General features: G+C 36.5%; 3 protein-coding genes across 6 annotated transcripts; 2 read left to right on the forward strand and 1 right to left on the reverse strand.

The window, feature by feature from the left end:
• Positions 1-5677: 5677 nt before the first annotated feature.
• Positions 5678-101884, reverse strand: LOC145693188 (sodium/hydrogen exchanger 9B2-like). 4 transcript variants are annotated; one of them, XM_081768963.1, is made up of 11 exons: positions 101603-101884; positions 80782-80906; positions 76417-76474; positions 67171-67518; positions 54168-54350; positions 39707-39882; positions 37010-37116; positions 28232-28393; positions 20681-20824; positions 16813-16914; positions 5679-10272 (listed from the first exon to the last, which is right to left on the reverse strand). In XM_081768963.1, the coding sequence occupies exons 2-11, from the start codon at positions 80849-80851 to the stop codon at positions 10054-10056; spliced, it is 1569 nt and encodes a 522-aa protein (XP_081625089.1). In that variant the 5' UTR covers positions 80852-80906; positions 101603-101884; the 3' UTR covers positions 5679-10053. The 4 variants fall into 4 exon arrangements, with proteins under 4 accessions (XP_081625090.1, XP_081625089.1, XP_081625087.1 ...); XM_081768961.1 differs by having other exon boundaries at positions 80740-80906; positions 101603-101883; XM_081768962.1 differs by having other exon boundaries at positions 80740-80906; positions 101745-101877.
• A 1580-nt stretch (positions 101885-103464) lies between these two features.
• On the forward strand, positions 103465-104004 carry LOC145692285 (52 kDa repressor of the inhibitor of the protein kinase-like). Its single transcript, XM_081767582.1, has one exon. It carries the CDS (start codon positions 103465-103467, stop codon positions 104002-104004), a length of 540 nt encoding a protein of 179 aa, XP_081623708.1.
• A 16-nt stretch (positions 104005-104020) lies between these two features.
• Positions 104021-104971, forward strand: LOC145692286 (zinc finger MYM-type protein 1-like). The gene has a single exon (XM_081767583.1). The coding sequence runs from the start codon at positions 104021-104023 to the stop codon at positions 104969-104971; it is 951 nt and encodes a 316-aa protein (XP_081623709.1).
• The last annotated feature ends 39137 nt before the right edge of the window (positions 104972-144108 follow it).

Here is a 144108-nt window from a genome sequence, read left to right on the forward strand (position 1 = left end):
AAAACACGATTACACCATAACCACCACCTCCGAATTTTACTGTTGGCACTACACACGCTGACAGATGACGTTCACTGGGCATTTGCCATACCCACACCCTGCTATCCTGATGCTTATGACCAGCCGCTCGACCATGAAATCCAAGTTTTCTCACATCACGCCTAACTGTCATAGTACTTGGAGTGGATTCTGATACAGTTTGGAATCCCTGTGTGATGGTCTGGATAGATGTCTGCCTATTACACTTTATGACCCTCTTCAACTGTCGGCGGTCTCTGCCAGTCAAAAGACGAGGTCGGCCTGTATGCTTTTGTGCTGTACGTGTTCCTTCATGTTTCCACTTCACTATCACATCAGATACAGTGGACCTAGAGATGTTTAGGAGTATGGAAATCTCGCGTACAAACTTCTGACAGAAGTGACACCCAATCACCTGACCACGTTCGAAGTTCGTGAGTTCCGCGGAGCGCCCCATTCTGCTTTCTCACGATGTTTAATGACTACTGAGGTGGCTGATAACGAGTACCTGGCAGTAGGTGGCAGTACAATGCACCTAATATGAGAAACGTATGTTTTTGGGGGTGTCCGGATACTTTTGATCACATAGTATATATATTTTTAAAAAACGTTTAGAAAAGAACATATGATATTTTGAAAACTTGTCATATTTGTTTTAATTCTGTAAGAATTATATTTTTTCTTCCAAGATCTATCCTCGCAAGTTGCTGAGGAAGGTGGGTTACTTTCCTAAAAATGAGGAAAATCTTTGTTCTGTAGTTAATTGTGTTTATGCATCTGTATTTTTATCTACATGAATAAGAGGCTTCAGAACCTAATCCTTTTTAAATAACTATACGCTTACATTTTAAGATGGAATTTTTGCGATATTTCTTATATTTTCTTTACAACGCAAGAATCACACTTAATAATATTCAAATATTCTTTAAGTGCAGAATAAATTAACGATCACGTTTATTTAAAAGCCCTTAAAACTCAAGGGTAAAATGTAACGATATGTACACGTAGGTTAGCAGTAATACTTGAAAAGGATTGATTGATCATACTTTAGTCCTTATACAGTATTCGGAAAGTCTCTATACATCTGATAAGTGACATATTCAAAGCCACAAAGACAAATATTTTATGCGAAGATTTGCAATACTGATTATGTTTATGTGAATTTAACATTGGTATCAGAAATTGAGATAAATCTAGGTTAATTGTCGACAATATGTATTTTTTTCTTTGTTTCTGAAAGGATTTAATCAAGCTCACACTGGTGTATAAAGTCTTTCCGAATACCGTATAACAGGAATGTCATGAAAGCAGCGAACTAAAGTAGGCTCCAAACAATTACTTGGGGTTGTATCCAGACTCTCAATTTCTAGTAAGGTTTGGACATACGAACATGGCAACCCGAAATGAGTGCGCTGTCCAAAATTCTGCACAGTAGTCTATCTTGGAGTAAATATATATCCTACTTACAAACAAGGTACTCTTACGCATGGCGAAAAGGAATATACACACTAGACTGAAATAACATATTCGGAATGCCGAGTACAATGATGCTTCATCATACGGCCTTTACTAATTTTCTGAAAAATATAAAGCATCATGTCGATAACGGGTAAATGATAAAAACAGCAGATATTTTTCATTCGAAGAAATCAAAAATTTCCGACATGGGTGCTCTGGACAGAAGTTGGAATAACACCACTGACATCTTCAACGGCATCATCAACTATAGAAGAAGAAGCGCATAGAATTGAAATATGTATCCTGTTTACTAAAAAGAAGTTTTTGTTATTTAGTATATTATTTATTTATTTATTTATTTATTTATTCGTTTCATATGTAAGTAATACTCATACATCCTATGGGTGCTAAAACCTCTTCTTACCTATGCACAGTGGTTCAGGACGAGCAAAAACCTGGCCAAAACCTATAATTGGTTATAACAATGTACAAAATGCTTCTAAAGTCCCAAGTATGCAAGAATTGTATATTTATAATACTAAGAATTAACGAACACGTTTATCGTTCGGTTGCACCCGCCTTATCTGAAGGAAAGAGTTATTAGAAAATGTTTGTAAACACTGATGAAGCACTGTGTTTTGGTATGCATTACGTCAGTACGCTCAACACAAACAAATCTGCGCCACATTCACACTAAAATTTTTCATTACACTCACACACACAAACGAAAAAAGAGAATTGATTTTGTCAACCACATCTGTACGTCAATCATCACTGTCACTGTCAATATCGCTGAATGCAGATGGGATGCCTTCTTATTTCGGCTGCTGGACGTCGCGTTGGCTTCTTCCTATCCACGCTGCGATGTCTTCAACAGCAGTCGTCCTTCGTGTGACAAGCATAGTTTTTTCTTCCCCTTAGCGACGTGCCTAATACTCAAAAGAAAAGAATGAGAAGTAATAAGAAGCATATGCAGCATATCCTGATTTGTAATAGTGCGAGAGAATTTGCGCGAGTGATCTTCCCTAAATATTCGTAATTCTTTATTCCGTGTCTCTTCAGAAAGCTTAAAATGGCATTCTGTATCACAGCCGATCTATGAACAAGAATTTTATGGACACTAGCAGAAATATAGAACCAATTGTAAAGATGAACAAAGAGTTTGTCTGACTCCAGTGCATAACTGTCAAGAGCGTAGGGATCAACATCAAGCCCAGAGTTGATTACAGATAGTATCACCGAAGAACTTGTAATCAGTTGTTCAGAAAGCTCCGTTATTTGTAAAGATTCGTGCGAGTCCGCAAAACATCTAACAGTGTTTCTACCCTTGATTATTCCACTATCTCTTGCCTTGGGTCTATCAACATGAAGGTCTATTTTTTTCTCTAAACTTGCTTCCGAATCTCATGTTTTCGTGATTCCAATAGTCCCTTGTGCTTCTTTCGAACTTGCCATGTCTTGAAATTAAGTCTATATGGAATATGGAAGAGGCACTCAAAACATCGTATGTACGCATGTAACACTGACAAACCAAACCGAAATGTGGATGTGTCTACGTCTTTCATAGAAACTCTCTCTAAATCGTTCATTTCTTTGGGAGATGTTTTGCAAATATAACACTTTGGAGGAGATTTGTTGTTCATGAGTGCATTACACACTTTTCCATCGACTATAGTGAGAATGAGCTCGTGAAGCACAGTAAATTGGGTTCCATTGACGTTCACAGTTGATGGGTGGAGATCTTGAATCTGCTGTTCGATGCACCTGACTTCATGTGTTGTCACGTTTTTTTCTTTCAAAACCAAAATCTTATAGGACAGTAGTATCTCGTTGATGACGTTCGAGGATTCTGCTACATTACAATTTCCTCGCCTACAACTGGTTGAATTGGCACGAAAGACGTAAACAGCAGATCTTCCTCAAACATAATGTCATGTCCTGCTGAAAGTTCTACTTGTATACGCTGTGACCTGTACTTCCATCACAATCTCAAAAATGAAAGCGTCTCTTCTTTGGTGTAGATTTGGGTGAAAGGCTCTGGCCCTTTGCGCTCATAAACGCTTGTCTCACAAACTCTAGTCGGTGTTATTTCTGTCATCTCACGAAGTTCTTTTGCTGCATCTTGTTGTCCTGATGCCCGAAACCTCATTTTGGCAGCAAAGGCCAGTTTCGATGTACTTGCAGATGTGCGTAAGTCTTCCGTTTTCCTCCGTTTGTTTCTCTCAATAGATTCTCTGGAATTCTTCGATGGACGACCACCAGGATTTGATCGACGTTCCATGTGCCTCTGGAATTTAAACGTCAGTTCTCCATCAAGCAATTCTGTATGTGTCTTCAAAAGATGTCATGACTATTGCCACTCTTGTACAGTTTTGGTACACTTGGCTACAAAACTTCGTCGAATGTCTTCACTAACGTAGGCTGGGTGATCACCAGGTCCAATAACGTCAAAACCCATTTCTGGACATGTCGTGTTTGCTCCCTCTGACAATATCATTTCTTTTCTCTCATTTTCTCATGATTTTTAGGTTCATTATGAACTATAGACGTCTTGTACGTAAAAAGTAAGAACTATTAACTTCGGTGTCCTGTCACCACACACAATAACAAAGAAACTTGTATTTCACGAATTCGCACATATTCGCACCTAAACTTCCTGAAAAACAATTCATAAAGGATTATTCTTTCAGGCCATTTCAATAACTCTGCTGGGGAACGCTGGGCACTATACTAAATTCCTGCAGTTTTGTGGACCTTCTGCTAAAACAATTTAAATTTTGCCACATTAACATATTTTGTTCGAGGAAACGTATATATGGAAGATACTGCATAATCACTATGGACAGTTGCAGTACTTGAGAGGTATGTTGGTGTCATATATAGCAAATGTTTCTTGTAACCACATATTCTCAGATACCAGGCCATGAACTTGAATGACAAATACTCTATTTGGCAATTATTTCACAGACATGTTCACAATGGTTAACTTCCACCACTTCTAACTCGCACATTACATGTTACTCGTGTTAATTGTTTGTATATAGGAAACTATGGACATTTGGTAACCCATACACTAAACCTGTGTCCTTCTAACGCATTTTCAAAAAATGGGTTTTGGCCAGCTTTTTGCTCGTCCTGAACCACTATGCTATGTCTTAATAATAATGACGCTGTCAGTGAAAATTCGACGATTATGTTTGCTTGAACTTTACAGGATACAGAATACCTCTCTAGTGCAGTATAAAAGCTTTTTTTTTTTAAAAAAAAAAAAAAAAAAAAAGTTCATTTTCTAAGGAACTTGGTTTATCAGAGCTCTTTTCATATATTTATCCTACTTGTATGTGTGTCCGTCCGTCCGAGTCAAAAAAAAAAAAAAAAATACTGCATGAATCAGTATCAATTTTGGCCAGGATTTACAGAGTGAAAAGTAAGGAATCGAGTTCGTTGATGGAGGTGATTTGTCCAGCGGAAGTAACAGAAATCAACCATTTCCGGTTTTAACGTTGATCATTATACATCAAATACGATACAGAAGTGGTTTCTTGTAATTGATTAAGCGTTCCAAGATCGCATTTCATCTCTATCTTTATTTATTTACTAAAACCACAAGTGACAGAAATCCACTACAACTTGCAAATTCAATATTGATCTGAATAGAGCAAAAACTATGAGATAGTGAGTACCTCTCTAATAGAGTACGCTGTGAATAGATTAAGCGTTCTGGGAATAATCTCCTCTCTTAACACTTTATTCAAGCCAGAAGTAGCAAAGATCAACTACTTTCGGTTTTAACGTTGATCGCCTTTAGAGTAAAAATGAGATAATGTGTCTGAGGAAGGCTATGTTGCATAGCCGAAACTGTAACACAGGCATATACTCTTAAATATATATATACACTGCTTTGTCAGTTAGAGTTTTATTAGCAATCCAGAGTAAAAACGGTAGTAGATGGCGAGATGCTGTTTTCTGCAACCAATAAGTGCTCCAAAAATATATTGCACCTTCATTTTAATTTCTCTACTAAAACCGGAAGTAGTAGAGATCGCTATCACTTCTGGTTTCAACATTAAATGAGAAAATATCACACCATACAAACAAAACTCTATCACGTGATGTACACGTGACAATGCTACTTGTATTTACACAACGTAATTGTTTAAAAAAAACAGATTTTTCTTCAATTTCAATCAAAAGATTTTTTAAATACAAAAAAATAATTTAATCTTCTTCATATTTTACAATTATACATATGTAAGAAAAAAAGAAGGAGAAAAAACAACAGATTAAAATAGTACATTACAAGAATGTATCTAATATGATACTTGCAGTATACAATGCTTTGGAACGATACAATACGAAAAGCCTCCACTGAAAAACAATTTGTCGTATTAAACACAAGTTTTTAAAATTTACTCAAAAAAAGCTATATACCTCTTCACACACTTTTTTATTTAAGCACAATCATATTCTTGAGTTCAGTCAATTTTATTTATTAGTGTGGGTGTTATATAAATGAAACAACTCATGTTTAGGGAAACACAACATACATCGAATTTAGATAAAAATAATATTCTTATAGAATTTAGATAGAAAAAATATATTCTTACTGTGTTTACTTTTTATCTTTTTGTTCCAACAACCTTTTAAGTAAAACGAATTTGAGCATATTGAGAATACTGAGCACTCTTGCTGCCACTGGAAGCGTTGACTGATACCGTCTGTCTCAAAATGAATTTTAATATTATTAAGTACTTCATATTTTTAAATTCTAAAATTACACGACACACCGGTTGGGAACCAATACAGTATACAATAGATACATTAGTTAAACCAAAATATCGCTGATGAATGTGCTATACGAGTGTTCTGTAAAATATATTCTATATGTGATAATTTTCTTATCAAATACATGTTATTCCCTTGTAAAAATTCCTTAATTCACATACTGATTGTACTAAACGTAATACTGAAAATTTATTGTGGACAGATAAAAGACTTTCAAGTTCAGCTTGAACTGTTCTGCGTAGTAATTCATTAGGTCATTAGTTTATATGATAACGACATTTTGTGGGGAAAAGATTTTGTACCTATTATACTGTATCACAAACTTATTTCGATCCGATTTATTTCAAGTATTTTCTGTGCTAAATATATACGAACAAAAAATAATTCCTCTCCGCTATGAAGATGTTACTAAAACGTTGGAGGGGGGGGGGGGGAAGAGGAGAAGACTGTCCGTGTTCGTAAAGGGGAGCGTTCTGTTTTGTAACAATACATATTTTTTTACGAGGCAAAAAAAACTGCATTATGAATATGTTTTTAGGGAAATTTCACTGTGTATATGTAGTTTGTTGAGACCCAAGAACTAATATATACAGAAAGTGCAGCATCCACCGTAGTTCAGAAGCATATGTTTCGAGTTAGCGCCTCTTATCAGCACCAAGTACAGGAACATAGATCTACACTCACCGTAAGAGTGTGACACGTAACATGTGTGTCTACACTCACTTGAGCTCTAATTGGTTATCGAACATAGGTCTCCCTAATCAATGACAGAAATGTTTACTATTTACTGATGAAGGAGTCGAAACTCAAGAAGCATAGCTACTACAACAAAAGGGAGACAAGGATTTGATTTCCTGCCAGCAGAATGATCCTTAATCTTTCCCTGTCAATAAAATGAAGTACTTTCAAATTATTAGAATAATATGAATTAAGTAAATATTCACAACTGCTGCACGTACAACTACTTCTAACCTAATTGGTTGGCCTTTTCTGAAAATTTGAAGCTACCTTTTGTTTGTCAAGACGCTCTACTCATAAGATCTGGAGTGATGACTTGACCTATTAGTGTTAAATAAACACCTAAAAGATAAAAATTAACCTTCATAGTAGGGCAACAGACAAAAACATAAGAACTCAAAGTTTTCGATATAAAAGGTACATTAAAAAATAAATAAATAAAAATTTAAAATACTGTTTTACAACGTTTTTATATTGACGAAAAGGTCAACAACATCAACATGTAAACCAGGTGGTCAAATGCCAGCTTGCGAATAAAAATGAAAATATATGATTTGTTCTTTCTTCTACTTTCATTCATAACAGGGAGAGAGTAGCTGCCATCATAATATACTTGCATCGGTATTTGACTTTTAACTGTAAAAATATTTTCTTCAACCTTTTGGTTATTACCAAGCCTATTCAGCAAAGTATGGCTGTTGGTGCTGGGCTAGTATTTAGAAAAAGACAATTTCGTGCTCTAATTGGCCTACAAAAAACAGGATACACAGAATAGAACAAAGACTCAGAAATTCTATGATTTCAGCTTACTATTGCCTCTAAAAAAACAAAGAAACATGGTCCTAAGTATGGTTCTTATTTTGTCCTGGTCCGAAGCGAATTATAAATTGGTTACTAGAGAACGGATTTTTATGAATTTCATTTTTTGTTTTTTTTACCAAACAGTGAAAAAACTTGAGATCCATACGTTTCCATAGGTATAGATTCCTTTACGCATGAGAATTTTTTTTATATTTCATATTTTGACAAAAGCTTTATATTTTACCAAATCCTTCATATTATGTTTATATTTTAATGTTTCATGCTGAAGTTGTCTTAATTATAAAAAATCTTTCTGAAAATGCCAACAATTTATTATTTTACATAATTTTTATTTATTTATTTATTTATTTTTATTTTATTTATTTTTGTTCTTTGAATTTTCATAGACATTTCTCGAACAAAATGCAACAAAAGCATGTTGCCTTAGGCCATAAATCTGTTTATCTTCAGCGATTGTTAAGGATGACTAGTTCTCAAACACTTAGGGCGTCTGGGAGGAAAGGGTTAGTAAATGGAATTTGTCCATTAGCTGTTTGCGTCATTGTTTATTGTGACTTGAGATTACTGTGAACAGGATATAGAAAATTATATGCTAAAAATAAGTAACACGAGGATGCCAAAAACGAGATTGGTGCTTTGAATATAAATGTCACCATACAGATGGGTATGAATGAAATTACCGAACAATGAAATTAAAGCAGTAAGCAGTCTTGTATTATATATTTCTTTAACAATCTGTTCACTACAAGTTTCTGACACTTTCAAATTATTAACTTCGTAGTAATTATTACCTAACATGTTCAACTAAAGATATTCATTTTTTTTTTTTTTTTTTTTTTTTTTTACAATTTTTGTTGAAACATTTTTAAAATGATGTATTTAAAGTTTTAATTTAAGATTTAATGATTTCGGATATTTAAATAGATGGTGTTCTTAATCTATTTCAAATGCTTTATTTTCTTTACTAATGTTAGCAAATTGTATTAATGTGAGTTATATTCTCCTTCAAATTTATACTTTTTATTTTGGATATTGAATTAAATATTATATTAAGATCTGTGTTTTACATTGAAGGTAATTGACAACTTTAACCCAGAGTCTACGAGATTGTGTCACGCAGGCACAAAACATTTTGCAGAACTAAAATTTAAGACCAAGTTTGCTTACATCTATGCTCATTTTAAAATTGTTCCACAAAATGTGGAGAAACTGGAGGAAAGTCATGTACCGCTGCACACTTCTTTGTAATATGTGGAAGAACTGAAACATTACCCTGGCAGAGTTCCTGGAAATGTGGGGACAAGGGATTTTGCTAAATGGTAAATGTTCTTTAAAGTAAAAAATCATATTCGATCTTACTCCATGAAAGGGATGTACTAGAAGGTAACCGCACACCTTTTCCAGCAAATATTAACGCAGAGAATTTAGCACAGTACAAGTATACTTCTATCATTTCATGTAATATGGAGTCCAAAACTATCTTGACAGACGGAAGATTTAAAATGCTTCCGGACAACATGGAGAAACCTGTCGTTATTTAATACAACAAATACGAATTCTGCATCTGATGTGCAGTGCACATTAAGGAAGTGATTTTGTGATCTAAGTCGTCTATTCCATTTACTTTTCAAACATGGAAAAATACTTCAAAATAAATTTCCGTATTTCTTCATATTGTGGCATTCTAAATTTCACATTTTCCTAAAATTTTCTTCATAAAAATCCGTTCTCTAGTTATCACTGATACAGTGCACATAATTAGCATAGGTGGTAACGGAATTGGCGTTAGCGTCCCTCTTCAACACCGAGACTATATGAGACGTGAATCTACTGTTCAACAGTGGAATTCAAACTACCACAATCCATTCAAATCTTAAGGCTCTCTCACCTATGGAATAGGACCCAGGATCCTATGCACCAAAGGCGCGCGCGCTTACCATAGACCAACAGGGAGGGCTATAATCAGATTAGAAATGATCATCGGTGGGATTGATTACTTCTTCTTCGGAAAATTTCAATAAGTACTAAAGTTATCACATGATTAAATATTGAACATCTTTCATACTGATGATAATTTATCTATGTTTAAGTCTGGTTAAGTAGCAAAATATATATCATTTATAACAAAGATAAAATATATATCTAATTTTATAACAAATTGACTAGTTTCACGATGGAAAATTCCTTGTTTGTGTGTGTCTAATTGTAGTTATCTTTCTCGTTGATTAACTCTCATACGGATGTATTCTCTTCAGAGCTCCTAGTTTCTTTCTTTCCCTCTGCTCTGTTCAACAGCCTTGGTCCCGCAAGTGCAATTCCTATAGCACCAATAGGCGCTGTAATCAGGATGGATATTACAGCAATTGTCAACACATAGGTGGCTAACTGTACAATTTCTTCTGGTGCTCCTTTCTGTCTTGCAGTATCTAACGCTACCGGACCAATGGCTGCCTGTAATGAAACATATAACTATTCAAAAACCTTTTAACACGAATATAATATATCTTTAATGCTATAAAATTGCAACCAAGACTCAAATTAATAAAATTATTTTGCTCCACTTTCGGAAAATATATATCAGTGACGGCCCACTTTGCACCTAATACACCACTTTTATTGATCATTAATATATACAAAGGCAATATCGTATTTATGTGTGTGTAATACGCATCCTACTTTTGATAAAGAGAAAAAAAAGTCCCATCTCCTACATAAGACACAGCGTGCTAATTTTGGGCAGAAAATCCATAAAAATTCTGTACAAGTACTGACTCACAAACAAAATCTCTAACATAAATTCAGTAGTTACTTATGTATATTACGCCTACTTACTATGAGACGCATCTAGAAAGTACCGAAAGTGCCCTAATATGGCCGAGTGGCCAGAGCGGGCCGCGTTTGTGCAGAAGTAGAGGAGGAACAGCCGTAATAACGTGGTCCTAGCGCAGTAGTGTCGAGTCAGGGTAAGAAAACTGTCGTACGGTAAACATAATTGCGAACATAATCTCCCACCGAGCGCATGGTATGCATACTAATCAGGTTTTCCGACGCTAAGCTGTCGGGAGTTGTACATCGGCAGTTGCGTGAAACGTATGGACTGGATGTCACGAGTGAATATATGGTCAGAAGGTGATACAGATAATTCATAGCAAAGTTACATTGATGTGCGCGACCGTTCATGTTACTCCTGAATTGGTGGAGTGTGCAGCAAGCAATTATGCAGAAGATCTCCCGTTTCCTGCTGCTTAACATCGTTACTCAGCGACTGCAGTTTTGCAAGTTATGTGCGCGATAGGTTCAAAAATAACTGACAGTGGACCACAAGAAAAGAAGCGCCTAGTGTCGTTTTGACATTTTTGCTGCGTTATCACCATGAAAGTTACCAGTTCCGAAACTGCACCGTCACCGGGGACGAAATATGGGAATTCTACGTGTCCTCTCCCTACAGTCCCGATTTCATGCCCAGCGAGTTTCACCTGAATGGATTTCCGATTGGACAACTAAGCTGCAAATGATTCTAATCTTTGACTGCAGAATTCTTAGACATAGGCATGCATAAGCTGGTACCTCGTTACGACAAGAGCCTCAAGAATGATGCATACGTTGAAAAGTACGTTATGCACTGCATCATTAACTCCACAGTAATAAAATAATTTTCTTCTTATGTTCGTCTTTCATTTCACAGTTCATCCTAATTTGCTTTCTCCTGAAACACCGTAAACTAAAAGTTTCCACAATGTGTACTTTTTTTCTTTCTTTCTTTTTTTTTTTTTTTTTTTTTTGAGAGGGGGGACTTTTTTTTGTTTTGTTTTGTTTTAAATATCGATACCGCTAACACAATGCAACCAATATAATGTTAAACCAAAATAAATCAGAAAGGCCACGTCAGTGAACAAAAGAGACGCTTATAACATGAATCATCATTTAACAATTTGGAAGTGATGTTAACAGTTGGAGAGCATATTTACCATTACCAGTATTTCTTTTGGTAAAATAGATACTTGAACAATTAATATTACTACTAATTCGTATCCTCCAGCCAACTGCACTGCAATTGAAGATGTGGTATTTTGTACGTATACACAAACTACAGCACGTAAAACTGCAACTGCAATTTCATTACTTCTATGTTCATATACCACTTACTGTATTTTTATATTCGTAAAATTTTATCGCGGAACCTAGTTTATGAATTGTATGCAATAACATGTGAAAACGTGCGTGATTTATATAGCTAGTGGCAAATATTTCGCGAATACTACGCACTCTACTGTTTAGGGCTAAAATTTTGGGAATAGATGTGGTACGCAGTTGAGTTTACTTACCACTTTTGTTAGAGGTTTCTACATAGGTACCTTTAGTACACATTCTCAATATCAGACAGACATTGAACGCCGTAAGAAGTGCCATTTCTATTGAGCGTGTACATGGGCCACCCAATTACAGCTAAAATGGTATTTCTCATAGAAAGTAGTTGACGGTGTAGTGAAATGTTTAGCTTCCGAAATAGTTCAAAATAGCAGAATTGCATGTCTGATGTATATGGTGAACCGTCAGGGATCTCCTAACTCCGTTCCTCCACCATTTCCATTTACCAAAATTCGTCACAAGCAGTCTCATGTTTGAAAGTTCGCTGATTTTGAGGAAGTTTTGGTCCCTTCCGCTGAACCACAATACGTATGTAAGTAGTTCTCCAGGAAATTCCTGTAGTATTGTGCATTAGCTGCTGTCCCCTTCAGCAAAGCATACATAAGAATGATCCCGTATTATTTATTTAAAACTATAAGCAATGCTTTAGTCACTCAGATACTGGCAAAACTTCTGTGATGAATGATAACCGGAGGGTCAGCACTCATTAGACTGACATTTAAATTCGGGCTCGTACCTACACTACGTCTTCGTCTATTGGTCAATTGTAATAATGTGTACGAAGAATGTATTACTTTCGCCTGACTAGTGGTTCCTAAGCAGTCGGCAGTGAATCAGTACCATTATTAGACTTCTGACAACTGGTAAAAGGTCACCTACATTTTTTTTTTTTTTTGTTTTGTTTTGTTTTGTTTTGTTTTGTTTTACTATTACCAAATGTTGTGTCGGTATCTTGTTCACTGTTTTCAAAAATATGGACTCACCTCACACGCCAATTTTGCAAAAGTCCACCATCGTTTATTGTCCAACAAGTCCCACACATGTGCCACATGCCTTTTCTTATTGATTTCACTCATGCTAAATATGACAATGCATTAACGTAACATGCTTCTCGTAACTGTTTAAGACTGTACGTCTTCTATCACGGGCAATTTGTATTTTTATAAAAGAAATATTATCACTTCTCATTAATTACATCTTATAGCAATATGCAGAACGCAATTTAACATTGCTGGCATTCACCACAGGCTCCAAATGGCAAGTGCATGTGAACATTATTAATGCGTAGGGAAGGAATTATGATATATTATTTCAATGAAAATATTAGTACAATACTTGGCACAACTACTTACTAACAACCAATAATTGTGAATGATCTTCGTATAAATAAATCCCAGACCTCCCTCGTATAAATAAATAAATAAATAACACCATACAAAAAATAACACATATGCACAAAATAAACTGAAATTCATTTATCCTTTCAAACAATATTGACACAACAGAAGTTAGTTAAACGAAACTACTACACAAAACTGAATTCCGAGGAACAAAAATGTGTGATGAATCTTATCCGACAGGTTTCCTATCTGACACGGAGAAGTAAAAGAAAAGTACTATTACTTTTAAATTTTACTTTGAAAAACATTGAAAAACACAAGAATGAAATTAGTAACTCTATCTACCTGTTGAATCTGTAAAAACTGCTGGCTGAAGCGACTGTTTCAAATTTTAGAATAAGTATTAAAGGTACACAAAACGATGTATGAAATTTTATAGCAATCGTCTACAAAATAACTGGCATCTCAATTATCATTTAACTGTTTCTAACTACGTAAAAATTAAAATTTATCTAGCGGCATCTTACGGGAGAATGACAAGATAAAATCGAGAAATCTGACTTCCTTAAGTCAGGTCATACCAACACGAATCACAATTGAAACAGCTCAGGTCATGTAAGTTATTAATGATATATTGAAGCAAAGTAATTACATGAAGATGAGTGCATTACGAAAAAACAACAGCAACAGATACCACTACTTTCCTCATCAGATCATTTCTATTATTTTAAATTAACAACGGTTCTATATATTATTAATGTATGCATACTACGTCATTCTTTGCCCAAATATAATCACGGTTTCAGAGAACCTGGTCTTCCTAATGTTTCGCTTTGGCAGTAGAATAATGCAGCGTATGCGGCTCACACATTTCATAATAATAAAAAAAAAAAAATGTTTATTTTCTACAAATTTATTAATTTTCATACCACATAAGGGTGTACGGAATAAAAATGGAAAACCGCAAACTATCAAACCGCTGGATTGGCAGGAATCCCAATTCTGATATCCCTTTTGTTGGGTAACAACTTTATATTTTATTACTTGAACTATCAGTGGCGTGTTTAGTTTTATTTTTGTTTCTGTTGCTTATTCTAACTTAACACTTTCTGATAAAGTATTAAGATATTTTATATTTTGTCAGAAAGTATTAAGTTAGAATAAGCAACAGAAACAAAAATAAAACAAATAAAACTTAATACATACACTATTTGATCAAAAGTATCCGGACACCCCCAAAAACATACGTTTTTCATATTAGGTGCATTGTGCTGCCACCTACTGCCAGGTACTCATTATCAGCGACCTCAGTAGTCATTAGACATCGTGAGAAAGCAGAAGGGGGCACTTCGCGGAACTCACGGACTTCGAACGTGGTCAGATGATTGGGTGCCACTTGTGTCAGAAGTCTGTACGCGAGATTTACACACTCCTAAACATCCATACGTCCACTGTGTCTGATGTGACAGTGAAGTGGAAACGTTAAGGGACACGTACAGCACAAAATCGTACAGGCTGACCTCGTCTGCTGACTGACCGAGACCGCCGACAGTTGAAGAGGGTCGTAAAGTGTAATAGGAAACATCTATCCAGACCATCACACAAGAATTCCAAACTGCATCAAGATCCACTCCAAGTACTATGACAGTTAGGCGTGATGTGAGAAAACTTGGATTTCATGGTCGAGCGGCTGCTCATAAGCCACACATCACGCAGGTAAATGCCAAACGACGCCTCGCCTGGTATAAGAAGCGTAAACATTGGACGATTGAACAGTGGAAAAACGTTGTGTGAAGTGACGAATCACGGTACACAATGTGGCGATCCGATGGCAGGGTGTGGGTATGGCGAATGCCCGGTGAACGTCATCTGTCAGTGTGTGTAGTGCCAACAGTAAAATTCGGAGGAGGTGGTGTTATAGTGTGGTCGTGTTTTGCTTGTAGGGGGCGTGCACCCCTTGTTTTGCGTGGCACTCTTACAGCGCAGGCCTACATTGATGTTTTAAGCACCTTCTTGCTTCCCACTGTTGAAGAGCAATTCGGGGATAGCGATTGCATCTTTCAACTCGATTGAGCACCTGTTCATACTGCACGGCCTGTGGCGGAGTGGTTACACGACCATAATATCCCCGTAATGGACTGGCCTGCACAAAGTCCTGACTTGAATCCTATAGAACACCTTTGGGATGTTTTGGAACTCCGACTTCGTGTCAGGCCTCACCGACCTACATCGATACCTCTCCTCAGTTCAGCACTCCATGAAGAATGGGTTGGCATTCCCCAAGAAACCTTCCAGCACCTGATTGAAAGTATGCCTGCGAGAGTGGAAGCTGTCATCAGGCCTAAGGGTGGGCAACACCATATTGGAATCCAGCAGTTCCGATGGAGGGTGCCATGAAATTGTAATAAGTCATTTTCAGCCAGGTGTCCGGATACTTTTGATCACATTGTATATATATATATATATATATATATATATATATGTGTGTGTGTGTGTGTGTGTGTGTGTGTGTGTGTCCGGATACTTTTGATCACATTGTATATATATATATATATATATATATATGTGTGTGTGTGTGTGTGTATGTGTGTGTGTGTGTGTGTCCGGATACTTTGTATTCGAGGATGGATTAATAAATAGCGCAAAGCACTTTTATCACGTGATTTTATACTAATCTGGCACGTGAAAATTGAAAGAGAACTACTTTGAAGTTCGTACTGTACTTTGCAGTTGTTCGATCAGGTGTACCTCTAGTAGCAAAAGCGCCAACTACTGAGTAAAAATGTCATGTATCTTACTGAAATTTCGTAAAGCTAGTTCTCGGCGAATGCCAAAGAACGTCACAGACGTCCATAAGGGGTAGTGAAAGATAATTCGGTTGGGCCGTGTGCTTCGTGACAAACGTTTTAATATTAATTACTGGAAATGAAAAAATTCTCACGTATTGTTGCTTCTGTTCGTGAAAATGTCGAAAAGTTTGGTTGGGAGGTGCTCGAGCACACGCCATACAGTCAAAATCTGGCATCTTCAGATTATAATCTTTTTGACCCAATGAATTCGGTTGTGAGCAGATGACTACACTTCCAAGATTCGAACTTCTATGAATAGGATGTTTTAAAACTTGTGCCACAATGGAAGAAATGTATTGAGACTTTGCGACTATATTGAAAAGTAGCTTTAATATGACCTTTTAGTTTGTATTTATTCTTTATGTGTTACCTATTACATTTTCTTCTTCAGAAATTATTGTGCGTTACTTATTGCTCTGCTTCATACTTTTGAAGGTATTGTTACGGCGCAATTACTCAAAGATGATAATGTGGATTTCAGCACGTGAAGTTTGAGTATTTATTTCTTGCTGCTTGTAATAAACCACACAATACACTACAAAATAGTAGAAAAACACCAAAATTTATACTATCTAACATCGTACACTGAAATAGCAAATGACTCTGAATAAGAGCAAACAAGAACCAGTACACGAAGAAAAACATATACTTACTTGTACTGTGGCCTTTGGTAACCATGCAATTGACACAAAAAACATTTCCTTTAGATTTAGTCCAGCACCAAGTACTACAAGGAAGCTTGTTATCACTCTAAGCTGAAAACAATATACATACGTGAAAAACTATTTTGTATGAAAGACTGATATTTTTATATATTTCTTAAAGTAACCATAGATAGAAAAAAAGTCTCATATAAACCACTTAAAACTTAACAACTACATAAGAACAGCATTTAAGTGCTTACAATGATTAAAAATGAAATGAAATCTTTTAGTTTTACGTCCCACGGTTATGCCGGTTAGGCTAAAGGAGACGGTGATGATGAGTAATGAATGAAATGGTGGAATGAAGAAATTGGGAGGAAACGGGAGAACCCCGAGAAAACCCACGCACACGGTGTTTGTCCACCACAAAGTTCACTTGGCGGGGGCTGGGATCGAACCCGGGACCCCTAGCACCAGAGGAGAACGCTCTACCATTGAGCCACCGCGGCCCCTGTACAATGATTAAACAGATCCAACCGGAGGAAGGTGTGGAAAAGCTTTTTCTTTTCTCCTTCTAAAGCTGAATTCGTAACAGAAATATCTCTATCACCTATGACTGGCATACTAGTTTTTTTTTTTTTTTTTTTTTTTTTTTTTTAATAGGGGCCGCGGTGGCTCAGTGGTAGAGCGTTCACCTCTGGTACTTGGGGTCGCGGGTTCGATCCCAGCCCTCGCCAAGTGAACTTTGTGGTGGACAAACACCGTGTGTGGGGATTTTCTCGGGGTTCTCCCGTTTCCTCCCACTTTCTTCACTCCACCATTTCATTCATTACTCATCATCACCGTCTCCTTTAGCCTAACCGGCATAACCGTGGGACGTAAAACTCACATTTTTTTCTTTTTTTACTTATTATTTTTTCTGGTTATAAATCACGGTAACTTAAAAGCTGCACTGTTGAACTGCCATTAATAGATTTTATTACCCTTAACATAAATTTCATTTTAAAATATTTGTTTTTCCCTTTATCCAAATTTAGCGTCCCTTGAAACACCGAGGCTACATAAGATGTGGACCTATAGTTTAAGGTGAAATCCGAACCACCGTAATGTGTTCAATGCTCTCCCACTGGAAATCAAACCCGGAACTTTATGCACCAAAGGTGAGAACGCTAGACACTACATCAGCGGGAAGGGGTCATTTTAAAATAGTATAAAATAATATTCATTATCACATAAAGGTTAGTGATTTGGCACTAAATTTGATACTTTCATTATGCTAAAGTTGCGAAACAGGCAATACAATAATTACACAACAGTGTAATCAGTTTAAAAAACTAAATAAATAAAAACTTTGATTAGTATGATTATATGCGCAATATTCCAATTTAGATTTCTGATAATGACAGTTAAATCAAGCAGAACAGGTTATCACTAAATTCTACTAAGTTCTACAAATTTTCTACTATCACAACAGATTTTTTGGTATCAACAACAATATTCGGAATTCATTGAAAGAACTGGCCACTAATTATACCTCTAACAACGACAACTTTCAATTGATACTTTTAGCTGAAGTTCGAAAGTGGCTTTATGTAATTGTACTGTAGAATGAAGGAAAGAATAAGGAAAGCTTTGATACCTCTTGCACTACAGAATGTCAAAAAGGAAACAGAAAACTTTCATTTTCCAATAAACGACAGTATAGCCGAACAAAAAAGTCTAGTAAAACAACATCAACTCCGCAAATATTCAGGTCAAAAAAATGGTTCTTATCTAAACTTTGACCAAGATTTTCACACTTTTACATTTTGAAGTTTCTTGGTCATTTACTTAGGGTCTTTGTCTCTTACTGTAATTAACGAAGAATAATAATTCATGTTTTGTTTCTTTTATAATGAAACAGGCTATCGACCAATGAAGATTGAAACTGGTGCATCTGTCAGCTCTCTTTTCTCCAATCCCGTGAAGTTCCTAGACGGCTCCTCCAATGAGTTCCATGCCTTTGATTTGCTGAAACGAGGAATCTCTAATTCTACTCCACCTTCGTCGTGCACTGCTGCACTAGAAGTTAGGTTGGAGAACGGTAATCAATGCCCGCTGCCACCATATCGAGCATAGCGGCTCATTGAGAAGGGAACTACACTGATCAGTAACACCTCCCTTCTTTGAATCTGGAATGGCAGACTGCGACACATCCTGAAAAAGCCAGTCCTAATTAAGATACATATGGATTCGCAGCGTCAGTCAGCAATGGGTTTAGGAGTAATGGACGTGTAAAATTAACATACGAATCCATAGGAAATACAACGTCTAGGCATTTCCGTAACGTCTCTTTCTCCTAGTCTGAATATACATAATGCTGTGGACGAAGACGCGTCACGAGTCTGCACGTTTCAGGGTGATCCCAAGAACATGGCTGGAATAAGCATAGCATTTATCTTCGGCAGCATATGGAAAAGAGAAAAGAAAAAAACAAATGAGGACGTAAACGTAACCTTAAATCCGCAATGTTGATTTCAAGAAGAGGCTAATTCCTGGGAAATGTACAGGAAAGATTCAACCATTAGATGTGCACTTCTTCAGGCTATGCAAGTCATTCATCCGCTACTTAAGTGACACATTGGTATTGATAGGTGATTTGACGATGTGGCACCGTGACCGATTCCTGGCATTGCAGTTGTTCACGATCTATCGGTTCTGCGCTCCCAGGTTCAGGAACTTGATTCGATACACTTTTCACAAAGGTGGTTACTTGGACGCAGCACTGGGAATGTGGATTTTTCCTTCACGATTACTGTTTTGACTCAATCAACAGTGACTCGTGTTCCAAGTGTAATGAGTTGGTTTTTGTCAAGTGTGCACACTGTGAGCAAACTTTCTATGCTTCTCGTGCTCTGTTTCTCTATCTCCACATCGTCTGTTCTCTGTAAATACTTCTAGCGTACCTTGAATAACGATCCCTTGATTTAAACCAAAGTTAGTCTTATTTTCTGTTTGAACGCTATCTTACATTTGCTTCTCGTGCTTTATTAATAGTATGGTTTACGTAGTATATTACATATGGTTCGCAGAAAGAAACGTCAAGGAAATGCCTAGACGTTGTATCTCCTATGGATTTCTATGTTAACTTGACAGGCTCGTAAATCCCGAACTTACAGCTGACTGACGCTGGGAATTCATCTGCATCTTAATTAAGACTGACTCTTTCAGGATATGTGTTGCATTCCGCCATTCCGGATTCAAAGGAGCAAAGTGTTACTCGTGAGTAAGTATGTGGGCACAGTTTTGGCCATCTCAGGAAAATCAATCCCATGTATTTTTAGTCTATACCAACTCTTACGATTATATTCGAATCGTAGGCAAGTTACATATGTTACTTCTGTTATCAAAGATGATGAGAAATAGTGGAGGTTCGTTACTTTTTTTTTTTTTTTTTTTTTTTTTTTTTTAACTTCAACAATCCAATTCAATGTATCATTTTTAACACAACGAGATATAATAATAACTTCCAAATTATAGGAGAGTTTTTGACTTGGTTGTATGGAATTTAACGTGTTTTTACTAACGAGAAAAAACGAGACACGATCTACAGTTTGACGTGAAGGCACACAAACTGTCGGGAATTGAAACTGGTTCTCTCGCGCAAAAGAGTGTATGCAAGCCATACAGACAGTAGTTCTGGGGACTCACGCGCAAGAATTCTTTAAGAAAGAATTCAACATACCCAAGAATAAATGAACAAGGACCAACTGACAATGCTTAATGAAATAATAAAGAACGATACAATCTTTTGATTAATATAAACTACTTTGAAATCAAATCTAAATACATTATAAAGAATCTGTAGAATCAGTATGTAATTGAAGACGATACTTACAACTAGTCCGATGCATAAGACAGCTATTCCTAGACCAACAACATCGAGTTCTATGGATGATAACAAAACATCTGCACCAATCGCTCCAAAAAGAATAGGCTGAAATATCAGCCACAATATGGAGAAGGCATCTTCCACGGGATTCTAGAAACATAAGTTTTCAAACATTATTATCAATTTTAGATGAGCATCATCTTATACTGAAATTCAACTATAGCTTACAAAATGTTGAAGATACGCAGACAATTATAATTTTAATCACTGAATGAATATATTGTAACGAATTCATTGCACATGACGACTGATCACTAAATTATGGTGGTATAGGTTCGCCTTCCATGCAGGACTGGAAATGAGATGTTGGTATTCGTGCCCGCAGGTATGGTCAACCACTATGCGTGTAATGTGTCTTTCCTTATTATGATGGAGGTAGGAGTGTCTCGAGAGACCAAATATACGGTTCCATGGCATCTCCAGGGAGTTCGATGGTTGTGGAAGATGATGGAAGTCCGCACTGTATTCACGAAACATTCCTAAATAGTATGTGTGTGATGGCTGGTTAAGTTATTGTCTTTGACGATTCCATTGACATAAGGGAAGAATGCAACACGGTAGAATACACACGGTTTGTCAGACGGTTGTGGCAACGGACATTTGTCATGTACTGACCTACAATCACCAAGAGCTATATAAACATGCTCCCCATCACACATCCGCCATCACAGGCATGCATTGACGAAAGCATGCACGAAGGTTCTAGTGTCTCAAGAGGTTTCCTTTAAACACGTATACGTCCATTTATGGAGTACACGAAGTCATGAATCATCACGTCAGACCTTCTTCCAGTCTTTTATCGTCAAATTCGCTGCACCTGTCGAGTCGTTAACATTGATGAATCTGTGTGATGTCAGTGATGTCATAAGCGTCTGCTGCTAGAATAGTCCATGCGTGCGAGTGTATGGTAGATCCTCATAGAAAATATCTTTTCGAGTTGACCATGGTTGTATTGAATAGCCAGCTGTTCGCAGTAAACCATCTTTGAGCTCGTACCAGTCGATGAATGCAAAGCTCACCTCAATAATTAATTTGCGATGTCATCAGTAATTCTACCGATTCGTCATTTGCCCCTGTTGAAACCAGTTCAGGGGAAGTCGGAAGAACACGTGCCTAGTAATCGTAACGTTGATAGTTCACGCCCAACCCGGGGTATATGTTTTAGTGTTTTTTTGACTCACCTAAATATAAACAAATCACACATATAGGCAATTTAACATATTTTGGAAGAGTAATTTTGTGGTTCGCTGGCGTTTAATCGCGTCTCTACCGCTGGTGGTAAAATTTTCAAAATGGAACTGGAGCCACTGCGGAGCCACCAATTTTTGGCGAGAGGTCAATAGTTGACCATCTGTAGTCCACCGACGCTTACAGCTTAGGGTAATGAAAGATGTCTTTGTCTTGTAGATTTCATGACTACCGATGTCGGCAGTCAACTAGCTTTTAGTATTCCGATACTAACCGCCTATTGTTCATGTTTATATACGGTGTTATAATAATAATAATAATAATAATAATAATAATAATAATAATAATAATAATAATAATAATAATAATTTGTAGTAGTAGTAGTAGTATCATTGATAATAGAATAATTGTATTGTCTATGTCGTGTCTAGGTAGGACTACACACAGCATTTGGTTCGTTTTGGTTCGACTCGACCCTAATCCGAGTCGAGTTGGAGGAAAATTTTCGCACCGAGTCCTAGAGTAGACCTCAAAAATGTATGTTTCGAGTCGAGTCGAGTTTCAAAGATAAGTCGCTCGTGCCTATCCCCACTAATGAGAGCTTAATCGGAGTTAAGCGAAATCGAAAGTCACACTATTTATCTAAGCGACCCCGAAAACTATGAATTCGACACTAATATCGATCATTTTCTAACAATCTTTTATATGTATCCCCCTCCCATTCTCCATAGCTAACCCGACAGCACTCTTTTTGAGACCATAAGAAATATGGTTAAAATTACTCTAGGTCAGTGGTTCTCAACCTAATTCCTATTACGATCCGCTTTATCACATCCTCTTGCCAGCGACCCTGTTATAATTTGTGTTTTATAATAAGCTTGTGTGGGATTTTTAACATACCTATTTCTGTAATAGCAGAATCCATTTCTTGTTTATAGTGAACAGTGCCGTGCCATGGAAAATTAGCGCCCTGGGCGAGAGTATACGACGATGTCTCCGTACATATGAGTGAGGTCGACAGACTAGCTGCGAAGCGCCACCATGGCTGGCACGAAGCGCAATAAAATTTTCACAAGTAAACCCTGCTTTTCCTTGATTTTGATAACTTTTTATTACGTTTTTCCTTCTATTTCATACATGTGCACATGCATTTCCCTAACATGAGTAACACATTTCCTCCGAATTTTGTGCCCCCTTTTTTCGGCGCGCGGCGCTCCGTCCCCACGGCACGGCACTGATAGTGGATACAGTAACAGTAATATCTATATTCCCTACAATGAAGATGTTGGTTCAAGATGGATGTTAACTCCTTCATTGAAGAAGCCATTAACGTAGCTGATCTAAGCCCACCATTTCTTGACGAACTAATAGAATTATCGTGCGACAAATCCTTGCAACTGGTTTTCTGTAACGAAGACTGGAACAAGTTCTGCCTGATGAGGAGAGAAAAATATCCTGGTCTGGTATCTGCTGCTTTAAAAGTAATAATTCCATTTGCTATATCGTACCTGTGCGAAAGTTTTTTTTTTTTTTTTTTTTTTTTTATGGTAAATTAAAATAAAGACAAGAAATCGCTTATCAGTTGAAAATGGCTTGATAATGTTCGTCACAAAGATTGAACCAGACATTGCTGCACTAGTAAAATTACACTATGCTTAGGTGCACCAGTAAAATTACACTATGCTTAGGTATCTCATTAGATTTCAACTTTAACTGTATTTCAATATGCAGGTTTTGTTGCATGTGTATTTTTCTGGTATTTCAATATACAGTTCTCATTAGTTTTATATCATATCTCTTTCATTTAAATTCATTTTTAAACAACTCTGCACCTTTTGAAAATGTTTAGTAGACTTATTTTTTGTTGTTCTTTACAGTATGTATAAAATAAAAAATATGCCTATCAGAACAAAATTCAAAAAATATTTAAAAATAATTTCCGGTATTAGATTCTAACTATATTTATCTCTTCCGCTTACCTTCGCGACCCCCATTAAACCATCTCGTGACCCCCAGCTTGAGAAACTCTGCTCTAGGCATACATGAGTTATGTTGGAACATACATACGCAAACTACATACATACACTTTTATATGTATAAATACAAATAAGAGAGAGTTGAGAGAGAGCGATTAAGGCATTACCGCTCTCAATCTATTCACGTTACCTTTGCGATTCGTGAATTTCTTACGTGACAGTTTGGGGCTAGCTAGTTTTTTGTCTTGAACCACGATACGATTTTGGATATTATCTACCTAAATCACATGGTGTAATGCGAATATTGCGAAGTTACCTGCGTATGAAAATAGTTGCAAGTAAATACATTATATAACTTATTTATTGCTATTACACGATTTTCTTAATTTGTATTTAATATTCACGTATAACATACCGACGTTTTGTCAATACCTCAGATGTTATATTTTAAAGATAATAATTACTTATGTTGTGAAATGATTATATGAATACAAACATACATATAAATATATACAACTGATGAATTTTAATATAATTCTTTTACATAATTTTCATGCATTGAGGAAAATAGAATATCATAAAAAATGTCACCTGAACGGGTATAGAACTCACGAACTCGTGATTTGAACGCTCGGGAGTGTACCACTGAGCTAACATGACCGCTCTTCGGAAGCTGCTTCTAATGAAATATAACTCAGCTCATACGTAAATGCTCTTTTCCCTATGGAAATCACAATGACGAAACGAGAGTGTGAATACATAATTTCGAAATATTGTATCATCAGGTATTTCAATCAATGTTACTTTCTTCTACACTTAATACCATTTCAACATGTCTTATTATATTTAAGGGAAGGAAAACCATATCTGTACAATTTTTCCCGATTGCTAACATTGGCTTGGAGGTTCGAACCAGTAGCTTTAGTTTACTGTTTTCAGAAGATACCTAAAGTTGGACTTCGAAAGTGTTCGTCTCAAAACAGCTATCATCATATCACTCAATCTGATTGGAATATGGTATATGTTTTTATACGTGTAAAGTCAGTATAACAATTCATTCTTTAAACAGCTTATCGCTGTATTAATATTCCTTTATGACAACTGTTTTCAATATTATCATTAGGGCGCACCATTTTAAGATTTCTTTCGCGAGTCGTTCACCAAGTCTTCCCCACAATAGGCGTGTAGTGCAAGTAACCCATCACATGTCAGGTACTAGCTTTTACCTATTGCTTCCTGCTCATAGCTCAGAACATTGATAACTATGGATAGACGTACAGCAGTAATGACTTTATGGGAGTTGGAAGGCTATTCTGCAACTGCAGCAAGCAGGCGAGTAGGTGTCCCGGCCTCTACAGGAAGGCGATGGATTCGGAAATATGGTGCTACAGGTCAGACTTGTAATTTACGATCTCCTGGTAGTCCTCATGTGTCCACCGAAGCCGAAGATGCGAGATTAGTAAACGAAATCCGGTTAGACCCACTAAGGACGTCTAGACAGCTAATAGAAGCTTCTCACTTTCCTGGTAGTAAGCAGACAGCTCTGCGAAGGCTTCGTCATGCTGGGTTACGTGACCGTGTTGCTGCGGTGAGGGAAAAATTCTCAGACGAACACAAAATTTACCATCTCGCGTTTGCACATGCGAATGTGGATCGCAACTGGGAAAACGTTGTTTTCTCAGATGAATCCATATTCACAACATCAAATGAGGAACGCTGTTTTGTGTATCGTCCGAGAGGCACCCGATATGACCCTGAATATGTGGCTGCTTGCAATCTCAGTGGCCATGTATCTATTTCATATTGGAGTTGGATTTCCAGTCGCGGAGCAGGGCAGCTTCACAGAATTGAAGGATATCTGGACAGTGCTCAGTAGTTAGACATTATGAGTAATATCACGGTGCCATCTGTGCGAGTATTTCAGCCTCATGGTGTAATTCAGTTCCAGCAAGACCAGTCGCCAATACAAGCTTCCCGTGTGGTTCAGGAATGGTTCGCAGAGCAGCCTGAGATTGATTTAATTGACTGGCCGCCTCGTGGAGCAGACCTCAATTCCATGGAAAATATGTGGGCAGAAGTGAAGCGTACTCTAAGGGACAGTTGGCCTGAGGAAGATCCACCAAGAACTAGGAATGACCTGTGGCATTCTGTTTCCGAGGCATGGCTGGAGGTAGGAGAAGGAGATAGATTTGTCACCCATTTAATAGATTCCATGCCCAGAAGAATGGAGCGTGTAATAAATTCAAAAGGGTCTTGGACACAATATTAATGTCCCCGCCTTAACTCCCGAAAACAGCCCTTTTCAGGGCTACCTAAACGTTTCTGAAAATATTTCTAGAAGTAAACCACTCCTTGTATCCGATTTTTGTACAGTTCTACTAACAAAATAAATAAATAAATCGCTTCAGACTTTGAACTCAAGACCTCATCATTGGCACGACCGTACTCTATCAGTGAGCTGACATGAACACACAAACCCAATGTGAAGAAACACGACTTTCAATTTCCGGTGTTCAATAACAATGATGCTCATATACGTTACAAATGTTGTATTCAACTTGGGATATTCCGCAACACACACACATAAACAAAATGAGAGAGAGAGAGAGAGATGAATATACAAAAGTATATCAACGTATTCGAATGAAACTCTATGTAACGATATTCCGTTCTAAAGAGAAATTGTGTTTCTTTTCGTGACGTTAAGGGGATAGGAAAAAGCTGTGTGTCTGGAAGCAGGGTCCGACTTTGAATACTCTGTTTATACTCTTTCTATATCCGTAGGAATATACTGTATTTCACGAATATACGTGGCATGCTGTAATAAGAATATTGAGAAGTAACACCTGTATGACAAATATCTGCAAATAAATACACTACATAATTTATTTATTGCTATTAAACGATTTTCTTAACTTGCATTTAACATTCTCATATATAATACCGACGTACTGTGAACACCTATCTCAGATGTTATATTTTAAACATAATAATTACCATGTTCTGCAATGATTATGTTACATATATACAACTGATGTATTTTAATGTAATTATTTTATATAATTTTTCATGCATTGCGGAAAATAGAATTTCATAAAAAAAAAGCATTGACCCAGATGAGAATCGAACTCAACCTTACAATTTGAAATCCAACAGCTTACCACTGAGCTAATACAAGCTCTCTTCGAAACATGCTTCTAGCGATGTATAACGGCTCTCAAGATAATTACGACATTCATATCCACTGCAAACGCTGTTTTTGTTCTACTTTGACTTTTATTTTAGTACTCAGGCGATAGTTATGTTCTATGTCTTAACTTTTAACATTCTTTTACATATGGAAAAATTCCTTTACGTATCTAAATGTTCCATTATGTATGGAGAGCTAAATGGCAAACAAGCATGTGCTGACATTAATACAATGTTTCGAAATATTGTATCATTACGTATTTCAATCAATGTTGCTTTTTTTCTACACTTCGTAACAAGTCTTAAACACTTCGTATTTAAAAGAAGAAAAACACATGTGCAAAATTTTTCCCGACTGCAAGGGCTGGCTTGAAAGTTCGAACCTGGTTTACTTTTTTCTGAAGATACCCGAAGTTCGACTTAGAAAATTTTTGCCTCAAAATAACAATAAAGAGTGCGGCCAACCTTTATGAGACAAGGTGTACATATTTAAAAAATATAACAACTAAAGAATATTCCAAAATTAATACAAATACCTCTGCCACATTAATGCTTAAGAAACAGAAAGTCGTTGATATTATTCGATTGGTACGACTAGAAATGAGATTCCTTTATTTTATTTATTTATTTATTTTCAGTTGCTTATTTGGTGTAAAAACTTTACGCAAACAATCTGCTTCTGACTTTATTTATTCATTTGTTTAAAATATTAAGTATAAATTAACTGCAAGTTTGAGGTCATGTAATAACAATGGTAATCAGGATTGAATATTTTATATATCAGTGTAATCGACAGTTAATAATATTCAAAAGACATCATACAATAAATGTTTGAACAGAATATTATATATATCATTGTTAGGGATTTTACACAAATGCTTAGAAAGAAATCCGTCATTGTTTCATGATTTGGTTGAAGTAAAGGTGCAGTAAGACCACAGAAAAAAATTCTTCGTCAAGCTCGTTATAAGAGTTCTAAAATTACCAGATTGGTCTTTTTGCTTTTAACTTTCTTTTGTATTATAGTAAAACGGTCAAGCTTGACAAGAAAAATACGCACACATGATTAACATGAATAAAATTTAAATCTACAAACATAGTAATAAAACTTACCAAGTACACATCTGCAATGTGAAAAACTTACCTGATTTTCCCAACCTTGATTTTTCCATCCACAGCACGCTACGAACGCTATAGTGATGCAGGCAAGTGGTCCAGAACCATCATATCCAATCACCTGACTACCAAACAGAGCAAGTATACCTCCTCCACCCACCATTACAATTCGGAGGAACACTATGTATGGCTAAGGAGACATTAAATATATTTCATAAATTCGTGAAATTTTCAGACTACGAAGTTAAAACTTATATACACTTATATAATACAATTTTATATATCTCCTTCAACAAAGACGGTAAAAAATGTAATTATGGATTGATTACAGTATTAATACAATAATGAACATAATATAAAATATAAAAATTAAATTAAAATACATGAAGACGAATTTAAGATAAAGAAATAAACGTGAAAACTAAATTTATTTTACTTTCCAACATTCCTAATCTAGCAATACCTCTTTAATGTCAAAATACTTTTGGAAAGCGAAAGATTAAAATTTAACTCTGGAAACTGTTTCGGAATGCAATTGTACTTACGTTTATTTGTAACAGCGACGAATTTGTGTACATTATAGTTGCTGGTAACATTGCTCATAAAACTGACAAACTTTGAGATTATTTTCAATAACGAAACCGAAGGAAGAAAAATTTAAAGCTTTATTGAAACGTGGGCTCTTTGGTGCTTCGTTTAGGAGATAATGGTCGTCTGACAGTTGGTTTCCAAGATTTTAAAACGCACCTTTCTTCCAAACTAGTACACCGATGACGATTTAAACCGAAAGAGAAAACCAAATTTATACAATCAACCGATGCAGAAACCAGAGCTTGATGGGCCTTGTGCAAGGGAACTGTTCAAAGAAAGCGAGGAATCTGCTTCAATACTGTGTGAAAAGCAACTGTTCAAAATAATGGTAAAGAATTGACTTTTAAATACAATGCATTCCATTCTTCTGTAAGAGTGTATTCTATTGTTGAAGATACTGATACAGTATCGAAACCTCATGTAACTAACACTTTTATAAAAGTTAAATAATATGTTTGTAAATGTGTATTTCACTGCTGAAGACATTGATATGGTATTGAAATCTTACATAACTGCCCTCACGTAACATAAGTTTTTACGTTGTAAGTATGTCATTGCTGAAAGTATTCATGCAGTATCGACACGTCAAATAACTGTAGCTTTCTATAAAAGTTGAGTATTGCATTGTAAGTGTATATTTCATGTAAAAAGCATGTATGCAAGCTCAAGATGTGTTCCAATCAAGAAAATCTTTCTACACGTAAAATCGAAAAATCTCTATCAGAACCACAGAATATACCATTATGAAATCCATCACTACCGTTATGTATCTTCAGTGTTGAGAACTACGAACATAGGAAAAAATGTATTCTATTCTAAACTCATTTTCAACATATTTCGTATCCAATAAATATAACCATTCTATGTCTGAAATGCATGCCTAGGTGAATAAACTACACTAGCTCCTGTTTCCACTAATTTCATTTTATGCTTGGATTGCCATCAAGGATCATAAAACTTTGTAAGGCAAACTGTAGATTCCTATGAAACGGATGTTTAATAGTAGATCGGATTAAGAAATTAAATTAAGGAGATAAGTGGCACGAAAATTCCACAACACATCTCACTTTCGAGTATCTTTATAATATAAACTGGATCGATACTGATAGAAAAAGCACAAATGTAATTTTCCTGTTATCCAATATCTTTCCTCTTATTTCTCATATACTTATGAGAGGATCAGAGGTTTTCCCACTTAGCTCTGATTTCTGTACAACCTATTTCATGGATATAGTTTCCTGTTTTTGCCTCTGAACTCCCATAGACATATACTTATTTGAAATATATGTTTATCTAAATAATTTGAAAACTAAGATTTTGAAGGCAATAAGCGCCCCTAGAAAATCCATTATTATTATTATTATTATTATTATTATTATTATTATTATTATTATTATTATTTTGTTGTGAAAGAAATCACTTAAATATCGGTCTTATTCACACGCAACCTGTATAACTTTATAAGCACACATTTACAATCAATTATGTATATCGTTCAATAAAAAGCTAAGTGTCAAAAAGCCCCATAGGAGTTCTATACAAATAATGAAAATAAAAAAATCGATTACTGACAATGTAGGTTTGCATTATTTTATAATTTTTATAATATCGTAAAAACAATAGACAACACAGTAATTTGGAGTCTGCAGCGATTTAGTATTTAGAAACTATTAACTACCAAAATGAGTAACTGCATTTGAATGTGTTGAATTGAGTTAATTTTGAGTTTAACGTCCCTTTCAGCTGCGAGGTTATATGAGACGAGACCTACCGATTAACGTGGAATTCGAACCACATGAGCTCCCGCCGGGAATCGAACCCGGGTTTCCCACGCCAAAGGCGCGTACGCTAACCGCTTAGCCACGAAGGAGCTCTAAGTGCACTTGAAGTACTACCCTCTTTCTACTACATAATTTCACAGCCTATCAATTATTAGAAAGCGGCAGTTAAATTCTGCCCGAATAAACAATATAAACTTCACTTAAGCTATCGATTTTATTGTGAATATGTTAAGATTATATATATGTGCAAAATATTAATGTACTATACCGACAAATTGTTAAGGTTGATTCCTCACAAAAACATAAGAAATAAAGTTTATGTAAACTTGTGAGAAATTGTTTCGTTCAAATTATAGCGAATCGAATTCAATTATATTCTTTATACACAGGGAATTAGTCAACATTATCGACAAACTCTAAGAGGTGATTCTACACACTGAAATAACATTAAGAAAGAAAAAAAAAAAGTTCATACGAACTGTGGGGAAAAGCATAGTTTTAGAGCTAGAGCTGTCCAAAAGCGTGGAAAAACTACATTCAAAAATGGATATTTCAGCAATGTGCAATGGGTGCGCAAGGGACTTCCTACAGGACGTAATTCCCAGATATGTTCCCAAAGGAATTCTTAGACATGTTCTGACTTAACTAGGTCCAAAGTAAACAAAAGTAAGCCTTGACAACAATGCACGCGTAATGTGTCGACTAGAAGACGGAAGTGTTATGAACCTCGAGTTCCACAGTTCCTCGCATTCGGCATGATGCGTGTTGCGATGCATTGTTTCATGCTTATGCGTGTAAAAACTGTAAGATATAATGTGAAAAAATGCATTCCAGCACGTGTTATTCCGAACCGTGGGGCTGGCAGTCCGTAACAATTCTGACTTCCCACCGCAGCATCATGTATTCACTCCTGTCAAAGCTTGTTTTCTCCCGACTTTGAACTTGTCTTTAATTCAGAGTATGTCTGAGAATTTTGTTGAGAACATTTTGTGAATTATGCCCTGTGAGGAATCCCTTGTGTACACATTGCACATTGCTAAAATACACATTTTTGGATAGCATATGTGTGACTTCTTGTAGTTGATATCGACCACCACTCCATGGTTTCTTCAAAATCGCGTGTTGCCCTGTAGTTTTTGTAAGCTTTTGGACAGCCCTATCTCTGAAACTACGCACATTTCCCCACATGTTCACATTAACTTTTTTTTTTTTTCTTATTTTTATGTGAGGAATTATCTCTTACAGTTTGTCCGTATAGTTCATTCAGACTTATATATCCAGGGTGCGGAAAAAGTCCCAGAACAGTCCAATATCTCACGAAATATACAGGTCAGCAAAACAAACAAAAACACGTGTTAAATAGTTTTGGAAAAGCTATCCAATGATACCAAACACAACCGCCTATCCCCACCCTTTCGGAAGTACGGGAAGCAGCTTTAAAATTCTAAATGGAAACCCCCATTTTTTTATTGCACATTTGGATTCTCCAGAAAAAATTATCAAAGATATGACACAGAATTGAAGACAGACCGTTCACGGATAGCGATTGAATCGACACACAAAAAATTGGGATACCAACACATTATGAAAATGCGAATTGGCAGTCCCGTTCTCTGTGGCAATACTCTTAGCGTACGGGACTGCTTTCTGTTTTGCTGATCTGTATATTTCGCGAGATATTGGGCCATTCCGGGACTTTTTCTGCACCCTATACATATATCTATATCTATCTATCTATCTATATCTATCTATATATATATATATATATATATATATATATATATATATAAGAAAACCAAAAACCAATACTGGATATCGTTACAAAGTATGAAGTTAAGAACATTATATTTTTCATAAGTTGCTAATTATAAAATAATTTAAATACAGAGCAATACACAACTTACGCCCGATTTCTTAGACCTGTATCTACTTTTGAAAAGTCTACACCTTATGTCAATCAATTTATTGGAACACTTGCTACAATTAAAATATTTTTAACTTAAATCTGAAATTTCAGAATAATTTTAAAATTTAGTACACTGCTTTTTGAAATTATAACTAACGATACATAGTATAAAATAAAGAATTATATTTCTATGATGTGTAAGATGAGATAAACAGATGCAAAACAAGAGTAAATAAAGAACCAAATCTTAACGCAAACAAATAAACAAAATAAATCTTCGGTTTTCTGGATATTTTTTATCGTATGTTTGTAATTCATGTTAATAATCACGTGCTAACAGAACTTCGCTTTATTTCGCGAATAAAATTCCATCAAATTGAACATTGAATTTAAATTCATCTTATCCTCAAGTTAACAACCCAATTATTTCCAGCCAATAGCTCTTCCCAATATTATCATGGCCATGTAAATATCTAGTCGTCTAGTTATTGTTTTCCTTTCTAGTGTAAGTTTCATCTTCCCACGGTATCTTTACTATATATTTACTTTCGCTACTTATTCTTTCAGCATCCATCCACATTCATAATGTTCTTTTTATACTCAGATGGAGAAAAAGTTTTAGTTTTCAAGTATAATCTGAGTTTACGGATCATCTAATGACAAACACGTGCATTCAGTATATTTCAAGCTTTTACTTTCTTCAGAGACTGGTATTCGACATTATTTCCCTGGTCATTTGTTTGAAGAAACTAAGAAAAACGTGTCTCATAGTAGGTACAAATCCAACCCAGACACTTTGAATAGAGGAGGTGGTTCGCCGTATATCAGACAATTTTCGATTCGGTGCTGCCACCTGGCATATCAAGCTGGAACTATTGAGTTTGCTGGCAGGAGTAGTGTTGTGTCTGTTCTTGTAGTTGCGTGAGTGTTATCAAATGGCGACGAAAATCAACTGGTATTGGGAGGGTTACGTAATGGCTCTTTTTCATACTAAGTTTTCGTACGTACGCATTGTGGAACTCTTGGGAGAATGGGTTAACACTCGGGGTGACTACAACGAAACTCTTGCGGCCCGTTACACACAACAAGCTCCCTTTGCGAAACTTTCACACACGGAAACCACCAGGAGAAGGGCTGCAAGCAAAGTGACACCAGTAGTGTTAAGGGGAATCCGTCGAATGGTGTCCCAAGAAAATAACCCGACGCAATGTGATATGGGCTACAAATTGCACCTCGCACAGTCAACTGTGAACAAAACAATTCGCAAGCGCATCAGGTTGAAATGTGTGCGGAAGACACATGTACACCATCTGCTACCGCGTCACATTGCAGAACATAAGACGAACTGCAGGAAACTGTATGAAAAGTACCTGGTGGGTTTCAAATGAAAGAAAGTTGTCACAATGGATCAACCGTATGTCCATTTCATGCTGGTGGTCACATTCGGGCGATTACATACGTGACATTCACGGCAAGGAGCGTAGTAACTTTGTTCGTCAGTGCAGGGAAGTTTCCCTCGTGGATTTATGGTTGTTACGGGATTCGGATATGAGAGTAAGTTACTGATATGCAAGGACAAAAACGTGAAGAAAAATGCAAGATACTTTCAAGAATCCATTCTGACACCCATCTATCGATAAGACATGCACAATTGTATGTATGGATGGACGCAAACCAGATGATGATCCATATGGATAAGGCTTTAATTCATACCGCCAGAACATCACTACATTTTCATCAGAAAATGTCAAAGCAATTAGGAATTCGTCTCATTCCGTTTGAAGGCATTCCTGTGAAAAGCCCAGGTGCCAATCCAATGGATTTCTGCACATTTGGACTGTTGAAACGACATCTTCAAATCGCTGCCCGCGCACTTTGGATGGTCTATGGAAAGCGTGCAAGGAGGAATGGGATAGAATTCCCATGCCTGTCCTGCGCCGGAGCTTGCTGCTGCAATGGAAACTGCGATGCCGTGTGATAGTCCAAAATGCTGGGGTCCAACAGAATATAACCGATAGTGGCGGCAGGGTACCTCTTAAGGTAAGTACCCGTCAAAAGTAGTCGGATATAAAGCGAGCAACCTTCTGTATAAGATGAGCATGATATGAGCACCTGTATCATCGTTCTCACTAATTATAGAATTCATTCACCGTTTTATAACATCATCTGTGCTGCAAAATCAATGGACCGCCAATATTTTAAAACTGATCTACTTCAATATCTGTCTGAAGCTTGAGTATAAAATTGAAAAGAAAAGTTCTGTCACAATAAAAAGTACCTGCTTGGCTGATTACAATCCAACGTCCCTTTAAAGCACCGAGGTTATATGAGATAAGTCTACTGTTTAAAGCGAGATTCGAACCAATACTCAAGTTTATATCCAAGATGAGTTCACGCAACGGGAATTGAACCCGGAACCGTTAGTCATTCGGTTATGAAAAGGCACAAAAATTTGAACAGGATTTTCTTGTATAAAGTGTGGGACATAACATTTAGGGAAAATCATGCTTTTAAGTTTTAAGGTGCACTAAATGTGACATGAATTGTGAATCCCGTTTAAGAACACGAGAGGAAGTTAAGTAGCTCAAGGAAACTTTCATTACTCTTAAGTTCTATATTATCTTTAATGTAGACCGCTTGTACGGTTTCCTTTTCAAAATTCTAAACCACTCACTTTGATCTTCTCAACTGTATTTCGGTATTTGTATTTGTATTAGTCAAGTTTCTATGGCCCCTTCACTAGCAGTGTTTACAAACTTAGATTATTGGGAAAGGATAAATAGACACTAATTATTCAGATATAAATTATGAATACCAACAAATAAGCGCAAACATATATATATACTTTCCATTATCTTAAGCTGTTGAATCTACTCTTTTGTGGTTAATAACGACGGTGAAGATGTCAATGGGTTATTCCAAGTTTTAAAAACAAAGCCCATATAGAGGTTTAATCCCTTTCTGCATGATTTTTTTTTCTTTTAGCGAAAAAAAATCAGTATTGGAAATCCTTATCTGGGAACTTGAAAAATAAATTAAAACTTGAATTTTATATTTTTCGCTTAATTCCGACGAGAAATAAGTACATGCCATATATGGCACACTATGCAGTAAGGTAAACTTTCCTAGAAGTGTGCAGGGAATGGATCGTGCCATATATGTGTTATTTCATGCAGTAATGTCTATACTATGCTATAGGGCTACTATATGTATACTATACTCTCAGTTCTTTGGGAAAAGTGCGCACAATGTTTCGCCAAAAAAATTATTTTCAATGACAAAAATCACTGCTTCACAAAAACCATATGTCAACGTTTAACCGCCTAAAACAACTCACAAAGAACATGCCAGATGACACCAAAATCTCTTATTCATACACGCCAATATCTCACACAATAGATGAAACAGTCATTTGGAGCCTTTATAAATCATACAAAAGCTAAAGTGAAAAAAGGGGATGTGCCATATATGGCACGGCATGCGGTAAGGAGTTACAATTATTTCTTTTGTTAGAATGAAAAACGTACCATAAGTCTTCTTTCTATGAACGACAAATTGTTTTAATAATCTTTATTTCACCAATATCGTGTTTTTGAAAAACTGATGTTAAACATTCTTATACATCATCACAGATACATTCATTTAAGTCAAATGTTTCTGTTATTTTTCCTCGTACCTACACAGGTCTTTTGGCATTTGCATAAAATATCTTCCAGTATACTAGCGAATTAACTTTTTCTGTTTTTTCTTCTCTCTCTCTCTCTCTCTCTCTTTCTCTTTTTATTTCTTTTCACTAGAATAATCCTAGTATTCCAGTAGTAAAATAGAATATAGTGCTATTACGAACCTATAATATTTTGTATGCTCTAGAAGTGTTTTCGAAGCACTTTGCTTTTTTAACTTTTGTACAAATTCTACAGGGTGTTCGGAAACAACAACAAAAAATTCTGGGAAATGAACATCTCACACGAAAGCATGAGAAAATTGTACATCAACATAGATGTGCAAATGTGCGATTTCGGTGCTACAGCCCATCGAAAATTGGTCGAAACGGTAAAATGAAGGGCCATAATGGATTTGTATCCTGTAAATCAGACAATCAATAATTAATGAAACATTCATTTCCTTGCTGAATCAAATAACAGTGAGATCTATAATCTAGGAGCTTTTGTTGAGTGCAGTTTTAGTTTAGTATTTATTATGCATCCTATCAAATCATTTAGCAAGTATAGGCACACCTCATTGACACTTGATGGAATCATCATGGTTGGAGTCTATTTTCTGGTATGTATTCAAATCAACCTGACTTCTTCAACGCGCTATCCAGATCAGACCTAAAGGCACCACACACGTAAACTAATCTTATCTGTTTTTCTCATCTATATAAAGTTAAATAAAATTTTCGTGGTAGGAAAGAAGGAGTTATTGGTAAAGCCATCAGTTAGTTGGATGAGTACAGGAAAACATCGAAGGTGGTTACCGGTAAAATTTTCCAAATATTGTCAAACATACAAACAATCAAACTTACGTCTTTTCTATGGGGAACATAAATTGACAAAATTCCCCACGCCACTCCAAAGCTTAAACCAATAACTACTTCTAAAGGACCTTGAAATATCTGCTGAAGTAAGTTTCCTAAGAAAATAAATAGCAATTTATTTCCAAATAAAGAAAAAAATAATTTCCTTGTTAACACTGTGTACAGCACACGTTACGGACGAATTCAGGCAAACTATTTTTATCGACAGTCTTACACAATTTTACACAGAAAAACAATGGCACAGTACAGAACATCTATATATACGCACAATAATATGGTATGTATTAAATATAGAGAAATCTACAAACTATAATATGAAAGAGTAAGCATGTGATTCTGGATTCGATTTCCGTCAACAATTTAAAATATAAGCCTGTATCTGATATTGTGTTGGTTTGGTATGTCGTTACCTATCAATTCCCGATCAGTTATGTTATATTCCTGTCCTTAATTTCACATAAACACCGCAACTACCGCTGAAAAGAAGTTTTATGCAAGTCTTCTTTTTCACTCTTTAGAATGGCAAGAGGCTTAGCCCTCTAACATGTGGCAAAGTGAGGACTTTGAATCCAGAGAAGGTAGAAACATGAACTGATCAATCAAAAGGCTATCACCAAACAAGGACAAAATGGATATCAAATGCAATATTAAATCACAATTTTAATATCATAATATGTAATCAGTATTTATGGACTTTATACTTGAACATTGAATGAAGAAAGAAACAAAGGAAAAAAAAAGGAAAGTGGGCAACGAATTTTCAACTTCAAGTTTCTTTAGGAAATTATGACATACACATTCAAAAGATAAAAATGTTTGTATTTAGAGGTTCCAACAGGATATTTCAATAAGTATATACAGAGTAGTCCATTAAACAAGAAAGCATGCCAAATAAGAGGTAGTATGTTGGTTTAGTATGTGTTAAATTATACCTTCTTACTGTTTGTGAAAATTGCAGCACCAAAAATAACATCCTTAAGTCGAATGAATTGAATACCACAAATTTCTTACATGATGCTCACAAATACTTACGATTTCAGAACTGTACAGCATTTCTAGCTTTGAAATGATTCTATGACGTCAAGCCTCCAAACTCAGAGCCCCTATATAACGTGGTACCGAGTCAAACAGACGTAAGATGTGTTCTTGAGAAATCTACTGGCATGCTGCCTGTAATTCTACAGGGGCACATGGCAATGTCCATGTTCGTCATTGGAGGATTGTAACAATTAAGGTGCCAACCAATCATATTCTACGCATCTTCGATGGGCGATGTGTACGGCGACCGTGAAGGCCAGAGAACAATGTATCCGATGTTCCAAAAAAAAAGCTTGGCCAACACAGGATATAAGTGGTCTGCTTTACTCCTGTACAAATATAGAAGCCGAAGTTGTCTGAAGATAGGTTATGCCCACACAAAAGTATGCGAGTCGCTAGTCCAGCGTATAGCAGAGAGTCTCAAACCGTCGACGGAGACAGGCCCACATTCATTACCGAACTCCAGAATCGAGCTAACACTGTGATTATGGCCACAGTGATTCATTATGATTCATTATGGCCAAGGAGACAAACAAGGAGGTGCGTCATCCTGTGATGAGAAAACACTGCGTGGTCCACTGCCCGGTCATCGTTGCGTAGTTTTCTCTCATCCAGTGATTGCACACACGCATCACTGTTACCTTGTACGTACACGAATTTTGCGATACAAGAAGTTGCCTTCATGTAAGCTAATTATGTTACCCCATTCGAAGGAAATCCTATTTACATTGCGCCCCGTTGATATCGATGAGGCATAGAAACGTTTCTCCACAGCATTTCTAGCTTTGAAATGATTCTATGACGTCAAGCCTCCAAACTCAGAGCCCCTATATAACGTGGTACCGAGTCAAACAGACGTTAGATGTGTTCTTGAGAAATCCTATTTACATTGCACCCCGTTGATATCGATGAGGCATAAGGACGCTTCTCCACGTGTTTCCTGTTCACTTGGCAACGCTCCACTACATGCATAATCCGCTCTGTCATATACACCAGTACTAATTCGAGAACCGAACCGAGAGTACTGCTGGACCCACACATATGCTATTTTGTTGCAACTAATTATTTGCATGTCATGCCCTGCCATACAAATTATGTGAATTTGAACGTATTCCTACCATTCCTTCTTGGCACTGTAATTTTTACAAACGGCAGTGTATTATATTCGCTTCCAATATCAAAACGAGAATTAAAGTTCACGTTCAATTGCAGTTTTCTGTAGTACCAAGATTTTTTTTTAATATATATATATAAATCTAGTTAAAGGCAAAACAGATTCTGGACCAATGAACAACTGAAAAATTTTAGATTTGAAACGGACATAATATTATTGATTGTGGAAGAATATAAATTTGAAGATTTCTTTTAATCAAAACCATATGTATCACGCAAATCTAATTATAGTGCATATTAATTATATTAAGTTAAGCGTTGTCATCTGAAAATAATATAATGTTGTTGATAAGTAGTAGTAAGAATAAAATAAAATGATTAATCTTTACAGAATCTTTCGCGTCTGAGCAATTTTTCTTAGAATTCAGTTCTTATTAATCATTCTTTTCATAATATACATGACTAATTCCTATCTTAAATTAACATTTAAGAAATCATACTATTTAATACTGTTGAATAAAAAGTAAAACTTACCTTCTGCAAAAATTGAACCCAAAACAACTCCGAACGCAGATATGGCTAAGATATCATCAGTACTGGAAGCTGCAATAACGAGAGTAGCGATTCCTTTGTCTTCCCCAAAACTCCGTTCTTTTAAACTTAGGAGAGATGGAACTACAACGGCGGGCGAAACAGCTCCCAGAATAAATCTAATGAACAAAAATTTAACAACTTTTACATAGTTAACTAAGGTAGATACAGCTGTGAACAGCATAACAAAATTAAAACAGCTATTATTTTTAAGAAAGCATTACACAAGATTTTAAAACATCAATAAACATACGCACAATTATGGAACCAAAATAAAGTTCGTTACATTGAAGTTAAACGCCATATACTGTATAATGACTCCACTACAGTACTGTATGACTTCTAAGACAACCTACCCCTAGTGTGCGTGGTGTGCGTACAACTTCCGGTGGGGTCACGAAATATTTAGTGTTGACCCAGCACTGTATAGCAACTACTGTACCAGCATTGAACCAAGAAAGCCAGAAATAATGGCGTTGAAGAGAAATATAACTGAATTATCATTGGCCATTAAAGTTGTTAATTTTGTAAAGTCAAGTGCTCTGAATACTTGTCTCTTTGAGGCGTTGTGTTATGACCTCAGTGCTGAATATGAAACATTACTTTTCCATACCGAAGTTCTTTGGTTGTCGAAAGGTAGTATGTTAAGTAGGCTCTACGAGCTTATGTCAGATATGGAAATATTTCTCCTAAGTGTAGAAAAAAATGAATTTTATATTTCTTTTACTGATGACATATTTGTATTTTCTCACATATCTTGCTGACTTTTTTGACGTATTAAATAATCCCAATCTCAAACTCTAAAGTACAAACAAGAACATACACATCTTTGTCAAACTTACCATCGAATATCAAGAAACTTGTTAAGGAAAAGTAATGTCAACCATCACACTGAGTTTTCCTCTGCCTTTTCTTGATACGTTTTTGAACTCCATCTTATACAATGAAATATCATTTTGTACTTACATTTGATAATTTAATTTGCATAATTATTTGCTTTTAATAAAGTAGAAATCTTGAATAGGAAAGACAAAATGTCAAACATGAAACCTTTTTAAAGTTTGCCAAAGCTAAATTGTAAATGCTTATTACATGCTTTGATTTATTTACCTTTTATTTATGTCATAGCTTAGGCCCCCTTCTTAGCTCTTCACGTCCCCGTTAAAGAGAGAAGTGCCTTCCTTCCCCCCCCCCCCCAGGTTCGGAACCACATGCATGATCACAGCTACGCAGTGTAAAATGCACTATTTATTGTATAATTTGAGTATAGCAGTATGCTCTACTCTTTTGAATTTATTTTCATCCCCCCCCCCCCTCCACACACACTTTACGCAAGAAACTGAAACATAGTAATTGTATTTCGTTAAACACTTCCAAACTCAGGTTTTGTGACATCTTGTATTAGAACCAAAGATGGTAGAATAGGTAGCATTAGGATTAATTCAATTTCCGAATTCCAGAATGTCAAATATGGAAATTTGGGAATTTCACAATCGTAGAAAATAAAAATTCCATAATCAAACATAGAAGTCAAACATGACATCTTGTAAGAAAGAAACCGTATAAATTCACATTTTCACAAATTCAGTAATAAAAGTAAATTCAAATATTATCATTGTCATTACTTGTTTATGTGTGTTCAAACATTTAATACATCATAATTCTGGGATTTCGGAATATCCCAAGTTTAATACAACATTTGTAACAGATATGAGTATCATTGTCATCGACCACAAGAAATTCAAAGACATGTTTCTTCAGAGTGAGTTTGTAAGTGTGTTCTTGTTAGCTCACTGGTAGAGCGCAGGATTCCCAATCGTCAGGTCTTGAGTTCAAATCCTGCAGACTTTTTCTTTATTAGTAGAACTGCACAAAAATATGATATAAGGAGTGGTTGCTACGAGAAATATTTTCAGGTAAGTTTACGTAGACCTAAAAAGGGCTGTTTTGAGAATTAGGGTGTGTACACTTATATTGTGTGCAAGACCCTTCTGCATTTATTACACATTCCATTCTTCTGGGCATGGAATCTATTAGATAGCCGACAAATCAATCTCTTTCGCCTAACTGCAGCCACGCCTCGGAAACAAGGCCCCACAGGTCATCCCGAGTTCTTAGTGGATCTCCCTCAGGCCAATTATCCCTTCGAGTACGCTTCAACTCTGCCCATATGTTTTTCATGGAATTGAGGTCTGCTTCACACGGTAGCCACTCAATTAAATCAATCTCAGGCTGCTCTGCGAACCATTCCTGAACCACAAGCGAAGTAAATATTGGGAACTAGTCTTGCTGGAACTGACTACACCATGAGGCTGAAATTCTCGTACTGATGGCACCATAATATTACTCATAATATGTACGTACTGAGCACTGACCAGGTGCCTTTCAATTCTGTGAAGCTGTCTTGCACCGTGATCGGAAATTCAGCCCCAGTATGAAATAGATACATGACCATTGTGATTGCAAGGAGTCACATATCCAGAATCACAGCGGGTGCCTTTCAGATGGTACACAAAATGGCGCCCCTCATCCGATGTTGTGAATATGGATTTATTTTAGAAAACTACGTTTTTCAGTTGCAATCCACATTCGCATGTGCAAATGCGAGACGGTAAATTTGGTGTTCATCTGAGAGTTTTTCCCTTACGGCAGCAACACGGCCACGTAACCCAGTATGATGGAGCGTTCGGATCGCTGTTTACATACTACCAGGAAAATGAGAAGTTTTCCTTATCTGTCTAGACGTCCTTAGTGGGTCTAACCTGGCTTCGTTCACTAATTTTGCATCTTCCGCCTCGGTAGACACATGAGGACGACCAGGATATCTATAGTGCATTGTTGCCGAATCCATCGCCTGATTGTAGAGGCCGAGATACTTATTCAAATACCAGCTGCAGTTGTAAGATAGTCCTCCAACTCCCATAAGGTAATTACAGCCGAGTGCCTGGCCATTATCAGCAATGCTCTCGGTGTGAGCAGCAAAAAACAAGTAACAGTTAGTAACTGGCATGGCATGTGATTGGTTACTTACAGGATACGCCCCTTGTGGGGAACGATTTCATCAACATTCACGAAAGGAATCTTAAAATGGCGCAAGGAATATTATAATAATAACAATAGTTTTCATAAATGAATTTTTATACATAAGAAAAGCTGTTTTAAGAAATTGAATTGTTAAACTCTATACGTATAAAAATATACATTCTGGATTCAAACCTAGAAAAAACATCCACAGGCTTATTCTGTTAGGAAAACAACAGACAGAAATCAATATCACTCCTTACGCAAGCAATAAGTTTGTTTCATTATTACTAACCTAAACCAATCTGATCTTCTTTATTTGAAATCACTAATGTATAATAAAATGGTTCACTTAGCGTGACTCAATCTGGTGACGTTTTAAAAAGATAAATGTTGGCCATATATCTTTGGCTGTAAAAGCAGCTAATCTTGAAAGCCTTTGTTTTCCAAAACAGTACCACATGGACACACGTTCGAGTCCTGGTCCGGGTAAGTATTTTTTCCTACTAGTCGATAAGACAATATAATAAGTCCATAAATAAATTGAAAATTCTATCAGTAACGATAAGATCTTAGACGATTCCTGGGTAGGGCCGTAGTGACTCATTGATAGAGTTCATTTTTGGTGTTATGGGTCATTGGTTTGATCCCTTCTCATCTCACGTGGACTTTACGGTGAACAAACACTGTACGCGTTGGTTTTCTCACGGTTTCCCCGTTTTCGCCCACTTTCTTCATTCCACCAATTCATCTTTCATCATTCATCCAGCCTAAGCCAAAGCTGTCTAAAGGACTTAAAAATTAAATTCAAATTCAACGATTCTAGTCAGGTATAAATGGTTTAACAGTCTTAAAATTAAATGGTTCTGTGTCACTGAAACAGATATGCAACGAACTTATAGCCATCCTCTAGAAAAAACTCAGTTACCACAATGTTGAAACTTGAATAAGTCGTATATACGTTAAAATGTCAAACCGTACTATCCATACCCCGTGATCTACTGGTTAATGTCTCGAAATTGGTATTACCCGCTGTCCATCATCATGATTGACATTTTCCAAGACGATATCTTAACTACACACATAACACAGAATATTCGAGGAATATCTCGTTTAGAGCCGGGGTTTAATATCCGAAATTTGGTGCAAAACTGAGCAGTGTTTCTCACCCTATTTTGTTTTGCGACACCGCTAATGCCCTTACCTTTGCTTCCAGGCTCACAAGTAATCCTGATGGGAATCATCGCATCTTCTAGGAGAGAGATAGTCTCGAAAGCAGTATCCTCTAAAGAGCACAATCATCAAGTTATTTCTAACAGATTATGCTAATAGTTTTCAGAGCTATTTGCATGGTAGAAAAGGTAACTACACCACAAGAATTCTCAATGGTGTGCTCGTTAGATCATCAGACTTCTGACAGTTAATTTCTTTAGATTAGTGGCTTTGATCAGTCATCCGACTCACTAGTATGCCGCGGCACCCCGGCTGATAATTACTGAAATAAATGCATTTCTAGCGTGTAAGGGAAAGTAGTCGATTATCAAATACGGACGCTTGCATTGGACAACGAAACAACGCAATGCTTAGCATAAGAATTTCTTGTGCGAATCATGAGATGATGACTGGTGTTATGTCTAGGCGGAGTTTCGAGATTCTACGTTTGAGACCATCAGCACTACAACGCTAATTGAATTTTAGTATCTAAAAACTTTCGGCATACCCCTCGTAGCATGTAGTACAATTCACATATAAACTCTAGTAAAGCATAATATGGAGCTAACACCCAGTGCAACAAAGAAAAATGTGGAAGGCAGCAAAAGACATATGTATTCAAAAAGAAATCTATCACCTCAGCTGATCGGGAATTTCTTTTTGTAATAAAAGTTTTGTAATTCAACTTCGCCTCGGCTCTACATTATCAATAGTTATTTTTCAACTGGAAAGTTTTATTTTTATGCATGCCATTTTCCTGAGTTCTATTTCAATTGTTCAGACAATTTTCTTTAATGTTCACTCAGAAAGAAGGACATATAGTTTATATACTCAACAGATATTAACAACGCGCGCACATAGCTGAAATGCCCATTCTTCGCAAGGGAAGAATAGGTTTATAAGAAATTTGAATCCACTTCCCTTTAGAATATTTATTGCAATGAAAGTTTAATGAAAAAAGATACTCTACTTTTGTTATAAATATTGAAACATCTGCCCCCCACAAAATACTCCTTTAATCAAACTGATATAGTTCTACTTACAGATTTCTGTAATTCCTGAATATTCTTTATACTTCCGAGTTTTCGACTCTCCCCTGGAGTCTTGGTCTTATAGGATAAAAACAAGAAAAAGAAAAATACAAACATCAAGAAATAAAATAGAATGGACTTACTAAGGGAAGAGCTGTGCTGGGAGTCAAGTTGTCAAGTACGCCGGTATAATTCGAATCATACTCTGCCGATGTGAAAGAACTTAGACTTAAACGCCATTGAGAGCGTTATTATTCATTTCAGAGACTCAGAAAGCTATGGATTGCACACTAATACCAGTTTTTCTGCATTATATTTACATGTCGCCCCTCCCAACTTCTATTACCACAGTATTTTCTTTTTACAGATTGAAAGTCATATATCTACCGAGTTTGGATAAAGTTGCTCCAGAGTTCTGAAGTTACGCTGGAATATAAATTTATACACATATATCCAAATATTTATAGCTGTGCGAGCAACGCTACCGCTGTAAATTCTCAATCCAGATGACATGCTCATTCATGCCTGAACCTGAGATTAAATGTGATCGCGATTGTAATTTAATAGCTTGATTAACCCAGACTATGGATTCGACACTAATCTCAATCATTTGAGACATTTTGTTTTACACTCCCTCTCACCCCCATTTGAGGGTGGCTGACGCTATCGGGATTATAATTATTAATCTCATCGGCATCGAGAACTATGGCTTCCATATTAATATCGGTCGGTTTTAATTATTTTTACATGTCAACCCCTCCCCATCGCCCCAGGGTTAGTAATGGAGTTAAATATAGACTTTGATGGTATAAGGAATGTTGACAATCAACTTACAGATCCCGAAAACTACGGATTCGATACTATCGTCGGTTGTTTTTGATTATTATTTTCAAGTCACCCCCCTCCCCCGCGCAAGGGGTAATAATCGGACTGAATATGGACTTAAATGGCATCGAAAGTGTTGCTATTCATTCACCGACCCGAAAACTATGGACTCTACACTCATATGTCTTTTTTTTTTTTTTTTTTTAATTTATGTCTGCTCCTCCCACTCTCTCAAGGAGGACTAAGGGTGTCCTGCTACCACGAGGGGCTCCACTTGGACTCAAACGGCATTAGAACTACCATCTATTAACTTAGCGACGCTGAAAACTAATAATTCGACACTAATATCAGTCGATTTCGATATTTTTACGTCACTACTCCACCCCCTCTGGGTACAAATGGGTGCTTAAATCGGAGTAAAACGGCACTGCGAGTGTCACTATTTATCTAAGCGACCCCGAAAGATATGGTTTCGACAATAACATCCATCATTTTCCATCATTTTTATACTCCCACCCCCACACGTGTGCTATGGGGTCTTAGTCTGACAGTACTCTTTTTCAGACTAGTAGAAAGTTTGCTTAAAATTGTCTCAGGCATTCCAGTTACGCTGGAACATACACACAATCCATTTTTATATATTAAATACATATACGAAAGAGGGACAGCGACAAAAGGCTTACCACTTCCATATATATATATATATATATATGCATTGCAGATTACTGAACTGAAAACCTACGGAAAGAAGTTCTGTTTTGCTTTCCTTACTAAAGCACAATTAGTCTCTTGAAGTGATTTGCGGGGATCGTGAACTTCCTGTCAACATGGTTTTGGGGGTAGTGTGTTTTCTGTCTGGAATCACGATCCGATTTTGGATATTCTCTGTTTATACCTGCATATTCTCTTTACGCCTCTTATTATATTTCAAGAACGTAAATCTCATGCTGTAATAAGAATATTGAGAAGTCACCTCCGTATCACAAATAGTTGCAGACAAATACACTGCACACATTTATTGTTATTACACGATTTTCCTAATTTGAATTTAACATTCACATATAATATATTGACGTTCTATCAACACTCACATCTCAGATGTTATATTTTAAACATAATAATTACTTTTGTCCTGAAATGATTATATGCATGCAGATATATATATATATATATATATATATATATAGAGAGAGAGAGAGAGAGAGAGAGAGAGAGAGAGAGAGAGAGATACAACTGATTAATTTTAATGTGATTATTTCAAAGAAATATTCATACATTGAAGAAAATAGCATAACATGTCGAAAAGTTTGACTCAAATAGGAATCGAATTCACAACCCGATAATTAAAATTCCCGCAGTTTAGCACTGAGCTAACATGTACACTCCTGCCGATCTCCTTCTGAAGAAATATAACTGAATTTCGAAAACAATGACATTCATATCCATTGAAAATGCTCTTTTTTCTTTTTATTATTATTATTATTATCATTCTACTATGAACGCGAGACTATGTTTACTGTCTTTTCTTCCATTGGAAATGTTCTTTTACGTTTGGAATTGTAAATGACAAAACCAGCATGTGCTCACATATATACATAGTTTTGAAATACTGAATTATTAAGTATTTCAATGAATGTTACTTTTTTTCAACACTTAATAAAATTTCAACATGTATTTTTACATTTAAAAGAAGAAAAAACACATGTGTACAATTTTTCCCGATTCCGAAGGTTGGCTTGGTACTCGAACCTGGCACCTTTGGTTTATTGTTTCCGAAGATATCTTAAATTGAACTTAGAGAATTTTACCTCAAAATAACCATAATGAATGCGCTCGTTCTTTTTAGAATAGGGTGTACAAATGTTGCTCTTGTAGGACTCCTCTGGACAAGCAGCTGAGCTTGACTGCAGACTACAGCTGAGTAAGAATTCATTATTGTAAACCCTTGTATTATTAAATAAAGGTATTTATGACTAAATTACAATCTTTTCGATATTATCTTGTTCTAGATTCGATGTAGGATGTCTGCTTTTATATAGAGAGAATCAAAAATATTTTCAACTTATGACGTAGTTTTACGGATTATTTCAACTTCCCTTACTTTATGTTTTGCAGTGTCTCTCTAGATGTTCTGACATGCCCGAAATCGCCGAATCATAATTCTCACCATTTATAATACTTTCCTTTATCCCGAATAAAATGAATAAAATGATATCACCTACGAAAGACATTCGGAATCAACTAGAAATAATTTTTGAATTAGCAAAGAAATGCTAGTACGAAAGGAATACTTTGGAAAATGTAAGGAAACAAGCCTTTTATATATAATATTTAGCTCACAACAAGGTTTAAGTAAGTCTACTAATAATTGGACTTCATGTTCGTTGTGGCCTAAACCAGTGGTTCTCAACCTTTTCGAACATAGCGCCTACTTGGGTGAATGTGATTGTTCTGAGCGCCCCCTCCCCCTCATCTTAACCCAATCTACCAAGGAACAAAATCAAATTTAAGACTTGGACGAAACAAATATTACATATTACATTTTTCTTCGAGAAAAGCAAAAACTTTAGTCCAATTATCGCAAAAAAGCAAGCAGAAAGCCCCAAATCTCTTCTCAAAAACTTACAGAAATAGAAAGTCCTCTGTAAAACAATAGCTTGAACAATTAACCTCTCTTCTGATAGAGCCAATAGAAGAGTTACCATGTTCAAAAATATATAATTCGTATTATTGCCTGTAGGTGATTTTTCTTAACCCCTTGCACTGAAATGACGAGTCTAGCTCGTCATGGCCTCCCAGTGTTAAATCGCACAAAGATGAGCTACACTAGACAAAATTTAAACTATTGTAGCATCACGCAGGGTTACTATATTGATGTTTTGAAAGTTATATAATGATAAACCATCTATAATTCACTTTTATAACTTATACTTCAATTATCAGAATTCAGAAAATAAATCGTAGTAAAAGGGGTTAACGAAAAGAAATAAAAAATCAGCACTGACTGTTTACTGTATCAAAAATCCGGCTGTTGACTTATTTCCTGTAAAATTACAAACTAAAGATAAAACAAATTACAGTAAGATTATTTACCCGGAATGTTAATATTCCCTCACTTCATTAATTGCTACTTCGAGCTTGGTGAACTAAAGGCAATTTAACAATATTCTGTGTCAGCGTCCTTAGCCGTAGTCTCAAGTCACCCCTTTTACATATTTACAGTTTGTTTCTCGCTTTCATGAGGATCTGTTGCACAGCGCTGAAACCCCTCTCACTAAGTAAGTAGAAGGAAAAGCTAAAAGAAGTAACTTGAGTTCCTGCCACAGAAAAGGATAAGATTTCTTCATTTTCACTTAAAAACACTCATAACCAGACTGTTCGAAGAGTGATTTGGCTTTACAGTCGTGTTTCAAATCGGTGAGTTGTTCCTGCAAACTTGGGTGAACTTCTGTGGTATCTACTGAAAAAGGATTAAACATCCAATTTGTTGCTTCAAGAGTACAAAGATCTTGAAATCTAATTTCCATGTCTGCCTTGAGCCGTTTGAGATTAAAGTAAAAAACTTCTAAATCTTTTTCTTCAGTTCTCTTTCGTTTTGAAGAGCTTGAAGACTACGAAATTGATAGAACTCCCGACGACTTATGTTATTTGCAAAAAGGTCCAGTTTAGCAATGATCTAAGAGAGAATTCCCTTAGCCTTAACGAAATGCAATCTGTCCCTTGTAACTCTGTGTTAACTTCATTGAGTTTATCGAACACATCAGATAAATAGGCCACATCAGGACGTCGAACGTTAAGAGCGTCACTTAGATTTGGATCAATCGTTTGCAGAAGCTCAACTTCTGTGTCAAAAAGTTCATAAACACCCTGCAAACACTTTGCTTTTGACAACCATCTCACTTCCGTGTGCACAAGAAGACGTTCAAATTCTTAGTGATTTTCTTTACAGAGATTACGAAAAAGACGGTGGTTCGAAGAATGGGACTTGATTTTGTTAACAGCACTTATAACTCAAAAACTCGTGCAACCTGTCAACTGAAATTTTTAGCAACAAGATGCTGTCGATGAATGACACAATGGACAATCATAACACGAAGTATAGCTCTTTTTAAATAAGCTATAAACCCGTGATTTCGTCCAATCACATATTCGGATCCATCGGTTGCACAAGCTACAATGTTGGCTAGAAAGATATTTTCCTCGTTAAAAAAATCTTCACCTTCTTACATATTGAACGACTCTTCGTGTCGGTGGTTAAGTTTTTGACTAACAACAGTTCCTCCATAATCTCGTCAATAATGAAACGGGCGTAACCTAGCAGTAATGCTTCGCTATTACGAACCGTTGATTCATCAATCTGCATTACAAATTTTGTATTTTTCAACATGTTGATAAGTGTCTCCTCAACATCAGCATCCATCTCATCAATTCTTCTGGAAACATTATCATTACTCAAGGGAATGGATTGGAAAATGAAATGAAATCTTTGAGTTTTACGTCCCACGGTTATGCCGGTCAGGCTAAAGGAGACGGGGGAATGGATTGGATAGATGTATTTGAGCCGGGCCCTAACTATTTCTTTAACGGCGGGCAATATTAAGGTTTCTCCGATAGTGTGAGGTCATCCACATTTTGCTATTAATAGACACTTTATAAGAAAGGAATCCTTTTCCGGCATTCTGTACAGATTTTCCAAACAGCTTGCCCATGGCGTTTCGGCTTTCAAATTTTAACTTCTAATTTTGAAAGTGCGAAAGAGTTTTATCGGCTTTGTCTGGTGGATTCTTAGCAGGGGATCTTTCCGTTGCGAAGGCTTCATGCCTTCATTTGAAAATATTCTTTTCACAAAGAAGGAAGAAGGAAAATTGTACGTTTGTAGGAGATGAGATGAATCCAAATTTCAAGTATTCAGTCGAATATTGACGGCACTTCTTTTCATGCGTGTTGACGAGTGTTCTTCAAAATGTCAGACAACACACTAAACTAATCGATTGTACATTAACTGTAAATTATTCAAATTCTTAAGTTAATAAAATCCCACTGAATTCAATGCTAAAACACAAGCGATTTCCTATTCCTTTTCTGAAGGAAACATTCTTTTCCTTCGTAATGTATCATTTATTCGTATGAGTAAAGAGCCGCACTGCAAAACAGAACAGAATACTGCTAACTGCTGACTGTAATGAGACATGAGAGGCTGAGGAATTATGCGTTAATTGGTAAGTGCTCCACCTACATCAGCTTGATGGTTGTGAAATCAATCACTCAATGTTCTTGTGAAGCGTTGCCAGTTCGTTGTCAAAAATTTGTAAAATGCATATGGATGCAGAATGTCCTTTACTAAGAAAAAGCCTAATAGGTCATGAAATCTCAACGCCCTCTACATAGTCTATCGCCCCCCGATCGCTCCTTTTTGTTCCAGCGACCCCTTCGAGAACGAAAACGCCCCCTGAGGAGGGCGATATTGCCCACGTTGAGAACCACTAGCCTAAACCATTGTCTACTTTGAATAAGGCTGCCAAGAAAAATAGATTTAAGGCCAGTTAAAAATATTCAATAAATACTGAAAAATATTTTACAAGTTTTGGTGATGGTTTAGTTAGTGCTGAAGTTCATCTGGTAAAATGTGAATATGGTGGTACATTTATTAACATGATGAAGACAAACATTGGAGCAAGGATAAAGGAACACATTAGAGATCCAAGGATTACGATTCGGTGATTTTAGTCTTTCCAGAAAACCTAGGCACTTCAAAACATGAAATAAAAATACGTCAAATAAAACTACCTTAGAAGTTGAAGAAACATCTTTGAATTTTTTCTATATAAAAACAAAAAATCCTAAATATTAACAAGTTTTGGATTTTATCATAAACAACACTATTCACAATTTACAATAATCAATTGTTATTCAGTTGTAGACTGCAGTCAATTGAATGGTTGGAGTTCAGCGTCATTTTGCAGTACCGAGGATGTATGAGATGTAGACCTACAGTTCAAAGTAAAATCCAAAACCCCCTTAAGTATTCAAATTTCAAGGCTCTCCACCGGGACCTTGTGCACTAACGGCGCGTGCTAGCAACTAGATCAGCGTTGAGAGCTAGACTGCAGTCAAGTTTAGTGACTTGGCTACAGGAGTCCTGTAAGTGCAACACTGCGTTTAGCAACAATTTCTATAAACCAATTTCAAGTATATCTGTGTGATTTTTCATCTACTAAGTGTGCAGTTATTATAGATTTTACTCAGTTTCTATATTAAGTTTTATGAATAATATACAACTTTTAGGATATATATATATATATATATATATATATATATATATATATATATATATATATATATATGATTATTTTTATGTATGAAGTATTTCATTGCCATAACAACATTCGACAACACTATTTAGATATATAGATATATAGAAGCGTAAATTGGAATAGTGGTAATAGTTAATGTAGCTAGTAAATTGAGAAGGTTCAAATTCACCGCAGGAATCACAAGCACTAAGCAATACTATGGAGAAACATGGGCCTCATTGTCAGCTTACTTAAGTATGAAAAATGTTAACAAGGTGAAAACATGTGGGAAGGTAAAAAAAGATAAAAATAATTCGAAGCAAACCCACATTTTACATCAGACAATATTGTTGCACAAGAACCATTGTAATATGCTATGAAGCTAATCTTATTTATTGTTTTTATTCTTATTTCTTTCCCCGGGCGGAAGTATGAAATAAGAAAAGTCATTCCTAATTAGGTTAACTTCCCCTTTATCGAATTTCAGCAAAGAATTTAATTTATGAATATAAAAAGACTCCTTAATTTTCCATTCGGTTATAGTTTTTTCTTTCTTCGTTAAACGTACATTAGTAATATTATGTTTATTTTCCCTAAGATGTAATGACAATCCAGATAACTGCTGAGGATTGAGAACCTATTAGCACGAACATGTTCAGCTATTTTGGTACAAATATAATTTTTCACACTGGCAAGTGACATTGTAAATCCCACTGGGTTATAGAGAATTGATTTTGTTGAAAACTTCTGAAGGGTTACTATTATATTATTGAAAAATTTTCTTTATCTTTACAGAAACATGCGGAACCAAAGAAATACCAATCTACTTCTCCGTGGTAACTTTGGTTGTTTGTTGAATGCAAGGTTCGTAAATACCTTGTTTAACCTATCTGTACCATTTCATTAATAAAGACTTCTGAAAACTATTCTCCTATCCTTTCTTATGAGATACTGTATTCCCTGATTGCGATCCTCGGAAAGATCTGAGAGTAAAACAGCTCTCCTAAGTATTCCAGATATTCATATCCTAAAGCCAAGAATGTGATGATCTAGAGTTGCTATATTTGGTACCGGCAGAAATGTACTAAAGTGACTAATTTATTTGCGTGTCTTGTAGTGGTGTACAAGAAATTCAGCATATCATGATGAGAAATGAGACGATGATAATGAGAAATGAATGAAATGGTGGAATGAAGAAAGTAAGAGGAAACGGGAGAACCCCAAGAAAATCCACGCACACGGTATTTGTCCACCACAAACCTCACTTGGCGCGAGCTGGGATCGAACCAAGGATCTCGTGCACCCGAAGCAAACGCTCTACAACTGAGTCTACGCGACCCCTTTTCTCATATTTAAGTAAGCTGACGATGAAGTCCATGTTCCTCAAAAATACTACTTAAAGCTTGTGATTTCTGCGATGTATGAAACTTTTTATTTTACTTCTATATTTAAATATATCTTGAACTCAACAAGTTTCCCCTTAGTGGAAGATATGGTTTTAGCAACGTAAATTCATCGATACCACGATTTGTTTTTCTCGTCGACTGATAAAGAAAGTCATGTTCTGGGAAACGAAAGTTCTTATTCAAAAATGGTATATCTACTTTGTAACGTATTCTTTTCCGAAAGCCAACTTAAACAATTTTGTCTAGTGTGGATTTCACTTCTCTTCAAAACTTTTCCACAGGAAGACAGAAGAAGAACCCGTATGTCTTCAGTTCAGCAGCAAATAGATGTCACTAACAAAGAGGACATCGAGTTTCGGAACAATTTGAATGGATTTTTAATCTTTTGGATACAAACTTCCGCTTTCAAGTTATTCAAAAGGTATTCTACAGCTACTATTGGCAATTAAAATAGTGTGTTCTTGAAATTATTCTAAAGACAAAATCTATAGACATAACATTAGTAAATACGCTATTTAACCAATTAGCTGAATTTCAAAAATTGTTTATTTTTAATAAACTGGTGCTGAGAAGATAGTTTATAAAGAATTATATTATACAAGAGATAATTACTCACCCAAGCAAAAATCCCCAAAGCCAAGGAAATCCCAGAATGAAATGTGAAGCTACAGCTACAGTCGTAGCTTCAACTAAGCATGGACTAAACGCCAGTCTTATAACAACACAACTTAATTTCTTCAGGGCTTTAGCATCAAGTCCCAGACCAGCTTTAATTAAGATTACTAAAAGCGCTAGCTTCCTGGAAATAAAATGAAAAATAACATTGGCAAAATATTAATTGTAAAGGGTAAGCAGAAAATATAAATGAATAACCAAGAGGTTATGACGATCTATAAGTATCAAAACTACTAGATGAATTAATACAAGATTAAATGATGAAAATGAATGAGAAACTGAATGTGATATTACGATTAGTCATCATGACAGAATATGCTAACACGGGACAAGAGAAATACAAATCATCATCGTTATAAATTCACCTTATTCTATCTTACTTATTCTATCTATCTTATAATGTTTTTTTCTTCTTCTTCTATCTGTTCTGTTGAGAAGTAGTAGTCCGAAAATGAAGTTTACAGAAACAGGAAGAAGACGCTGAAAGGAAAATGGTAACTTGCAGGTTGTTTAGCCTGAAGTGTTACAAAAGGTAAACTTGCCCAGAAGAGGTGGGGTTAAAGATGTTTATAGTACCGTTGTTGTATATGTACAATTGTAATAAAGCCGTTTGACTATTGGTAATGTACCCTATCAAAATATGTATTGTCTACAGAAATTGATATGTTAATAAACACATGAGATCCTGGAACAGTTTATAGGTAATATTTTATGTAATTAGATACTACAGAGCAGAAATCCATAATTGCCTGGTGCTTTGTTGTTGGATGACAATGTGAGACCACTCAGCGACGGCAACGCAAAACCATATTGCAACTCTTAGGTGTGAGCACCTTGCCCATTCGCCATACAATCCTGATCTCGCACCCAGCGATTTCCATCTGTTTTCGGCTTTGAAGAAGACTCGCCGAGCAGTGCTTTGGAAGCAATGCTGAAGTCACAGAAGCTGTTCGACGCTTCTTCCGTATGCGGAGCCTTGAATTTTTCCTGGAAGGCTTTTTGAAGCTCATAGACTAGTATGACAAATGTCTCAATGTACACCTTGTCTCAAAAAGGTTGAGCGCATTCTTTATTGGTGTTTTGAGGCAATAATTTTCTAAGTCCAGCTTCGGGTATCTTCGGGAAAAAGTAAGCCAGGTTCGAACCTCCAAGCCAGCCTTTGCAATCGGGAAAAAGTTTGCAGATGTGTTTTTCTTCTTTTAAATATAATAAGACTTGTTACCAAGTGTTTAAAAAAGCAACATTGATTGAAATACTTAATGATACAATATTTCGAAACCTTTTATTAATGTCAGCAAATGCTTGTTTGTCATCTACCTCTCCATACGTAATGGAACATTTAAATACGTTAAAGAATCTTTTTATATGTAAAAGAATGCTCAAAGTTAAGACATAGAACATAATTATCGCCTGAGTACTAAAATAAAAGTCAAAGTAGAACAGAAACAGCGTTTGTAATGGATATGAATGTCATAATTATCTTGAGATCCGTTATACATCGCTAGAAGCATAGTTCTAGAACTCCTTGTGTTAGCTCATTGGTAAGCTGTCGGATTTCAAATCATAAGGTTGTGAGTTCCGTCTAGGTTAATCCTTTTTTTAAATTATATTTTCCGCAATGCATGAAAAATTATATAAAATAATTACATTAGAATACATAAGTTGTGTATATATAACAATCATTGCAGAACATAGTAATTATTATGTTTAAAATATAACATCTGAGATAATTTTCACAGTAGGTCGGTATTATATATGAGGATGTAAATACAAGTTAGGAAAATCGTTCAATAGCAATAAATAAATCATGTAGTGTATTTATTTGCAGCTATTTGTCATATAGAGGGTAATTCTCAACATTCATAATACAGAATGTCATTTATGTTCTTGAAAAGTTATTCGATGCATAAACAGAAGGTATAAACAGAGAATCCAATGTCGGAACGCTCGCAAAAAAATTCATGAACCCCAAAGGTCACGTGAGCAGACTGGAATTGTCCTTATGAAGCATACCACAGCAGAAAGTCTTTACATAGATTTTCAATTCAATTCCTGATATATGCTTTTGCAATGTGGAAGTGGTGATGCCTTGAGTCTCCCTCTCTCGCTCGCTCACTTTCTATTTATACAGAATATAAAAGTGGATTTATGTGTGTATTTCAACATAATTCTGATATATCTAGAGCAATTTTAACTATATTTCTTACAGTCTGGAAAAAGAGTACTGTCGGGATACATATCAAAAATGCTAGAAACGGGTCGATATTAGTATCGAATCCATAGTTTCGTGGTCGCTTAGGTGAATAGTTCTACTTTCAATTCAAGTCCAATTAAGCTCCCATTAGCACCCAGGGTGGTTACGTAGCGACATAAAGATATCGAAATCATTCGATATTAGAATCGAATCGTAAGTTTTCAGCGCCGCTAAATTGCAGCATTTCCCATTAGTCCACATTAGTCCACATTTCACGTTAGTCCCATTGCCTAGAGGGCAACATATTTGCAGAGTGCAAAGTTTAAAACTTGAATAATATTTTAATTTTTCCGTATGAAAAAGTTAAAAATCAAGAGCAAATATACTATTTCACGAACAATCCTCTTTTACTATTCTAATATGTTTAATAATAGCGTAAGAGATCTAATAGTAATTCAGAACATGTTTCACAATTGTTATTTTTTGTTACATAGTTGTAGCTGTAGCATGTAGTGAGTGGAATTTAACTGTAATAAATTCACTAATTAACCATATTCGAATTAAGTTTTATTTTTACGTTCGGGATGAAGGGGCGGAGAAATATGTAGTTATTGGGGGCACCGAGCTTTTCTACATTTTACTTTCAAGATCTCCATTTTTCTTCTGTCATTTGTTCCTAATAAAAAAGTTCAGTCACTTTTGGATTGTCAGGATAGTAGGAGTTGGATTTTGGGATGCAGCCTGTGAGATTCTAGAGGAGCTAACTGCTTGAAAAAATATTTTTGAATCATCTGTAACATATGAAATAAGGATATGTATCATAAACAATTGAAAGTAACTATGTCTGCGTAATCATCACGGTCAAATTGCAAAGTCAAATGAATTGACGTTTGGAATATAATCAGGCTTCAATCCCAACTGGGAAGTTATCATACGCGTGTCACTTTCATTATAATACATATCCTTAGGGGGAGTAGAAGTCCGAATTTTTGCGAAAAATTTAGTATCTCACAAGCCGTTCAACTGAGAGCTGAAATTCAGCATATAACTCTTTATTAAAAATAAAGAGAATATGTCCTGGCATTTTTTTAAATTGTCTTTTATGAGCGGGGGGACGGGGGTGCATTTTCTATATATTGGAAATTGGTAGTGGGTTGATTTGTAAAAATAATCCAAAACGATTGTTGAGAAACAAATTGAGTAATGCAAACTAAAGTTATTTTTGAATTTTATACCCATTGCTTTCTATTTATAATTGCTGAAGCTGGTGTTTAATATATGGAGCGTTCCGAGCATAAGGCAATCAAGCCATAAAGTTAGAGAAAAATGGCCATAAAATTTGTATTCTAAACTTAATTACATGGGCATTTTCAATTAGTACGGCAGGCTTAATTATATAGAAAATTATTTCTCTCTCTCTCTCTCTCTTTCTTTTCTTTTTAACGTTGGTCTACTTTTCCTTGATTCGAAACTTTCAAATTTCACCCTAATTTCTACTGAAATGTGTCTGTAAGGCAACAAAGAAATAATTATATATGATAAATTTAAATTCATTTTAATTCGGAAGATGAGAAACACTTTGCCATTATATATCGTAAAGGACAGACCCACCAGTATTGTAACAGAGAGGTGCTTGAGCCATTAACGGTAGAAATTCAAACTCCAATAAGTGATAATTTCACAGTCTTGTTTTATTACAAGTGTAACCTCTTTAGTCAATGGAGAGGAGGACGTGGGTCATCCGTCAGAGTTGATGTCGATGGGTTTTGGTGGGTCGGAGTTGGTCGCAATGGTTCAGAGTGGTTCATAGTTGGTGGTGGGTCAGAGTGGATCACGATGGTTGATGGGTCAGAGTGGGCCAATGGGTCATTTGGGTGGTGGGTGATAGTGGGTCATGGTGGGTCGTGGATCAAATTTTCATTGACCCACACCATCTCTGGTTAAAATTGTACTAAAGATAAGAGGCACCGAAGATGCATGTCGGCTATTATGATCAAATTTTGCGCATGGATAGTACTCCACCAGGAAGCAATAAATCTGAAACGGTTCACGGTATCACCTTCTAGAACTCGAGATGTAGGGGTTTGTCTGATTGGCTAAATTAAGACGTCAATGATTTATCCTTCAACTACCAAGCTTTTTATGATCGTTTCCGTGGGGAAGTCAGAAGAACACGTGCCTAGTAATCGTAATATTGATAGTTCGCGTCCACCCCGGGGTATTTGTTTTGTGTTTTTTTGATTCACCTAAATATAAACAAATCACACATATAGGCATTTTGACATATTTTGGGAGAGTAATTTAGTGGTTCGTTGGCGTTTCATCGCGTCTCTGCTGCTGGTAGTAAAATTTTCAAAATGGAACTTGGGCCACCACGGATTGTCGCTGCGGGGCCACCACCATCTGTAGTCCACCGACGTTTACAGCTTAGAGTAATGAACGATGTATTTGCCTTGTAGAGTTCATGACTACCGACGTCGGCAGTCAACTAGCTTTTAGTATTCCTTTACTAACCATCTATTGTTCATGTTTGTACACGGTGTTGTAATAATAATAATAATAATAATAATAATAATAATAATAATAATTATTATTATTATTATTATTATTATTATTATTATTATTATTATTATTATTATTATTTGTAGTAATAATAGTATAATTGATGATAGAATAATTATTGTCTATGTATTGTCTAGGTAGGACTACACACAGGATTTGGCTCGTTTTGGTTCGACTTGACTCTAATCCGAGTCGAGTTGGAAGATGTTTTTCGCGCCGAGTCCAAGAGTACATCTCAAAGATGTCTGTTTCGAGTCGAGTCGAGTTTCAAAGAAAAGTCGTTCGTGCCCATCCCTACTAATCAGAGCTTAATCGGAGTTAAGCGAAATTGAAAGTCTCACTATTTATCTAAGCGACCCCGAAAACTATGAATCTAATATCGATCATTTTCTAGCAATCTTTTATATGTATCCCCCTCCCATTCACCATAGATAACCCGAGAGCACTCTTTTTGAAACTATAAGAAATGTGGTTAAAATTACTCTAGGCCAGTGGTTCTCAATCTAATTCCTATCACGATCCCCTTTTATCACACGCTCTTGCCAGCGACCCTTTTATAATTTGTTTTATAATAAGCTTGTGTGGGATTTTTAACATACCTATTTCTATAATAGTAGAATCCATTTTTTTGTTTATAGTGAACAGTGCCATGGAAAATCAGCGCCCGGGGCGAGAGTATAGTACGATGTCACCGTATATATGAGTGACATCGACAGACTAGCTACGAAGCGCCACCATGGTTGGCACGAAGCTCAATAACATTTTCAAAATAAACCCTACCTTTCCTTAATTTTGAGCACATTTTATTATGTTTTTCCTTGTATTTTACACATGTGCACATGCACTTTCCTAACATGAGTAACACACTTCCTCCGAAATGTGTGGCCAATTTTTTCGGCGCCCGGCACTGACAGTGGATAGAGTAACTGTAATATCTATATTCCCAACGACGAAGGTGCTGGTTCAAGATGGATGTTAAACTCCTTCATTGAAGAGGCCATTAACGTATCCGATCTAAGCCCACAACTTCTTGACCAAATAATAGAATGATCATGCGACAAGTCTTTGCAACTGTTTTTTTGTAACGAAGACTTGGACAAGTTCTGCCTGATGAGGAGAGAAGAATATCCTGGTCTGGTGATTGCTGCTTTAAAAGTAATAATTCCATTTGCTATATCGTACTTGTGCGAAAGTGTATTTTTTTATCGTAAACATTAAAACAAAATATAAGAAATTGCTTATCAGTTGAAAATGGCTTGATAATGTTCGTCATGAAGATTGAACCGGGCATTGCTGCACTAGTGAAATTACACCATGCTTAGGTATCTCATTAGGTTTTAATTTTAATTGTATTTCAATGTGCAGGTTTTGTTGCATGTGTATTTTTCTAGTATTTCTATATACAGTTCTCATTAGTTTTATATCATACCTCTTTGATTTAAATTCATTTTTATACAACTCTACTAACTAACTAACTCTATGGCCTATGGAACCCGGAGGTTCAATGCCGCGTTCACAAAAGCTCTACACTGATTTCTATCCTTAGCCAATTGGATCCAGTTTCTACTTTGTATTCTTATCTCAGCGAGATCCATCTTAATATTGTCCTCCCATCTGCGCCTAGGTCTTCCTAATGGTCGTTTTCCGATTGGTCTTCCAGTCAAGACTTTGAAAGCGTTTCTACTTTCTTCCATTCTAGCTACATGACATGCCCACCTAAGCCTCCTAGACTTGATTACCCTAACAATGTTGGGTAAACCGTACAAATTATGTAGTTCCTCGTTATGAAGTTTCTGCCATTCCCCATTCCCGTTCCTCTTGGGTCCGAATATTCGTCTCAGAATCTTGTTCTCAAATACTTTCAGTCTATGTTCTTCCCTCAGAGTAAGCGACCATGTTTCGCAACCATACAGAACAACAGACATGATTATCGTTTTGTATATTTTAAGCTTCAAATTTCTCGACAGAATTCGTGACGACAAGAGACTTTGAACCGAATAGTAACACGAATTCTACATCCTTTGAAAATGTTCAGTAGACTTATTTTTTATTGTTCTTTACAGTGTGTATAAAAAATAAAAGTATGCCTATCAGAACAAAATTAAAAATAATATTTAAAAATAATTTCTGGTATTAGATTCTAACTATATTTATCTCTTCCGCTTACCTTCGCGATCCCCTAGGGGCCGCGACTCCCAGGTTGAGAAACTAGGCATACATGAGTTATGTTGGAACATACATACATACACTTTTATGTGTATAAATGCAGATAAGAGAGAGTTGAGAGAGAGCTATTAAGGAATTACCGCTCTCAATCTCTTCACTTTACTTTTGCGATTCGTGAATTTCTTACGTGACAGTTTGGGGCTAGCTAGTTTTTTGTCTTGGACCACGATCCGATTTTCGATATGCTCTACCTAAATGCTGCAATGCGAATATTGAGAAGTTATCTGCGATGAAAGTAGCTGCAAATAAATACATTACATAACTTATTTATTGCTATTACACGATTTTTTAAATTTGTATTCAATATTCACACATAACACACCGACGTTCTGTCAATACCTCAGATGTTATATTTTAAAGATAAGAATTACTTATGTCGTGAAATAATATGAATATATATATTCAACTGATATATACAACTGATGATATGAATATATATATTCAACTGATATATACAACTGATGAATTGTAATTTAACTATTTTACATAATTTTCATGCATTGAGGAAAGTAGAATATCATAAAAGAATTTCACCTGAACGGGTATCGAACTCACGATTTAAACGCTCGGTGGTGTACCACTGAGCTAACATGACCGCTTTTCGGAAGCTGCTTCTGAAATATAACTGAGCTCATACGTAAATGCTCTTTTCCGTATGGAAATCACAATGACGAAACGAGAGTGTGAATACATAGTCTCGAAATATTGTATCATTAAGTATTTCAATGTTACTTTTTTCTACACTTAATACCATTTCAACATGTCTTATTATATTTAACAGAAGGAAAAACATATCTGTACATCGTTTCCCGATTACTAAGGTTGGCTTTGGAGGTTCGAACCAGCAGCTTTAGTTTGCTGTTTTCCGAAGATACCCGCAGTTGGACTTCGAAAGTGTTCGTCTCAAAACAGCTATCATCATATCGCTCAATCTGTTTGGTATATGGTATATGTTTTTATACGTGTAAAGTCAGTATAACAATTCATTCTTTAAACAGCTTTTCGTATGTATTAATATTCCTTTATAAAAACTGTTTTAATATTATTATTATTAGGGCGCACCATTTTCAGATTTCTTTCGCAAGTCGTTGACCAAGTCGTTCCCCACCAGCGTTGCCAGACTCACAGCTCGGAATTATTCCAAAACCTGATCGAACTTATGCTAGATTCGGTCAAATTATGCTAGATCCTCATAATTACTAATTCAGGAGTTTAAAAAACCGAAGTTGAGATACGATAACGTAACTTAAAATACACAGAGAGCAAGAATGCATGGATAGAACTCATTACTTCACGCACCAAAATTTTAACTCAACTAAATTACTGCAGTCGTTGCCAGACTCAATGGCGTATATATCGTATAAATGAATGCAAAGTTTTTGTTTACATATTTTGAAAGAAAATTACTTCGCAGCATAAGCGGAGTTGGGAATCGTCTACTGGGGGAGGGAGGCAGATTTTTGGTCGGTCTCGGAGCTGTCATTTCAGGAATAAATATGATCATGAAGTCAGAAATAAAGATGGTGAAGTTGTCAAAAAGTTGAGGGGAGAATGGCCCCCATAGCTCCGCCCATGCCTCGGAGTTAAAGGATTAGAAAACCATGGGTGGAGCCACAAAAAAGCCCAAAGCCGTTTCGAACTTACTTTGGAAAATAAGACTGCCTGTATGGTTTACCAACTGTATGAATCAATGGAAGAGGGTACATTTCTGCCGTTCTTTTTCTTCCCACGACCAACTTCTTTCTCATCTCCAGGTTTTACGGCTTTTTGATAAACTTGCTGAAATTGTGCTAGATTTGGGCAGGATGCTAAAAGCAAGATGCTAGATGTTAGAGACATGCAAATTATGCTAGATCTAGCATCATTATGCTAGATCTGGCAACGCTGTTCCCCACAATAGGCGTGTCGTGCAAGTAACCAATCACACGTCAGGTACTAGCTTTTACCTATTGCTTTCTTCTCACAGCTCAGAACATTGGTAACTATGGATAGACGTACTGCAGTAATTACTTTAATGGAGTTGGAAGGTTATTCTGCAACTGCAGCTAGCAGGCGAGTAGGTGTCCCGGCCTCTATAGGAAGGCGATGGATTCGGAAATATGGTGCTACAGGTCAGACTGGTAATTTACGATCTCCTGGTCGTCCGCATGTGTCAACCGAAGCCCAAGATGCGAGATTAGTAAACGAAGCCCAGTTAGACCCACTAAGGACGTCTAGACAGCTAAGGGAAGCTTCTCTCTTTCCTGGTAGTAAGCATACACCTCTGCGAAGGCTTCGTCATGCAGGGTTACGTGGCCGTGTTGCTGCCGTGAAGGAAAAACTCTCAGACGACCACAAAATTTACCGTCTCGCGTTTGCACAGGCGAATGTGGGTCTCAATTGGGAAAACGTAGTTTTCTCAGATGAATCCATATTCACAACATCAAAAGAGGGACTCCGTTTTGTGTATCGTCCGAGAGGCACCCGATATGACCATGGATATGTGGCTGCTTGCAATCGCAGTGGCCATGTATCTATTTTATGTTCGGGTTGGATTTCCAGTCGCGGAGCAGGACAGCTTCATAGAATTGAAGGACATCTGGACAATGCTCAGTACTTAGACATTATCAGTAATATCATGGTGCTATCTGTACGAGTATTTCAGCCTGATGGTGTAATTCAGTTCCAGCAATACCAGTCGCCAATACATACTTCCCTTGTGATTCAGGAATGGTTCGCAGGGCACCCTGAGATTGATTTAATCGACTGGCCGCTCGTGGAGCAGACCTCAATCTCATGGAAAATATGTGGGCAGAAGTGAAGCGTACTCTAAGGGAAAGTTGGCCTGAGGAAGATCCACCAAGAACTCAGGATGACCTGTGGCATCTTGTTTCCGAAGCATGGCTGGAGGTAGGAGAAGGAGATAGATTTGTCACCCATTTAATAGATTCCATGCCCAGAAGAATGGAGCGTGTAATAAATTCAGAAGTGTCTTGGACACAATATTAATGTCCCCGCCTTAACTCCCGAAAACAGCCCTTTTCAGGGCTACCTAAACGCTTCTGAAAATATTTCTGGAAGTAAACCACTCCTTGTATCCGATTTCTGTGCAATCCAACTAACAAAAGAATGATAATTAGCTGTAGGCTTTGAACTCAAGACCTCTTCATTGGCAAGTCCGTACTCTACCAGTGAGCTAACATGAACACGCAAACCCAACCTGAAGAAACACGACTTTCAATATCTGGTATTCGATGACAATCATTCTCATATACTTGGCAAATATATTCAACTTGGGATATTCCGCAACACACACGCACACACATAAACAAAGCGAGAGAGAGAGAGAGATGAATATACGAAAGCATATTCAACGTATTCGAATGAGACTCTAAGTAACGACATTCCGTTCTAAAGAGAATTTGTGTTTCTTCCCGTGACGTTAAGGGGATCGGGAAAAGTTGTGTGTCTTGAAGCAGGATACGACTTTGGATACGACTTTCTATATCCGTAGGAATATAATGTGTTTCACGAATGTAAATAACATGCTGTAATGAGAATATTGAGAAGTTACATCTGTATGACAAATAGCTGCAAATAAATACACTACATAACTTATTTATTGCTATTAAACGATTTTCCTAACTTGTATTTACATCCTCATATATAATACCGACCTACTGTGAAAATTATCTCAGATGTTATATTTTAAACATAATAATTACTATGTTCTGCAATGATTATGTTATATATACACAACTTGTGTATTCTAATGTAATTATTTTATATAATTTTTCATGCATTGCGGAAAATATAATTTAAAAAAAGGATTAACCTAGACGGGATTCGAACTCACAACCTTATGATTTGAAATCCGACAGCTTACCAATGAGCTAACACAAGGAGTTCTAGAACTATGCTTCTAGCGATGTATAACGGATCTCAAGATAATTATGAAATTCATATCCATTACAAACGCTGTTTCTGTTCTACTTTGACTTTTATTTTAGTACTCAGGCGATAATTATGTTCTATGTCTTAACTTTGAGCATTCTTTTACATATGGAAAGATTCTTTAACGTATTTAAATGTTCCATTACGTATGGAAAGGTAAATGACAAACAAGCATTTGCTGACGTTAATAAAAGGTTTCGAAATATTGTATCATTAAGTATTTCAATCAATGTTGCTTTTTTAAACACTTGGTAACAAGTCTTATTATATTTAAAAGAAGAAAAACACATCTGCAAACTTTTTCCCGATTGCAAAGGCTGGCTTGGAGGTTCGAACCTGGCTTACTTTTTCCCGAAGATACCCGAAGTTGGACTTAGAAAATTATTGCCTCAAAACACCAATAAAGAATGCGCTCAACCTTTTTGAGACAAGGTGTACGTGGTATTTATGTGGAAAAATAAAGGTGCATTTGATCTTACATGCTATTATGCTTACATGCTTACATACAAGTCACATGCTATTTTTGGTCTTGCATCCCCATTTCTGTCCACAGTCGCCTGGAAAAACTTATTTTCGGACACCTCCTCGTATTTACATACTTTGAAATCTTATAATTATATTACTTCTACCATGTTCCTTGGTGTTCCTCGTAACGAGTTTTCTGTTAATTTCATGTATAGGAACCTCTTAGGTGAGTATTCTTTTTTAATCCTTTCCACATATTCATATCAACGTAACCTACGTTTTTGTAATCCTTTCTGTATGCTCCATTATTGATTGCTTATTATTCGATCTTCTCTTTTATCTTTCAAAAAATGTGTCTTAGGAAGTCTCATTTCCATTGTTAGGTTTCATCATTATCTGGTTCCACAGCGCTGTTTATTTATAGATACGAAGTAAGCGTTGCATAATAGCATTTTAGCTTTTTCAGGATGTTCCAACCCGATTTCAGATATTTCACGCTTTCGTGGAGCTTTTCTCCTTGCTTATCTCTTAGTAATCTCTTTTCCCATTCGATCACTTATTCCATTTCTGAATCAAGGTATTCGGAAGTTTCCATCACAGCTTTATTTATTTATTTATTTGCTTCTTGAACGACCCGAATTCCACATTTCTCTTGGTTTCTACGGAAACCGTATTCTTCTGTAAACTTTGCTAGTAACATCCAGTTGTCTTCATCCTTGTTTGAACCCTACCAAACTCATTACATCGTCTGTAACTATGTACATGTTTCTATTCCTCTGTTTTATTATTATTATTATTATTATTATTATTATTATTATTTAACTATAACCTCCATAACGAAGTTTAATAGTATACACACACAGCACATTGCCTCATTTCACACCATACTTTACTAAGAACCATTCACTTTTTCCATGGTAGAATGCACTTTGGACTGATTGTCATCACCATAAGAAAAGAAAATGATTCAAACTACATGTACTCTAACTGAATCATCATAATAAGCATAGGTATTCTGCCATTATTGGCAGGTCCTTTGCCGCAACTGAAAAGGCTCATGCTCTTCCGCTAACATTTTCACCTTCATATACAAATTTTCTATTTTGATATCATCCATCAGTTGTAGCTTTTTTCGCTCCCTCCCTCTTTTCCTGTCCCTCGCGATACAGTTCCTTCTTAGCCAATGTCCCAACCAATTTCTCTTCCTCTTCTTAATAATATCTAAAACTGTTCTTTTCTCTTCCATTCGACCCAACTAATTCCCTCTATTCTTCTCCACGCTTACATTTCGAAAGCTTACAGTCATTTCTCATCATTTTTCCTAATGTGCATGTTCTTTCCATAAACAGAACAATACTCCATACGAAGCATTGTATGAATCTTTTTCTCAATGCTTTATTCAAGGTCCTACAAAACAGATTTTCTTCTTCCTTAAGGTTCCTATCCCTAGTTTTATTTTAGGTTCGCACTTCATATCATCACTAATAATACTACCCAGCTATCGAAAACTAGTGGGTTGAACACCAAAACTTTTCTCTTCAAATAAACAGTTAACTATACTTGCCTTAATGCGATCACAATATCAGCATAAACACCAGATACCGAGTAGAACTGCACATTCCGAAGTAATAGTCCAACAAGCAGCATACCCAGGAGAGGTGGTAGATGAATAAAGCTAATCAGTACTCCGCCTATATATGCACTAACAACCAGGAAGATAAGCCTAAATAGTTGAGAATCTGGTACTACCAAGTCTTCTAGTAATGTATATAAAACTCCCCATGTTAAAAATAACATTAGAACGGACGTTGTAATTATCATTGGCCATCCATAGTTCGGACATATTTTGGTCGGTTGAACTTGTTCCATGAACCATATCAAACAGGACTTACATCCACGATCTTCGTTTATTCTAGAAAAAATAAGACTAAAATTAGTATATAATTCACTGTACAGTCATATATATCGAAATAATACTAAGCAATGGCATGTTTTCCTTCCTTCTTTTTATTCATTTACTTATTCACTGCAAGTCTAAAATATTCAGTATCTATTTAAGATCTAGATAACCTATTTAAGATCTATTTAAGTCCTAGAGGAAATTTGCAAGGAAGTGGATGCCCAGGTTATTTTCAGCACAACGGAATATTATGTAAAGCATACTACTAATACAACGAAACCCTGTTTAAGTTACCCACATTTTTTTTTTCCGAACTAGAATGATATGCATCAATTTCCTAGTAAGTAAGATATAATTCTGTGAAACCAAAAGTCATCGTCTTTGACGGGTTTAATTTTATTTCAGTGTCTATTACAGGGTTTGAACTGTCAGCTCAGCCAGTTGGCTCATGTTAAAAAAAAAAAAAAAAAAAAAGTTTAAAAGACAAGTTTATTATTATTGTCTTCTTAAAAGATTTAGAAATGAGTACATTAACACATTTCATGGAATACCCCTTTGTCTGTGAACAGTACTATGACTATAATCAGGGCTTGAAAAATCCACTCGCCTGCTCGCCAGTGGCGAGTATTTTTTTACATTTAGCGAGTAAAGTCCGATCAATCAAAAACGTAAATTCAAGAGTAAACAGCAGATGCCACTCTTTTTTAATTTGTAAGAGGCATGCCAATAAACAAAATAAAAAAATGTATTGGTATGTTTGCTGTGTCGAAAAGTGATTTTTGTTTATTTGTATAAACACTGTGACTACAAAATGGTCTGGCTAGTAGATTTTTTGGCTGGTGAGTACTTGCAAGCAAGAATTTTATTACAATATTAAATATCAGTACTTAATTGATCAGCTTTTTTTTTCGCACGTATACTTTACTAAAGACAGTTCTAGACTCTCGATGCTCAAACTAGAACTATTTACCACCTTAGATAATTGTGATACAGTACCAGTTCACAGACCATGACTCAAAATAGAACAGAAGTTCAAGGACATTCGTCATTCCTCTTGTAGTAACTTAAAATGGACCCGGCCAGACTGAAGTATACTTTCTCTCTGACTTCCTGTGTTGTTGTTGCATTTGTGCCACGAATAGTTTATTAGTTTCTCGTGAGATTGTGAAAGGTTAGCACATCTCAAATGATGACTGTTACAGATTATAATTGTGTTTTTTTCTTCAAGAGTGATGTATTCAGTAAAACACAGAGTGTATTTTTTTAGGTCTGCGTCTGAATTGTATCTATTGGGGAAACCCGTGATTTCTTTTTTAATGAACCTGATAAGTATACAAGTATACTAGATTCCAACATTTAACATTAATGTTGTGCATAAAGATAGTTGGAATATGATCCCACCTGCAAGAAACAGAAGAGGGCATTTTGAGCAATATTGTTTGATTGTAACATAAATTACAATTTGCGGTACATATTTGAGTTCTGCTCATGATAGTGCTAATAGACGTCTACTTTTAATGTGCAATTACCAGAGAACTCGTTTCAATGCAGAACAGGTAGTTTTACGTAGGACACTGATGTTTGATCTGGTTTTTTTGTTCTTTTCCACTCGAAGTATAAGACAGGACGTACAGTTAAAATAAAATCCCAAATACTACATAGGTTTCATCCGATAATTTGCGCTCTTACCAGGAATCGAACCTAATACCATACGCATTAGTTATTTAGCTAAGGAGAATGACTACTGATAATTTTGTATGTTATCCAGATTCCTATTTCGAAAAATAAGCCTCAGTACTTTATCTACTTATTTTATTATTCACGTTTTATTTGAATCTGAACTTGTTTCTGAAGAAAACTTCTGTCTGTACCATCTAACAAGATAGGTAAATATCGTCTCGAACTTGGGAAATCCCAGGTCGGATCTTCGCTGACAGTTCCAACTTATTTTTTCTTAATTAGACGTTAGAATAATCTGATTTTAACACGGTTATTGTAGTTTACAATTCTAGGACTTCTCCGTAATCTAATAACATAGTGCTCGCTTCTTATGCGTGCCATCCCAAGTTCAAACTCTATCCTATCTTTGCTTTTATTCATTCACACTTCATATCATCACTAACAGTATTACCCAGGTATCGAAAACTAATTATCTGTTCTATTTTCTCCCTTTCTACTTTTATATTTGACACCGACCGCTTCTTTCCAATCACCACGACTTTTGCTTTTCTAACATTTACTTTCATCCATATTCTTCACAACCCTTCCTGAAGTTTTCTAACATCTTTTTAATTTTCTTTTCAAATTCCGCAACAACCGTCATATCATCTACAAATCGTGTGTACTCTAATCATTCTACCTCCTACCGAAACATCATCTTTATTATGTAGGCTCTTTCTCATTGTTTCTTCTAGATATATATTAAATAATGTTGGCAAAAGAAAACTACCCTGTCAAACTCCCCTCCCAATTGCACTCTTCTGTGTCATTTCTTCCCCTATTCTAACACTTATTTGTTGGCTCATATATAAGTTTCAGTATGGATATTATACTGAAACTGTCAAATAATGTTTACAGAAATCGTAGTTTTATGATGAGTTTAGGAGGAATTTCAAAATTATATCATTCAAATGAAACACTATTCCAGTTATGTAATATCGAATATAAATTATATCTGAACACCAAATACATAGCAACAAAGTGTTATGATTTAAATAATATCAATAAAACTCCTAATGTACACTGATGGAACGCTTACATTACCTTACATTACCTTACATTGCTTACATTACATCACTGATGGAATTACAGAAGATCTTAATTTTATCCTATCCGTGACTAATATTGAACTACAGTACGCATACTTTGAAATAAAGAAGGCGCCCGAAAATCTTTTCATCTTACATAAATTATTATTACATGGTAAGGTCGAAAGTGCTGTGTGTGTGTACTTGCAGGAAGGACATACACCACTATTACCAACGTTGTGTATGTATGTGATAATATGTATCCGAGCCTTTTGGGAAAGCTACATTCGTAACCTTTCCGACACTGATTATAGTACTAAGTCAAATAAGTGTAAGACAAAAAAAAAAAATTCCGTGTTTCAAAGAAAGGGATCAACGCTGAGCTGAATCGCAGCAAAACTGGCCCCTTGATATTGCTGGGCTCTCCAATATTGGGCATCGTAGATATCGAAGGCTCCGGCATATCCTCGACGTAGTGCAAAAAGAGCGTTCCTTGGTGCGACGCGAAAGCTAACCGTCTCAAAGAATACCAAGGACAGTACAACGTTCACCCGCGACTGAATATCGCATTATTACGCAAGACTTACATCTGGGAAAGAAGCATAAACAAGGCTACCGTAGAGTTTTGTAAACTATTTTCCCTGCTGAAGGTTTGCCTATTCTCCTGACAAAAGATTGTTTAATTTTTCCACTTTCTCATAATTCTATTAGTTTAGTTAGATGCCTAAATTAATGGTAGGACACTAACTGCCTATAAAATGGCCTAGCCTACGAAATAAGGAATTATATGTGAGCATATACATGGCATTAAGACTATTACCTGTTAACGAGTTTCACGGTCCAACTTCAAAAACTGACATTAGATCCTGATAAAATTTATATGAAACCCAAAAGAAAGTATACTCTTTGAAACTAAAAAGAATAATCAAAATTGGTACATCTATGTTGAAATTATGCGTAAGCATGCACACAATGAAGTCGCTTAATTACGATATTAACACTATCAACCGTTGAGAAGTTTCATGGTTTTGCTCCGTTGAATCACCAGATTCTAATGAAATTTATATGAAACTAGCGCGAAAGCATATTTTTTCAAAACAAACAAACAAAAAAAAAAAAAATCAACAAAATTGGTGCACCTATGTCGGATCACAATTATGGTATGAACACTGTCAACTACCGAGCAGTTTCATGGTCTAGCTCTGAAGACTATTGTTATATCCTCTTGAAATATATATGAAAGCAACGGAAAAAAATACATTTGAAAAATAAATAAATATATAAAATCGGTGAACCTGTGTCGAAACATATGTACAACATACATATAAACGAGTCGAACTGAGAACTTCGTCCTTTTTTTCAAGTCGGTTAAATAGACGTATGCATCTCAGTTCAGAAAGTCAGAGACGCCACACTGTCTACATTAAGGGATTCAAGATGTTGTAGTTATAGTGGTTTCAGAGTTACGACCATAACCATAAATCATGGCACAACACACCCTGGATACAACTTAATGCATCTGTAACCTATTATTCTATATTGTTGTATTGATTAATCTCTAAATCCCAGATAACTTATTACTTCAAAGCTGCTTTCATTATCGAGAACGACTACTTTGTTTCCTTGACATTAAAGAACTTTTCAATAATTTGCCTGATATCAAAGAACTTTTCAGTAATTTCCGTGACAAAAATAAAATTTCCTGACATTCCCTCACTTTTCTTGATTTTCCAGATATGTGGGAACCCTGGAGGGGAAGACGAACAGTCGAACACCATCTTGCAGATAACAGGTTTGCACTGACTCTAGACGAGGCACGAGTATATCTGTGGGAATGTGATAACAAGAGAGCCATTTTCTATCGTTTCCATGATTCCAGAGGTCCTTCTGACCGAGAATATGAATTTGCCGATTTTTCTACACTGCTTTATAATTACTGCTGTAATGGCTGCGTAGAGTGAACTAAAACGCGAAGATCTATGTTAATACCAAGATCAAGGCAAGATCCTCGAGAATTTACCAGACGAATGTTTTGGACCCACTATACCGCCATGGTATTTCATCCCTACAGAACAGTGGCACATCTCACGTTCTCATTTATCAGAACAAGATTCCAGTCATGAAGCGAAGTTAACGGCGGTGACATGCATGAAGCAGACAGCACGTAAAATGGGAATTCAAGCAATCTCTTTTTAAACATTTTTATGCAATTCTTTGATGCATCCCGCATGGATTTTTGAGGGTTTCCGTTGTTCAAACAAACGTTAAACTTCGACAGCTACGCACACACAACAGTCTTTCGAAAACCTGTCAAGAATGGAATGCACCTGATAAAACTGTGCTTCAGCGCAGTTTTCTTCAGTGGAAATTTACAAGGAGATTTGCACAAGTGTCACTCACCGATTTGAATGAAACTTTGTTTACTTGTAGAACATCGAAAGATAATCGACACGTATTTTTTATTTCGGCAATGGTGCGTGTTTAAGGATAGAAACCACCCTTTGAACGGTAGGGATGGTCTCTAAGCATAGACAGAAAACAATCATTTAATGTGCGAGAAAACATACTGCCCGTGGGTGTTACGGGAGCTAATTCAGAATCTGACGTTCAAATTACAAAATTCAAAATGAAAGATCCAATATGGTGATTACAATTACTGGTCGATTTCCGCCACAGGCAATCTGTTCTTTCCACCTTTATAATTGATGCTTCGAAGTCAATCGTTTAAAAATTTTTAACTGTTTCAAATTTTAATTTATGTTTTCTTCCCCATTTCCAATACTCAACAGCCTTCCTCTTTTATACGTCATCAATGTCTTTGTCTTCACATTCGTGTAATTGGAAACTGGAGTGTATTTCTATTTTAAATGTATTGTCATTGCTGCCTTCAATTGCACATGGTTCTCATTGAATAATCAAATGATCTTTTTCTAAGTGCAAAGTATCATAAGTTTCTATAAACAACGAATTGCCAATTGAATCCTTAATCAAACATTCAAGCTGTGAACTAAACGCTCTCTCGTCATCATTTATAGAGGATTCTAAATTATATTGGCGGTGGTCGAAAGTTACTGTCGAAAGTTTTAAAAGATTTTTCGGATTTATTAACATATTATACAAACAAAAGATAGAAAAAAAAAAAAAAACGAAAAATGTAATGTGGTGTTTGTCATAATGATGAGCAAATGTGCTATTTTACGAGAAAAATATCTATCGAAATCAAATGTCTCAGCGAATATGTTATAAAAGTTGCATTACCTTTAGACTGCCGAATACAGCTTTCACGATTACCACTGCCAACTTCGATCAACGTTAGTAGGGAATAAGGCTAGGCGCTCGCTTACATACAGCAGGCGAGATTATACAACGCCACCTAGGTAGAGAATACAACGCCATATACCCCAGGTAGCATTGGGTTATTTGTCTTTTGTTTTCAGGCCGCGACATTTCGCAACACGGCGTGTGATTATCTTTTAATTCTACTCATCACAAAACTCTCACTCACTGGACAAACTAGTGTTGGCCATGAAGCGACGAAAATTCTTTCATTACAATACTGAACCAATCGATGGTTAGATTTAATCAGTCGTTATATAATCGAGTCGAAATTGTGATCCTTTTTTCAGCCCTTCCCGGCGGGAGCTAATGTGATTCGGATTTCAGTAGGTTCCGTCTCATATAGCTTCGCTGCTAAAAGGGACGTTAAACTCAAATCTACTTTCAGCTTCACTATTATATTTAACAATCTATTTTAACGGTAAAGAAACTGAAGACGAAAATTTCGGGCATCGGAGTTAAAGTACGAATAAATTGTATTATCAAAATTAAACCTACTGTCCCTACCTACTGTTCTTCAAGGTTTAACACGGGACTAAAATATACTATAAATCACTATAAATAAGCACCCCGAATATTGAGGGGCGAGAGGGTACACTTCAAATAAGCACCCCGAATAGTGAGAGATGCAGAACTTCACTTCAATCAAGCATCCCGTTAAAATAAATACAGAAAGGGGTTTCAAATCGGTCTGCAACTTTCTCGCAGTAACCTCTGCCAGCTATAATTGTTCTTGGCTAACTGAAGAGCATTTCAAACCACCAGACTTTTAGCAATTGTAATCACCATATTGGATCCGCTATTTTGAATTTTGTAATTTTGACATCAGATTCTGAATCAGCTCTCCCTACCCTTCCCCTTGACAGTAATTTTATTCTACATTAAATGGTTGTTTCTATCTATGCTTGGAGATCGCCTCTAACGTTCAAAGGGTGGTTTCTACCCTTAAACCCGCACCATTGCCGAAATAAAAAAGAAAATACACGTGTCGATTATTTTCCGATGTTCTACAAGTATGCAAAGCTTTATTCAAATCGGTAAGTGACACTTCCGTAAGACTCCTTGTTAGATGCAGGGACATCGATGAGATAATAGACAAGTTTGCACATCAAACACAACCGCTGGTGCCATCGAGGCATTTCTTAAACTGATAAAAATGTCAAATTCGTTACAATAAATCTGAAGCCACTTCTACAGCCTGTTGTGCTAAACATAAATAGATAGAGTGCACACAATACGCTAAATTAAATGATTTTTTACGTATATTAATGATGTAGTGCAGTGTAAAAGCACGTATTGTTTTTTTTAAAAATCACCATACTATTCACTTTGCTCCTATTTCAACCTCAACGAATAGTAATAATTTTTAAGAACCAAGGAATGTACGCCATGTTTCATGAAAACCAATCTGTTTAAAGTACACCTGAAAAATATTCTTTAAGCTGGGCTGAATTCACTCCCTGGTCTCTGAATAATACCAATTCTAAGCAACAGACCCCATTGTAAAACCTCAAAGAAAGTACACGATACGGGTCACCTAGCAGAACAACGCGCATCTCCATATCACTTAAGCAACTCAGTATTCTATATACGGTATACGCATGCTCCTATGACTGCTAGGTCTCCAAACCTAATTTATAAAGAGCACATATGGGATATTGTGACATAGCGCCAACCGCCACTGGTCTACGTCAATGACCATCACACACAGCTATGCCAAGATCTACAGCAAGTGTGGGACACCATATCCCAGACAGTCATTCAGCATATATACGACCACGGTCTCACTTAAATAACTGATTGCATGACTGCTTGGAGTGAATACACGTGCTTTGTGAACATCCTGAATTGGTCCCACGGTATTCTAGATGTTTCACGGATGCCATGTTGGGATTGCTACAAATGTATAGTATCCAATGTACATTAAAAAACAAATGAATGTAGTTTACGACAGACTTCCAAATTATGGGGATCTGAAAGGAGATGGAAGCTATTCCCTGGGACGTTGAATCTATATCAAAACAAAATAAATTATTATATTTCTAAATTATTATTACATATAACTACATATAATATGTGGAAATGTTGTTAAATCATTGAATAGAGACAAGCTTTGGCAAAATCCTCTCTTTGATATGGATATTATAGAAAGAAATGAACTCATTTCTTAGGATTTACCAAACTGTTTCTACATTATTTACATATTCTTTTGAATTAATACAGGAAGGCAGCAATCATGTACACATTGTCCCTTAAGAAATACAATTTGTCTTATCTCGAAATTCATGTAAATCTACGCCATCCAATGATATTACACCTTATTTGTATAGTATGTCGTCCAGTTGTATAAATGTTCAGTGTTGTCCTTTGTGTTAGAGAAGAAACACCTCATCTAGTTCTTTTACATATGGTAAGGTGCTAAGAACGAAAACAAAATATATTTCTCGCTGCATCTTATTCTGATGCATGTAGACAGAAGGTAAAAAAGGTGTATATAATACTTATATGCGAATAACTCTGAATTATTAAGATGTTTAATATTTGTCAGATATAATATACAAAAGATTTCTTTTACGATTGAAAGGCACATAAACAAAACCTGGCGCTTGGCTATGGACAGCCATATGACTTCTAATTCAGCACATCTATTCCCATGATCCGTTTCTCAGGGTTTCTAGATCAGAGTGCGATACTAATTGGTTCAAGTAGGTAACTAATTGATTCACAATCCTGGACACCAAAACTTTTGAATATCCAGTCGAATCTGCGGGATGACCTCTTAAGTCTTTAAGGCTGAAAAAGGTGACAATATATAAAAATTACTTACTTCGCTTCATCCGCATTGCGTGTGTTATCCACTGCTGTTTCAGTAGCTTTGTAATGCCCTATAAAAATAAAAATTGAAAAATAACAAATAATATTAAAATAATAATAATTTCCTGTAACTATTGATAGAATGAAGTTAGTTACCGTACAGCTTTAGTTCATATTTTCTTTTCAACAAAGAAAGCAGTATTTTACTGGACATGAACAAATTCTTATCCTATGCTTTTTCCTTTTCGTATAATCCCGACTTACAGCCCTTAAAACCCAGAAAATATCTTCCCTCCCTCTGTGTGCTGTCAAACATGAAGTACTGCGACAGTATTATGTGTATGTAGCGATTTAAATGCAATGAAGATCCTCATTCAATATTCTACCCTATCCAATTTAAGACTCATTCGCTTAATTGAGAGTTTAAAGTTGATTTAAACTACTTCGAACACGTAGTTTTACACAATGAGATTGGCTTCAGCTTAGAGATCCTTAAAGACTAAACACAACAACACACTGAGCAAGACTATGTGATAATATATATAAAACACACAATCACATAACAGTTTCAACACAATAACTGGGACGTAAACGCTTCTTCTTACTCTATCCTCTTCATTGCATCCACTTCTCCTTAATTGTGTCCAGAACTTCTTTAAATCTCTTTTCCTCTCTTTTTCATCTGTGTTTAGGTCTCCTATTCTTTCCCAAGTAGCTAGAAGGAATGGAAGTTTGATGAAGACACAATTGTTGTGTTGACACTTGTTGTTTCTTGTGTGTTTGTGATTGTACGTGATTGTGTTATATATATATATCATCATATAGCCTTTCTCAGTGTGTTGTGTTTAGTTTCACAATATAGAAACAAGGCCTGATAGAATAGTTATTCTTAAAGAGTAACAACTGTTATTTTATAAGAATTCTAAACAATACAAAACGCTTTGTTGTTTATACATCAAGTTGAAAGACATACCTCAAATAAAAAGGTTAAAATAGAACTGTTAAAGTTATCTTTGTAATTATTCGAATATTTTTCTGCTGCTAACCTGCTATTCAAATATTCGAACGATTCTTTAAATAACCAATTTCATTCCAATATACGAAAAATTTATTTTTCGGATTTTAACATCACTAGTACGAAACCTAAATACATGTATGTAACCATTTCCCAAGCAAATCCCATAAAATGTGGTTCTGTAATCTACTTCTCCTGAAGATGAGAAAGTGTGGTGATGGACAGCCTATACTGTGAAGGTTGACGTTCCGATAACCCGCCAACTGAAACGGATTCGAACCCCAATCGTGATACAGAGTCCACGTTAATATGTCCCATTCTTCATAACCTCGGTGTTGTACAAAATGCAAACCACAAAAGACTCACACTTAAAACTTTACAGCTTAAAGAGATCCATAAGTTTAACGCCACAGAAGGAAAAGCTCCTCTTTATATTATACCTTGCGCTAAACCGATCTATCAAAATTATAGTCACCCACCTCCCTAAGAGCCAGCTGTATATTATCCAATTACTTTACTCTGTTGTTTGTCTTCAAACTATTTTCACTACTTTATAAATCTAATTTTCTTTCATATTTTGCGATCGTCACATCAAATGATATTCTATCAAATGAAATTCTTGACCAAAGAGACTAGATCAAGAATATCCATAACCAAAGAAGTATTCAACGAGAAAAGATCACTCTTAACTAGCAGGCTTAATGCTGGATTTAGAAAATAGTTGGTCAAGTGCTACATATGGTGCATTGGACTGTATGGTTCAGAGACTTGGACATTACGGAAGTTAGAGAAGAAATATTTAGAGAGCTTCGAAATGTGTGTTGCAGAAAAATGAAGAAGATAAAATGGACAGAAAGAACAACAAACAAAGATGTTTTGAAATGAATAGGAGAGAAGAGGACACTTCTAGCCAGATCCGTCGGAAGGGCAATTGGATTGGATACATCTTGCGAAGAAATTGTCTTTATACCACCACAGAAGGCAAGATGGAAGGAAAACGAGGCATAGGAAGAAAAAGAACATAACTGATCGATAATCTGAAAAATAGAAAAATATTGGGAGTTAAAAGAGGAAGCTGAAGATCGAGAAACGTGGAAGAAATATTTCCAGGCCCAAATCTTAAAAATCATTAGTCCCAGAACCTGCCGAAAGGCAGAATACTTAATAATAATAAGAATTCTAACAAGAAACAACATTGTAATTTACTCTACTACATTAGAAAATGAAATGAAATCTTTGAGTTTTACATCCCACGTTTATGCCGGTAGGCTAAAGGAGACGGTGATGATGAGTAATGAATTAAATGGTGGAATGAAGAAAGTGGGAGGAAACGGGAGAACCCCGAGAGAACCCACGCACACGGTGTTTGTCCACCATTTAATTCACAAAGTCCACTTGGCGGGGACTGGGATCGAACCCGGCACCCCAAGCACCAGAGGTGAACGCTCTACCACTGAGCCACCGCGGCCCCACTCTACTACATTAGAATGGCTTAAGACTTACTTACCAGCATGGCACATGGTAATAATTAGTTACAGCACATAAACCGAGCTTACTCCCACACTATAATTACATATACCGTTTCAGCGATGTTGATACATTCATATGCAGAATATGTGTATCTAATTCCTAATGTACGTATACGCATATAACTATGTAGCAACTGAACGAGTTTGTAAATGTATGACGACATCGCTTGTTTACTGAGAACAAACAGATATGTATTTGTATTTGTTTGAGATTTATTATTCATTAGCTTACGACTGAAAGATAAGGCAAAATGCATTAGCTCCTTCAATAAATAACATCCGAATGCTACCTGACCTTTTAATTATTAAGTGTGTATGCATATCTAAGTACAGCATTCACTTCTTGTCTTGTCCTAGACCACACGAATTTGTAATGGACGATCTCGGGGATTTTCTTGGATTTTCTCACTCTCTTCTACTTATCAATTCTTTCACATTATTCACCTGCCTTATTTATTATCCGCCTCCTTTAGTCCTCTGAGCATATTCGTAGGATGTTAAATGTTTTATTTCAGATCATTCACCGTGACAATACAAGATAAAATTGTATTTACGTAAGCACCTAATTGGTAAAACGGCAATTTGACGCTACGTTTCAATGAACAATTGTCATATTCTTCATGCATGTTGTTTGTTAGGAAATTATGTTGCTTGTAGAACTTCATATATTAAAATATCGAGCAATACTTTTGACAGTGTGAACACTAACAAGTATCTGCGATCAACATTAACAGACCAAATCCATATCTACGAAGAAAGTAAATCGACTGAAAGCGGAAATTCATGTTATTATTTAGTCCTAACTCTTTATTTTTGTGAAAAACTTAAAATATATAAAACCATAATTATGCTTTTCGTGCTATATGGTTGCAAAACATGGTCGCCTAATTTGAGGAAAGGATGCATACTGAAAGTATTTTAAAAAATAATCATGGGGCGAATATTTGGAACTGCAATAGGGAATGGCGAAAACTTCATAACAAGGAACTGCATCATTTATACCTGTTTACCATTGTTAGGATCACTTAAAACTGAGGCTCTGGTGGGCAGGTATCCCCGGACTCTCTCGTGACTAAACACGCATGCGTTTTGTAATTGCATCTTTAATTATCTAAAGTAGTGTTTGTCAAACTGCCGTCCGCCGACTACAAATGGTCCTCGTAATCTGCCCTTGAAACCCTCTTAGATTAAACATTAGGCCATAAAATACAGAAAAAATAAAATTCAAGTGAACTGTTTATTACACATTATAGCCGATAGTCTCACACAGATATAAAATAGATTATATAAATAATAAATCTTACAATTTAATATGGTAAAAGTTATTCAAAATCTAATAGCTTATATAGATGGATTATTTTATTTCTTCTACCAATATAAAATTAAAGGAATTTTTATTAACGCTATTCTAAAAATATAAATATACTGGTATCTAATCAAAATATAAAAAGTAATAAATGTGCCTTCGCAGGGGACAAGAGTAGGATGGTTCGTAGAGTATTCTGATTTTATAAGTGATGCGCACTTGAAACGGGTTTGAGAAACGCTGATATAAAGAAGTAAAATATTACTCTCGAAGAACAGTACCAAAATTACTCAGAGAAATATGATTACTTCAAATAAAATGCAACAATTTCAATGACCAACTCTACTCCTCTACGCTACTGCTAGGAATTCTAGCAAGTACCAACCAAATGCTATTGTAATTATAGTTGTGCAAGAAACACAAATTGCGCAGAATTCAGCATGCATTCCATCATACACATGCAGAAATAAGTTTGATATTTCTTACAGAAGTACGACTTTGAATGCAATTCGCTGGTTGTTTCGTCACCTTGCGAGGGTGTGGGTGACAATCGAAGGGTCTCTTGGTCTTCAACCTCACACGTTTCATCCCTTTTCATCCTGATTATAAGACTTCTTTAATGCCACAAACAGACGAAAATTTCAACGTTTCCTCTGAAAATATACGTGAAAAGATAAATAAGTAACCAATCTGCAAGTAAATTTCCCATGAACAAAACAAATTGGCAAAATTCTTAAGTAAAAAAACATCCAGAGACACAATTTTCTTGATATACGGCGAAGGCTGAAATATTTCTCAAAAGGGTTTTCTTATTATTTCTCGAAAGAGCTTATTATTATTATTATTATTATTATTATTATTATTATTATTATTATTATTATTATTATTATTATTATTATTATTATTATTATTATCATTATTACTACTACTACTACTACTACTACTTCCGTATGATTTGAGATTATTTCAGAAGCAACAATTGTCAGTTTCCGAAAATTTTATGGATGTATATACGTACCTTTTCACATTACCCAATGTTGTTGAATTTATTTATTTATTTATTCACAAAGTTTCATACAGCACTAGGCCAATTAGTTGAAACTTTACAACATAAAGGCAAAGAAAAAACAACAACAAAAACATAAAAGAATAAAACACAAAAAAGGTTCAACTATGAATATAAAAGAATAAAATTTAAAAAAAGATTCAACTCTCAATATACAAAGTTCTCGTCAACTGAGTTCTAAAATTTCTCTCAGAGATAAAAATGTTACATCCTGTTGACAATGTATTATAATCGTGCGCTAGCCTATAAAACAAGGAGCGCTTTACAAATCGATAACCTAGGTGTCTCATAAGTTAGCACGTTGAGAGAGTGAGTTCGCCGCTGAAGAACACGGAAGTTAATTTGCGATAGTAAAAATTCAGTCAATTTTGCCATTCATGATCTCATACAGGTAGAGTAAGTCAGCTCCCCGGCGTCGTTTGTCAGGGGAACATAAGTTCATTTAAGACATTAGTTCTTGTTTCGAGTAATTTTTACAACCAGTAACTTTCATGGGCTTAACGTAGAAGCCTCCAAAATTCGGACGCATTTGTAAAGACGCTGTAGTATCGCAAACGTAGAAGTCCCCCAGATTCTGATATTTGTGGTAATTTGTGCACCACTGAATAAGAAGTGTTGCATTTTAAGTTTTTGTCTAATATGTAGATTTGAAATATGTCATAATCCGATGTAATGCGATTTGAAAAATTATAACTTGATGTTAGTTTGGGAGCACTGTCAAACAGGGTTGTTTTATTTAAACAAAATGTTTAAAACAAATTTTGCAATACGTTTTAAACATTTTCTTTTAAACACGTGTATTTTTCAAGACTTGTTTTAAGCATATGTTTATTTTTATTTTATTTTTGTAAAAAAAATCTGCAAGAGAAAGAAAATTGTCAAAAGCGCTTGCATTCAGAAGACTATTTTCCTCCCATGTGAATGTTTTGATTTGTCGTGTCTGCAGCGGATCAATGTGGTGATCTACAATTTGCCTCTTTTTCACCCTTGTTTTTAACGTTTATTGTATTGTTTAAATGCTTCTCAGTTGACTTGCGAGAAAGTGTCGTAGTCGAAGGTTGAACTACTTGTAGAACTGATATTAAAAAATAACTAAAATAATTATCATGGAAACAAATTTTTGTGTTGTATTCAGAAAGCAAACAAAAGTTTATTTACTAAATTGCGGTTCTGAAATTAAAATATCGGAGGCATTTGTTGATACAGTACATGTTGGTTCTCAATCTCCGTACAAGTTGGAATCGTTTAACATGAGCTTTACGGGAAGAAAGAAAAGGGCATCATTTGGAGCAAATTTATTAAAATAACTCAAACTTTATCAGATGAGAAAACGACCATATGAGCTCGTTGCAAAACGTGTAACAAAGAAATGGTTGGTTTACTTCAAATAATGAAGATTCATTATGAATAATGCAATGCTATGAAAATACTGGAAACCCAAACAAATGGTAAAAGTGTTGATCCGAAAATTGCTTCTGATGATTCTAACGTCAGTGATGTGGTTGAGATGCAACTAAAAACTTCAGGTAATAATTAATTTTTTATCATCAATTTCTTTTTCATTATATTATGCAAATTTTATTTCGCCCCTCTCTCCCTTCGTCCACCTCCGTTCTAAATTTTCTTAAAAACTTTATATGAAGGGACAAGGCGAGAAAGCTCAAGGTATGGCACTCACCCGTGTAACTAACCATTAAACTGTGACACTTATTGTAATATCAGTGCCGAACGTGTGTCAGGGACAATTTGATCTCAATTTGTTCGTCTGTCTGTACGTATGTACCACGCTACAGGACGCAATTTTCGATCTTTTAACATTAAATTTTGAGGAAAAAAGCACGAGACTTCGGAATTTGCTGTAGATTTTGACTGCGATCCGACGTAAAATTTCAAAATTACTGGTTCGGATCCTACTTTAAACAAAAAGCCCTGTCTCATATAGCCTTGCTGCTGATGCAAGACTGTAATCAATCAAACTAAACAAACTAATTTTTTACGTTTCGAACAAATATGGGTTGCAGGATAAATTTGGCTCCAACCCAGTTTTTACAAAATATTTTTAGATATGGAACGTTCAGAGCACAAGGCATCAAAGTTCATTTTCAGAAAAATTCACTTTTGCCCAGCAAACGTAGTACTTTTGTAGCCAAGGGTACCAAATTGTTTTAGGGCTAAAATAACCGCACAGCCGTATTTCTGGTAAAATGCTAGCCTTGAAACATATAACATGACTCTCTTTGCATTTGAAATTTCGAATACCAATCGAAGGTGTCTGCCACGATTCTTGATAGCACAATCTGATATGTCATAGCATTTCCAAGTTCCATCATTCTCCTTCAACCTGTTCTCAATACACAAGGATGCTGAGGGCTTTTGTTCCACCATGTATATTGGTAGATTGTGTGAAATCTCCATAGTAGGTAGATTTTAAAATCAACCTAAAAAGCTTCTTACAACCAAGTACGTGCTTACGAGAGTCACTGGCATGAGGATGTAATAAAAGTTGGTCGTGATATGAAATAAGTTCAGAATTACTAATCTATACTGAAATATTTTGTACCCAACACAGTGTAGTCTTAACGAGAATAAAATAAATGAAAAGATCGGTTGCAAGAGCAAAAGAGTCTTAATAAATACGTTATTAGACGAGTTTGAAATATGTTTAAAATCATGTTTTAAACTTTCAAAATGTTTAAAACATATATTTTTTTGTGTCTGTTTTAAAACATGTCTAAAACATTTTGAACATCTTTTTCATATTTTAAACACATGTTTTGTTCTTTTTTCAAAAAAACTGTAATTTTTTCAACCCTGTTGCCAAATCTGGTGGTATTGCCGGATATAACAAATAATATGTCTTTTTTTTTTTCTTTATTTACTAGCTGAACCTGCGCTCTCTACACAGCGCATCATTCGCATACGAGTATAAATATCCTTCTCATTCCTCACATCTGTACATGTCCCCTTACAGACACAAGTGAAAAAAGTCTTGATTTTAAAAATATCGGCAAGGCGTATCATAAAGGGGACCTCAATATTTCGCACCGTTTACAAGATTTGAGCCTACTTCCGGTTGGAGTTTCTAATTCATGCATGACCAGTGTTTTCTTTCTCCTTCCATGCAGTATGTAATAAGCAAATACATTACATACGCAATTAATTATAATCGCATTTATATATGGTGTTCATTGGGCAAATCACTCCAAAAATAAAGATTCATCTTACTGGTTAAACTGGAAAAATGGTTATCGTTCCTTTTTCATTATTATTTGGCCATGAAATAAACGCCTGAGACATATGGAACGCCTATATACAACAGCGTGGTGTTCGAATGTATAACGCGTAGGATATGGTGCTTTAGTTTTTTGTTTTTTTTTTTTAATTTCAACGCTTCCATGCATACCCTAAAAAATGTAATAAAGAAATAACGGCCATGTTTTTAAAATATTCAGTTAGAACTGGACAATCTACGCAAAATTTCCAATCGATTAGTGAAAACGTCATCTTTCTAGAGCCTGTAGTTTCCGAGATCTCATTGTCGAAAGGATTGGCCACAAACATATAAATTTCCACAATATATAGTTTAAAAGAACTCGGAAGACGGAAGCACAATTCATGTGCATTGATTTTAGAGAAGGCTTATTAAAATACAAAGGCTTTGAACAACAATTTTATATCATAAACTTTATGAAAAAGATCTAGTTAACTGATTTATTTAAAGTACTCGTACTTAAAATGTTTGTCTCTGTTAAACGTGAAATCACACATAACCGTAAATGAAAGATTTAAAAGCCATAGTTATACGTTGGAGCTCGGGCGCTTTTAATTGCTATTGTAGCATTTTAATAGATAGATTAAATTAATGTATCAAGATGAATGGTCCTCCTATATATCCTCGTCAGTGTTCTAAATTAGCCTTATTTCTGTCTGGCTAGTGAAGAATGTTCTATACAGTATATTTTTCGGGAGACTGTACGACTGTTACTGGAATAGCAGTTTTACGAAACAAAAGAATAAGACAGAAGAAAGGTAGGTATATATACCCATACAACGTTAACGTGAATTTTCTTCTTCTCCGTCCACACAGCAGCTTTCCAATGTTTCCCACGCTAACGTTGATAGTTGGCTAAATAAAACGTGCACATGTAGTTTGAGAACTGTGTGTTTCTAAAGGTAAGTCATTTATCGGCATTCATTTTCGTATTAATGTATAAGCATAATAAAATAATTAGAATTATTAGACAATATTTAGTTTGTGACTCCAAATACAACTTATTTCCACGAATGAGATCTACTAGCATTGACGATATTCAGAAAAAATCAGTTGTATGTTCCTACGTTATTATTTTAGAACCCTTGACAACTGCAAAAAGTTGAATCCTTTGTGAGTTACCAAAGCAAGATGTTTAATTCTACTGTTGTGAAGTAAAATCTTGTTACCTACCCAGCCACTTGTGCAGACATTAGACTTCATACTTAACACTCTTTGTTCGGCAGTAAAGTAGTTAGAACATACATGTTATCGATTCTCACACGTGAAAAATAAAATCATGAACGTGAAGTTTTTTTGTTTTTCTTTTAATTCTAGGTAAAGTTACAAAAGATTGCCTCAAGCAAAAAAACATATATATATATAAAGTTCTTTTATTATTCCGTTAAAACTTTAACCTCGTATCTATGGAAGAGAAGGCTTTACATTTTCAAATGGAATCCGAATTATAACCAATATGAATTGATTCCGGAAACTCACACAAAGAAAGGATTTAGATTTCTGAGCTTGCGGCATCGATGGTCATTTAGCCCGTCCCGTATGAGGGATGATGTCCCTCGGCGAGCACACTATCCGCGGAAAGGGAAGGAAGGAAGCGGCCTGGGACCTATAAATTAGGTAACACCTTAAATGATGAAAACCCAGGAACATCTCATTCAGGATGACTGGCCTGAAAAAACTTTTTACATTTTTTCGACCGAGTGCCCCCACCGGGAATCGAATCCGGGATCGCTGGCACCGAAAGCAAGAGCGTTCGCGACTATGCTATGCGGGGCAAACCGCAAAGAAGGCATCCATACTGATTGCTCCATTACTCGAAGGTGGTAATAGGTTTCCCCACTTGTCTAGTGGCTAACGCTCGTGTTTGTTACACATGATTCCGTGTTTGACTCCCGGGAGGAGAGCAATGAACGCATTATAATAATTTAGATTCCATCTTAAACAGTAGGTCCACGTCACATACAGACTCGGTGATAAAAAGGGACACTTAACTTTAAAAAAGTAAACAAACAAATTAAAGTTGGAAATACACCAAGAACATTTAAAAACGCGAAATAAAAATGCTGCATTCATTACAATTTAAGGTTAAATTAACTAACTCTATGGCTTATGGAACCCGAAGGCTAAATTAGTTTTTTATAATAGCGTACATTCTTATGAAACAGAAAAAATATATTCCATCAAATGCTGTTCTACTCTTTACTAAGTACGAAGGTGTCAAAATCATCCTGGCAATATATTTTTATTGACAATTCTATTAGCGTTATTTTTTAAATAACCTCTGCTAAGAAAAAAAAATTGAAAGAAAATCTTTGCTCAACTGTTTCTAGTACATTGGACATAACCGAAATTACTTTCGCTACTTGTCGTGGGATAAAGGTAACTGTAATTATAGAAAAGATCGAAAGTGCTTTATCAATTTATATATACCAGTACATTAAATAGAGATGGTTTTATCACTAGTTCGTTGGGTAGCTGTTTCACGACTAAAATAAACGTGTTTTAGCGAAGGTTATAAGAAGATATTGTTATCGGTATAATTACGAATGTCTGAAACTGTAGAGCTCGGTTGATATATATATAAATACATGTGATGGTGTGACACTCTTAGTATTAAATAAAGGCGCTAGTTATGCATCGAAAGAAGTCCGATTATTATTGAATATATGTGTGCTTCAAAGGGAGTATTATTTAGTTTTCAAGATTTTGGTTGGGCTATATCTACGCATTCAGTAAATAATAATTAAGCGTTCCAAACATAACAAAATACATAGCTCTAAGACAGGCTACTCATAGGTTACTCTTATACAGATCTAACCAAATATCAGCCTTCTACATTACTATGCGTATTTATCCGTATTTCTTGAAAAATAATACACAACTGATATAAGTCTGAATACTATAAAGTGAATTTTGACATCAGAAAAACAAACCTCACATTCTCATTGAGATTTTTTTTTTTAATCTGAAAGAAATTTACAACATTCTCTTGATTTTCAAATAACATTCACGATTATTCATTTCGTTAAATATTAGCGAAAGAAACTTATGTCAAGATATCACTTAACCGCGCATAAATCAAAGTCAATACATTAATTCTCGAGTCCTTCTTTTTGAAAATGCATCTGCTGAGCAAGATTTCTGAAAGCTATTGCAACAAAACATACACTGCCACTCATATTAGTACAACTCTTTTGAGTCTGTACTACACTCTATGCTTGAATTCACTAACGAGTAAGTCTGTACACAGGTCATAAAATTTTACAAGAGGCCTACTTAACTCTTACTACGTAGAATGTTTGAAGTCTACTACGGTAGTTTTATCAAATTATCCGATAATATAGGCTAGTCAATATCTGAGAATCACACTGATATGTTTAACAATCCTGGACTGGTAACCTTTCCTGAAAGAAACACAATAACAAACTTCTCAAAAATACTACAGTTATGCTTTACATTTTTTATTTATTCGTTTTTATGTATACAATATATGTATATATTATATATATACAGTATGGTGCTAAATTCGTTGTACAAAAGCTGAGGAGTGATTCCTGAGAGTAAAATAAACAAAAAAGTTCCAATAAACACAGGGCTAGTGATGAGCGCAAGAGTCTTGGTCTTGCAGTTTTTGCAAGTCTTGCATGCAAGACCAAGACCAAGACCAGGAATCCCGATGCAAAACCAAGACCATACTTGCAAGACCAAGACTCTTGCGCAAGAGTCTTGCACAAGTACCGGTCAGTGGTAGAGCGTTTACCTGTGGTGCTAGGGTCCCTGGTTCATTCCAAGTTTGCACCATGTGAGTTTTTTGATGGATAGAGACAGTATGTGGTTTTCTCGGGATTTTCCCCTTTCCTTCTACTTTCTCCATTCCACCACTTCATTCATTTCTCATAATCACCATCTCCCTTAGCCTTGGTGTATAATCCTGGCACGTAAAACTAGATATTACATCGTTTCAGAACATATTAGTGGTATTCTTCTTCCAAAACTAAAGAGAAGTGTAGTATTTAACACGGGTAATTCCGTACACCATAGGTGCCGACTACATGAGTATGGCTTTGGCTCCAAGGATCAAGCATCCGTTAGAAATTTTTAATGTGTGCTCAAAAAATTAATATCGAAATAACATTTTCATGACTTTGACAAAAACTTAGTGTATGTGACCGCAAGTTTGATTTCATGGGCGGATGCTTATACGTTCAATAATTGTTCATCAATGTAACTTTTAGACATAGGTGGAGCTAGGAATTGTCTGCTGGAGGGCAGTGGGAGGCAGGCCTTTTGGTAGGTTTCGGAGGTCTTGGTAGGTGGTCATCTTATAGGTGGCATTTTTATTTGTTGTCAAAAATGGGGGGCAATGCCCTCCATAACTCCGCCCATGCTTTTAGCCTCCTCAAGTATATAGCACACGAGGATTGAGCAATACAACATTATACAACAATAAATAATTCATATTCATAAGTGAGAGTGATTTTGTAAAGTTATTTCAAACAACTTGGAGTTTGATGCTGAGTTTTTATCATATACTGTGATTTCTAATATAGGTCAAAAGTATTTGTATAAATTGAGTTTACGCAAAAGACATGGACAGTTGAGTCGTTTTCAATCTTCACTCAAATTATTCTAAAAGAGGTTTGATCATAATCGTTATTATTTTAATTTTTCTCTCTCTTTTTTGGTCAATATTGTTAACATATCAACATCATCATCATAGCTATTCTGTCATTATTGGCAGGCCACTTGTTGCAGCTCAAGCTTCGATGTACGGTGGCCCTCAGCTAATCTCTTCGTCTTGACGTAGCAATTTTCTGTTTTAATACTTCCCTTCAACTAGTCTCCTTTGCCCCCTCTCTCTCTTTCCTTCCACCATATCTTCTAGGATGTCCCTCATAATAAAGTTCCTCCTCAGCTAATGTCCCAACCAGTTCCTTTTCCTCCTCTTAATTACATCTAAAATTCTTCTTTTCTCCCTGCTGCTACTATTTCTAACACTTCCTCATTCGTTTTCCATTCCACAGCTAATTCTCTCCTTTTTTCGAAAACCTCCAATATATTTTTCATCGCTTTTGCGTGATGTCCATGTTTCTGTTCCATAGAGTACATATTGAAATTAGTAAAACAAAATCTCAATATTTAATTGGAAGTTTGTTCAATGCAAAGATTAGCTAATCTTGGTTGAAAATAAAAAAAAAAAAAAAAAAAAAAAAAAAAAAAAAAAAAACCATCTGACGCTTTTAGAGTGTAAAAACAATTAGCAATTCATGCTATTTCAGTAATCTGTGCCGTCTTGATTTTCTTTCATGCGTCTCAGGGGTAGCCTGCCCAATTTTTGGGAACCAGTGGAGTATTGAATCTGTTAAATATATATATATATATATATATATATATATATATATATATATATATATATATATATATATATATATATATATATATATATATATATATATATATATAAATATATATATAAAGATTACGAAACGTTGTAATTTATCTTATAAGTAGTGAAGCGTGGGGACCCATTGAAAAAATAAAGGTTATTGCCTATGTTGTACACTATCATCATACTTACACGAAGGTAAACTATATTACATTTAGAAACATACATTGTATTTCTGTTACTATTGGCGTACTGTAGAATTTATCCCGAGTAAAATTTACCTATGAAAAGCATAAAATTTCTTAAAAGCAAGACTTGCAAGACTCTTGCAGCAAGACCAAGACCAAGGGTTCCAGTGCAAGACCAAGCCCAAGACCACCCGGGTCTTGGTCTTAGTCTTGCATTTGCTCATCACTACACAGGGCGAAAACCATGTCCTTTACGTATTATAGGCTGCCGAAAGCGTGGGAAAACAAACTTTAGTTAAATATTACACAAATTACTGAGCGTAGACGTGATGCGGTATGATATCGTCAAAGGATCCTAACCTGTTCTATTCAAATTTGCAGTTTTCAAATATGTGCAATGGCGGCGCAAGGGATTCCCCAAAGGACGTTAGGGATTCCCGGACATTTGACGTAAATGGATTGGACAAGAACATGTAAAGGACGTCTCACTGGCTGGAAATAATACTACGTGGCAGGTCAGTACTCATACACGCAGATAAAAGATAGCGGATGAGGTAATTATCACTGTGCGTGGTTGCATACCTCCTCAAAAAGTATTAGTAAAGACATTATACAAGAATTCACTGGAAACGTCACGTCGCTACAATGTAAAAATAGTACAACACAAGCCAGTAGGTAACAGAAATAAGGAAATTCCGATTGCTGATCTGCTCATATTAATGACATTATAAGGCCTTTAATGATGATCTGTTACTACTCCGACTGTCGTTTATTTTATTTGTGTTTCGTAATGTTCATACTAGTCTATCAATCTCTCCAGTATCTTTGCAAGAAACAACGGAACTTCGGGAACTTGCCATTTGTTTGGTTCTTTCGCTATCCTCTTTCATTTGTTTGTTGCATTGTGTGTGTGCTGGGGTCGTTGCACATGAGTGAATGACCTGGTTTGTTCCCATAGGCGGAGCTAACTTAAAAAAAAAAAAAAAAAAAAAAATAATTAAAATGCTACTTGTAAGGTTCTTCAATTCTCATTCGTATTTACCGTGCCCCCCCCCACCAGACAGAAGGTCTGCCCCCCCCCCAGGGGACAATTCCTAACTTCACCCATGTTTGTTCGTTGCTTGCGGAAGAAGGGAGATCGACTATAATGAGAATCCACTGTATTTGTTTCGTGATTTTCTTTGTGTAGCACTTTTGTTGTAAGTTTCCCAGATTATGGACGTATTTATGAACCTTCTTGCTAATAATTGATCTCTTTTATTCATAATTTTAATATCATAGAGAGAGTATTCTCCTTCGTGGCAAGTTAGTGTTACATTATTACGTGTGAGTGTAATTCGGTGTTATTTCAAGATATGCCGACTAGGCAGTGAAAATGAGGTCAAGAAAAAGGAACACTGAAGGTTCAGTGAGTCCAGAAGATAGTAACTTTAGGGAAGTTTTGTATGAGTGGCTTGCTGAATAAGGCGTTTTATCTTCTGAGGAAAGCCCTGAAGATAGTCATAAGGAGAGTGATACAGAAGGATACTTCGAAAAGGCACTGAATACGTGATCCGTAACAAATGGTTCAAGTAAAACGGAATCTTTAGTGGCAACGAAACTTATTTTCGGATTTAGAATATTTTCGGATCAAGTATTTTAACCAGAAGAGATGGTACAATATGATTTTCTAGTCCTAAACCTACTACCCAGACTTGTCAACGCAATATACTTCACACACATTCAGACCAGCACACTTCCTCAGAACAACTACTCCACGTATGCTAGTATTTTATTACACACGATATGTTTGATGAAATTTAATGTTGCACAAATCTTGAAGGGAAAAGCATAGCTTCAGAAAAAAGGAAAACATGGTAAAACGTTACTAGTACGAAGCTAAATATAAATAGATAGGTGAATTCTATACTTCTTACAATAAGAGTATCGAATAGTTTTGCTGTCAAAATGAGTGTGGATATGTCAAAATAACATTAGTAATACTAGCACATAATGTCCTTGAGTTGTAGTGATCGAAACATGCAATTATTATTATTTCCGACACAGATACCCGTATGGGGTCTACTAGTTTTTTGAGTATGTTTCTTGTGTAAAGTGTAAAGTTTTTTGAGTATGAGTTCTAGGGTTAACTTGCGAGAAAGTGTCGTACGGTAGTCGAAGGTTGGACTACTTGTAGAACTGATATTAAAAAATAAATAAAATAATTATAATGGAAACAAATATTTGTTGTATTCAGAAAACAAACAAAAGATTATTTACTAAATTGTCGCGTTCTGAAATTAAAATATCGCAGGCATTCGTTGATATAGATGTTGGTTCTCAGTCTCCGTACAACTTGGAAACGTTTAACATGAGTTTTACGGGAAGAAAAAAGGACATCATTTGGAGCAAATTTATTGAAGTAACTCAAACTCCATTAAATAAGAAAACGACCATACGAGCTCGTTGCAAAACGTGTAAGAAAGAAATGGTTGGTTTAGTTCAAAGAATGAAGATTCATTATGAAAAATGCAATGCTTGAAAAACTGGAAATCCAAACAAATGGTAAAAGGGTTGATCCGAAAATTGCTTCTGATGACTCTAACGTCAGTGATGTGGTTGAGATGCAACAGGAAACTTCAGGCAAGAATTAATTTTGTATCAACAATATCTTTTTCATTATATTATGAAAATTTTATTTCATCCCTCTTCCCCACCTCAGTTCTAAATGTTATTAACAGCTTTACATCTTGGCATAGCTTGTATGAAGGGACCAGGCGAAAAAGCGCAAGATATGGCAGTCGCTCGCGTAACTAACCATTAAAGAGTGATACTTATTGCAACATCAGTGCTAAAACGTCAGTGTCTGGGACAATTTAATCTCAATTTGTTCGTCTATCTGTATGTATGCACCACGCTACAGGGTACAATTTTCTGTCTTTCAACTCAATTTTGAGGGTACAGGCACGAGACGTTGGAATTTGCTGTATAGATTTTGACTGCGATCGGACGTAAAATTTCAACATTAGTGGCTCGGATCACATTTTAAACAAAATGCCCTGTCTCATATAGCCTTGCTACTGATGCAAGGCTGCAATCAATCAAACTAAACAAACTAATTTTATGCATTTCGAACAAACTTGGGTTGCACGATAAATTTGGCTCCAACTCAGTTTTTATAAAATATTTTTAGATATGGGGCGCTCAGAGCTTGAGAGATGGAAGTCCATTCTTAGAAAAGTTCACTTTTGCACAGCAAACGTAGTATCTTCCTAGTCAAGGGTACGAAATAAATTAAACAAAACCATGTGAAAGTGTGTGGACTAGAGTTTTATAGGACAACCACTACACATAGGGCGTTGATGGAATGGGGGAGAAGGGCTTATTTGCCCTCCTTGCTCATAAATTTAAGATATTAATATTATATTGTTTGCGCTGCAGCGTGGGAATGATTAACAAATCAAGCTCCGAATGCCATAGTCAATGATGCATAATTACGTTAAATAAATGCAGGTGTGCCCAAAAGAACAAACCGACGGAAAACGTCATATTTTTACAACCATGAATCCGAGATGAAAGAAAGAAAAACTACATGAGTGCAATCTAGAATTTTATATAATTGTCGCTAGAGAAGGCGTTCGCTTAGAGGTCATCCGCCCCTTACCCTGAATTTCAGATTTTGGGGGCAGTAATGCAGATTCAGAAACCTTTTGCTGAGCAAAGTCCAACATAAAAAAATTGAAGTCCTTACACCTAATAAATTCGGAGTTTGATCAGTTGTAATCTATTTCCATTGGCCGTATGAAGCTATAGGCCTATATTGCTCTCCTATATTTTTTTGGCCCAAGGGTTCCAAAGGTGGCTCTACTTTCGAGTTTCAGGCCTGCTTAAAATTCTGGAAATTGGGCCTAAGCAACTTTCAAATTTTAATCATCTGTATGTTCTTCGTACTCATTCGGTGTAAGGACCTCAAGCTTGTTCTCTTGGACTTTGCTAATCAAAAGATTTCTAAAACTGCCTTACTTCCCCAAAATATGAAATGCAGAGTGGGGATGGGGGCAGTTGACCTCCTGTCCCATTAACGCCCGTCTAGCGGTTGTCATATGAAACTATCTATCCCACGCCCTTTCGCATGGTTTTACTTACATTTGCTTTGGACTCTTGGCTGCGAAAATATTACGTATTGAAATAGAATCCATTTGCTGAGCAAAACTGAACTTTATTGAAAGTGGATTTGGACCCATTGTGCCCAGAACGGTCCAACGGTTACCTTTCTTCAATAAATTATTGACTTAAAAACCACCAATTTCATAGGCTTGAAGAAATATTCTAAAGTTAGCACTTGAAGTGTGCTTCAAACATTACTTTTCGAAAATGTATTATTTTAAAATAATTTTATCATTATCAGTATTCTGAAATACTAATCAAATTTTGCAACAAAAATCTCAGTCGTCTCCACGAAACGCGATCTTAGCCCCCAAAAGGCATAACTAGAAAACTTTCAAAGCAGTAACTCCGAAATTACTTGTTTTAGGGCTAAAATTACCGCACAAGCGTATTTCTGATAAAATTCTAGCCTTAAAACATGTAACATGACTCCTTTTGCATTTGAAATTTCGAATACCAATCAAAGACGCCCGCCATGATGCTTGATAGCACCATCTGATGTGTCAGACCACTTCCAAGTTTCATCATTCTCCCTCAACCCGTTCTCAACACACAAGGATGATTTGGACTTTTGTTTTGCCATGTATATTGATAGATCGTGTGAAATCTCTATAGAAGGTTGATTTTAAAATCTACCTAAAGAGCTTATTATAACAAAGAAAGTACTAATAAAAGGGAGTTGTGGTATGAAATAACTTGAGAATTACTAATCTATACTGAAATATTCTATACCCAACACAGTGTAGTTTTAACGCGAATAAAATAAATGAAAAGATTAGTTGCAAGAGCAAAAAAGTCTTAATAAATACGTTATTAAACGATTTTGAAATATGTTTAAAATCATGTTTTAAACCGTTCAAAATGGTTGTGTGTGTGTGTGTGTGTTCGTTTGTTTTAAAACATTGTAAACACCTTTTTCATGTTTTAAACACATGTTTTATTCTTTTTTTTTTAAAAAAAAAATATTTTTTCCAACCCTGCTAAGCGGTTAGCATATGCGCCTTTGGCGTGGGAGACCCGGGTTGGATTCCCGGCGGGAGCTTATGTGGTTCGGATTCCACGTTAATCAGTAGGTTCCGTCTCATATAGCCTCGCTGCTGAAAGGGACGTTAAACTCACAATCAACTCAACGTTACTCTTTACATACTTTATATAATACCGACATTAATATTTTGCTCTACAATATTGATCGAACCTCGTATAATTCTGAATAACGAAATTCGATCATAACGCTTATCTTTAAACACAAATATATAGAAAACGTTTATATACTATATACTCATCAATGCAATATTTATGAACCATTACAATCAATACATTTCCAATATTTATATTATTTCCCTTCATTTTTTCGTACTTTGCTGAATATTAATGTATATCAAATATATGTTATAGCATTTTCATACAAAGTACAAGTACACGAGCCTAAGGGATAGATCCAGTACGCACAAGTAATTATATATTAATTGTTAGTAAGTTAGGTCAAGAGCAAAACAAATGATTACTTCATCATTACTGATAAGGAGTCATAAAGATAAGATACTGACTAAGAAAAAAAAAGTTAAAGTATATAACCGGAGCCAAAGTCAAAACATTAATCGTAAGCCAAAAAGTTTTTAATGATGTATGAGCAGATTATGGTAACAACACAAAATCATAATAAATCCAGACAAAGTAGCTGAGATGTTTTCACAAATACTTAAGCAGTTTAATAACAACAAGAACAAGAGCAAGATAAAATTAATGTTAGCTTAAAATGCACTAAAATATTCACATACGCATTCAAATCGATTAAAAATAAGAACAAGATACAAATGAACATTGCGTGAAAAGGTTACCATATCTCATAATTTATGTGGACATGTCCGCATTTTGAGGATAAAAATTCCCGTCTACATACATTTTCCGCAACTCCGTTATTTGTCATCGTTTGGTAAGATCAAGTGTATTGTCAATTCAATTTGAGACGTTTTCACATAAAAGATATGTTTGGTTATTTGTATTTGAAGAAAAATTGTCAAACTTGATCAGATGTACTGAAGAATATGAACTATCAACATAATGATGTATAAATACTCTTCTTTTATTATTTTTCATACATTTCAATATATTTTTCACAATGTTTTAAAACAAATTTGAAAGGAATGAGCTAACCAGAGGGAAGCGTATTAGCATTTTGGCCACTGTGGCAAGTCTGCGTGAAACGCATTCAGTGGATTCAAATAAGTTAGGAACTTTCAGCGGAATTTGGCCAATAATTAGATGTTGGGTCAAGAGCCACAAAATTTTTGAACGGCCTTTAGATAAATCGAGTTTCCGTATAATTTACGGAATAAGCACACCAAACTGAGCTAAGTCGTAGTTTTGGTTTGGCTGCATTATAAGTAGTTCTCGAGATATAGGGCATACACGAAAATACTTGATTGAATGAAATATATTGGATTTTTTGGATCAGGAGCCTAAAAATTTTGGATGGCGCCTAAATCGAGATTTCGTATCTTTTACGGAATAAGCACATCACACTAAGTGGTAATTTTGGTTTGGATACACTATATGTAGTTATTCAGATATAAGACGTACAAGAAGATTTGTAATTGAATGAAATATATTGGATTTTTTTGATCAGGGTCCACAAAAATTTTAAATGCCGCTAAATCGAGATTAACTATTTATTAAGGAATAAGGACATCATACTGAGTTAAGTTGTAGTTTTGGTTTGGCTGCACTATCTGTAGTTCTCGAGATATAAGGCGTACAAGAAAATATTTGACTGAATGAAATATATTGGATTTTTTGGATGAGGGACCACAAAAACTTTTAATGGCCCATAAATCGAGTTTTCGTACTTTTTTACGAAATAAGCACATTATACTTGGTTAAGTTGTAGTTTTGATTTGGGTACACTATATGTAGTTCTCCAGATATAAGACTCAGAAGAAAATTTCTGTCTGAAATATATTGGATCTTTTGATCCAAAAAGGAGCATTAACGCGAAATATTCTACCATAACAAGAAATTAAAACAGATTAAAAAATACAAAATAATATTTGGAATTAGAATAAAATATTTTCATAAGCCTTCACAAGAATTAACAAAACAATAATAAGATAGAGTTAATATTAGCTTAAGTGTTTTTACTCTTATAGGCATTCGACAAATTAACAGGGACGATAACAACGAAATTTTATAAATGATACATCAAATATACTTAAGGTATTAGATAAGTTTCGGCTAAGGAAGTCTACATACTCCGTCTTTTAATATCATATAACGTGGAAAAATCAAGAGTGAGAATTGAACTATTTTTGGACATCCTATTCTTAACCTTATGTAAACAGAACAACGTAATTCCAAAATTTCTCTCTACACTATATCATTAAGCTGTTCTAAATTTGACTGTTAAACAGAAAAAAAAAACCTATTGCACTGTCTAAAATAACAAACAGTCGTTTCTTTCCACCGAAACGTTTGTACTTTTTTCAACTCATACTTCTGTATCTACATATAGACGGGAATTGCTAGAGAATTAGAGATTAAAAATAGTTAATACATATTAGTTAGTTACATTACCAAAGTTACTCATGTGTCAATGACTTTTAAACTTTTTTTTTTCGATTACGTCTATCCGCAGGTAAAAAATGTAAGAAGTTAACACTGCATTATTAGATAGAAGCCTTGCGGTTGGAAAAAGGTAAACCGAGTTGCTCTGTGAAATATTCAGAAAATACAATTTATCTACTTCACACACATACACAAAAAAAACGGAGGTTTTATTTATTCTCCCTTTGTTCAAACTTATCATTCATTAAATTATGTGAAAGAACACAACTGTTTTCTAAGTATAAGATCTGTATCAAATCAAAGTTCATTGAGCTAATTTCATAAACTGAGGTATATCAATAAACGTGTGTTGAACTGCACTGTCCCTTGATAGATTTGTAATTAGGCTAAGCACGTCAAATGTGCTCGTTCACGATCGCTACGGACATGCTGGTACCTATGTGTCATGTAATTAGATTTCCAAACTATGCTATGCATAAGTGTCGGTAGTCTTATAGAAAGGCTTTCTTTGTCAACAAGTATCACAGCAAAAACAGAATAAGAAATATCGAAAAGTTTATTTTTTCTAATCGATTCATCATCCCAGAAATAAATTCCTTCTGCTTCGATAACCCTCTATTCAAACCGGAAGTGATTCAAGTTAGCAATTTCCGGTTTCAAAGTTTATCACTGTAGTTGAGTTCATTTTGATTTTAACGTCCCGTTCAGCAGCGAGGCTATATGAGACGTGGACCTAACAAAAACGGTTAACAGATGGTGAGAAGCGGTTTTCTGCAAACGCTTTAGCGTGTACAGACGACATATCAAGACTATTCAACAGCATTCTACCGAAACCGGAAGTGGTTCATATTTACTATTACTTGTGGTTTCATTACTGATTTCCGCAGAGCAAAAACGGTAAATTAAGATACGATTGTTTACAATCGATTCAGTTTGTGAAGAATAGGCTCCATCTCTTCCGCTAACCCCTATTCAAACCGAACGTGTTTCAAATTAGCTATTTCCGGTCTCAATATGTATCGCCATATAACGGAAAACGGCAACAGATAACGAAAAGCAGTTTTCTTTTTCTGCAAACAATTCAGGGCTTCAAGGTAACATACGATGACTATCCACAACACTCTACCAAAACCCGACATGCTTCAAATTTACTATTACTTCTGGTTTCATTAACATTTACCGCCACAGAACGAAAACGGTAACAGAGAGCGAGAACCGTTCTTCAGCAAACGATTCTGCGTCTCAAGACAATATATCATCACTAGGGGCAGGAGTTTTTCGCACAAAGAATTTGAAAATTTCGAGTTTCGTTTTTCATATTTCGCGTTTTGTCGCATTTTTCAACTAGTGGAAAAGATGGTCCCTGACGTTCCTTTCATTCATAGATCAGCACAGAAATAAACCATTAATTACCTAAAATCAAAATACACCGAATATTTCACTTGACATTGTAAATTTCACTTATAGAAAATTATATTTTCTTAATCAAACTGAAGGAAAATCAGTAACTAAACTTACTATGAGTAGGAAAGTTAAGCTGTCTTCTGGAAACACATGGACACAAGTTACATTTAAGCATTAAACTTAAGCATGTGAAATGTTTCCACTTTTCCTCATTGTTGTACGTTTGTCACGCATCACCAGTCCATGCCATTAGCTACCTAATTAAAAGGGTTCCTCTCCACCCAGCTGTGATGGTGATGGCTAACGCACAACATGTTCTCTATAGCCGTGTCCGAATCAACCAAATACACCGTTCATGCCACGTTCTACCGTTCCGCTAGCGGAAAACTGGCGATTTCAAATCAATGAAAACGTATTTTTAAAATTTAGCGTTATTTCGCGTATTGTTAGAAATTTCGCGCAGAACTCAATTTCACGTTTTATCACGCAAGGAAAACCAATGAAAATATACACAGAATACGTTAAGAAACTGAAAGTTACTTAATTGTGACGCATTTCGTTTTATCGCGCATTGCGAAAAACCCGTGCTTCTAATTATCAATATCTACAACACTCTACAGAAACTGGAAATGGTTCAAACTTACTATTACTTCAGGTTTAATATTATTTCCAAAGAGCAATAACGGTAAATGTTAGCACGATGCGTTTTTTCGCAATCGATTCAGCTTGCCAAAAATAGGTTCCATCTTTCCTCTAATTCTCTATTGAATCTGGAAGTGGTTCAAATTAGCCATTTCCGGTTACAATATTTATCGCCATAGAACGAAAACGATAACAGATAGCGACACACGGTCGGTTCAGAATCTCAAGACAGCATATCATCACGACCCCATAACACTTTACCAAAACCGGACGTGGTTGAAAATTATTACTTCCGCTTTCAATACTAATTTTCATAGAGTAAAAACGGTAAGAGATATGGAGGTGAGATTTTCCACAATCGATTCAGCCTGCCAACAAGCCGTTCCACCTTTACCGTTACCCTCTGTTCAAACCAGAAGGAGCCATTTCCTGTTTCGAAAATTATCACAATAAACAGAAATCGTAATAGATAGCTACAAAGGCTTTGCAATTGATATACCGACGTAACGTCTCGATTATATATATATAATCACAATCCGCAACATTATATTGAAACTAGAAGTGATTGAATTTGGTAGTACTCCTGATTCTAAATTTTCATGGAACAAAAATTATATTTAAAAAAAAAAAATCGAGAAGGGTGCGTTCGAAGGGAGCAAGCACGTCAGCGACGGTGAGTATACACGTATGCGAGAGTAGTGATAAAAAGTGAGTTTTGGCAATAATACGAGTTTCAGTAGCACTTGCCAGTTTCGTACTAATAACGCTCCACTTGTAAATACAGCACAAAATTAAGCTTCCAGATACTGTGCAGAAATACATCACCGGTGAAAAATAAGGAGGGCATAAACCAACTCTCCTCCAAATCGTTTCATCGCTCCAGAACCGAGTAGGCTATTTTGTTTTTGTCTAAATTTGTGGTAAAGTTAGAAAACATCGAGCCCTGCTAGGCTTCCAACCCTCTTCGCTCGCTCAGCTATATTTTTGAAGTAACACTAGAAATTTTATTTGTGCAAGACTGGGAAAAGAAACTAAATATCAGACAAAAATAGTATCTCATGGTCATCTTTCATATGTACGCAATTATGTTATCCGCCGTAAAGCACTCGTAATGATTTCATACTAAGAACCCTATACTTGTTGATCTAAAATACAACTCTATCAGTTTGTATTTCATTCTGTCGCTTCCAGAAATTTGTTTCTTTTAAATGTGCCTTTTCACGCAGAGTATTAAGTACTTATCTTCATGCAGAATATTGAAATTCAGCTTGAAATTTGCCAAAATGTGGCAAGGTTCTAGAACACAAGTGTCCCTTGCCATTTAGCTGTAATAAAGACAGGAGACAATGTCCTTTGCTGGGCTCTAACCTGCTTTTAATCAATAACGCTCGCAAGGCAATAATATGTGGATTAAATGTTAAACTTTGGTACAAAAAGCAGTTAACCTAGCTACTAATCTATATGAAGGGACCTGTAATTCAGAACCATCCTCCAAAATGTGGTGTGCCAAAATTTGACCACCACCAGCAAAATTTCATCATGAAAATAATAAGTTCTTAATTTGATCTACTTCATTTACTAGAAACGAATTTTATTTAAACATCTTCTAAATAAAAAAAAAAAAGCTGCAACTAATATTCTACATAAACCACTAATAAACTCCCTTTGTTTTATGAGTTACTTACATTCAGATTTTGCTTTTACATGTGGAACTCCACATAAGGAAATCATCAAACATACAAATTGTTTACAACTGCTCATGCAACACATCACATGTTGTTTTCGATTACCATCCGACACTACACCGAGAACAATATATTTACATACGTGACTTGCTAATTTTCATTCAGCATCTCTCAAGCTTAACGCCAATAACATTGCCATTAGTCAACTCGAGTCAACTCCACTGATTATTTTGTTTACACTTTCCACACATATGCAGACGATGTTAATAACGCGATCAGAGTTGCCAGGTTGTCAGAAAAATAATATTACGGAAACAGCGATTAAAACCCTAGCAGCAAACAATGAAGTAACTATGAATTTTAGTAAATATCAACCAATAACTTCGTACAGTGGTCGGAGCAGTGGCGGCTGGTACTATATGTTGCACGGTTGTGCAACTGTATATGATTTTTACCTCCAAAGATTTTTTTTAATTTTAAAATAATGTTTTCGTAAAAATAAATCCTTTGCTCTTTAGCACAAAACAGTATTGATGTATCTCTTAAAAAATCATGTCAAAAAACTGAAAGAAAGAGAGAGAAATACACATCCAGTGGCAAAAAGCGTTGCCACTGGATCCAATAGCATTGAACATACGGCAGAGAGCTCCTATTTCTTAACATTGGAAAGCACATTTATTCTTGCATCGCTCCTATCCTGTTGTATGGTCTCCATCCAGTTGCGGAGACCTTGGCAACTGCCACTCAGCTTCTGTAATAGTTATGAATTCCTTCACTCACCAGCGATGAAGGCGTGGGTGTTGCGTGGTTCGAGGCAGTTTGAAAGAACAAACCACAAACTCGCAATAATAATAATAATAATAATAATAATAATAATAATAATAATAATAATAATAATAATAATAATAATAATAATAATAATAATAATAATAATAATAATAATAGAATAGAGGGAGTGATATGCAGAGTGTGTCCAAGGTTTTGCTCATAATATTGTTATAATTGAAACTCCTATTGTGCTGTTTTATTGTAAGTGTGTGTTTGAAGAATGTGATGGTGTTTTTGTTCTTAGCCTGTGAGTGATATTTTTAATATTAAAATATAACGCTAGTAACAGAAAACTCAAAATGAATTCAGTTTGCAGTCTTCTCAGGACCCCGTTTTCTCGTAGGCCGATGGAGGAGAAGGTTGAAATAAAAAAGGTTAGGGCGTCCAACACCAATTTTAACAATCAATCAAACAGTCAAAACAGGTAAGAGACAGTTTCAGCGCTCTTTTAAAATCGAGTATTATAACAACACAGACTGGCTTTGTGGCTGTGAGGAAAAAAATGCTTTATTTTGTTTTCCTTGTTTACTTTTTGGGGGTGAACGTGCTTGGACTGAAATAGGCATAAAAGATATTAATCATTTGAGTGAACGAATTAAGGGACACAAAGCTACAAATATGCAAAATGTATTACAGTTAACTTTATTTGGTACTGCCAATATAGCTCAGCAGTTAGACAGTGAGTCAGGGCGGATCCAGGACCGACTTCTGGTGGGGGGGGCGGTGGGTTGTCATACTGCTACTTTTAAGGGCTCCAAACTTTGAGATGGGTTATATATATATATATAATAAGAAAGTTTCCTCTTCTTGGGGGAAATCGCCCCGATCGCCCCTGCAGTGAGTATAGGCGAAATATAGCTTTGCATAACGAAAGAGTGAGACATAATCGTTATATTCTAAATATTATAATTAATTGTGTACTTTTTTGTGGTGCATTTGAATTAGCGTTGCGGGGTCATGACAAGACAGAAGGATCTTCAAACCCAGGTGTTTTCCGTGGCCTCATTGATTTCAGCGCAGAACTTGACACAGCCATGAAAACTCATTTGGAGAAAGCTACTGTCTTTAAGGGAACATCTAAAACGATTCAAAATGAACTTTTAAATATTATGTTAAAAGTTTGCCAGAACAAAATCTCACAAGAAATAAAAGAATCAGAATTTTTAGCTGTGATTGCAGACGAAACTAGTGATGTGGCTAATACTTTTCAAATGACCGTCATTTATCGACATTTAGTGAATGGAAAACCAGTCGAAAGATTTTGGACTTTTCTCGAACCTCCTAAACACGATGCAAAAACTTTGGGGTCATGCCTGTTAAAAGAACTTGAAAAACATAGGTTAGAGGAGACCCCACAGAAATTAATCGCGCAGACGTACGATGGTGCGTCAGTAATGTCCGGAACGTCTGGAGGAGTACAAGCAATTATTAAACAGTTTCCAAATGCCGAGTACGTTCATTGTTATGCCCACCAGCTGAATCTAATTATGCTCAATGCTGCTTTAGTGGTAAGAAATGTTAGAATATTTTTTGCCACTTTGCAGGGAGTTTGTTCCTTCTCAACAAGTTCATAGCGTACAAAATTACTTGATGATATCGTTAAGAAAAGACTTCCCCGGTCTGTTCCTACGAGATGGAATTTCCGGCGTTAATACAATTTATCTGTACAGAAAAGAAATAATTCAATGTTTGAAAGATATTCTAAATAATGAAGACATTAAAAATTCTAGCACAATCGAGAAGGCAAGAGCGCACGTTGACACACTTACTAGACGCAGCTTTGTGTTTTGGCTAACTCTGTTCCACAAAATTTTACCTCATGTTGACATCTTGTATGGACAGTTCCAAAGAAAGGACATTGATGTGGTAGGTGCTCAAAGGTATGTTTCAGTTTTTGTAGAAAGTGTTGAAAAAATAAGAAACAAAGAAATAGATATTGAGCCTTTAGTTTCGTCGGAGACATCGAAAAGAAGAAAAACTGATAATACACAACTAAACATGGAAGCGAAGGAAGTGTGTGATGCGATTATTAGTAACGTTAAACAAAGATTTAGTTTTACTGGCCATCTTGTGACGGGCACTTTATTCTGTGATGAAAAGTTTGGAGAATACAGGAAGGAATTTCCAGAAGAAATGGTTCAAAACGTTCGCGACTTCTATCCATTTGTCAACGCAAAGCAGCTTCATTTCGAACTTTCCATAATATATAACACTGCCGAGTTTTCATCAATATCTGGACCAGTTAGTTTATTAGAATTTTTCCACCACAATAACATTGAGAGAACCTTTTCTGAAATAACCAAACTTCTGAAGGATTTGCTCGTTATTCCAATGACTTCATCGGAGGCAGAGAGATGCTTCTCTAGCTTAAACAGAATAAAGACTTTTCTACGGAATACCATGACACAAGAGAGACTATCTGCGCTGGCAATGTTACCTATTGAGAGAGACTTGGTGAACAGCATTCCAGATTTTAATCAACAAGTAATAGAAAAATTTGCAGCTCGAAAAGAACGAAGGATGGACTTCCTTTTCAAATAAGGTACGATTTATTTAATTAAATAATTTTGTTTAGCTTTATATATTCTTTTTCTTTAATGTTTCCGTAATGCTCTCATGCTGTTTATATTTCCGTGCCTTACAACATATGCTACATTCTATTTATCTCTTGTTTAAAAGTGTCGTATATGCATAACGTATAAATGTGCAATGACAGTGATTGTTTACCTTGTTCGGAAGGAAACAGATAAGATAGGTTAGTTCAGTAATTGTTAATATACAGGTTGGCCCTAAAGTACGTATACACCCCTGATTGATCAAGTGTAACATTCCAGTTTATGGATTTATTTGCTTCGACTGTTCTGGGCTTAAGTTATAAGTAAAAAGACGTTAAGAACAAATAATAAAGAAACTAAGTCTACCTGTTTGATAACAACAAGAAATGATATAAAATTCAGTACGGGACTGTATACCTACTTTTGTGCCACGTTGTACTTAAATCAATAAACATGGCAGTAGAGCTCGGAGGCAAAGACACAAGAGAAGGAAGGTTGGGGTGGAGTGGAAGTCGCGCGTAAGCATGTACCTTTTGATACTGCAACTGCTGGTTTTACAGACCACGAACCGCTACTGGGTCGGAGTGAGACGGTGTGCAGTGTGCCCGCGTTAGAACGGAAGCATCAGATGTAGCGTATTCACCGTAAATTATTTTCGTTTTCATACATCCGTGCGTGTATTGCGCCAAATTACTACTCCCTAGCTAATGCGCATGCGTAAAATAGAAAGTTTGCGACTTCCGCCATGTTAGTCAGTGAATACAATAGTGTACGCGCGCTACTTCCGTCAGAATTGAACAAATTTCTACTCTGACGCGAGTGTAGCGCGCCATCTCTGATGCGTGATTTCATTGGCTGTTTAGCACAATCGCTCGCAACTCACGGAGGTAAAGGACACATGAAAATCCGCATTGCCATACCAGCGCTGGTTTTTTAGTGATGAAGGCATACCGCCTCTGGTTCTTCAGTGATCAAGACATACGGTCACTGGAGAGTAGATGCTTAATACCTTTAATAAATCCAGTTTTAGACACAGTTTTTGACAAATAGCTTAGCACGTGAAAATTTTTATTTCTTATGTAGAAATAATTTCTAAGTTGACAACACCGACATTTTTGTTGTTTTCCACTTTTTTTTAATGAACTGTCTTCAAAGAGGTTAATCTAGTTTATATTTTAATGTGCCAAATTAAATTGTTTCTTTCTTATGTGGGGGCGCGGTGGCTCAGTGGTAGAGCGTTCACCTCCGGTGCTTGGGGTCCCTGGTTCGATCCCAGCTCGCGCCGTGTGGACTTTGTGGTGGACAAACACCGTGCTCGTGGGTTTTCTCGGGGTTCTCCCGTTTCCTCCCACTTTCTTCATTCCACCATTTCACTCATCTCTCATTATCACCGTCTCCTTTAGCCTAACCGGCATAACCGTGGGACGTTAAACTTAAAGATTTCATTTCATTTTTCTTTCTTGCTTTAATGCATATAAACATGTTTTGAATATGGGCGGATTTAGGGGTTGTCTGCTGTGGTGCCGGACTTCCGGGTGTTTGGGATACCCCTCAGTCGAGTGGGACTCCGGGAGTTTTCTTATAGGAAATTGAAATGCTCGGTTTTCGCTCATTTTTGTGTATAATTCTCTATAATACAACATAATAGGATTTTTTTTTTTTTTTCAGAAAGTTATTGGCCGGAATCAAAGTCTCTCCATGTACCTCCTTCCGTAACTACAGAGAAGCTCTCTACAATAGTTTTCAGTCATTATGAAATAGAGATGCAATCTTTTAGGCAGCATATCCGCACTGTATTTCAACATTTAGATAGCCGGTATGTCAAGTCAAAATTGTAATAAAGCACACCACCTCTGCTTTTTTTCCACTTCGAACACTGACTTCGTATGTCTGTAAAGGCCTATTTACCTTAAGATAACTTACGTGTAAATTGAGAATAGTCCAGCATGTATACTATGGATAGGGGAAAGTTGTACAAAATGGGGACCCTTATGTATTTTAGTACATAAAGCCAAAACTGTCAATGATAAAATTGCTAAATGTAAATCAAAATATTCAGTGGAATGTTGACTACCATCGGGCCTTTTTGTATCATAAAAACGTTTATTTTAACAAAAAATAAGGGAAACTGAAAAGGGGTTAAAGTCTCCATTTTATACTACTAGTCGGGTAATATGGGGTTGCCTTTAAAAACTTATCAAATACTTTCAAAACTTACAAATATCTTGCTTAAAACTTTTTACATCTTGTTTACAACTTGTTTATATCTTATACACATATCTAGTTTACCAATATCTTGTTTATAATTAATCAAAAAAGAAATAAAAATGAGATTCTCGAATTAAATAAAACTAATTAGAAATAAAATACTTTTGTCTAGTAAGCAACAATTTAAACTTTACGTGCTACAAAAGTCACATCCTTTTCGTCCACGTTAGAACAGGCATGGTGTGCCCACCCATTGCAGCCAGAACATCTAACCTATCCTTCTTTTGCTTTTGAATGACTATAGAGTCCGTTGCAAAAAACATAAGCCACATCTGAATTCTCTTCCGACGATGAAGATAGTATTGTTTCCGTCTTGAGTTTAATTTTCTTTGATTTCGGATCTCTAAGAGTATAACCCTTATCAGACAAGATCTCACTTTTCATTCCAATACGCTTGCTCACTTTTCGTTCTTTACTAGTAGATCCTAGGATTAGCCTTATTTAGCAAATTTTCTGTAGATTTTTCTTATTTTCTTCCTTTTCCTTTTTCTTCTGCTTCTAATTCAACTTTGTATGGTGAGGAAGTGAGAACTACCGTCTTACCCCTTCTTTTATTATTTTTATTTTCTTAACTCTGTTCAGCTCTTTAGGTGAAGGTATGAGGAATTTTGATGAAATGCGAAAACTTGAAAAACTTTCCACTGGATCCCAATTAATCCCAGATATTGAAGGTTGAGAAGGTTTAACATTCTTAGGTCGGAGAAGTGGCAGCAGCATACGTGGAGTGTTGAGATAGTTCTGCAGCTGGTGGCAGGACACAAATGGGCATAGAGGTAGAAAGTTGAGAAAGCTCAGCAGAGTTTGTCGATCCGCATGGTCTTTCGGTCTTCTCAGATAGAGTGAATAAGTGATCAGTAAGTGCATCTCTGTTTAAGGGGTATATTCCAGTTTTCTTAAAGCAAATTTACTGCCGTTTGCACTGAAGCTGCTTTACAAAAACTACATTGAAGAGTTTTCCTGACTTGATAAATGGTTTCTTTCCGGCCAGGATGATTTATCAACTATTTCCTTACTTCTCCAGAATAGTAGTTACTTTGAGGTGCCATGAAACTAACATCCAGAGGTTGTAATCTGTGTGATGTGTAGTGGAAAGCAGAACAAAATCACATTCCTTTTCTTTGCTAGATTTGATCAGTTATAAGCTCTTGACATGTTAATTGTGACCGTCTAATAGAAGCAGCACAGGTTTCTCAGAAGTAGGATTTGCTAACTCTAAATATTTATTAAACCAAACAAAAATTTTCCCTTATTTACCTAGCCACTCTCGTGATACACAACAAATAAACCAAGAGGTGCATCATCCATCATCATACGATTTTCCCTTTTCCTGGGAAAACAAACATGGCAGGCACAAAATTACCAGTCGCGTTTATACATATTTTTGTAGTCACTAAAACCCCTTTTTCAGATGATGTCAAAGGACCTTTTTTTTTCACAAAGAGCGTATTGGGTACCATCATGATGCCTGTCTCGTTAACATTATAAATATCATTCGGAGAGAAATGATATTGTTCATAAAAAGACTCCAATAGATCAAAAACGTTTTGACAGTCTCGCGATTAAATCTCTTTGCCCTAACCATAGATGTCTTCTCAGGATCACGCGAAGAAAGATTAGGATGCCTCAGAGAAAACCGTAAGCCAGTGTTTTCCAGCAATCTTTTTGTCCCTGTTAAACGAGTGGGAAATACGGTTCGCTTCAGTTAACTCGAACGCAAGAGAACGTAAATCGGTTAGTGTCAGGCCAAAAAGACTTCCTTCTAGTGTTAGTATGTGCTGGACTGTAATACGCAGCCTCAAGCGGACTGTAATACGCGAACTACAAGTAAATTGTAATGATGTTACATGTCGTCTAAAATGGGGACGTCCCCAATTTGTACTACCTTCTATGTCCCCGTTTTGGCAGAATGTGACATACATGGAAAAACATGGCTTCCCTATGCTTATAGGTTATATAACCCAATAAGGGAAACATGTAAAGAATAGCTTAAATCTAATGAATACATTAGTGTATTTACCAAAGTTATTTCTACATGTAATCAGGGAGTAAGTCAAATAGAAGAAAGGCGACACATCGAAAAATATTTCGCCAAAAACTTCAAAACAATACACATCCACACTAACTGAACAGTGATGTTTATATTCCTGCCCAAAATGGTCTAATCGTTGTCTTGAACAATAATGCATAGTCTCGCCGCTGTAAGCAGCGCCGTTCATGTAGAAACACCATGTCCCCGTTTGAACCGTCGTCCCCGTTTTATACAACTCTCCCCTATTTGTTTTTCTTGCAAAACGTGTCTCTTATTGCTTTAAGTAGAATTACCATCACTGGTCGAAGTGAGACGGTATGCGGCGGTATGCCATACCGCCTCTGGTTTTTCAGTGATGAAGGCATACCGTCTCTGGTTTTCCAATGATTAAAACATACCATCACTGGAAAGTAGATGCTAAATACCTTTAATAAATCCATTTTTATACACAGTAATTGACGAATAGCTTTGCACGTAAAATGTTTTATTTCTTACGTAGAAATAATTTCTAAGTTGACAACACCGACATTTTTCTTACCTTATTTCTATCTTTTTTTTTTTTTAATGAGGTGTCTGCAAAGAAGTTCACTTAGTTTATATTTTGATGTGCCATATTAAATTGTTTCTTTGTTATGTATGTTTGAATGTGTGTGTCTTCTTGCCTTAATGCATATAAATGCCGTGTTTTGAGCATGAGCGGGTTTAGGAGTTGTCTGCTGTGGGAGCGGACCTTGGGGTGTTTGGAATACCCTACAGTCGAGTGGGATACCGGGAGTTTTCCCGTAGGAAATTATTAATATCCTCATTCGGTTTTTGAGCATTTTCGTGTATAATTCTCTATAACATAAGGGGATATTTTTTCAGAAGGTTGGTGGGAATCAAAGTCTCTCCATACACCCCCCGCCCTTGTTACTACAGAGAAGCTCTCCAATGGTTTTCAGTCATTATGTAAGTAGAAATGCAATCTTTTAGGCAACATACCCTCACTGCATTTCAACATTTAGGTAGCCGGTATGTGAAGCCAAAATCGTAATAAAACATACCGCCTTGGTTTTTCTACTTCAAACACTGGTTACCATGCTTCCACTAGAAGATTTATTTAGTAACACACAGGGAACATCAGAATCTTGAGAGAGTACATGCGAAAGAAAAAAGGAGGGTATCATTGTGGATTAAAGCACCGAATACAAAGGGGCAGATATTAGTTGAACTTTTTAGCCTTACAAGTTCATATTTGGTGTTTTGAGTATAATGGTGTGTATTCTCTTATGGATCTTAATTTGATTTACATTTTCATTATTTATGTTATTTTTCCACCTAATTACTTACTAATGATGTACGCAGAATTTTATCAAGGGGATTCAATGCCTCAATTTCAGGACAAGCGTGATTTTTGCATTTATTCTACAAAAATGTATCCTTTTGTAGGATAATATATACTTATTTCTAAAATTTTTGCATACATGGTAAACCACTTAAAGTGACCCTTCCTTGTAACTTCTAAACTAATTGACAAAAATAGCCGAAATTTTGTACCAAGCAAATATCAGAAGGGGCAAAAGTTCGATATACTCGACAATATCATCAGGTTACCAGTGTTAGAATCTCAATATAAAGTTTCATTTTTTTTTTTTTCAAATGGACTATATCCAGTTATTACATATTTCAAATAACGAAATTAAACTACCAAACTTTTTTATTCACTGTTACCAACTAAAGATGCTACAGTAAATCTATCACAAAATAACCAAATTTCGGATAACACTACAACAGCAATGACACAACTGCAATGAACGAGGCGGTACATACCGTATCTTGAGTAACTTACTGTCTGATACTAGGTTCATGATATATCTAACGCATTTCGCAACAATAAGAACAAAGTCACAAAAAAATAAAATTCATTCTTTATACAGGTTTTATTTCGAAAAAAAAGTGCTAAGATAAGGATAATATGTAGGAAGTCAGGTGGTTTCCAACTGATAAAATAACTATAATGCCGTTTACAACAATTTGGTATCTCAAACCGTTCCTGAGATATGATAAACATGTAAGATTTGCAACACTGCTTAAAATTATTTTAATTACAACTACCAAATACTATTGCTGTAATGTTACACTTTTATGCAAAAGAAAGTAAATATTATTTTAAACATTCCTTACAAATTCATTAATTTCAGCAATATAGCGCACTCTACCAATTCTAGAATATTACGTTGACTTTCACAAATCAAAACATTTTTCCTTCTATAATAATGAAAATTGCATTTTGTTTTAAATTTTAATAGTTTAATTTTGAAGTTAATTTTCATTTTAACTGTTACTTTTCATTGACAATGACTAATTTAATATATTGCTTTTTTAATTTTCATGTTAACTGTTACTTTTTCCTGACATTTACTTTTAATTTAATCTATTACCTTAATTTTTAAATTTTAACTGTTACTTCCCTAACAGCACAAGATGTGCTAGGCATGTGCTATTTAGGTGTCCCAGCTACTTTTTAGGTACCCGACACTTGGCACATACGATATTCATGTGCTAAGTATGTACTTCAGCTACCTACAGTTTTAGGTACTTGTTACATCTAATTGATATTTGCAACTTGTACCACAAATATAGCATTTATATGCCTGGTTCAGTTTCGCACTCTAACGGTCATTTGTTTTTATGTCGTCACTTGGGACATATATCTGTCATGTTCTAGGTACGTCCTTTAGGTACATATTGTTTCAGATACCCTAACAGAAAGAACAAGATGTGCTAGGCATTCGCCATTTAAGTGTCCTAAATTCATTTCCCACATTTGATGCATTTGTTGTTTCTTTTTCTAAGCGATTGTGTACTAGAAACAATAAACGCAACAACTTTATTAGATGGCAACTATCCCCGATCATTTGAAAGTGAATATGGAAGAACCATGACATAAAGTAAATAGACACACGTCAATTTGTTATAAAATTACATGGCGAGCAGATTTGATCTGATCCCAAACGGTTATCGTCGAATATATGCGGTTGAAGGAGCACTCTGATTAGCCGAATGCAAAAGACCTCAATAATTTATCCCTCTACAGGCGACGTTCTCTTTATCGCCTCTGTGGCCAAGTCGGAAGAGTACGCGGCTAATAATCCAGATGTTAGTGGTTCATGCCCACCATTAGTGCTTTTTTTTTACTTGTTTAAAGTGTTGTTTAGACTCACCTTAATGTAAACATATTACGCTCATAGGTGATTTAACATATTTTGGGGGAGTAATTTTGTGGTTCATGGGAAACATACCTAGAACATACTAGGCACGTTCCGCAGGTACATTCAGGCATGTGTCTCGGGGCGGACATAGACTGTGACTATCACTTGCCATCCATGTGATTTCTTTCTCAGAAGTATACAAGGCACATACTGGACACATTCCCATATACCTGAGGGAACATGATAGGCATATGCCTGCTATGTAATTGTGCTGTTAGGGTTTTTCCTGATATTGACTTTTAATTTAACCTATTTCATTAATTCTTAATTTTAATCTGTTATATTTTCGTTTTCTTATTGATTTTAGTAGAATTCAATTACAGGATACAGCGTTTATTATTATTATTATTATTATTATTATTATTATTATTATTATTATTATTATTATTATTATTATTATTATTATTATTAAGTATTCTTGCTATATCGTACACAATGAATGCCACTTATCCAACCTTGAGCAAAATTGACATGTTGTATGTAGACCTTGACAAGATTAGTACTCATATGAAATATTATAGTATGCAGGCCTTTGATTCCCAAGTTATTGGCCTATTTCTTGGATTTGGATTTAAGAGCCTGACATACTAAAAATAATACAAAATTAATTTACCATTTTTCTTTTGCTTGTTTTTCATAAGCGAAAGGAGATAATAAAATGCAACTTACCACAATCATAGATAATGTTATTCTAGAAAAGGAAATATGAACCTGAAGAATTTTCAGTGTTACCATCCATAGATATTACAGTGTTGCCAGGATAACATTTCCCTTAATATTTCAGTTAAAGCAGCGATTAGTGGAACGAACTCAAGTGCATTTGATTATATATCATGCTGTCTTGGTATCCTATGAATTGCTTTTTACATAATAGTTGTATTTAGTTTGTAATAAACTAAATACTAAAACAACATGATATGTAATCAAGTGCAGTTAAGTTCGTTCCTCAAGTCGCTGTCAAATTAGATTTTGGGGGAAATGTTATTCTGACAACTATAATTTCTATAGATGGCAACACTGAAAATTCTTCAGGTTCATATTTTCTGTTGTTGAATGACATTATCTATGATTTAAGTTGCATGTCATTATCTTCTTTCACTTATAAAAAAAAACAAGAAAAAGAAAAATGGTAAATTTTGTATTATTTTTAGTGTGTCAGGCTCTTAATGAAATGAAATTGAATAGTGCATACTATCGACTAAAATAATCCGATCATGATCAACATGTTTACTACTTATGTTAAATATTAAGTAGTGTAGACTTTTGGTTCTTGAGTTATGGAACATGAAGTTTTGGTTTAAATTTCGTGAAATCAGAGAATTCACTAAAACACATTCGATTAAATTCATTCGATCTTGATCAAAATTGGAATGGTGCTTAATCTTGACGATCTCGGTGTGCATGCGACCTCAATAATTTGGTGTATAGATTTATGGTTCCCGAGTTGTTAGCCATCGAAGTTGGGTTTGAACCAGTGTTGACGAAATTTCAATTGAATTAACAATTAATCTGTAAGTTTAATTATTACTTGAAATTAACAAGTGAAGTAAGTGATGGTCCATTGTTAATTACAAAGGTTTATTAATCAATGAGGATCAATTGCAGTTAATCAATCAACTGAAAGTAGTTGCTGTGGGGGTAATTCCAATTAAATTCAGTTATTCAATTGCAATTGAATGTAATTTACAATTAATTCAATTGCAATTAATTTCCACAGCAATTACTTTCAATTGATTGATAAATTGCAATTGATTAATTGTCAACACTGTAATTGTGTATATATTACATTGTAGGGCTATTTTCAAATATATATATATATATGAATTTTAAAACTCTTTGACGGTTAACTCCTCCTTTCATAGAGGGTTGTCCCCGGCAGTGGAGGGAAACAATGCAGGGCCCTTGGGACATATATCTGTCAAACGAAACCTCTGGAGGTTAGGAACCTGGATATGCGATCGCTGTTACAGTGTGTAAACCTGGAAAACCTGAAGAAAGAAATGGAAAGCATGAATATAGATATCTTCGGGAATCAGCGAAGTTAGGTGGCCTGATGGTGAAGACATGTGGAGTGGGGACTTCAGAATGATTTATTCAGAAACTGTAAACGGTACAGCAGGAGTCGGTTTTGTCCTGAAGAAGATAGGACAGAAAGTTATAGGCAGCTGGAGATACAATGAAAGAATAGTAATGTTGAAGATAGCATCAGAACCGAGGAATATGACGATAATTCAAGTATATACGCTTACATCACGTTACACAGATGAGGAAGTAGAAGAAACCTATGAGCAAATATAATATTGATGAAAGTTCAAGACCAGGACCACCATCATGGGTGTCTGGAACGCAGTAGTCGGCGAAGGCAAAGAAGAGGATGTCACTGGGAATTTCGGCCTAGGATAAAGGAATGCGAGAAGTGCACGATTAGTTGAGTTCTGCAAAAGCCATAATCTGACTGTAAGAAATACGCTCTTCGAATAACCACTAAGAAGAAGATACATATCGACAAGACCAGTAGACAAAGAAAGATACCAAATAAACTATATACTGGTCCGACAAGCATTTAGAAATCAGAAGTGAAAAACAGTAAGAGTTACCCAGGTGCATACATTGACTCAGACCATAATTTAGTTTTGATAAAGAGCGAATTTCGACTAAAGAAGAAAAGAGTGGTAGCACGAAAAAAAGATGGAAAACAATCAAGCTAAGAAGAGATCAAAACACGAAAAGGGAATTTGCAACGGCGACAGACAAAGAGACATCTAAGGTAGCTTAAGCGGGTGAGGACATCAACTCGAAATGGGAAGTCATGAAAGTAGGAATTACAAAAGCAGCCGACGAACACATAGGAAGACAATCGAGAACATATAAACCCTGGATAACAGCAGTAATATTGGAAATGATGGAGAAAAGAAGACAGTTCAAGATAACAAACAAAGAAGAGGAAAACAGAAGGTGCAGGAATCACATCTACAGAGAAGTAAAGAAGGCCAAAGAAAACTGGATAAAGAAAGAGTGCAAGGAAATTGAGGAAAATATAGTCAAAGACAATACAGAAACAGCACATAGAAAGATTAGAAACAGTTCGGTGAGAAAAAGAAACATACAAACAAAGACGGGACAACGCAAATAGAAGAGGAGCAGATAACAAGAAGATGGAAGGAATATATTGAAGAACTTTACAAAGGAGACAGAGTGAACGAGGAAGAAATAGAGAAGGAAGAGGAAGTCGTTGGAAATGAATTAGGACCATCAATTTTACAGTGCGAATTTCACAATGCTTTGGAGAAAATGCAACATAGTAAAGAAGAAAGTATTTAATCTTATTAATGAAATGCACTTCTCGGGAAAAATACCAAGAAACTTCGAGAAAAGCATATTGGTCCCTATCCCGAAAAGAAAAGGTGCGCGGAAATGCGTAGAACAGAGAACTGTAAGTTTGCTTTCCAATGCATCAAAAGGACTGTTGTGAAGTAACTGTGAAGTAACATATAGTTGTGAGTACTTTTTACTTAATTTGTTAAATTCAATTTTTATTATTTTATCAGATTATGTTCTATCTTCAACTAAATTTTAGTGGAATTATTGAAATCACCTGTTTGATTAACTTTACTCTTGAAGTACATTCACAGACAGTTGGAATAAGTATGTATGTATTTCTTGATTGATTGTCATTAGTGAAGCTGCTAATAAACAAGACTAGTCTCCCTTCCTGCTTTCGTGCACATTCCCTTCCGCTTAGCCTGATGTTGATTCCCTGTCTTAGTTCACTGATCGCAAGACTCATCATTTCCCGTTGAACAAAGCCACCGAGGGTTATTCACACACAGGGTTTTTCACCATGAAACATATCTAGCAAATGTTTACACGGTAGATGCCTCCAACAGACGGGTAAATAATCACTGCGCCGGTTTCCCAGAAATGGCCTATGGGATCCGGAGGTTCAATGACGCGTTCACAAAAGCTCTTCACTGACTTCTATCCTTAGCTAACTGCATTCAGTTCCTACTTTGTATTCCAATCTCTGCGAGATCCATCTTAATATTGTCCTCCCATCTGCGCCTAGGTCTTCCTAATGGTCGTTTTCCGATTGGTCTTCCAGTCAAGCCTTTGAAAGCGTTTCTACTTTCTTCCATCCTAGCTACATGACCTGCCCACCTGAGCCTCCTAGACTTGATGACCCTAACAATGTTGGGTAAACCATATAAATTATGTAGTTCCTCGTTATGAAGTTTCCGCCATTCCCCATTCATGTTCCTCTTGGGTCCGAATATTCGTCTCAGGATCTTGTTCTCAAATACTTTCAGTCTATGTTCTTCCCTCAGAGTAAGGGACCATGTTTCGCAGCCATACAGAACAACAGGCATGATTATCGTTTTATATATTTTAAGCTTCAAATTCCTCGACAGAATTCGCGATGACAAGAGATTTTGAACTGAATAATAACATGAATTCCCTGCTTTTAGTCGACATTTAATTTCTTCGTGAATATGATTTTCGTCTGTTAATATTGATCCTAGATATTTGAAACTATCCACTCTATCAAAAGTATTATTTAATATTTTAACACATCCATAATTTGCTGTATTCCGATCCCGACGCACTTCCATGTATTTAGTTTTCTCTGCATTTACTTCTAAACCCATGTCCCTGCAAGCGTTTAATAAGATCTCTGCATTTCTTTCTATTGTTCTCCTATCATCCCCTATTAAATTTACATCATCACCATATGCCATAACCTGGTAAATACCGTTCAACTGTAGGCCCTGGTTGCTATTTTTGATTTTTCTTATAGCGTATTCCAGAACAAAGTTAAATAATAATGGCGACAACGCATCTCCTTGTTTCAGGCCATTTTCGACGTGAAAGCTGGTGGACAAAAATTTTCCTACCCGGACTTTACTTTGGGATTCATTTAAACATATCTTAGTTAATCTAATTAGCTTTCTCGGTATTCCAAGTGTAACGCTGAATCCAAAAATATGGTTACATTGCTCTTTATTGAAGGAATTGAGAAGGCTATTTTGGATTAATATGCATTATAAAAGACATTTTCTCTCTCTTGACTTGCTACAAGCTAGCAACAGAAACAAGAAATACGTAAAACTTTCTGAAAGTGACTAATGTTGCTTTTGCTGCGCAATTTTGTAGGAAGTTTACTTGTCGAAGATTACTCATAAGTCATCCTACAGGATACATAATCATGATTTTGGCAACGTGACACCGCATTAATATGTTGAAATTGGTTATACAGATATGAATCTGTAGATAAGTCTAGAGATCACGCTATTGAATTCTTCCGGCTGTGACAGTACACGTATGTACATGTGTGTCACGCCACGTATTTTGGGTGCGGCAGTCTCTAAGAGCCAATCAAAATGCAAAAGAGCAATAAGTTTCCATATTTGTGGAGATGATAAAACGGATGTACTGACGGATGTGAGGCTTGGGTGTGACCCTCGAGAATAATATAAAAGAACCTCAAGGTCTCCAACGGTTGATCACTTGTTCCGGTGCAAAGGTGCAGAGGTTCGAGACGTCGGTTGTGACCAGACAGAATCATCGTCAAAGTTTCTAAGAGTTACAGGAATACTACCATAAGGTATGTATAATCTCTTGTTGCATCATAAAATTCAAGTTTAGAGATGTCATGCGGTACTTCAAAATGAATTGTGTACCTACCATAAAACTTTCAAGATTACGAACTGTTGTCACATACTTGTATTTCATCTTCCGTTTCTTCTAACTTAAATATTTCAATCTCTAGCCTGTCAATCAATATATATATAAGTTAAGGTATCAATCTATCAAATGAACTATCAGATATTCCATTACTTTTGTTGAATCACTAAATCAAATGTTGTTATATATTACCATTTTAGTTATGTAATAAACTTACTTTTTATAAATAACGTTGTCATTCCCCTAGATTAAACCACTTTTCCCATGAAAATCATGGTGTAATTCAAGTTTATTTCTTTGTGACATCCGCTACAGAATTAGCGTGAGCAGATCTCTATATTATGGTGGAATAAAACGAGCTAAATAATGAAAAAGAGTCTGCACATCGTCACAAAGGAAATACGTAAACCCTTCTGAAGGTGACTAATGTTTTGTGACGATGTGCAGACTCTTTTTAATTATTTATTTAGGTATTAATATAACATTTCTTTCAGAAAGCCTGCATCAACATTGAATTTCACGTTAGAAGTTCCTACGCCTATCGCGATAACTTAATTTTTTTTTTAACTATGAAATGATCGAACAATTCGATCAGGTTGAAACTAGAGAACTTGGACAACATAACTTCGTTCGTTCAACATTAACTTTTTTAATGATGCACGTTGCATACTTTTCCTGGTAGAGATCCTTCTTTGCCAATTGTTTAATTTCGTCTTCTGAATCATATTTACTTAATTCAGGTGGTGAACTTTCTGGGAGTTTACTTTTCAAGGGTTCGCCCACATGAGGTGGTATGTCAAATGGAAAATAATCCCTGACCGCTTTCGGAGCAATTATATGCTGCTGTTCTTCTTTCTTAAAAGGTGTTGACGCCAACTTGGGATCGAACTCAAAATCACTCGTCATATTGCCAGGAGATTCTTCAGAGGAACTAACTGCACCTTCATTAGAAGGGTTAGTCAGTTGTTCTGGCTTAAGGAAAATCGTTCGTTTCGCGACCACTGGTTTATATTGTGTACTGTCCAAAGGAGTCAAGGATGACATTTTATTACAAGTTTCTTCAAACTTAGCTAAATTTTCCTTATAACGTTGCGTTTACGTTATCGGTTGCCTATCCACAGGATCTGGTAAACTATACTGCTGTGGATGATTTATCTGCGGTTCAAGAGAAGTAGGCGAACTAGCTACTGGCAAATCGGTTGCTTCTTTTGCCATGGGACATAACTCGGAACGCAAAGTCTTCGTGAGCGCAGTTTTCTGAGCAAGAGATTTTCTACAATATTTGCAATTTGCTTCACCCGATTTGGCAATATACCAAGCATGAAATTTTGGTGGGGATTTCTTAGGTTTGAAAAAGGGGAACCAATGGGAAGACATTTCGAATTACTGTTTTCACTATTTTTTGTTGTATAATGTATAATGTTTCTCTCCTAACCGAGTCGTACGCCTTTCTAAAATCAATAAATAGTTGATGTACCGGAGTATTGTATTCCCACTTTTTTTCGAGTATTTGGCGAATGGTAAATATTTGGTCGATAGTTGATCGATTTCGTCTAAATCCGCACTGATAATATCCAATAATTTCATCTGCGTATGGGGTCAGTCTTGCTAATAGAATATTTGAAAGGATTTTATAGGATGTTGACAGAAGAGAAATGTCTCGATAATTATTACAGTCAGTTTTGTCGCCTTTCTTGTGAATTGGAACAATGATTGGTTCTTTCTACTCTTGTGGCAATTCTTCCTTGTTGCAGATAAGGAGAATGAGTTTGTGTATCTTGTTCCACTTTTTTTTTTCGCTCCAACTAAAATTAACTCAGCCGGAATTTCATCTACACCCGGAGATTTGTGTTTTTCTGTAATTTCTTTATAGCGGTCTCTACTTCTATTCGGTTGGGTTCTGGAATATACGGTACTGCGGTGTGTATCTCCTTTTCTCCACGCACACTAGTTTTTGGTTGAGTGTTAAGCAAATCATCAAAGAAATCTTTCCATCTATTTAAGATGCTATCCGTATCAGTGAGAACTGTACCGTCAGATTTTTTAGTATATAAGCCCGAGGTTGATAGCCTTTCTTAAATTCGTTGATTCCCTTATACGTGTCTCGGATGTTTTTATTTTTACTATTATCTTCAAGTTCCTTACTTTTAGCTTTCAGAAAATCGCGTTTCTTTGTTCTAAAAGTTTTGAAGTTTCCCGCCTGATATCTGCGAAATTTTGTGTAGTTCTTTCATTCGGATTTTGTAGCCAGCGTAATTTTGATAGTTTTCTCTTCACTGCTAGTTTTATGCATTCCTGGTCGAACCATGGTTTGGTCCTACGTATTTCCGCGTGTCCCAATTTTTCTTTTGCTGAGATTTTAATGCAATCTCTAATTTCAATCCAGGTATCCTCAACACTAGTACACTCCGAATCTTCTAAAGCCGAGAATCTATTCGAAACTTCAATCTGGTATTTCTCTCTTACCTGGCTCTCTTCTAATTTCTTTAAATTGAATCTCTCCGTTTTCGGACAATGAATATTACCTTTATTCAACGATAACCTCTCTCGTATTATCACTGCTACCAGGTAGTGATCAGTGTCACAATCAGCCCCTCTAAACGACCGGACACCAATTATGCTAGATTGCCTTCTTCTATCTACTAAAATGTGATCAATTTGATTATGTGTTTTTCCATCTGGTGATGTCCAAGTGTATTTATGAACGTCGCGATGTGGGAATTTTGTACTCTTTACGATTAGGTTTTTGGATGTTGCAAAGTTCACGAGTCTAACACCGTTGTCATTACTTTCCTTATGCAGACTTTCGTTCCCTATAATCGGTTTGAAAATACACCGTATCCTCTCGTCCTACCTTCGCATTGAAATCCCCTCATAGAATTTCCATATGGTATCGGGGGAGTTGGTCAAATATCCGTTCCACTTCTTCGTAAAAACTGTCTTTATATCGTCATCCTTATCTTCAGTTGGGGCATGTATATTTAAAACAATAATATCACACCACCGCCCCTTAAGAGTAATAAAACAAAGTCTGTCAGTAACAAATTCAACCCGTTTAATTGCTGGTAATATACGTTTATGAACGAAAAACCCTGCTCCTAACTGGTGATTTTTATTTCCTTCCCCGTAAAAGAACGTAAAATTTCCGGAATTCTCAGATCCATTTCCTTCCCACCTAACTTCCTGAACTCCTACTACATCCATCCTGTATTTCTCTCACTCGTTACGAATTTTAACGCGCCTGCCCTATAAAGGCTCCTAATATCCCATGTTCCAAATCTCATATCCATTTTCTTTTGCTGAGGTCGTGCCAAGTTATGAGTCCTTGTCCGAAGCTTTTGTGACTATTTCTGAACAATTTTTTTTTTTTTTTTTTTTTTTTTTTTTTTTTTTTTTTTACAGAATGAGGTTGTTAGCCCTTCCCAAACCCTCAAGCTGGAGGACCATTCCTAGTCGGCTGTCCGCGGCTGCTTATTCCGTATATTCGCAGCTAACCTCTATATCTAGAGGTCTTCTCCTCGATCCGCAACCTGAGGACGCGCCATGCCGTGGTGACAGGAACCCACGTTACACGGCAGAACCAGTTCCGTAGAGGGTAATTTGGGATACTCATAATACGGACACTGTGGCTCTCTTCTTGTTTGTACGAAGTTCATTATGCCTTCGAGCTTCTACTGCTAGGTGAAATTAACTAAATTAACAAATATCACTTTTGTTGACATTTAGCTACTCTCGTACCAAGCTATCTTGAGATTAGGAGGATCCTATTTACAAAGATATTTGGGCAAGCAAGTGATTCTATATAATTATGTGTGGCGACGGAGACACAGGCTCTCCACTACTAGACAGCTTTGGGTTCATCGTTCTTGAACAGTGTAACATTGACTGGATCGTGATCTGAAAATACTTATTCAACACTGAGAGAATGATTGTTTCATACCTGAAAGACCGTAGACCAAGAATTCAAAATTCACAAAACATTTATTGAAGAAAAAAACTAAAAATACAAAAAAGTACAAAAATGAATATTATGAACAAAATATCGTTTATTGTTATATTAACTTGGTCTTAATTCATCAATCGATCAACGCTGTCACTATCTTCTGAGCACATAACTGAACCAGTTTAGTGTTGCAAGACAAATCAACTGCAACAATTCCGTGGCAAGTTAGAAAGCAGTCAAATTCCAAAAGAAAATATAACTCAAAAATCACTTAGGTTTTAATCGAACACTGAAGTGACTACTTAAGTGAAGGAGGAGGATAGGAAACTAGACCGAAATAGCTGGTCGACTCTCTCTGAGTGGTATGCTTGTCTCTTCATTCGGGAAAGACATTAACTGAACTAAAAATAAAGACAGTCTTACTCATACACAGTTAGCTGAATCACTTCATAATACAGAAATGAAACTTTTCATTGATGGTGCATTTTCATGAGCACTGTCCAAATTAACACTTTTGTACGAGACGCTTGGCCGCAAAAACATGTCCAAACATAATCCGCCTTATGCAGAGTCGCTTTGACATATGATTAGCGTCTTACTAAAGGTCTGACTACTACAGGAAACTTATGTTAGTCGAAGTTATGGCTGGGGGGCGCGGTGGCACCTCTGGTGCTTGGGGTCCCGGGTTCGATTCCAGCCCCCGCCAAGTGAACTTTGTGGTGGACAAACACCGTGCTCGTGGGTTTTCTCGGGGTTCTCCCGTTTCCTCCCACTTTCATCATTCCACCATTTCACTCATCTCTCATAATCACCGTCTCCTTTAGCCTAACCGGCATAACCGTGGGACGTAAAACTCAAAGATTTCATTTCATTTTTTCGAAGTTATGGCTGTAATCACGCGTCAAAACGACTCTGCATAATGCCCAATACTTCTAAATTATTTTTTATTTCACAATCTTTCCTACAGAGCTATTGAGAGGTTTCTTCCTGTTTGGAGAATAAAACTCCCTTTCCCAGGTCAGGAGTAATCACAAGAAGCGGTTTACTAATCTATTACGATGTCCGTAGCTATTTGAGAAATCGTTTCAGAAGTGCTACCTCCAGCAACGAACGAGACCTAGGTGGCTACTCGGTAATTTTACTTTTGCCAGAGTTATAAATCATACTGTGAGCCTTTTTTTGCCAGGTCCAGGTCTATAATAGCAGCGTTCCAATACTCTGCACAAAGCATCTTCCAAGCAGCTGTTTCTTGCTAAAATCCCCTTGCCTGGCAACACGTCTTTCTTTTTCCCTTCCTTTAGACATCTTTTACATCAGGCGGTCTATTGTTCCGAAACGCACCAAATACGCTCGAGCTGACGTTTTCTCCGCGTTTGCAGGGCATTGTGATTAGCCATCCACATTTAAATACATGGTCAGTGTATTCCAAGCATACGCATGAGCAATAAAAACTCTTTTCGAACGCTTCAAATAGCCGCCTACTATTATTGCTATATCCAGTGGCGTAACTTAGGAGCCCGCAGGGTTTGGGAGCCCGCTGCGAAGCAAATGATAAGAACTATAAATACAAACGTTGAACTGAATACGGAATATCCATTTGCCTGAACATTATTTACTTTAGAAAAGAAAAATATGCTCTTTGTGAAAATTCATCCATTCTAGCAACATCAGTTTAAAAAACCCTTTCAGCACTAGAAGATTAAGGGAAAATAATTTTTGCCTTTTTTTCGGTGAGTATTAATTTTAATTATAATTTGATTATATTCCATGGATTTATCAACCATTGTCTTCTACAGGGACACGATATAGTAGGAAGTTAATGGGTATGGGAAGGGGGACCCAAAAATAATACTGCGGGGGGAGACATTTTTGCGTTACGCTACTGGCTATATTATCCTAATAGATCTACAGGTTAACAAAAATAAATTCCGGGTATGCGTATAGCGTACGAATATCACGCTTACATGTTACGACGCTTTAAAGTCGTAGCTCAAAGAAATACAGAGATATGGCTGCTATATACTTCTTGCAAAACGTAGTATCATTAATGCTATGCAGATGAAGATAAAACTTACTACATTTGGATTTACTGCTAGCGTGATAATGTATGGGGAAAAATCGTTTCTCCTATGTTCTTTAGCATAATATTGTATTTCAATATTATGTCATTAACGTTGATATTAAGAAAAATTCAAAACTGCGATTTGAGTAGTTTCGCTTCAAGTCCCTTACAGGATGACCCCGAGATATCCGCTGGGAAAATGGGACGTTCCGTGCACATTCTAATATCCTAGGATTTGATTTCCGGCAGGAGCTTTTGAGATTCCACATTAAGCTATAAGTCCACGTCTCATAGAGCCGGGATGCTGAACAGGACTCTATAATCAAATCCGATGTCTCAGGACATCCCCGAGATTTCTGTGATATGTGGATGGCTTAACAGACAAAAATCTCTTCAGAAATGTTAATGTCATCTCAGTTCTTTGTTTTCTAATTATAAAGCTCCCTTATGGTTACGGTATATTATTAGCATATATGCCTTAGGCGAGATTAATAGGGGTTCGATTGTCAGAATTCATGTTATTTGGATTCCACATGAAGGTCTAGATCCACGTCTCATATAGCCTCAGTGCTGAAAGGGATAATAAACTATTACACCCAACCTTTTCTAATTATTCATTCACTTACGAAATTGATTACTGTGAACTTCCTCTTTTCAATTCTGCAGACTTCGAATACAAATTAGTTACTTGATTAAGCACTTTCGTACTTAGTGTTTTACCCCTTTCTTCTATTCCCTAGCTAGTGTACCTTGTATTAAGGCTTTTTGATATGTGTGTACATTGTTTACATTGTTAGCAAAGATTAAGTCATTTTTTTTCTCTTGTCACTAATTAACGTGAACCAAACGGTTCGGCGCGTATCCCAAGGGTTTCACGTACCCGAGATTGAGATCCGCTGTTATATACTTTCAGTTATATGCATTTTATTAGAATGATTTCAAAATAATATAAATAATAACTCAGATTGAACAACGGATGGTTATTTATTATTGTTTCCATTCGAAAGTGAAAAGTTACAAATTTTTCGAAGACTGGCGTTTGAAAATATCTTTGGAAAAACGGCAGTAATTAATTTTCATTTCCTTTTTTTCTTTCCAATAAAGTCCAAACATGCCTAGATAAAAATTAGATGTATATGTTGGAAACCTTCATTCCGAATACCAGCAGCCATTAATTCCATCGGTTTCTCCACAGTGATGTTTTTATCGTCACTCAACTTCCCAAAGCAAAGTTGTTTTTTTTTTTTTTTTTTCAAACTAAAATTGCTTTCCTTATTGCGGATGAATTGTCACATGTGTTTACAGTTATTTCAAACAGTTTTTGCAATTACATTTCAAACATACATTACACACAAGTAACATTTCAAATACAAACAATAGAAGCAACAATGCTTCGCTTCTTTACAATATATTAGGATACTTATTACAATATGACAGAATACAATGTTGTTCCACATGTGATAACTCAAAATCATAAGGAAAGCTCTTCTTTTCAAACAAGCGTTAATCGATGAAGATTCAAAATTTCATAGGAGAAAGCCGATGATCCGTCTTCATAGTTAGCAACTTCTCTATCTTAATTATATTGTTTCTCCTTTATTATTTCGTAGTTTTTGACGTAGTTAGGATTGAGCAAAATTAGATTCCGTTATTTTTCTACCAAAATTATCTTCAGTAACATGAGCCAAGGCACTGCATCTACAATTAAAATTTTCTTCCTTTCTTGTTTACTAAAGAGTAGATAGTGGCATATATAGGCATTTTCGATTCAGGCAGGGGCTTCAATCAAGTTTAGTGTGTCAGCTGAAGATGTTAGTTGCTGAAGTCTTCCCTGTTAACTGAGCTCTGTAGATGAAATACAGGCTCCAAATATATAAAAGCACACTAATCCTTTATTAGAAACAGCCATTGAAGCAGCAGAAAATATAGCTCCACCATGACTTCTTATTTTCTGGAGTGTCTGAATCTGTATCGAAGATTATTCCATCTAGTTCTGATTCTGGAATATCTTCTAGAGAGCTCCCTTCAGTTGTTACAGTTCTGCTATCGTCTGAGTCAAGGGTGGTGAGAGAGTTAGAAGTGTGCAGAAAGTATAAGAAAGTGTTGTTCGACGGTAATTCATCAATTTCTTCAACTTCGTCACCTGCTTCATCTGTAATTAATGAGTTCGAAGATTCATCGCAGTGTATAGAGAAACAGTCGTCACTGGCATCCAGTCTGTGTATTTCAACAAAAGATCTCAAGTCAGATCGAATACTAACATAAGGAAGTATTCCAGTCACAGACATTTCTTGTGGAGAAATCCAGAAGACTGCGTACGCTTTCAGAGTGAATATGAAATATTTTGTGACTACTTCTTCGTCGAACTTAAAGCTCCATATAGTATTGCCATTACTGTCCTTACTTTGGTATTCAGTACACCTCCTGTCGCAGCTGATGATATCGATAATATCGTCTATATAAGGAAAATGTGCTTCGTATTTTGCAATAAAAGAACTTCGAAACCAATCCTCCATATTTACTTACGAGCTATTTTTATATACGTCCTTTCGATAATACCTAAGTCGCACCACTGAATTTTCCTGCTCTTAGCAACGACAACACTAAGCACAAGAATAGAAATTACAATTTTATCAACAATGATTTAGAATATTCTGTGGTAGACATAAAATTAGAGAATTGAAAAAATATACATTAAAAAACGAACATTTTTATAGTTTAACGACCTTAGATTGTGCACTGAGGCTAAGGTAATGATGAGATAGATGATTATAGTGGAATGACAAAAGTGAAAGGAAACAGAAGAACCACGAGACACGGTGTATGTCTATCACAAAGCTCATTTAACGGAAGCTGAGATCGAACCAGGTATCCCACCAGTGGGGTAAGAGAGTATGGATTTAAATTCAAGTTTAAGGGGCTAGTATGAAAAATAATATTTAGGTATATTTAAGAGGTGCCTTATTTTAAATTCATTTTAATCTTTTCATCAAAATGCGAGTTAAAGAAATGCAGAAAATAACATGTAGCATAGCTACGGAGAATACATATTTCAGTGAAATTTTACACCCATGTCAACTCCCCAATGACATCATAGATAAAATGTAGCAAATTGAATTGAATAAAGACAATCGTAATAAACAAAATGGCGCGGAGCACGTATATATTTTTAAAAAGCAGAAGAATACATACCGAGTGCCAAAACCTGCGAACTCTGACTGACGTTGGGACGTTCCTTTTATTTAATTGGTCTGGAGTTCAGCATTTCTTTTCAGCACCAAGGCTCTATAGGAGACGTACATTTACAAATTTGCTTGGAATGCAAACAACATGAGCTCTCACCGGGAATCGAATCCAAATCCCCCGTACCAAAGGCGCGTATACTAACCATAAAAAAACGAGGGACTAGTAGACATTCTCGTTGTGTTTATCTACTCTCTTGGAGCAAGGAAGTGAAAATGAAATTGAGAAACCTTATGAAGAGCAACAAGGAAGATGAGTTGATTTTGGTTTTAACTTCTTTCAGCAGTGAAGCTATATGAGACGGGACCTACGTGGAATCCGAACCACATGAACTCCAGCCAGGAATCGAACCCGGGTTTCCCACGCCAATGGCGCGTACGCTAATCGCTTAGCCACGAAGGAGCTCAACAAGTAAGATGCTTCCTTTGAAGACAGCATTAGTGTAAGTAGTTATTTTCTTGAGTTATTAGATTGATTAGTTGAGTTGTATTGTAGTTTGGCGTCCCGTTCAGCAGTGGGGCTATATGAAACGTAGATCTACAGCGTAATGTGGAATCTGAACCGCGTGAGCTCCCGCCGGAAATCGGATCCGGGATTCCTGCGCCGAAGACGCATGTGCTAGCCACGAGGTAGTTCTAACCCAGACAGCACAATGCACGTACAGTATCCGTATAGTACATGTACAATTGCACGGATGCAACATGTGCATCATCTGTATAAATGCACGCCTGTACATGTGATGCACATATACATGCCAGGTCCTATTCAACATCTTCACGTGCACAGAACATGTGCAACGTACAGGTCCTGCACAAGTGATTTACATCTACCGCGCAGGTGATTTACAAGTAGCACGTATTCGATTTACATGTAGTTCACAGGTGATTTACATGTAGGACAGCGGTGATTTACACGTAGCACATAGGTGATTTACATGTAGCACACAGGTGATTTACACGCAGTAACCAGGTGATTTACATGTAGGACAGAGATGATTTACACCTAACACACAGGTGATTTACACGCAGTTCCCAGGTGATTTACATGTAGGACAGAGATGATTTACACGTAACACACATGTGATTTACAAGCAGTACCCAGGTGATTTACAGTTAGGACAGAGGTGATTTACACGTAGCACACAGGTGATTTACATGTAGCACACATGTGATTTACACGCAGTACCCAAGTGATTTACAGGTAGGACAGAGGTGATTTATACGTAGCACACAGATGATTTACACGTAACACACAGGTGATTTACACGCAGTACCCAGATGATTTACACGTAACACAGGTGATTTACACGGAGTACCCACCCAGATGATTTACATGTACGGTAGAGGTGATTTGAAACAGTACCCAGATGACTTACATGTAGTGCACAGGTGATTTCCTCCTAGTACAGAGGTGATGTAAAAGCAAATTCGAGATGCAACGGAAAAAAGAAGTTTATATATTTGGTGTTTTACGCAGTAACACAATCTATAACTGCAAAACTTCAGACTTCAGACTTCTTTTTGGCTGGATTGCTCCATGGTGGAAGTTTCGGGCCTGGGCCCTTGCCTTCATGCCTGTGTTGTTATTGTTGTTTTAGTTTCTGTTTTCAATTAATGCTGAAGGGACCGCAACTGTCGCGCATCCCTGGCTGGAGTTGATTGTGATTCAATCTGGCGGTCTTGGCATCTTGTAGATCATTCTACGGGGTTGTGCTGTTCCTATTGCTCTCACATATTGGTGTGGGGAGTTTCTGATAGCTCTCCAGAAGTTGATTGCTCGCTTTCTTCTCACTTCCTCGAGAAAGGGAAGGTCGAGGTCTTCATGGATTTGTTGCAGTCGTGTGTCCATGGAGTGCCCTTTGATGGCCCTGGCTGCTCTGTTCTGGAGCACCTGGAGTGGTCTGAGTCGGCATCTTGCTGCGTGCTGCCACGCTGGGTGGGAGTAGAAGATGATGGGGCGGATGCTCATTTCATAGACGTGCTTGCGTGTCTTATGAGCTAGGGATGGGGAGAGGAGTAGGGGTAGGAGTGCCTTGAACCTTTGCGTCGCTTTCTTGGTGACTGTTGTGAGATGGGGCGCAAACGTCAACTTGCGGTCTAGCTGAATGCCTAGATATTTGGCTTGATGTTCTTCTGGGAGCGGTGTTCCTCCCAGTTGGAAGTCTGCTGGTTCCAGTGTTCTGTTCTTAGTGAAGTTCACTACCGCTGTTTTCCGGGGGTTCAATTTGATTTTCCAGCGTTGGGTCCAAGCGTCCAGGAGTTCCAAGTGTCTTCTCAGGTAGACCGTGGCGTACCGTTGGTTCCCATGTGATGCAAAGATTGCCGTGTCGTCGGCAAAGGTTGCAAGGGTGGTGTTGGGAGTGGTGGGGACGTCACTTATGTACAGTGCGTAAAGGAGAGGTGAGATGCAGGAGCCTTGGGGGACTCCTGCGCGGATCGGTCTGGGGTTTGTTTTGTGCCCAGCGTGGGTGATGAAGAAGGTTCTATTGTACAGGTATGATGCTACCACTCTGATTTGGTAGTGCGGGAAGTTCTGAAGATGCAACTTGTGGATGATTCCCTCATGCCACACCTTGTCAAAGGCTTTCTCGATGTCTATAAAGACGCCCAAGGTGTGGCCTCCTTCGTTGAACCTGGCTGTTATCAGTTCCACTACCCGGACTAGTTGTATCTCCGCACTATGTCCACTTCTGAAGCCGTATTGGTGGTCAGGCAACAGGCTGTGTTCGTTTACTATCCTCAGGAGTCTCCGTTGGAATATCCTTTCGAACACTTTGCTCGTGTGTGAAAGGAGACTAATTGGTCGGTAGTTAGAAGGATTTGTCCGGGTTGTGCCAGGTTTCGGAATCATACAAATTCGTGCTTGCTTCCAGGCCTTCGGGAAGTATCCGTGTTGTAATATGGAGTTGAAAATTCTGCAGAGCAGGACCAATGCCTTTCTCGGGATGTTCCGGAGAGCTTCAGGTGTTATTTGGTCAGGACCAGGGGCTCGGTGTAGTGATTGTCGTCGAATCACCTGTTGAATCTCACGTGGCGTTGTAAGTGCGTCTGGTGGTGCTGGATCGTCTAACGGTGCCTCCTCAATGGTGTGACGGACCGCTTCTTGGATGTCTGCTGGTGGTGGTATGTCGTTCGGTTGGAAGGTGTTCTCCAGGGTGTCTGCGAACTGTTCAGCTTGTTCCCCTGGTTCGTACAACAGTCCTTGTGGGCCTTGTAGTGGGTAGTTCTTTGTACCGGAGGATGGGCGTGTGAGCACTCGGACCAGCTTCCAGAAGTCTCTGTTTGGTGTTTCGAGGTCTTGGAGTCTTTGGTTCCATGATGCTAGCTTGATGCGCAGAAGTCTCTTACGCACTCTGGAAGTGAGCTTGTTCCAGAGTGTTTTGAACTCGGGGTGTCTTGTCCTCTGCCACTGCTTTCTGGCCCATCGTTTCATGTGCACTAATACTGTTGTTCGGTGTTCTGCTGCGTTTTTGGGTCTTGCTTCAGCTGTAGTGGTTGTTGTAGCCAGTCGTAGTGCTGACTGTATCTGCGCTGTAAGAGTCTCGACCGTGGCATCTAGTTGTTCTGGCGTATCCACAGGGAGGCGTGGGTTGACCATTTGCGCCAGCATTTGTGTGAAGTATCCCCAATCTGTTGTGCTGATCTTGGGGAGGGTTGAGGCGTGGATCTGGTGGCTGATGGCTACTGTCTGGATGACAGGAATGTGGTCGGAGTTCAAGGTGTGGATTACTGTTGGGCCGTCCAGCAGGGCGAGGTTCGCAACTGCAAAGACATCACCTTCAAAGTGTATAACAAGTAACTAATAATTGTCAGTGAGAATTTTAGTTTTGGAGTTTATTATTTGCAACGAGCAACGCTTTAGGCAGTATCTTTGACATGTTTGCTAAGTAACAAATAACGCAACATATTCTACTGTAATCAGTCACGAAAATAATTTTGTAAACCTACGAACTGTCTGACAGTAGTTACATCAGTACAGTGCTGCCACCTGTTGATATTGTATCCTAGGTCAGTGGACGTTATGGAGTTTTTACAATCATACAGCTGTTATTCGTCGAAAAGTCTCTATAACACCGCCTGGAGGAAAAACGACACCTACCAAAAATGGAGGTTACTTTCTGTTGATGAAAATGAGAGTAAACGAATGAAAGTAAAAGTATACACTTGCACGGTATTATGGACGTCTCATACACACGTGCAGTAGCCGTGCAAATACCCATGTGCACACAACGGCTTAAGCACCGGTAATTTAAATGTGCTTCATCCACGCAAATGCACATGTGCCCATCCACTGCTCAAGCATGGGTTATGCACATGCGCTGCATCCACGCAAAAGCACATGTGTACATAACGGCTACAGCACGGGTTATATAAATGTGTGCTTCATCCATGCAAATGCACATGTGAACATAACGGCTTAAGCACGGGTTACGTACGTGCGCTGTATCCATGCAAATGCACATGCGTACATAACGGCTTAAGCACGGGTTATATAAATATGTGCTTCATCCATGCAAATGCACATATGCACATAACGGCTTAAGTGCGGGTTCCGTACGTGCGCTGCATCCACGCAAATGCACATGTGTACATAACGGCTACAGCACGGGTTATATAAATGTGTGCTTCATCCATGCAAATGCACATGTGCACAAAGCGGCTTAAGCACGGGTTACGTACGTGCGCTGCATCCATGCAAATGCACATGCGTACATAACGGCTTAAGCACGGGTTATATAAATGTGTGCTCCATCCATGCAAATGCACATGTGCACATAACGGCTTAAGTACGGGTTCCGTACGTGCGCTGCATCCACGCAAATGCACATGTGTACATAACGGCTTAAGCACGGGTTACGTGCGTGCGCTGCATCCACACAAATGCACATGTGTATATAACGGCTACAGCACGGGTTATATAAATGTGTATTTCATCCATGCAAATGCACATGTGCACATAGCGGCTTTAATCACGGGTTCTGTACTTGTGCTTCATCCACGCAAATGCACATGTGTATGTAACGGCTTAGGCACGGGTTATGTAAATGTGTACTTTATCCATGCAAATGCACATGTGCACATGCACGACTTAATCACTGGTTATGTACGTGTGCATAACCCACGTAAATGCACATGTGCACATACACGGGTTATGTATGTGTGCTTCATCCACGCAAATTCACGTGTACGGCTTAAGCACGGGTTATGTATGTGTTCATCATCCACACAAATGCACATGTGCAAATGTACGGCTTATGCATGGAAAGTGCACATGTGTCGTACACGTACGTGTTGTCTGGGAATTGATTAAAATATGTATTATTGGGTTTTATATATAATCGGTGCTAGTGTTAAACACAGGTCTCAAACGAAAAATTTGAAAGAAACTGTTACTTTACCAGAAAATAGTGTTACTCTACTATAATTGTGTAATTTTATATGACAAAACTAGCCTTTGGCTAGCTGGTGCTCCGTCCCCGGACCCCCGCGTTTGCTCGGCCTACCGCCTCGCATGTCTTATGTATCAATCTTTGCATTATCAGTGAATTTCATGCATTTGCTCTTCATAATTCCTGAATTTGCCCATCTGGGGGTTTCGCCTCCACACCCCCGCCTTTGCTCGACCTACGACTTTGCACCTCTTAAACCCACAATTCTACTGAATTTCAAGTTTCTTTTCCTATTTCAACTATCTAAAAGATAAGATTTTCTGTCCCAAGAAAACGTCTATTTAAATAACATGGGAATTTCTTTACCGCCCCTTTAGATCCCGTCAAAAATTTTTTAAAAAAAATCACTTTTAGCAATTTTTCTGTCGATTAGTCCCGGAAGGCTACAATCATGCCAAATTTCTTCATTCTAATATTGCCAGAAGTGTCTAAAAATTTTAGGGTGTAGAAAATGTCGCATATAAATAACGTAGGGAAGATTTTTCAGTTTTCTATAAAACCACTCTAAAGTTAGAATTTTTTATTTTTACTGATGTACTTAGGTGACGCTAACAAAAACGTACAAGCATACCGAATTTCAAGTTTGTATTCCAATTCCAAGTACCTAAAATATTAGATTATAGTTCTAAAAAAAAAAAAAAAAAAAAAAGCCCATTTAAATAACATAGGGAATTTTTTCATCTCCCGTTTAGACCCCTAAATATTAAAAATATTCACTTGTGGCAATTTTTCTATCGGTTAGTCCCGAAAAGCTACAATCATGTCAAATTTGATCATTGTAGGAAGTGCTCAATAATTTTGGGTAATAAAAGATCTTCCATATAAATAACATGAGAAAGATTTTTCAGTGGCCCATAAAACCACTCTAAAATTTATTTTTTTATATATATATTTTTACTCATTTACTTAGATAATGCTAACGAAAACGTCCAAGAATACCGAATTACAAGTTTTTATTCTAATTGCAAGTACCTAAAATAAGAGATAATAGGTTCATAGAAAAAGGCCCATTTAAATAACATGGAGAAATTCATCTCGCCTTTTAGACCCCCAAAAAATTAAAAATATTCATTTTTTGGCAATTTTTCTGTAGGTTAGTCCCGGAAAGCTACAGTCATGCCAAATTTCAACTTTTCACGACAACTGGAAGTGCCTCTTTAATTTGTCAGTTCATGTAGTTTTATATATAGTTAAGATTTACTGAAATGGCTTGCCTCAAGAAAAGTAGAATTATTCAAGCATTTATGCCAAAACTACAGTGTCTTACGAGCTCTTCAATAGAAAAATGAAACTTGATGTATCTCCTCATTAGAAATAAAGGGATCCATGTTTCAGCAATTTTGAAAATTTTCGTTTTAAGGGGAGTAAGTGACCTTTCTGAAATAAATAAAAATGAATGTCGCGATGTTTAGCGACCAATCCCTCCTAGACCGCCATATGAATTCGAAGACGTCTGGTACAGAAGTGGACTATGACCTAACTTATCGACATGAGGGAAAGAAGGAGTTGGGTGGGAAGAGGTGGCATGTAAAAGTAACAAAAATCTACCAATATGAGCGTTTAATCAATAGTTTTCGGGGTCATTGAGATGGATAGTGACACTGCCAATTCCGTTTTACTCCAAGTTCAGTCCCATCAGTATAAAGGTGGTAAGGGGCGACATTGAATGAGTTGAGTTGATTTTAACGTCCCTTTTCAGCAGCGAGGCTATATGAGACGTGGACCTACTGATTAACGTGGAATTCGAACCACATGAGCTCCCTCAGGGAATCGAACTCGGGCCACTCACGCCAAAGGCGCGTACGCTAACCGCTTAGCCACGGAGGAGCTAACTTTCATTGAAATGCGCATCTAAGGGGTTCAAATGCTCTCCATAAACCTGTTATACCAGTGCGAAGAACGAGCATTTCCTCGTAACAGCATCAAATAACACTCGACCATTAACGAAAAAAAAATTGAAGGAGGGTGAAGCTTAGAAAAATACGATTTTTGACAAGTCACATGTCTCAGAGACAGGGATTCCACCATACCCCCAATGGGAGGTGTCAGCCCCTAAACTTCCTGTAACACTAACCCTGCCATACGACCCGTAAACAAACGGGACAGTCCCGATTTTGGACTCGAGTGTCCGGCGTCCCCGTTAATTTAGTCGGGACAGGCATGTACCGTATTTTAGTCCCGTCCCATTTCTACTCTGAATATCAGCAAAATATAACGTTCAGTGTTTAAGAAAAGAAAATTATATTTCGTATAATATATGAGTAAAATTTCATGTGCTAATAAAAAACCCATTATTATTATTATTATTATTATTATTATTATTATTATTATTATTATTATTATTATTATTATTATTATTGTAAGAACAACACTTAATTTTCTTGGATCATTCTGGAATGCTATTGTCCTACTATTGTGTCAGTGTAGGGCATTGTAGGTTCATGATTTTCTTTCGTCTGCAAGATTCTTGAATAGTATCATTCTCTTGATAGCATTTTCAGTTTTTAAAAAAGTTACTTCTTTATATCCACTTCAAATAATGCAGTGAAAATGTTTCCCAAAAAAATATGTTGTAAAGCTTTTTTTTTTGGGGGGGGGGAAGGGAAGTGATCGAAGGTGTCCCGTATTCTCATGACAAAAATATGGAAAGCTTATGTAACACCCCCCCCCCCAAAAAAAAAAAAACTCTTCTGCTTTCATCCGAGCCTGCCTGAACAGGAATTTTTCACGTATTTCATGTTTTGTACGAAGTCCTATTTGAATATAGAACTCTCAAACAATTGAAAGAACTTTCTTGAACGGATTTCTTACTGGAACTTTCCTATGAAGAAAATAAATACATTATGTTTCCTAATTTGTCAGCTCTAGCAACAAAACTGCTTCTTCCATTCGGTACCGCTTCAGTGGAGAGATTTTCAAGAATGAATAGAATTTTGATTTCAGAATGGTACCGGCTCACTCCAGAACGCGTTAATGAATTGATGGTTTCCTTGGAAAGATCTTGTTTACTTGATGTTTCAAGCGAAAATATAAGTATTGAGGCTGATTTTGAAAATTTATAAGTTATGCATACGAAGAATGGTTGAGAAGTGCTATACAAGTGGCACCGGCAGGCCTGTAGCCAGTCCAAAAATGTAGGGGGACCCGGCTGAAGTTAGGGGGGCCCGATCCAACCATATTATAATTCATCACCATCTTATAGTTCATTTGCAAGCCTACCGTGAATATTTTAGGGAAGCCAGGAAAAATTTAGGGGACCGGGCCCCCTAAATGCCCCTGGATATGGGCCTGGGCACCGGTTCAGTTGCACCATGAGTGAATCAAAAAATGAATTTACATATCAAAGAACATTAAGGAGCTTGGAACAGTGATTTTCAATCTTTGTAAGACTGCGCCGCAGTTCACAAGTATGTTTGTAAATATATTTTTCCTTTTTTTTTTTTTTTTTTTTTTAAGGAACACAAGAAGCATTTAACTTGATTATTAAACGAATCTGCGTTTCTGCGTTGTATAGGTTATAAAGTGGTGTTACGATGTGTGAAAATGTGAAGAAGCCTAATGACGGTTCAGAGGAGAGTTTGTCAAACTATGCAAAATCATCAAGACTATTAATACTTTCGTGGATAAGAGCTCCTTCGTGGCTAACCGGTTAGAGTACTCGCCTTTGGCGCGGAAGACGCCTGTTCAATTCCCAGCAGGAGCTAATTTGGTTCGGATTCCACATTAATCAGTAGATCCCGTCGCATATAGCCTCGCCGCTGAAAGGGACGTTAAACTCAAAATCAAATCAACTGATTCGTGGATATATGAGTCACATTGGTAAATACAAAATTACATTTGAATTGGCTATAAATTTAAACGAATTAAGTTACCCCTACAATATTGCGATAAATGTGCATTATCTGCTTTTAGCAATAAATGTTCTAGTATATCATGTTGTTCAGTGGTGCTATTCTATTATTTTAACAAACGGTTCTCTGTCTCTGTCTGCCTGTCTATCCGTCTGTCTCTGTCTGTCTGTCTCTCTCTCTCTCTCTCTCTCTCTCTCTCTCTCTCTCTCTCTATATATATATATATATATATATATATATATATATATATATATATATATACCTGGTGAGGCACAAGTCCTTGGACATCTGGATAAGTTTGAAAATCGACGGGGAAAGTAAAAAGTGATGATGGGAAGAGAGGTTTGATGAGGGGCCGCAACTTTTGGAGTGTATGTTATTCATGGCCGACATCTTGAAATCCGCCATTTTGGATTCAAGTCACTTTTTTAAAATGGGAAGGGGGGTATATGACTCATCAAATAACACTAGCTTGATCTCAGGAATTTAGTGCTGTAATTTGTTTTTTTTTTTCTATCTTGTACAGTTTAGAAGTTATTAATGTTCAAAGGTGGGAAATTACCTTGATACTGAATGCTACAACACATGTTCTACGTGTTGTCCATCCCGTGCAATGCACAACTGTAGTCGCCGCAACCACTCTGACTGCACACGGAGGAGAATATCTCCTGAAATTTGGTCACTGGCTTGTTGGATGCGTTTCTCCAGGTGTCTCAAATCACGGATTGTCTCAGCATACACTATCTGCTTAAGATGTCCCCATAGATAAAAATCAAGGGGCGTTAAGTCAGGGAATCTGGGTGGCCACTCCACGGGACCACGGCGACCAATCCACTTCCCTGGCAGTCGTTCATCCAACCACTCACGGACACCAAGTTCATAGTGTGGAGGGCCTCCATCGTGCTGAAAATAAGATGGGAAAATGCCGTCAGCGTTCAGTGTGGCAGGGTGTGGTGTGGCAAGGTCCTGCAGCAGGATCAGATACTGTGGTGCAGTTAAGGTGTTGTAAATGAAAAATGGCCCAATAATGCGAGTGTCTCATATGCCACACCACACCATCACCTTCGCTGGACTATGTTCTTGACTCGGGTCAACCCAGTTCGGATTTGCGTCACACCAGTATCGACAATTATGTCGATTAACCTCCCCGTTCAAAGTGAAATACGCCTCGTCGCTGAACAGTATGCCCTTGGCAAACGCAGGATCCAGTTCGTGTTGTTCAGTAGCCCAGATGCAGAACTCCAACCGGCGATCAGGGTCATCCTCGTTCAGTTTATGTTGCATGTGCAGCTTGTAAGGATGCCACTGATTGGCATGCAATATTCGGACAACGGAGGATTGGCTTATTGCATATGCTAGGGACACACGACGGGTACTTCGTTTAGGACTTTTCACAAACGACGCAACAACCGCCGTTGCAGTTTCCTCATTGGTGGCAGTCTTTGGTCGCCCACTACGTGCCTTATCTTGAACAGCGCCCGTCTCCCGAAATTTGGTGATTACGTGAGCCACCGTGCTGTGCGATACCGGTTCTCTGTCTGGATGCCGTCTGTTGTAGTCAGCTGCTATTGTTCGGTAGCTGCGTTCCCCTGATATAAGGATGATTTCGATCTTCTGTTCACGTGTCAGACCCATTTTAGATCACCTGGAACAAAGAGAGAACTGGGTCAGTATCAAGATACTGACTTTCCCACTTTTGAACATTAATAACTTCTAAACTGTACAAGACAGAAAAAAAAAACAAATTACACCACTAAATTTCTGAGCTCAAGCTAGTGTTATTTGATGTGTCATACACCAACCTTCCCATTTAAAAAAAATGACTTGAATCCAAAATGGCGGATTTCAAGATGGTAGACATGACATTCACTCCAAAAGTTGCGGCCCCTCATCAAACCTCTGTTCCATCACCACTTTTTACTTTTCCCGTCGATTTTCAAACTTATCCAGGTGTCCAAGGACTTTTGACTCACCCTCTATATATAAAATCCTTCAGGAAAACATTGCTACCAAACTTATCTTCCTAGCTTAATTAGAGTTTGAGTTATTGAGGTTTAAACTGAGCCACATTAAGGAGTGACCAGAATGTGACTATTTCACACCGTCAGACGGCTCAATGGCTGTAATTCTGTAAGGATGCATTTCTTGACATATGGTATATGATTTTTTTTGCGTCCCACCAGGTAAGTGGCATGGTTTGAGGAATGATTGTATTGGTCATGACAAGCAATCGATCGAGATTCGATGAAAAGACCACTTTATTTTGTACTTATTGCTTCGAAGGCACATATCTCGAGCAGAGTTGGCGTGGGTCAATGAAAACTTGACCTACGACCCACTGACCCACCACCCACCATGACCCACTCTGACCCACGACCCACCGTGACCCACTCTGACCCACCACCCACCATGACCCACCACCCACCATGACCCACTCTGACCCACCACCCACCGTGACCCACCATGAACCACTTTCATCCACTTTGACCTACTCTGACTCACAAAAATCCATCGTCATCAACTCTGAACACGATCCACGGCCTCTTCTGAACTGACTAAAGTGTTTACACTTGTAATAAAACAAGACTGTGAAATTGTCACTAATCGGAGTTTGAATTTCTAATCACTCGCTCAAGCACCACTGTTACAATAACGGTGGATCTGATCTTTACGATATAAAATGGTAAAGCGTTTGTCAGTGAGGAAATTGAAACAGTTCGAGGTGGGGAGAAATTAGTGTGTGCCTAAAATATACTTGTACTAAGATATTCTTGCAAGTGTTAATTTCTGAACGCATTCCACAAGAAACTTCTATTCGCAGGAAAATATCCCTGTACAATATGAAAATGGTTATGGTTTCTCAATTCACAGTATTTTTCTCACAAAAGACCTGAAAAATCAGTTGTTCATAGTGTATAAAGGTGCTCGGGTATCCTATGTGACAGCATCTCCATAAAGTATGCTCATAATTGTAATTTGTGTAATCACTAAAACACCACGTTAAATTTAAGTTACAAACATGCATAATTGCAATTATTATGAATATTTATTTAAAAGTAATTTACCTAAAGCAAAGAAGAGAGTTACTAAAAAAGTAGGTACAAAGTTGAATAACACAAATAAGCCATTAGTAATACAAGTATACATTTTCCGTAACTCGTAATTTTCCACCTTAAAACAAATCTGAAATCGGATTTATTTCCTGTCGGTAACATTTTGGCGGTAAATCATCCGCAGTGGAATGATGTCCATCCTTCAGCCAAGAAATAACTAGCTCGTCTACTTTGAGCTTGTCTAGCGGTGGGCCATTAACATTGATAAGCAACAAGTTAGACAATGTTTGAGCACTTAATCTATTTCTAATATCAGTCATCTGTAAATTCAAAGGGGAAATCCCCGTTCGCACTCTGTCGTGGAATTGATAATACTTCTACCCGATTTCTGCAACTTCTCATCGACAATCTACTTGTTAGACTTAAGTCTGATAACGATTTTTCTTGGTCAGGTTTGAAATACTCAGCAAGAAGTATCATCTCTCTATCACCATACAACATCTTTTCCATATCGACCATGTCAGTTGGCAATGTCGACCCATGTAGAACAGAAACTTCATCTACCACGCCTTTGATAGGGAATCTTGTGAATAAATTATCAATTAAAGCCTGATAAACTGATGTTTTCTTATTTGTTTATAAATTTAATTTTTGTAATTACACATGAAGGTTTGATACCATTACCAAGTTCCCTCCCCCGTCTAGAAAGCGAAAGGGAACGAGGTTTCTGGAAAGTATTCAGAGGTGATGGGAATTTTCCTCCTTCTTCAACTTCAATTACCACACTGCTATTTGCCATGTGCCAAATTACGATGAATTTCAATTAAATTATCATAGTATAATTATTTCCTTGTTGAATTATCAATACTTTTCAGTGGAAAAAAAGAATGAAATTTGAAAGTTCCAAATCAAAGTAAGTAGACCAACGTAAAAGGAAAAAGTGTAAAATTTTTCATACAATTATGGGTACAATCCAAACTTCAAATTTCCGTGTAATTAAGCTTACAGTACAAATTTTATGCCTATTTTTATCACAACTTTATGGGTTGATTGTCCTGTGCTGTGAGCGCTCCATATAATAAACATAAGCTTCAGCAATTATTATAGCAGAAAGCAATGGATATATGAAGCCAAGCACTGTATTTTTTGTTTCTGATATTTTTCCTTAAATAACATCGATCGTTTTCGATCATTTTTAAACCAACTCACTACCAATTTTCCATGTCCCCCCACACACACACACATAAAGGAGAATTTTAAAAAAATGCTAGGACACATTCTGTTTATTTTCAATAAAGAGTTAATACACTAAATTTCAGCTCCGTAAGTGTAACGGCTTGCGAGATACTCATTTTTTTTTCGCAAAAATTCGGATCCTCACTACCTCCTTAGGATATTATGCATTATAATAAAAGCAATATTACATCCCAATTTGGATTAAGGCCTAACTATATACCAAAAGTAATTTCATTTGACTTTGCAATTTGACCGTGATGATCAGGCACACATAGTTACATTCAATTTTTTGTAAATAATTTATATATTACAGTGATTCAAAAATGTATTTTTTCCAGTAGTTAGCTCTAAAAACCCACAGGCCTCGAAAGCCAAGTTATAGTGTAAGTCCTATTGCTATTATTACTATTAAAAATATCAATATCCAAAAGTGCCTGAAGTTCTTTTTTCACTTGGTTAGATATACTCACCTCAGGTAAGTAGACAGGAACAAGTGGAAAAGAAAGGGAAATGAAGGTCTTGAAAGTAAAACGGAGACAAATTTACCAGTCTTCAGAAGATACTCTCTACAATGCAGTAAGCAGAGAGGGTCAGTAGATCATACTGAGTCGGTGGGTCGCAGTGGGTGGTGGGTCGCAGTGAGTCACGGTGGGTGGTGGGTCACAGTGGGTCATGGTGGGTGGTGGGTCGCAGTGGGTCACGGTGGGTCACATGCTGTTGACCCACGACCCACTGACCCACCGACCCACTGACCCACTCCATCTCTGATCTCGAGAACTAATGAAGACATTGGAGTAATTCAAAAACGTGTTGCAGAGAGATAGCACACGTAATAGCCATTAGGGGCCGTTCACATTTTACGTAAAGCTTCTTTTTATTAATTTTACTCCCTCTCTCTCCTTTGTCACACTTCGTAATGCAAGGCTAAACCCCTCCCTCCTTTGTTACGTGATGCTTTTTGATTTTTGCTTTTTTTTCACCAATTTTGCTTATTTTGGGTTATTGGGGGTTACCACAACAAAAGAAAATAAATTTTAATGACAGAACTTTTCATTACAAAATACTTGTATTTTGAATATATTTGTAGTGTTTTTTCGCCAACAAAACAAAGTATTAGAAAATGATAGTACCATAATAATATTTTAACCCCATAAGGTTGTTTAATTAACCAGTCTTAACTCTTCGAAATTCCACAGTGTCGTTTTCCCAAGGAGATCGCACCCAGCCTCTTAGGTCACCGATGATTGGCTAGGAGGAACTGCTACAGGAAGATGCAGTTGAAACAGGATCTAGAGTATTGACATTGACCTCTTTCTTCTGGAATCCACTATGTTTGCTGTATTTGAAGTTTCCCAGTATCGACGATACAAAGAAATTATCTTCTCCGTAAATCACAGATTCGACGTGCATACGTGAAGGAGCAGGGACATCTTGTTTGTGAATAAGCTTTCGACCATCTGTAGACTTCAGTTTACCTCCTTTCAAATTCTTCTTGTTCTAAATTAGTGCCAGAATGCGAATAAACTCGATTTCTCTTGGAAAATTCAAATCTAAAGATAAAAAGTTCAGTATGAGATGCATATCTGACGAGTTCGGTTTTTAATATCTTATTTTGTTTGGATCGTTCTGTACCGGAAAATATTATTTCACGAAAAAAAAAATATTCTGTTTCACATGCGAAACCGCTTGGAAGAATAGAGTGGGTAATCATTCAATCAAAAGTTCAAATCTATAATCAGAAATAGCGATACGAGTGGGAACGCGAGGGCATTTTCAAGCGGTAGTTACGATCGCTAACAACTAATTCCAGAAAAGTGTGTACTGTAAATGCATTGCGGCGATAGCCACGAAACAGAACTTTATTGTATTGTAATACACTCAGGGTTCGTAACCAGTCATGCTGGTGTCTAGTAGCGTCTTCAAATCCCTTCTGTATGATTCAATTTATACAGGCTGTATGTTCTCAATTTTCCGAAACAATATAAATATTTATTTATAAAAAAAACAATAAAATTATTTGTTTAAAAGATTTCATATGAACCTGAGAATAAAAATAAAGATTACAGAGAAAAACACGTGACGTAACGAAGACAATAATCTCACCCTTCCTCGTATCACACTTCGAAACGCAAGGTCGAACCCCATCTCCCTCTTTACCGCGTTACGTACAATGTGGACAACCACTTAGATACTTATCACATTTATTAGACTCACAGATCTCACGAGGAAACGGTCTTAAGTGTAAACAACCGATTTGGCTGGGATCCGGATATGTGTTACGGGAGACTAAAGTAGGAGATACGTATTTTGGCGTTTGGGCCCATACGCAGAAATTTCCGAAATAAGGGACCCCAAAGTGGCCCTACATGCTATAACTAGGAAGCGAATGACTAGGGATGCACGCGAGACGAGACAAGACGAGAAATGGAAAAGTCCTGTCTCGTCTCGCAGCCTCAAATGTTGGTCTCGTCTCGCGTCTCGTCTCGTCTCGCAAATGTGAAGTCTCGTCTCGCGTCTCGCATAAAATTTTGAGTCTCGTCTCGCGCGAGACTTTCTCGCATGGTCTCGCAGTCTCGCATATATTCTGGATCAAAATTTTGCAATGTGTTATTCTATTCCTGTTAATGAATGATGATGTGATATTCTGTCCGAAGGCAGGTATTTAACCTAAAAGTCCCTTGGCAAGGTGAATTCATGGTGGTTTGCCATTGCTTTCCATGGGATGAATGTTCAAAAAATCCTAAGGAGACGGAACCAGAGTTCAACATGGTATCCGAACTTGTGTCCCCTCCGCTCCAAATTAAAAGAAAAGTTGACCTGGAATTTGATTGCTGGACCATTAATTTTCGTCAAATTAATAGCATAATTTACAGCAAAACCAGCATAAATTGTTGCTGGATCCAACATTGTTTTCCAGCTTAGAGGTCTCCAGCAATATTTTCCAGTATGCCATGCGGGCTAATTTTTGCCCGAAAAAAAAAATCGCCAATGTAATTAGGATATAAAGAATATAACGTTTCAGTATATGTTTTTTTGAACTCATTGAACCAAACCCG

The sequence above is a fragment of the Thermobia domestica genome, chromosome 8 (assembly GCF_964235325.1).
Source record: "Thermobia domestica chromosome 8, izTheDome1.hap1.1, whole genome shotgun sequence".
NCBI classification, from domain to species: Eukaryota; Metazoa; Arthropoda; class Insecta; order Zygentoma; family Lepismatidae; genus Thermobia; species Thermobia domestica.

What these genes read in the sequence shown, in the direction of transcription:
- LOC145693188 (XM_081768961.1), bottom strand. Translation starts at nt 80,851, where the DNA reads ATGAAAAGGGATGAAACGTGTGAGGTTGAAGACCAAGAGACCCTTCGA. An exon ending in GCATTCAAAGTCGTACTTCT is followed by an intron (nt 76,475 to 80,739) that starts GTAAGAAATATC and finishes TTATTTTTATAG; the next exon opens with GGCATTACAAAGCTACTGAA. An exon ending in TCTTATGCATCGGACTAGTT is followed by an intron (nt 16,915 to 20,680) that starts GTAAGTATCGTC and finishes TATTGTTTTCAG; the next exon opens with CTTAGAGTGATAACAAGCTT.
- LOC145692285 (XM_081767582.1), top strand. Translation starts at nt 103,465, where the DNA reads ATGAAAACTCATTTGGAGAAAGCTACTGTCTTTAAGGGAACATCTAAA.
- LOC145692286 (XM_081767583.1), top strand. Translation starts at nt 104,021, where the DNA reads ATGATATCGTTAAGAAAAGACTTCCCCGGTCTGTTCCTACGAGATGGA.